Source organism: Rhineura floridana, chromosome 5, assembly GCF_030035675.1.
Source record: "Rhineura floridana isolate rRhiFlo1 chromosome 5, rRhiFlo1.hap2, whole genome shotgun sequence".
NCBI classification, from domain to species: domain Eukaryota; kingdom Metazoa; phylum Chordata; class Lepidosauria; order Squamata; family Rhineuridae; genus Rhineura; species Rhineura floridana.
In genome coordinates this window covers 123,719,671-123,863,849 of record NC_084484.1, presented here as the reverse complement: position 1 = coordinate 123,863,849, position 144,179 = coordinate 123,719,671, and the positions used below count along the sequence as shown (strand labels likewise).

General features: G+C 41.4%; 2 protein-coding genes across 2 annotated transcripts; one reads left to right on the top strand and one right to left on the bottom strand.

Annotated features, from left to right (window-relative positions):
- Positions 1-31,541: 31,541 nt before the first annotated feature.
- POU1F1 (POU class 1 homeobox 1) lies at positions 31,542-50,440 on the top strand. The gene is made up of 7 exons (XM_061627964.1): positions 31,542-31,683; positions 38,839-38,985; positions 41,874-41,991; positions 44,039-44,277; positions 44,899-45,063; positions 46,505-46,565; positions 49,695-50,440. The coding sequence occupies exons 1-7, from the start codon at positions 31,542-31,544 to the stop codon at positions 49,906-49,908; spliced, it is 1,086 nt and encodes a 361-aa protein (XP_061483948.1). The 3' UTR covers positions 49,909-50,440.
- A 4,811-nt stretch (positions 50,441-55,251) lies between these two features.
- On the bottom strand, positions 55,252-97,982 carry CHMP2B (charged multivesicular body protein 2B). Its single transcript, XM_061627963.1, has 6 exons — positions 97,849-97,982; positions 66,544-66,635; positions 66,055-66,249; positions 60,842-60,944; positions 57,230-57,336; positions 55,252-57,063 (listed from the first exon to the last, which is right to left on the bottom strand). Exons 1-6 carry the CDS (start codon positions 97,880-97,882, stop codon positions 56,950-56,952), a joined length of 645 nt encoding a protein of 214 aa, XP_061483947.1. The 5' UTR covers positions 97,883-97,982; the 3' UTR covers positions 55,252-56,949.
- Between the last annotated feature and the right edge of the window lie 46,197 nt (positions 97,983-144,179).

Genomic DNA, 144,179 nt, shown 5'->3' with positions numbered 1-144,179 from the left:
AATCCATGGTGTCTTCACTTAGAATAAGATCAAGTAGCAGCTGATGGAAAAGACCTCTACTGGAGACCTTAGAGAGCTGCTGCCAGCCAGAGTAGACAATACTTGGTTAGGCAGACAAACAATTTGACTCAGTGGAAGCTTTGTATTAGGGGAAACAACCAATTTCTGTCTATCCCCATCTGCTTCCCTTCTTACTTACAACCAGCCTTGGCTATCAGCTTCCTCCTCCTTATTCTAGTGTTGCCCATGTGAAAGTCGCCAGGGAGAGGGGTGGGAACAAATCTAGAACTAGTTAGCTCTACCTATCATTGGCTCTGGCTCCATCTGTTGTTGGCTCCCTGCCTTCAGCCCCACCAGACCCAAGTGGCACCAGCTACCAGTGTCCGACTCAATAGAAGGCAATTTCCTGTACAGTAGGGCCCCGCCGCTTTACAGCGCTTTGCTTTACAGCGCTTTGATAATGCAGCAGTCTCAATTAGATGCAATTAGCCTAAAGCCCCACTCATACGGCACTTGTTCCGCTTTTACGGCTGTTTTCGGGCATCGTGGGCCATTCTATTCAATGAGTTCCACTTTTCAGCGGGGGTCCAGAATGCAACCTGCCGTATGAGTGGGGCCCTACTGTATGTTCATTCTCCTTACTGCTGTAGATTAAGGTTGAAAGGCTTCCCGTTGACTATATTCAAGATTCTGTTTCCAGAGCATTTGTTATGACTACTTTCGTATACTGCCCTTCCAAAGGTGTTCCTGAGGAATCTTCATATATTACTAAGCTAACTATTGGTATATTATCAACCTGCAAATAAGTATATTCTTTTAAGCTTTACTAAATCATAATATATTTGTTTTGCTTTTTAAACTCTAGTCTCTCTGTTGGACTGTCCCTCGCTTACACCCAACTACTATATGTTAAAAAAAGATACAAATATATTATTTGTTTGAATTTCATGGTGGTAGCAGGAAGATAAAAAAATAAAAGCAGATACATTAAATATTTGGTGTATGTGGCAGGGATAACAATAATGGGAATAGTAAAACATAGCAGGCAATATTGGTGGGCAATTGTAGGATAAGGAAACCCCAGCTGGTCCAGGAATCCTTCATATATTTGGTGGCAGCTGATGGGATCAAAAAACAAACAAACCATTGATCTCAGTAGGGATGGGGGAGACATTCGATTGAGTTCTGTGATGTCCCTGTATGTAGATATTACTGTAAATATGGTAAGTGCTGGTTTTGTAGGGTAAATGTGGTAAGTAGAGCGAGTGAGAGGGGGGAGTACATGGACTAGAATGCTGGAAAATGCTGTATTGTGATTGGCTGAGTGTTTGAGTGGCTGAAGGTATAAATGAGAGGATGACAGTTGAGAAAGAGTTCTGTTGGTTGAGTCGGTTGGTCGGTTGTTGTGGGTTGGAGTTGGTTGTGGGTTGGATTATATTTGGCTGGTATCAAGGCAGATTATATATGACTGGAAACATAAAGAGTGACACTATATGAAACCATTGTTAAATATACCTAAAGTAATCTTGTTATTTCCTGGTGTTTATAAATAAATATTTTCTTGGTTTACCAAAAGCCTGATCCTTGGCTGGGGTTTACACAGACCAGAAGGGAGGGCAGGGTAATTACCAAAGTGGAGAAACAGTATCAAATGGTGGCAGCGGTGAAGAGATAGTGTATCATCAAGTATCCAGGGCAACCCAGTGCTGTGTGCTTTATTGGCACAAAGATACAGGGGGGTTGTGGCCTGCAAGTGCACCCAGACACAAAGTAACAATAAGCCAGAAGGAGACTAAGGCAAAGTCTCAAAGCAATATTGTGAAATAGGGAGTGGCTGGTGGTGCTGCCTAGCAGTGGGATCTTGCGAGATCTGTGCTAGAGCCGGTGAGAGATCAAATAAAAAACAGGATCCTGACTGGAGGGACCTGACAGGTGGTGGCAGCAGGTGGGATCCTCACAAGTTCACATGTAAAGGTGAATCTATCAAATCCTCACTTTCCAAAACAATATGAGAATGGAAGCACAACCATCTTTTGACATTTGCGTTTATCTGAATTTTGCAATGCAGTTCTCCAACCAACCAGTATTTACAAAAATGCATATATTAGGGGGAAATTTGCATAAAAATGAATATCTTTGTGAAAATAACAAAATGAGTTATATTAGGAGAAATTGCTTGCAAAAATGTGTACACTAGTTAAAATGGGATGCAAAAACATATTTATTATGAGAAATTCAGACTAAAATGCTGAAGAATTTTCATGAGGATTTTTTCTTTAAAAAATTGCAAATTGCTGCAGAAATGTGGAGAAATGATTTTAAGGTTGGAAACATGAGAAACGGAGAAAACCAAAGCTGACAGATCCCTCCATCCCTATTTCTGAGTAATACTCTACAAAGGGATTACTGTTTCAATTGAGCAACAACATCTTCCTGAGCTGTAGTGCAGTGGTTCCCAACCTTTATGAGCACGGGACCCCCTTTATAAGCTGGATTTTTTTTGTGACCCCCTCCCCCCAGGGAGGCAGGCTGGCTGCCAGGAAGGAAGGGGGAAAGCAGCCTTTCTTTGCAGGCTTGCTTCTTTTTGCTTCACAAAAAGCCCTCTCCTCTCATTCTAAGTAAGGGTGTTGCCAGTAGTGGCAGTGCAAGGAGACAGGAATCAGTGATGGTAATCCCCTCTTCTTCCTGGTAGCTCCACCCTCAGCCTCCTTTGGCATCTGCCATGTATTTTATAGGCAGATGCCTGCCCTTAGTGTGCCTGAAAGACGCTCTGGAGCTTCAGCAAAAGGCCTCCCCTCTTGTTTGGAGCAAGGGGGAGGTGTCATCTGCAGCGGCAGTGGAAAGCAGACAGTGTTGAGGGAGTGAAGGCTTTTTTAAAAAATTAATAAATAATTCATTTTTTTACTGTTCACGGCCCCCTCTGGATTACTTCGTGCGCCCCCTGGGGGTCCCGGCCCCCAGGTTGGGAACCACTGCTCTAGTGTCTTCCTGTATTCTTAGTTTCTCCTTGACTTTTCCTTTTCTTGACTTTGTCTTAAGTCTTCACCTGCTCTTTGGCTCTGTTGTCTGGCTTGCTTTCCAGCCCTCTATCCTGGTTCGTCCTTTGGTTCTGGTGTAGGAACATGGGAAACTGCCTTTCTCAGATCATGGGTCCATCTGTCTCAGTATTATCTGTACTGACTGGCAGTGGATCTTCAGGATCCCTATCTGGAGGTGCCAGAGATTGAGCCTGGGACCTTCTGCATGCAAACATGTGTTCATTTGCTAAGAATGGTTCTTTGGTACTGGCGACTGGCTTATCTCCCGCTCCTAGCTCATCTGCCCACAGCCCATTAGACAAGCTCACTCTCTGGCAGGTTGGCTAAAAGCCAGAATGGGCTAACTAAATCTATGGCTTCTCCAGTCTGAGTCAGGAATGTGAATGCGCTTAGAAAAAGTATAGCAATGATTTGTTTCCTTTTACTTTAGTGACCTTCTTTCTTTTGTATTCATGTCTGGGTTCAATTTGCAAAAAGACTGATAGCAAAAAAGTAATTTCCAATTTTTTTAAATGCAATAGTTTGTTGACACAGTTAATTTACAGCTCAGTGAAGTTATATTGGCTTTGTCTAATAAATGCAAAGCCGATACAGAAATATCTTTCCATTCAGAAGGCTTTGCTTTTGTTTAGAATCTTCAGCTGTTATAATTTATCCCTTAATTTATTCCTTATTTAAAGTTTATTTCTCAGTCAAACTTCTTTTAAAAGTGTTTGTGTGTTTATCGTCCATTCAGAAATGCTGGGGTTGGGAGGGGAGAAAGAATGTCTAAAACTTCACATGACCAGGCAGGAGTGATATACTGTAAATAGGAATCTGTAAATTTTATCTGGATCAATAGTGTACTTTTCTGTTTGTCATCCAGCAAGCACAGGGTGGAATCACTGCACATTTCAGCTCCTTTCAAGCCTAGGAAAATGCATCCATCAACACATGAAATTGCATTGAAACACAGAGAAAACCTGTATTTGTGCTATTGCAGATTCTAGTTAATCTTGACACTGAACAAAGAGAGAATTTGGGTTGAATATTCTGGCAGTTATGTAGTTTTTTATTATTATTCTTTCATAACAGCACACAAGAAGCAAACCACTTACAGAGTTGCATGCTATTAATTGCTGAGCATATATTTATGGTAAAGGTTGTTTTTATGTTCTGTGTGTTTTATATAGAATTAGCAGAAGACATTTTGCTGCAGTAGTACCTTCTCCTCCTCCTCCCGTCTTCTGTGCCCGCTGCTAATTGGGGGCCTGGCTCATGAGTCACCTGGAGATATAACTCATCACCCAGACAGCAATGCAGGGCCCATTAGGGTGAGGGCCCCTGTGAGTTTCTGGGCCCTTGGCCAGTGCCCCACCTGGCCACTTGCTAGCACCGGGCCTGCCTGAAGAGTGCTAACGTATCTCCCCTCAGTATTCTTTTCTCAAGGCTAAACATGCCCAATTCTTTCAGACTTTCCTCATAGGGTTTGTTTCCAGCCCTTGATCATCCTCATTGCCCTCATCTGAACCTGTTACAATATATCTGCATCCTTCTTAAGGTGTGGTGTCCAGAACTGGATGCAGTACTCAAGATGAGACCTGACCAGTGCCGAATAGAGGGCAGCTAGTACTTCACAGGATTTGGAAACTATACTTCTGTTAATGTAGCCTAAAATAGTATTTTCCTGTTGGCTCATGTTCAGCTTGTGATCAACAATTCCAAGATCCTCCTTGCATGTAGTATTGCTGAGCCAAGTATCCCCCACCTTATAGCTATGCATTTGGTTTCTTTCTCCTAGGTGTAGAATTTTGCACTTATCCCTGTTAAATTTCATTCTGTTGTTTTCAGTCCAATGCTCCAGCCTATCAGGACCACTTTACATTTTGTTTCTGTCCTCCATGGTATTAGCTATCCCTCCCAATTTTGTATCTGCAAATTTAATAAACATTCCCTGCACCTCCTCCACCAAGTCATTCATAAAAATGTTGAAGAGCACTGGATCTGAGGTTCCCCGCTCATTACCTCCTCCCAGTTAGAGAAGGAAACATTGATGAGCACCTTTTGAGTACAATCTGTAGCCAACTGTGGATCCACCTGATAGTTATTCCATCCAGGGGGACAAGGGGGGGCAAGGCTCCTCCAGATAAGGAATTTCCCCCCACCTAGGTTATGTTTTGCCCATCTAGAAATATACTTTGCCCCTTCTTTGCCCCCTCACAATTTTTTTCTGGTGCTGCTACTGCCCTTGAGTAAGCCTAAATCCTTATGCTAACAGAACAAGAGATTTAACACTACTTTGGATACAAGCCATACTTTTCTCTGTTCCATCCAAGCAGGCAATTAATTATCCAGACTTGGGAATCAGCTACCCACAGTGTCTCCATCTTGCTAGGATTCAGAGTCAGTTTATTGGCCCTCATCCAGCCCACCACTGAGTCCAGTCACTGGTCTATGGCTTACAAGGCCTCTCCCTGTTCAGATGTTACTGAGAAACAGAGTAGGGTATCATCAGCGTACTGTTGACACCTTGTCCCAAAATTCCTTATGACCACTTCCAGCTGCTTCATATAGATGTTAAATGACATTGAGAATGTGATGGTACCCTGAGGCACTCCACAGCACAACTGCCAAAAAACAAATCCAATGTGATTCTCTGAAACTGACCCTGGAGATAGGACCAGAACCACTGTAAAACAGTGCCTCTGATACCCATCTCACAAAGTTGGCTTAGAAGGATACCATGGCCAATGGTATCAAAAGCTGCTGAGAGATCAAGTAAGAACAAGAGGGTTGCACTCCCCCTGTCCTCCCAATAAAGGCCATCCATCAGAGCGACCAATACCAATTTAGTCCCATAACCAGGCCTAAACACAAATTAAGATGGGTCAAGATAATCTGTTTAATCCAGGAGTACTTGCAGTTGTTGTGCCAAAACCCTCTTGCTAAAAAAGGGGGTGTTTGCAACCAGGCAGTAGTTGTCACAAACAAATGGGTTCAGGGCGGGCTTTTTCAGGAGCTATCAGATAACTGCCTCTTTCCCGGTGGCTGGGATCATTCCCTCCCACAAAGACACATTGACCACACCTTGGATCCACTCGGCCATACCCCCTCAGCAAGCTTTAATAAGCCAAGAATTGCAAGGGTCAAGAAGGCGTGTTGCTGGCCACATTATCACAAGCACCTTGTCTATGCCATCAGTCTGCATCAACTAAAGCTGATCCCAAGAATTTGCAGCAAATGGTGTACTGGACACCTCACTTGGGGACTAGTGATGGGATCCACTTGTTGGTGCCTATTTGATTGAATTTTGTTGAACTGGTAGGCAGTTCTGTTTTGGTTTACTTATTTTTCTACTATCCTTCATTTTTACCATTCTGATTTGTCCCTCCTCCTGCAAAATAACGATATTGTTATCAATGTTTCCCTTTCAGAAATGAAAGAAAAGGAAAGCAGCTTTCCATCTGCTCAGTGCCCACCCATCCAGCCCACATTTAGCTAGCTTGCTAATCAGTGTATCATGGGACACTTTGTCAAAAGCTTTGCTGAAATCAAGATATATTATGTCCACAGCATTCCCACAGTCTAGCAGGGAGGTTACCCGATCAAAAAATGAGATAAGATTAGTCTGGCAGGATTTGTTCTAGTAATCAACTATATTGTTTCAAGGTGCTTACAGACTGACTGCTCCCAGGGATTGATTTCACGTATATGCTCATGGAATCTGAACTGGCAGTGATGCCCAGGAACAAGACCTTGGGGTCACTGTAGATAGCTTGATGAAGATGCTGACCCAGTTTGTGGCAGCTGTGAAAAAAGCAAATTCCATGCTAGGGTCATTAGAAAGTTATTGAAAACAACACAGCCCAAAATAGTTTCCAGAAGACTAGAATAGAAGTCTTGATAATTCTAATGAAATTTCTCTACATATACCAATTTGTGTCCTAATATGGATAATTCAATATTCACTCTTGGCATACTTTGGATCATGGCTGGGAGTTGTTTTTTTAAAAACTTTCTCTAATGAGTTTCTGTAACCATTGTGGCTTCCATGACAGAAAGAGAAATTAAACAAACACTAATTGTAACTGAAATAAGTGGAACTCATCATAGCAAGTTCTCCTGGCGAGTTTCTGTTTTAATCCCTATTCCATTTATAACAGGTTTGGAGATTGCAGAAGAGTATCAGAACCCTGCTAAATCAGACCAAAGCAGCCAACCAGGCAGGATGGGAGAGTAATGCCTCTCCCAGTTTCCCAGCAACTGGTATTCAGAAGCATACTGGAGGTAGTATGCAGCCCTCATGACTAGTAATCACTGATAGCTTTATCCTGCATGAATTTGTCTAATACCATCTAAATTGGTGGCCATTCCATCTTGTCATAGTGAATTCTATGGATTATGTACTTCTTCATACACAGTCACTTGATTAAGCAATACTTCTGAGGTATTGTTAGCACCTTCATCGGTAGTATGCACCTTTGTATTGTCTTGCATTTTGTATTGCACTGAAGCACTTTGTGTTTTCTAATCCTGCATTCATTGAAGCACTTTACTGTTGTATGTGACACTTTGAAGACAATTTACATTGGCCTTGTTAGAGCAGCTTACTGCTGCTTCTATCATGAATTGATTTTAGAATCAATTGATTGCGGTGTCCTCCCTGTAATCTGTTGTATGGAATTATTGTTTGGGGGTTATGGATAGAGTTGTTGTTGTTTGTTGCTGTTTTAATTGTATTGTTTTTTTATATGCTGTCACTAGCCCCGGGACCATCCTGGTGGTGGTGATGATGATGATGATTAATCATTGAGCAAGGAGGTGAAATTAAAATCCAGATATGATCTTCTCTTTGTGCAAGCCTATGCAGAAACACTTGTACACGACTCTCTGGATTCAATATTGTTAACAATTTGCAGCTTAAATCCTAATAGTGGGGCACATGCAGTTCTGCATTGCCAAGCAAGCCTTATGGCTGGAGTGCAGGGAGCGTCTCAGTGAAAAGTGCTTGCAGGCATGGCCATTTAAAATTCCCATGTCCCTTGCATCCTGACAGGGAGCTGGCCACCAGATGTTGTTGGACCACAATTCCCATCTTTCCTGACCATTGGCAATGCTGGCTGAGGCTGATGGGAGTTGTGGTCCAACGACACCTGGTGGCCCACTAGTTGGGAAAGGCTGCCCTATGCATATCCACCACATGTTCTCTTGTGTTTAGAGACATCTCTCTCTCCAACGTTTGTGGTGTTCACATGAAAACATCATCAGATCTGCCTGCAAGGTAATCATTGAATTGACCTTGAGAGTCCACCTTGGTATGTTGCTTTTGCAAGCAGCAGGGCTTGCAAAAACATAAAATAAAAATCACATCTTCCTCTATGGAGTTGAATCCAGATCTTGAAACTCAAAGGGGGCATAAATTGTTTGATGAAACAAAATAATGGCTGTAAAAAATGCAGAAATGTAGTGTGCTCGCATATGTCTGTCTATCTATAATCTAACTTTGCTTATTTGGTTTATTTTTGCAGTGTACAATTCATTTTTATGCCTATCTATGAAGTGCAAAAGAACCAAAAATGTCATAAAATATATTGAGCTCACAAAGAATGCTGCCATCCACTTCTGAAAACCACAGGCGGATCTCATCACAGCTTTTTTATTGCAGTTTTATTGGTCAACAACTGGAAGAAAAAAATAATTGAGAGATAAATTAGATTTTCTTTTGGCTTTTATTTTCTCATTTTATTTCATGAAGATTCATTATTAAGACTCTCTGCAGAGGGTGTGTGTGTGATGTATATAATATAATTCACTGCTTTACCTCTTAACATTTTTAAAGGTTTTTTTTTCTTTTTACAGTTCTTTGACTTTCTTGCTCGAACAGCTCTTACTATTGGAGGACTGTTCAGCTGCTTGGAAATTTAGTGTCCAACTGCTTAAATATTCATTGAGACTAAGATGGCCACATTTGTGGAAGGCTCCTGTGACTTTAATAACTATACAGCAGGCAGAATTTCAGCAGGTGAAGCTTTCTCCATCACCAACTTTCCCTGAAATTGTTAGAATTTCAGCCTGCTAGGCTGCTGGTAGGTACAGAACCAGTGGGGGGAGGAGGATGACAATTCAATGAAACTATATGTGGGATTAAGGGGCAGAGAATTTAATGTTTTTAAAATCAAAGGCTTGATGAAAGGAGAGTGTTTGAAGTTTATTTCAGCATATGCTTCACTTAATGAAGACACTGGAGATTAAAACTGGCTAGATTGAGATTCAATGATACACAGAGAATTTAAAATCTCCACCAACATTATCTAACGAACCCCTTTTTCAAGTTATCTAAAGAATTGGGGCATCTTTTCCCCTCATAATGAAAGTAGGTTGTGAAGTCATTGAAGTCTCTTACAGTATAATCTTACTCATATGTTCTTGGAAGCAAATCCTATTGAATTCAATTAGATTTACTTCCAGGTAAGTGTGTATAGGATTGCAGCTTTAAAGACTATTATTTTAGAATAATTATTGAAAGCTAAACCCTAAAAAAAAATCCGACAGGTGGACACTCTGCTAAGTAATATCAATCAGTTCTCCTTTCTAATATGAAATATTCATTTTATAAATTTATTTATTCTCTATATAAAGTTTGTTAATCACTCCAAAGCCATGAAATGCATGGAGCTGTACTCTTGGAACCAGTGTACCATGTTGTGTGCACAAAAGGCATGTTGTTGTCAGCAGTTTGGGGAAGAAAGGAAAAATTGTGATGTTTAGCAGATATGAAAAGGAGTCTGTTCAGTGCTGGATTAAGGACCAGATTAAGGGATGGCTTTGGAGATCTCTTCCATCCAGGTACTGTTTTTGTCATATACGGATAAGAGAGTGGAAGAGGCATTACTGATGGCATATGTGTTTCCTATAATACATTTCTTAGTAAGATATCTTTAGGGTGCTTCTAGTAAATGCCAGGCTCACTGGTCTTAGTTAATTTATAAAACATTCACCAGCAATTTATTAGAATCTCATAGTAGGGGCTTAATCCATGAAGCAGAAATGTTTCTTCTTGATTTGGTCTGTCTGAGGGTTGTATAACACAACAATGGCTCCTGATAACATGGGGCCAGTCACATTAAAAAACAATAGGTAGCAATACATCTATTGTGGATTTTCTCAGTGCACTTGGAAATCCATTATATATCCAGTTTCTGAAGAACTGGTCATAAAATGCAAAGATATGTATGCATGCGCTTGGCTTGGCTGCTTCAGAAAGGTGGAAGGTTTTTTTTAATGCTCATGATTTGGGTGTGTGTATGTGTGAGAAGCACATATTGTAATTCATGGGGGAGACACCCACAAATAGTTGCTGGATTCATCATTTGCACTCCAAGTCAATTTATACAAATGTGAAGAAGCATGCACCTATTTTTTTAAAATCCAGTTCAGACAGAGTCACTGAAGATAATAATCCCAAAATATGAAATGTGGTGAAAAATTAACAACAATAATGTTCTAGAGCCGGAACAGGGGGTTTTCAGCCATCAAAATTCTAGAGTTGTGGATCTTTCCTGTTCTCCTCTGTGGATGAATTATAAATGCTCACAGTTCTGTTTTCCCTTATTTGTAGGGAAGATGGTGTAGAGATATAGATCCAGGGGCTTCTGTACAAATACAGAAGGCACTTCTGTTCATGCAAGGCTCCTTCTTCAAGTTCAGCAATTCTCCTGTGTTACAGACTGTGTACTGTGTACTGGAGAGCCCTCTGGTTTTGGGGGAGCAGATGGGCTCCATTGGAAGAGGAAGGGGGAAGTCCCATTTCAAAAGTTGCTTTCCATTCATGCTTCTCTAGATCTAGTTCAATATATGTAGACCTGTTTAGACACATGTAGGCATCTTTAGCTTCATCAAAGTGCTGACATAGAGGCTGCCAAAATATTACCATTTTGAATTAGCAGTTATGTGAGTGAGTCTAGTATCTTATTGCCAGGGGAGCAATGACTTAATGTGATCATTCATTGAAAAATATGTTGAGAAGCACACATTTTTGTGAAAATTGTAATAATTAGGATTTTATGACATTATGTAGTCAGTCAGTTTCTTTTTTTTCTAAGCAGGAATAGTTTCAAAGCTCATAGTGTTGATATAGTTTGCTACTTTTTACAACAGTGTCACAGCAGGGAATTCTAGATCTCATTAGGAAGATAAATTGAAGGTAATACGTTTCCCAGTTTGGCTTCTTACTGAGAATAAACTTTATTCAGTAATAGCTACAGTGATACATTTTGAAGCATTCTAAGTTATGATCTTGTAATCAGTTTGTTTTTCTCGCTCCTTACCTCCTGGTTTATCAGTTTACTAGGTCATACCTAACAACTTCAGAAAATATTCTTTTTTTGTATGCAATTTGGAAGGAGGTTCTCCAAAATTCATCCAATTCCTGGAGATAGCACACCTTTTACTCTGCCTGTGTTCTCAATTCTTTTGGTTCCATCCTGTGATTTATTTTATTTTATTTTAGCGTCAGTTCTCTCTTTTAGGCGAGCTATTTAAATATATTCCTGTACTGATCCTAGCACAAGGGAGTGGCTACTCAGTTATTATTTTAAAATATTTTAAGACTAGAGTTTAGGGCATAGCCCTCACAAGGTGGCTTGGTGAACAACTTTAAAATACGCCCCCCCCAAAACCCCAATTTTGAAACAGCAGCTTGAACAAAGATCATACTTATCCCATAAAAACTTTCATATGTTTTGATTTATTTTATTTATTATTATATTTATAGCCTCCCCTTTCTCCCAGTAGGAGCCTCGGGCTTAATCCACCAGGATTAAGGCCACTGTTATACTGTATTTTCAACATTAATGTGAATCAAGAAAAATAACATCCACTCGTTCTGATGGCACAACACATTCAGGTGCATTTCCTGAATCAATGTAAGTAATTTTAACCTCTCCTTTTGTTCACCCAGTGAGGATGAGGTTCAGCATATTCTTAGGTGCACTTACTTAGCAGTAGGGATGGGGGAGAAATTCAATTCAATTTGCATTTAACGGTGAAGTTTCCTAACTCACACTTTCCAAAACAATGAGAACCAAACACATCTGTCTATTGAAATTTGCATGTCTCTGAATTTTGCAATGCAGTTCTCCAATCAATGTTTACAATACTACATTGTATTAGGGGAAAGTGCGCACAAAAATGGATATATTTGTGAAAATAAGATACAAAAATGTGTTTAGTAAGAGACATTTGCACTAAAATGCTGACGAATTTTCATGAGGTTTTTTTAAAAAAAGGATAAATTGCTGTGGAAACGTGGAGAACTGAATTTAAGACTGGAAAAATGAGAAACGGAGAGAATCGACATTGACAGATACATCCATCCCTACTTGGCAGTAAACACCACTGAACTCAGTGGGGCTTACTTTGTGGGCAAAGGTTCATCCAATTGTACTGCTCAGCATGTTTTCTGGGGAGTAAGTCCCTCTAAGGAAATGCTCTTTAGGACTACAGCATAAAAAATGCTAACATGGTGACATTTGTCTCCCAATGCATATTTTCTGTAGAGTTCTTGCAACCCTGTGTTAATCACCATTTTTCTTGAGAACAATGTTTTCCAAACTGTCAATCGGTAAAACGGGAGTCTCTTTCCGAGGGAGAAAGGAAGGGAGGGAGGGAGGATGCACTAGTCAAAGTTCATCAAAGTAACCTTTAGTGTACCTGTACTTGGAAGTAAGCCCCACTGAATGCAATGGACTTACTTCCATGTAAACATGCATGTTATCGCTGACTGGATGAAGTTCCATAACATCCCTAGAGAATAATCACTTTTGTTGAAATTGGCACAGATTTGGATCACCCTTGAAACATTAGTAAATACATTTGAAAAGTAGACCAAATTCCCCATTGCATCAAATCCTAACTGTCATTGTACAATAATCAAAATGATATTCCACTTTTAAAAATGGTTAAGGAGTAACTAAGATTGCATTCAATATTCTTGCGACTTTCCTCCTGTCAGTGTGAAGGGCAACAGCCATCATTAATAATAAAGCAAATAAGAAAAATTGAACACATTCTCAAGTATCATCAGAATGTAAACGTGCCGTTCTTTTTTCAGTTCCAGAATGTTAGCTATTGAAACTAAGTCTTGAAAAGAACATCTGCAAGAGTCAGATATTATAAGAAATGGTTTTACTGAGATCTTGCTTCTACTTCTTCCACAACAACCTCTGTGTTATTGTTGCCATCAAAGCCCTATTTAGACATACATTTCCTTTAATGAAATAATCCAGTCCGTGCACATATGCTAGAGCTGTTCGAAGAGCACAAGAAAATAAGTAACTAAAGCACAATTAATTTTTTTCAGAGCAAGATAAGTTAGTAAAGGAATACTAAATTCTAGAAGATCCAGTACTAGTTAAACAACACTGAAAGAGTCATTATGTACTGCTTCAGAAGTGCAGTAAAGATAGTTTTAGTTGTGATAGTTAGTTACAGCAATGACTGAAACAATGATAAAGTTAGTCACTCTACTTAAATGGCTCCTAGGAGAAAACATGGGCTTGGATCCAAAGGTTCCATCACTGAAATGAGTCCTTCCTGCGGAGGAAGCTTCCTTCTGTCAAGAAGAAGCTCACTTCATTGGAATAAGGATCCAACCCATCGAACTCTACAAGAGATGGCACTTTCACAGTGAATTCACTTCAGTATCAAATAATGTGTCTGAAGAATCATTATACCTGAATGGGAGAACATTTGCTTTTGCAGAGCTTTGTATGCAGCAGCATCCTACGGAGCTGTTGCTCAGGATCATAGATTTATTCTCTTTCAGTCTGAAGTCATTGCTCTTCAACCTGTGGGACCATAGGTGGATGACAGCAGTTAGACTACCTCCATTTTGTTTTGTGTTATTTTAAAAGAGAGAAAAGAAGACACAGAGAATTGCAAGATGTGAGTGAGTGCCTCCAATCAATCAATGGTTGTGTTGACGAGGCAACTTCAGTAGACACCATTTTTGTCATCCCTGCATAGCAAGTCAAACCTTTTTCTACAAACCTTCCTTCTTCTACAAAATGTTTAACATTTTGGGAAAACTGCTGTCTTCTGTTTCTGGTTATCCTAGAGAGAAAAGGAGAAAGAGGAATTTATGGCATAAATATTTGAAAATGGGTTACATGTGGCATGTGGGGTGTAGGTTCTGGGTCTGCTAAGATTGACAGTTACTTATTTTAGGTGTATCTGTTTCATCCTTTGGGGGAAAAATGAAATAGTATACTTACATGGACACCAAAAGAGTCTGGCCTGTCTGAAAAACCTTGTACATGGGAAGAATATGCTACAAAAATCATTTTAACTGAAAGGTTTTCAAAATTGTCACCACTTGAAAAGCAATCAGTTATAAGTTTGTGGTTGTCTTTCTTTATTTTCAATGTTATAAATGAGTTGTATTACTTTTACAGAATGGGGAAAAAAGCTGAAAAAAGCTTCCATTACTGAATCAAAAACATAGCTTTCTTTTTAAAAAGTGTTTGAATGACCTTCAGACTAAGCTGGTTTGTGGCTTGAATATGCTGATGAAATCACTTTGCTTGCAAGATGTTTTGTTTTGTAATGAAATTCTAAACGACTAGCCATGCTGAACAGATGATGTTTTCTGCCTTGTACCCTAATATTCATTAATGCAATCTGGAACCAAAGTTCATGTATGAATATAGATGAAAAGTAGGGTTTAAAGGATGCTCATGGGATCATCTCCATTTGGTCCTGATCTTTTGATTTTGAGTTTTTTTCCAAAGCCATCATGACCTTTCTTTTATACTGCTGTTGGAAAGAGAAAATAGTGATATTAGCTGCTGGGCAGGTGGGTGTGGTTTGGGGAAAATGGCCTCATGGGCCAAATTGAAGCCCTTGGGAGCCGTGATTGGCCCAGAGGCTGGAGGTTCCGCACCCTTGCTCCAGAGCAAAAGAAAACAATTTTGATCCACCATCTTTGTGACAGCCCCTCAATGTGATAACCTTTTCATGTTGCTTCTTAGTTATCTCTTCTCTGGGCTAACATACCCATCTTCTTCAGCTTTTCCTCATAGGACTTGGTCTAGACATGCTCTAGTTTGTAGATATACTCCTTACACTGTTATTCTCAGAATTGGAGACAGTACTCCAGGTGAAGTCTGACCAAAGCAGAATATAGCGGTATCCTTAATTCTCATGATCTTGACACTATACTTACATTGATGTAACTTAGAGTTGTATTATCCGTTTGAAGCACTGAATTGGTCTGTTGACTCATGTTTAGATTGGGGTCTACTAAAACCCCTAGATCCTTTTTACAGGCCATGCTGTCAAGCCAGCCGTCACGTATCCTGTATTTGTGCTTCTTATTCTTCCTACCTAAATATAGAAGTTTACATTTATCTCTGCCAAAAATCATTTTGTTAGCTTTGGTCCATCCTATCAAGATCAGGCAGGAGAGGGAGGAGGAGGGTAGGATTGATCATTTGCATATTTATTGGGTTCAGTGGGATTTACTCCCATGCAGTCATGCTTAGGATAGGTAAAACTGACAATGGGGAGGGAAGCCTAGAGTGGGCAGGGGAGGAGTAAGAAGGAAGAGGGGAGGAAGAAGGAAGAGGTGAGGGGAAGGAGGGGAAAGGCAAGTCTGACCATTTGCATGCTTATTGAGTTCAATGAGATTTACTCCTGTGCAATCATGGCTAGGATAGGTAAAACTGACCATGGGGAAGGAGGAGGGAGAGGGGAGAGTAGAGGGAAGGAAGAAGGGGGAGAGGGGAGCAGAAGGTGTGGGAGGGGGAAGGAGGGGATTGGGAGGAAAGGGGGAAAAGGGAGATGATGGGAGGAAGGAGGAGGGCAGGGCTAATTTGATCATTTGCATGCTTATTGAGCTCAATGGGATTTACTACCATGCAATCATGCTTGAAAATGAAATGGACTGCCTTCAAGTCGATCCCAACTTATGTTGACCCTATGAATAGGGTTTTCATGGTAAACAGTATTCAGAGGTGGTTTTACCATTGCCTTCCTCTGAGGCTGAGAGGCAGTGACTGGCCCAAGGTCACCCAGTGAGCTTCCTGGCTGTGTCGGGATTTGAACCCTGGTCTCCCAGGTCATAGTCCTAGGATAGGTAAAACTGACCATGGGGGAGGAGGAGGGGGGCAGAGGGGAGGAGGAGGAGGAGAAGGGGAGTGTGCAGGGGAGGAGAAGGAGGAGGGGGGAAGGTGGGGATGGGATGGGGTAGGGGAAGGGAGGGGAGGAGGAAGGGAGAGGGAAGGGGCAAGAGGGAGGGGATAGGAGGGAGTAGGAGGGGAGGGCAGATTTGATCATTTGCATGCTTTTTGAGTTCAGTGGGATTTACTCCTGTGTAATTATGCTTAGGATAGGTGACCTGTGGGAGGGTGGAGGGGAGGAGGAGGGCAGGAAGGGGGAGGGAGGAGATTGGGTGGGTGGACACTTGGCAGAGGAGAAGCTCCTTTCCTTTCCAAAAGGAAAGCATTGTGAACAGTATCTTTTTCAGTGTTTCCCCCACCTTTTTGTGTGGCCACATCCATACCAGGCCTTTATTTCACTTTGGACAGTCATGGCTTCTCTCAAAGAATCCTGGGAAGTGTAGTTAGTGAAAGGTGCTGAGAGTTGCTAGGAGATGCCCTGTTCCACTCACAGAGCTTCAATGAGAGCAGCTGACTGTTAAACCACTCTGGCCACTGGAGCTCTGTCAGGGGAATAGGAGTCTCCTCTCAGCACCCTTCACAAATATACTTCCCAAGATTCTCTGTGGGAAGCCATGACGGTCTCACATGAAATAAAGGTCTGCTGTGAGTGTGGCCCCCTGATTAGGCATGCCAAGCAGCTGTGAGTCTGGCTTTTAGAACACTGACAGTTGGTTCTTATTGAGCATGCCCGACATCATTAAGTTCAAGCCAAAATTTCTTAAATTAATTAAAAATCAGCCAGGTATTTTTTTTAATTTTTAAACTGTAGAAGATGAAGATGAATCAGGGTGGTTCATGACAGATGCTCTTGGAGGTCACTGTTTTATAGGGTCGCCATAAGTCATAATTGACTTGAAGGCACATAACAACAACAAGAAGATGAAGGTCAGAGTATGGGGCAAATCAGTAATAGGATTACAGGTCCCCTGTGAACATGGCTGATTTTTAATTAATTTCAACACATTATGAGAACTCTGACAGAAAAAAGTCCAAAAGGGGTCTAGATTTTTTGTTGTGTTTTAAACATAATCAATGTAACAGTTTTGCAACCACAAGTATGTATCTGTAACTTGCATAATTTAATTCTCTAAAACTATGAATAATATTAATATAAAAAATGCATCTGCAGCAATATACCTAACGAGCTAACGTCTCATGGGTGAGTGTTAAACTTATGGTAATGTTTATTGGAAACTGTGGGAAAAGGTATTTTGGCAAATGACCTGTGACCAACATAAGATATGACAAATTGACAGACACCAACAAATAACTGTCTCCAAAGCAAGACCCTGCACATATGACACTTTACTATACATTCACAAGTTGTAGGTCAACATCAAATCCATGTAGGAAGTTGTAATGTCCATGGGAATTTACACTTGGCTGTGACAGAACTCTAATAATTTGTTTTTCAACACGTATGTCATCATTTGCAGGGGAGAAAATGTCACAGAAGTCCTCTTTTGATCACCAAACAAATTTTCACAATTTTTATTTTCTTAACAAATTTTGGCCAACAATATTTGTTTTCAGTTTCCTTGTCTCCGACTCAGCAATAACAAAGTTGCCAACTGACACCAATACTTCAGTAGAGGTTTCTGCGTCTGTGCTTTCTTTCAGGATAATTCCCATTGGGATATCTGTTGTTGTTTTTATGTGCCTTCAAGTTGATTACCACTTATGGCGATCCTATGAATCAGTGACCTCCAAGAGCATCTGTCATGAACCACCCTGTTCAGATCTTGTAAGTTCAGGTCTGTGGCTTCCTTTATGGAATCAATCCATCTCTTGTTTTGTCTTCCCCTTTTTCTACTCCCTTCTGTTTTTCCCAGCATTATTGTCTTTTCTAGTGAATCATGTCTTCTCATGATGTGTCCAAAGTATGTTAACCTCAGTTTCATCATTTTAGCTTCTAGTGACAGTTCTGCTTTAATTTGTTCTGACACCCAATTATTTGTCTTTTTCGCGCTCCATGATATCCGCAAAGCTCTCCTCCAACACCACATTTCAAATGAGTTGGTTTTTCTCTTATCCGTTTTTTTCACTGTCAGACTTTCACATCCATACATAGAAATTGGGAGTACCATGGTCTGAATGATCCTAACTTTAGTGTTCAGTGATACATCTTTGCATCTGCAGACCTTTTCTAGTTCTCTCATAGCTGCCCTCCCCAGTCCTAGTTTTCTTCTGATTTCTTGACTATTGTCTCCATTTTGATTAATGACTGTGCCGAGGTATGGATAATCCTTGACAAGTTCAATGTCCTCGTTGTCAACTTTAAAGCTACATAAATCTTCTGTTGTCCTTACTTTAGTCTTTTTGACTCTCAGCTGTAGTCCTGCTTTTGTGCTTTCCTCTTGAACTTTCATCAGCATTCGTTTCAAATCATTACTGGTTTCTGCTAGTAGTTGTTGGAAAGCAGAGCTGGGGTCCCAATCCTGGGGAGCTGGATCCCGGAGAGTTGGAAGAAGAGTATTCGGATGGATGGCAGAGGGAAGGGGGAGGAACTTCCCCCCTTTGGAGCGAAGACAAAACAGAGGAACTGCCAGTGATAAGGTCGCTTAGCGACGGGGAGCCTGAGCCCTCCCTGGACATTCTCACGCCTCCCCCTCTTTCAGGCTCAGAGCAAGAGGGGAAAGAGGGAGGGCTGCTCACAGCCAAAAAGCGGGGAGGCAGTTTACCATCAGCCCCTCCCCTATCCCCCATCCCGGAATCGGAAACTTCAGAAGAGGAGGGGGTGATGCTTCCCCCCTCACCGTGCACATGCAGACAGCTGAAAAGACAGGAGAGAAGGGGGGAAGGCGGGCAGTACCTGAGGGGCAGTTAAGGGGGAGCGAAAGATTGCGCGCCCGTTTGGCCCCTTCTTAAAGAACAGGCGGGAAGAAGTCCCTTGCTCTGTCAACTTTCTCCCAATGCCGCAGGACCTGTATCCCTGTATTGCTTCATGAGAAAACGCAGTCTTTGTTTGGACATTACCCTAATAAAACACGAATTAACTACAGCCGTTGGTCTGGATCCTGAGTCACATCCTGGGCCTGACAGCTTGACAGAGCCACCTAAATCACCCTCAATGCTCTCTTCACTTGACTGGGACAAGATGTCAAAGGGAGCAGCGGGGGGGACGAACCCCACTTCTGAGACGGAAGAAGTGGAACTCTTGAGGACTAAGGTAGCTGATTTGCAGATGGATGTTCAAGCCCTGCTAGCAGCAGTCAAGGCGCTGAAGACGGATAATCAAACCTTGAAGGCCACGATAGATCAGATGCGAACAGCCCCTCCAGCTGCCGTAGTAAAGGTTCCCATTGGATTGCCCCCAAAATACGCGGGACAAAGTGATCAGTTGGCAACCTTCGTGGCTCAATGTGAGTTATATCTGGATGTCAGGCACACGGAATTTCCAGACGATGGGGCTAAAGTAGCTTTCGTAATTAGCCTCCTGGAGGGAGAAGCTGCAAAATGGGTGACTCCGTATCTCGTGAGAAAGGATACTGTCTTAGGAAGGTACAGAGGATTTATACAGGAGATGACCGAGATGTTTCAAGACCCGCAAAGGGCTGAAACAGTAGCGTGGCAACTAGGCGCTCTGAAGCAATCTAAAGGGACTGTTTCTGAGTACACTAACGCTTTTAAAATTCTGTCCCAGGAAACTGGTTACAATGACGCCGCCCTGATGTTTATGTACCGGAGTGGATTAAATGCTGAAATCCTGGATGAGCTGGCCAGGACCTCCCCCCCCGCTGACCTACCAGGGCTCATCCGGCTATGCCTACAGATAGATCACCGGATGGAAGGAAGACGCCTGGAAAGGAAGCAGGAGGTCCCGAGATACTCAGCCTCGGCATCCCGCATCAAGACGCTTCCCACTGCAGGGATGGCAGGTAATGCAACTGAGGGACAGGGAGGGGCTAGGCCAAGACTGTCGGAAGAAGAAAAGGAAAGACGACACCGGGAACGTTTATGCTTTTATTGTTCAAAGCCGGGCCATGTGGCCAGAGACTGTGGACTGAAAGGGGGGAAAGCCGAGCTGTCGGGAAACTAGAACACCCAGTCCACGTGCAGGCCGGTGGACTGGGGGCAGCGTTGTATAAAGGCCCCCCAACGATCCAACCTCCCTCAAAGGGGGTGTTGGTCTTGCCTATTCGGATTACAACTTCCAGAGGAGGGGTGTTTAATTCCACTGCCTTAATTGACAGTGGAGCCTCCACAAATTTTATTGATGCAAAGTTAGTCAAGCGTCATGGAATTTCCCGGTGGAAACTGGACGCTCCCCTAGCTGTGGAGACTATCGATGGGAGACCCCTGAAGTCAGGAGGGGTGACACAAGCCACGGAGGAAGTGAAACTTCAAATCCCTGGGCACGAAGAGTTCATTTCGCTATACGTGTCAGATCTCTCGAACTTTGAGGTGATTCTGGGAATGCCCTGGCTAGCAAAGCATGAACCCAAAATAAGTTGGAAGGAGGCGGTGGTGTGGTTCACCTCACAGTATTGCCAGGAGAACTGTCAACCTGAAGGAATCAAGAACACCTTAGCGGGGGCAGTGCAAGAGATCAAGCAAGTGACCCTGCCACCAAAGTATGAAGAATTCAAAGATGTGTTTGATGAAAAAGAGGCAGAGACTTTACCCCCCCACCGCCCTTACGACTGTGCGATTGACCTAGTGCCAGGAGTCAGCATCCCATCAGGGAGAATCTACTCTCTCACAGAGAATGAGAGGGAGGCCCTGAAGGAATTCCTGGATAAAAACCTGAGGCGAGGATTCATACGCCCCTCACAATCCCCTGCTGGAGTGCCACTATTGTTTGTGAAAAAGAAGGGGGGGAACTCAGACCCTGTAACGACTATCGCGCATTGAACCAGATCACCATCCCCAACAGCTACCCACTGCCTCTGATCTCAGAGTTGCTGGACCGACTGCGCTCTGCAAAAATCTTCACAAAGTTGGATTTGAGAGGAGCGTACAATCTGATCAGAATGAAGGAGGGAGACGAATGGAAAACAGGATTCTTGACCGCTTACGGACAGTATGAATACCTGATCATGCCATTCGGGCTTTGTGGAAGTCCAGTAATTTTTCAAAAATTCATGAACGACGTGTTTAGAGACTTGTTGGACACATATGTAATCTGTTACTTAGATGATATCCTGGTGTTCTCAAAGAACCAGGAAGACCACGACCAGCATGTGAAGACGGTGTTGAAGAGACTGAGAGAAAATCACCTGTATGCTAAATTAGAGAAATGTGGATTTGACCTCAAGTCTCTAGACTTCCTTGGATATCGAATCTCAGCGGAAGGCGTGGAGATGGACCCAGGGAAAGTAAGCTGCATATTGGACTGGGGCCAACCTGTCACCAAAAAGGATGTACAACGGTTTTTGGGGTTTGCCAATTATTACAGAAAGTTCATTCCAGGGTTTTCCAAATTAACAGCTCCTCTGACTGACTGTTTAAGGGGGAAGAAGAAGTTTCAATGGACAGAGAACGCCACCGAGGCCTTTGAGGAGCTGAAGAGAAGGTTTGCTACTGAGCCCATTCTGCGCTTTGCTGATCCGATCCACCCTTTCGTAGTGGAAGCAGATGCTTCAGATTTTGCCATCGGGGGGGTCCTGCTACAATTAGACCAAGAAGGGAAGGAGCTGCACCCCTGTGCGTACTTCTCTCGGAAGTTAAAGCCTGCAGAGAAGAACTACACAGTTTGGGAGAAGGAGCTGCTGGCCATCAAGGACTCTTTTGAAAACTGGAGACAATACCTAGAGGGGACCTCTCATCGAATTGAAGTGTGCTCCGACCACAAGAATCTTGAAAGCCTCCAAACAGCCAGAAAGCTGAACCAGAGACAGATAAGATGGTCCCAGTTCTTCACTAGGTTTAACTTCCAGATTACTTACCATGCCCAAGCCAAAAACCAGAGAGCGGATGCCTTATCCAGACAGCCACAATACAAAGAAAGTGAATCCGAGGACCAGCCTCAGTACGTAATCCCGCCAGAGAAATTAACGTTGGGAGTATGCCAGCCTTCATGGGAAGAGGAACTCAAAAAGGCACAACAAGAAGATGCAGACATGCTAAAATATCAGCAGGAGACGGGACAAGGTCAAGACTCAGAAGTAACCTTTCACTGGAGAAATGGACTGTTATGGTTCAAAACCGCCAGATATGTGCCAGAAGGGGAATTAAGGCTCAGAATCCTACGCCAGTGTCATGATTCCATCACAGCGGGACACTTTGGGATTCACAAGACCATTCAGAACGTGGCCAAGTACTTCTGGTGGCCTAAAATGCGTCGGGATATTGAGAGTTATGTAAAGTCCTGCTCTGTCTGTCTGCGGACAAAAACACAAACAGGGACACCAGCAGGACTGTTACAACCGTTGCCTGTCCCACACGAACCCTGGAAGGACCTCTCCATGGATTTTATAACTGATCTACCCAAGTCCCAAGGAATGACAGCCATCTTAGTAGTGGTGGATCTACTTACCAAAATGGCACACTTTCTTCCTTGTGCAGGGGCCTTAGAGGCTAAAGAAACGGCCAAGTTATTCATCAAAGAAGTCTACCGGCTGCATGGATTGCCAAACAGCGTAGTTTCAGACCGAGGAACTCAGTTCACAGCCAAATTTTGGAGAGCAATGTGGAAACAGTTGCAGATGGAATTAAAACTCTCCTCCGCCCATCACCCCCAGACAGATGGGCAGACGGAACGCTTGAACGCCATTTTGGAAAGATATTTACGAAGTTATGTGTCCTATCAACAGACTGACTGGGTATCATATTTGCATTTTGCAGAGTTCGCCTACAACAATTCTCTGCACTCCAGCACTCAACAAACCCCGTTCTTCGCTAATTATGGATTCCATCCTAAAGTCTTTCCAAGCAGCTCAGAAGGAATGCTGGTACCGGCAGCTGAGAACTTCCTTAAGGAATTGCAAGCGGCGCAATAGACACTGAAACAGCAGTTAAACGAAGCCAAAACGGAGTACAAGCGAGTTGCTGACCTGCACAGGAAGGAGGGCCCCCCCCTTCAACCGGGAGACCAGGTATGGCTGTCCACCCGCTTCCTCCAGATGCCGGGCAAATGTAGAAAATTACAAGACAAGAGGGTGGGTCCTTTCGAAATAGAAACTCAAATCAATCCCGTGGTGTACCGACTGAAGCTGCCTGACACGTTTAAAATACATCCTGTGTTCCATCGATCCCTCTTAACGAAAGCCGCCCCTCCCAGTGAGTTACGGCCGGAGGAACCTCCCGGAGCTCCACTCCTGGTAAATGAGCAGCTTGAGTTTGAAGTTGAGGAGATCTTAGATTCCAGGATCAGACGCCACAAGCTGCAGTACTTGATTCACTGGAAAGGCTATGGGGTGGCTGACAGATCATGGGAAGATGCAGCTGATGTGCATGCTCCAGAATTGGTAAAACTTTTCCATCAACGTTTTCCCCACCGTCCCAAGCCAGACAAGGGGAGGGGGGCACAGCCTGGGAGGGGGGATGGTGTCGGAAGGCAGAGCTGGGGTCCCAATCCCGGGGAGCTGGATCCCGGAGAGTTGGGAGAAGAGTATTCGGATGGATGGCAGAGGGAAGGGGGAGGAACTTTCCCCCTTTGGAGCGAAGACGAAACAGAGGAACTGCCAGTGATAAGGTCGCTTAGCGACGGGGAGCCTGAGCCCTCCCTGGACATTCTCATGCCTCCCTCTCTTTCAGGCTCAGAGCAAGAGGGGAAAGAGGGAGGGCTGCTCACAGCCGAAAAGCGGGGAGGCAGTTTACCATCAGCCCCTCCCCTATCCCCCATCCTGGAATCGGAAACTTCAGAAGAGGAGGGGGTGATGCTTCCCCCCTCACCGCGCACACGCAGACGGCTGAAAAGACAGGAGAGAAGGGGGGGAAGGCGGGCAGTACCTGAGGGGCAGTTAAGGAGGAGCGAAAGATTGCGCACCCGTTTGGCCCCTTCTTAAAGAACAGGCGGGAAGAAGTCCCTTGCTCTGTCAACTTTCTCCCAATGCCGCAGGACCTGTATCCCTGTATTGCTTCATGAGAAAACGCAGTCTTTGTTTGGACATTACCCTAATAAAACACGAATTAACTACAGCCGTTGGTCTGGTTCCTGAGTCACATCCTGGGCCTGACAGTAGTATAGTATCAACTGCATATCTTAAATTATTGATATTTCCTCCAATTTTCACACCTCCTTCATCTTGGTCCAATCCCGCTTTCCGTATGATATGTTCTGTGTATAGATTAAACTAATAGGGTGATAAAACACACCCCTGTCTCACACCCTTTCCCATTGGGAACCAATCGGTTTCTCCATATTCTGTCCTTACAGTAGCCTCTTGTCCAGAGTATAGGTTGCGCATCAGGACAATCAGATGCTGTGGCACCCCCATTTCTTTTAAAGCATCCCATAGTTTTTCATGATCTACACAGTTAAAGGCTTTGCTGTAATCTATAAAGCACAGGGTGATTTTCTTCTGAAATTCCTTGCTCCATTCCATTATCCAACGTATGTTTGCAATATGATCTCTGGTACCTCATGCCTTTCTAAATCCAGCGTGGACATCTGGCATTTCTTGCTCCATAGAGCCTTTGTTGTAGAATCTTGAGCATTACTTTACTTGCCTTTGATCTTAAGGCAATAGTTCAATAATTAGTGCATTCCTTGGGATCCCCTTTCGTTGGAATTGGGATGTATATTGGACACTTCGAATCGGTGGGCCATTGTTTAGTTTTCCATATCTCTTGATAATTTTTTGTCAAAATTTGTACAGATTCAGTCTCAGTAGCTTGTAGCAACTCTGTTGGTGTGCCATCTGTTCCTGGTGTTCTTTTGTTTCTTCCCAGTATTTTAAGAGCAGCTTTCACCTCACATTCTAAAATTTCTGGTTCTTCATCATACGGTTCCTTTGTGAACGAATCTTTCATCTTTGCATCTCTTTTATAGAGTTCTTCAGTGTATTGCTTCCATCTTCCTTTTATTTCATCTCAGTCAGTCAGTGGGTTTCCCTGTGGATTGTTCAACATCTCCACTCTTGGTTTAAATTTCCTTTTAATTTCTCTAATCTTTTGGAATAGGGCTCTTGTTCTACCCTTTTTGTTGTCCTCTTCTATTTCTATACAATAACAATTGTAATAGTTCTCTTTGTCCCTACATACTAGTTGCTGTATAGTTGCATTTAGGTTTCTAACCTTGTTTCTATCTCCTTTTGCTTTTGCTTTCCTTCTCTCTTTAACCATTTAAAGAGTTTCTTCAGTCATCCATTGAGGTATTTCCTTCTTTTTAACTAGAGGTATTGTCTTTTTGCATTCTTCCCTGATAATGTCTCTGACTTCACTCCATAGTTCTTCTGGTTTTCTGTCAACTAAGTTTAAAGCATCAAATCTGTTCCTTATTTGATCTTTACATTCTTCTGGAATGTTATTTAAATTGTATTTTGGCATTATGATTGCTTTGTTCTTCTTCTTTAGCTTTACTCTGTTTTTGATATGACCAGTTCACAATCTGTACCGCAGTCTGTTCCTGGTCTTGTTTTCACAGAAAGTATGGAACTTCTCCATCTTCTGCTTCCGATTATATAATCAATTTGATTCCTATATTGACCATTTGGTGATGTCCACATGTATAGTCGTCTTTTCGGTTGCTCAAAAAATGTGTTTGCAAGAAACAAATTATTGGCTTTGCAGAATTCAGTAAGTCTTTCTCCCGCTTCATTTCTGTCTTCTAAGCCCCATTTTGCCACAATTCCTAGTTCTTCTCTGTTCCCTACTTCTGCTTTGGGACATTAGAGGCGCCAAATGTTTGTGGTGTTTCTTTTAAATTATGTGAAAAATTAGTTTGTTTTCAAGACTGCCTTCAACCATTTACAGGGTTGTACAGTTCCTTGAATGACCCTCCGTGGCGCAGAGTGGTAAGCAGTGGTACCGCAGCCGAAGCTCTGCTCATGGCCGGAGTTCGATTCCAACGAATGGAGGAAGTCGAATCTCCGGTAAAAGGGGTCGAGGTCCACTCAGTCTTCCATCCATCCGTGGTTGGTAAAATGAGTACCCGGCATATGCTGGGGAGTAAAGAAAGGCCAGGGAAGGAACTGGCAATCCCACCCCCTATGTACGGTCTGCCTAGTAAACGTCGGAAGACGTCACCCTAAGAGTCGGAAATGACTTGCACTATAAGTGCGGGGACACCTTTACCTTTACCTTTTACAGTTACTTGAGGCAAGGTAAGAGACCTTCAGCTTCTGAGGTGAATGCTTGTATCCCTAGATGAGCCCATCTATTAATCCTAGTTGAGCAGAGCCAATCAGAGTGAGCCTGTCTCTTTGATACATCTGGCGGGAAGCTGTAGAAGCTTCAAAAAAGAGAATCCAGTAGAGAAACATTAATTCTACACTTTTCTAAACCACACCCAGGTTGAAGTTTACTAATAATTAACCTAAAAATCTATCAAATTACTAAATATATTAACACATAATTGTATTACAACATATGCCCACCCTCTCGTTGTCTGACATGTCTTTCAGACTGTAAGCTTCTTAAGAGCATGGGGCCTGTCTCTTTTTGTAAAGCTCTGTAGGATGCCCTGCACTGACGGTATGGTACAAATAATAGGTCTAATAATTATGAAATTCTCAGGAAAGGAATTATTACAGTCCTGAAAAGGAGTTTAAATGACACAAATGACAACACATTTATGCTATGTAAGTTGCACATTGTAGTGTTATGTTGGTCATAATAGGTGTTTCATGTAAAACGCATTTCACATTTTCTTAATGCTAACAAACTCAAAGAAGAGAATAAAGTTAAAACTTATAGAAGAATGTGTTTTTGTGAGCAACATAACATACTCAGCCCGCATAAACCATATTGTTCTAAGCTCCCTTGGTTTTATTCCTAACAAAAAAAAATATTTCAATTTCTCAAAGGACAATGCAAAGCTATCATTACAATAAAGGGTCATAAATCTATTGTCTATTTTCTTGGAGAGGTCTCTAACTGAAGATCAGGGAAAAATAGATAAATTCTGAGTCATCTTAGACGCCACACTTATGGTTGTTTTACTCACATGTAAAATGGCATTTTGGAAAAGTATTGTCATATAATGAAACTTTGGGCAATTATCTTTAAAATGATATAGAACATGGTAACTATATATGAAAAAGAAAAATGGGTCTGTAGGTTGACATTTTCATGGATTACCCCTATTTCTTTTTTCAAAACTGTCTATCTCCTTATTAAATCCCATATCCCCAACTGCACAAAAACATATTTCACACTGCACAAAATGTGTCTAGCTGCATGTTAGAATAAACAACCCTTCTTCATAATAAATAATATTGTGACTGTGCAATATTGTGGCAAACACTAAATCTATGCCCACTATTAGGATTCTAAGGAATATGTAAAATCAAATAAGTTTGGAAACAGGGAGTGAGAGTTCATACAAATTCAAATGTGAAAATCACTGAACTAGTTTATCAGGTTCATTGATTTCACAAATAACAACACTTCATTCTCAGGGAAATTTTTGTGTATGTGTGTGTGTGCACAGTGTCCAGACACAAAATTCAGGGGTACTAATATTTCCATCTACACAACCATCCGCTCAGCTGTGTATTGAGAAGCGTGGGAGCACTAGTTTCCTGATCACATGACAGGCTGTCTGTGATATACATTCAGAGGTTGTTTTTCAGCAATCTAGCATGAAGACAGGTGCCCCAGGAAAACAAATTATCTGAAATTTTTATCCTTTATCAAGCAGGCCCATTTCCCCCCTCAATTGGGCTTTAAGACTATTGTCAGTCATAATGCAATTATGTCTGGTCTTAGTCCAAACCCAATGAACCAGAGCTTGGCAACAGGAGCTAATATGCCGGTTATATGTTTTTTAAAAAGCTATCAGTCCATGGGAAAGTGTCTTCCCATAAAATCTCTTAATCCTTTCTCTTTATCAGGTGTCTTTGCTACCCTGGATGTGTCCATCTATGGTACAGACTGACAAGGGAATGATTCCTTTTGTCCCAGTGATGCAAGCTATTAATTACAGTGTTCTTCATAGATATAATAAGCTAGGGGGTCTTTACATATGCTTGCTGCCAGAGTAATTTGGAAATATTCAGGTAGTTCATTATAACTGCTTTGCTACTAGTTTGTTCAAGGCTGCCAGCAGGATCTTCTGGGCCCAGAATATTATTTGCATTTGTGCTTCTTTGTAGAGGAGTGTGATATTTGGTCACATGACAGTCTTTCTGAGTTCTACCCTGCCAAGCTCTGGGCTCCCAAAGTGGTTATTTCCCTCCATCCCTCCCTGCCTCCCACCCACCCACCAAACCAACCAACCCACCAACCCCATCTGCAACTTGGCTTTGTCCTTACATACACTACCAGTCAGATGCAGTTATTCCATAGCAGCATTACTTTTTATCCACATACCATGCTGCAAAATGAATATTATGGCTAACCTTTGTTCAGCTTTGCTGGGAAATATCTCACAGAGCAGAAGGAAACTCTTTCATGTAGACACATAGGCTTCAATCCAAAGAAAGTCTCTCTCCTTTCCCCCCTTTCCTTTTATAACTATCTGAAACTTGTTAAATCCAATTGGATTAAACTTGACTATGGATGAAAATATCTGTCAATTTCAGTTCTTTCAGTTTCTCATTTTCCAGTCTGAAATCCAGTTCTCCACATTTCTGCAGCAATTTGCAGAATTTGAATTTTTTTTTTAAAAAAAACCTCATTAAAAGTTTCCAGCATTTTAGGATCAATTTCTCATAATAATCACATTTTGTATGCATTCTTAACTAATGAACAGATTTTTGCAAGCAATTTCTCTTAATGTAATGCATTTTGTATGTTAATTTCACTGTTGTATTCCATTTTTTGCACCCTTTCCCTAATACAGGGGTGGGGCACCTCTGGCATCCAAGCCAATCATGCCCCTCCCAAGGGGTCTAATTTGACCTCTGGGGCCATTTCCCACAAACCATGCCCACCCTCCCACCAGCTGACATCATTAGTGATGTCATCTGATGGACAAGAGGACAGGCTTTAATCCTGACTTGGCTGTGCAAGATCACACAGCCAAGTCAGCAGGATTTAGTTCCCACTCACGAGGAAGATTCAATCCCTGACTGGTTGTGCCACACATCTTAACTCAGCTGTAAGCAGGATCCACCACCACCCTGCTTGTGAAAAGAGAACGATCCAAGCAAGTGCTGTTTGAAGCAGTCACACAGTTTTAAAGATTGCTGGAGCTGCAAAACAAGCACCTGTTTCTTCATTGCTGTGTGACAGAGCTTGTCTGGAAGCAGGCCTTGACTCTGTCACGCATTGATGAAGAAAAAACTGTGTCTCTTGGTTTGGAAAGTCTACTCCATGGTGATCCTTTTTGGAGGTTGAAGAGATTCGGTGGGGAAGGCTTTCCAAGCTTGTCCTTTGCCCTCCTTTCAAGCTCTGATTGTGGAGCTTGAAAAGAGGGGTATGGGGCAGGCTTTGCAAGCGCAAGGGATTTTGACAGGTGTGTGGGGCAACCCAACTATCAGTCATGTGACATCATAGCAATTCCATGTTATTGACAGGTGTATTGCCCTGCCCAGAGCCAAAAAGGTTCCTCACCCCTGCCCTAATATATGCATTTTTGTAAACATTGGTTGGAGAGCTGCATTGCAAAATTCAGGTAAGTGTAAATTTCAGAGGATGGCTGCGTTTTAGATTTGGCTTTAAATGTGAACTAAATATGTCTACCTACCTTGACAAGACTATAATGGTCATATGGAGCTCTATACATGCAGGAGATGCTGTCTTCTTTTCTGTGTCAGGAAATGTGTACACATGCAATAAAGAATCTCCATTATGCACATATAACTTTTTTTCTCATAATAGAATTTGTGAGACACCCTTCATGTGTGGAACTGTGTGTGTTACATTAGAGCTGCAGGATTGCAGTGACAATCTCTATAAGAGTGTATGAACAACTATTCTCCAGCTTCAGCTACTAATAAATGATTTTGTTTCACCGCTGTGACCACTAAAATGTGACAGCGAGGTGAATATGTAACAGTTTTATTTTCCAGTACTTTAATTGTGTGTTGTGTGATAAAAATAAATTATCCATTAATTTTTAAGCATTGCGTTGAATTCCAAATGAGAAATCAATGTGATTACTGCCCATCTGGAACCAGGGAAAGTAGTTTAGAAAATTTTGTATCTTCAGTTGAAGTTAACCAATCCAATCAGAAATGGCTAGATAAAACAAGAAGGTATCACATGAGGTTTACTGCTTGTGAATAAGTCTTGTATCCTCCCAATAGAGCTATTCCAACTGATGGTAACGACTACTCCTGCACATTATGCTTCTAAAGGCAGTGCCATGACTTACAAAAGCCTGTAACAAGCACGTACAACAGATTGTACTCAGTTTGATCTTATATAAGAGGTCAAAATTTCTTCTTGTTAGTCCTGATCTAATGATTATTTTAATCACTCGTGTGACAGTGGCCATTGCAGACTAATAGGTATTTAAAACTGCTTTTGGGACAAGATATATATCTTAAATATCTTAAATCACTTCAAAGTAGGCTCAAAGTATATAAACTTATATTGTAAGTGTGGTGTTATCATGCCTCTTCTATGTGAGTGTGAAACTCTTTTTAATAACAGTAAAATTAAAATAGTTATAAAATTAAACTTTAAAAATAACATCCATATTTGTTCCAGAGAACTTTTCATATTATTGTTCCCATAGGACCTTCAAATAAGACATTTTTCCTCCCCCCCCCCCCGACTGACTATTCTCAACTTTTTGCTTTCTGGAAATTTTAGTTTTTCAGCCAGTTACTTTGAAAAAAAATATCTGTGGGATTTGGAGTTTTGTTTTGTTTAGGGACAGGTGCTTGTACAGGTGGATAACACTGAGTGTGGTTTTCCAACACTATCATATGAGCAGAAATTGGGGGTAAAAACACTCCCTCCCCAGCCTTATCCAATATTCTTCCTTCACAAAAGCCTGATTTAGAGAACCTGCAAAATTGGGTCTCTGGTTTCTCCTCATTAATTGGGTGCCTGTTGCATTTGGGCGGGAAGGAAGGAGGTTCCTAAGTGATCTAGCAACTTGGCCAGGCAAAGCCCATTAAAATGGATAAAGGGATTTCCTGGTGGTATAAATACCTGCACACGACTTCCCTGTGCACCATAACCCATGTTATGTATATATGCAAGCGAAAGCATTAGCAGTCGAATTTGAACTGCCGTGAACTGCCTTGGATAGACTTGGGATAAAAGCAAGGCATCTCTTCATTCCTTTTCTTTTTTTGTGGGAATGAGTTGTCAAGCCTTTCCTTCTGCTGACACCTTCATCCCTTTGAATTCAGACTCGTCTCCCACTTTGCCTCTGATAATGCATCACAGTGCTGCAGAGTGCTTACCCGTCTCCAATCATGCCACTAATGTGGTATCTACAGGTACTTTTAAAAAAATTATTATATCCATATTGCTCTTGTCAATGGTCCATGCCTTGGCATCTTTCATATGCTATGTAAATGCTTTAAGGAAAAACCTTTTAAGGAGAGTATGATCTCTAAACAAATGGTTCAAGCAAAAACTGAAACTAAGAACTAGCATGCCAGCTTTGTAACTGTCTCTGTGTTTAATTAGTGTATGGTGGTGTTGGTGTGTTTTTTTTTATTGCCACATTGACTTTCCAGCAAAATCCTCCTAATAGCTAATCTGGGCAATCACTGAAATTTCAAAAGTATCATCAAATCAATTAAAGACTATACCAACATTTTTGAATATTTGGAGCTAGTGCTACGATGAAGATGGTTTTAATCAGTACGAACCTGGTGTCTTATTTACTTATTTGATATTTTATTTATCTAAATGTTTCTTAACCATCATTCATCAAAAGATTGCAGTGTGAATTAATTCACACAACATAAATTTAAACTAAAAGAAACAAGACAAAAAATAAATCCAAACTGGTAAGAGGGGAACATAATTCCTAAGATAATTTACAATCAAACATATCTTATTACCTTCCTTCCTAAAACTTACACTGAAGAATGGAAAAATGTATTTCATGAAATATCAGATAAAACCAGTAGCTGTGCAAAGGTTGCACACATGCCAGTATTGCAAATCTAATCTAATACAAATATAAGCTGAATTATTAAATTCTATTGTTTTCAGTTGCACTTTAAGTATGACATCCATTTCATTTAATTAAGGCCACTTCAGACTGGATTTTTTTGGGGGGTGTATTCTGCAACATGTAATTTATGCAGCTATATGTACATGTGGTGGATTTATACTGGAATGTCCCCACACACCCTTCCACTTTATTAGTAGTTCTGAGATGCTTCCCCAATGTTACCACGTTATTGCCATCTGGAGGGGCACTCTTGCACTTTACTACTAGAAAAATGAGACAAAAAAGTGGTATAAAAAGTTTCAGGATTTTAGCAGCAAGTTCCAGGACATGCAATGATTGGAAATGAAACAGTATGTCCACCCCAAATCTTTTGCAGGCACAAACAGTATTGACAGTGGGATCATACATAACCATCATGGGCACAAATCATCATGAATACACAATAAATAGGATGACTGGGAAGGGAACCTTAGAGCTGATCAAAAGCATCAATTTATTCCAAGTGGCATGAAATGACATTTCAACCTTAAATAAAATCATGTGTGTGTCTGTGTTTTTTGAAACTCCCCAAAAGGGACCTTAAAGCACAAATTTAAAAAGTATCATACTTACCCCCAGTATAAACTGGGCATAACAGTATAACTGTGAATTCAGTTTGAATTACTGCACCCTGAGATGTGGCCAAGCTGATTGCAGAAGTGCAGCCAACCACCAGACCCCTTGACCCTTGCCCATCATGGCTTCTTAGAGCTAGCTGTAGGGGGTTGACTGGGTGGGTCCAGGGAGTGATTTATGTTTCATTGGAGGCGGGTGAGGTACTATATGCCTTGAAGAAGGTGATGATGCTTTCTCTTCTTAAGAAGACCTCCCTGGACCCAGAAGTGTTAAACAACTATACCCCTGTAGCAAATATCCCCTTTTGAGGCAATGTGCTCAAGAGGGTGGTGGCAGCCCAGCTTTTCAAGCATGGTTGGAGGAAACTGATTACTTGGATCTGTTCCAATCTGGCTTCAGGCCTGGCCACGGTACTGAAACCGCCTTGGTCGCCCTGGTTGATGACAACTGTTGGGAGAGAGATTGGGGGAATGAGACCCTGCTTGTTTGCCTTGAACTCTCAGCAGCTTTTGATGCTATTGATCACAGTATCCTTCTGGGACATCTCACAGTGATGGGGATTGTGGTCACTGTGCTTTGGTGGTCTGCTCATACCTCCAGGGCTTCTCCCAAAAAGTAGCTATGGGAGGCTACTGTTCGGCACCACGGGAGCTGAGCTGTTCTGCAGGGTTCCATCTTGCCCCCATACTATTTAACATCTATATGAAACTGCTGGGAACTGTCATCAGGAAATTTGGAGTGAGGTGTCATCAATATGCAGATGACACTCAATTCTATCTCTCTGTTTCATCTGAATTGGAAGAGGCAGTTGAGGTGCTTGAAGGTGGTGATGGGCTGGATGTGGGCCAATATATTGAGGTTGAATCCTGAAAAGACAGAAGTGTTATGTGTCCAGAGTTCTCATACCTGGGAGGTGGGGTGATGGCCTGTTATGGATGGGGTTGCACTCCCCTGGAAGGAACAGGTTTGCACCTTAGGGGTACTCCTGGATCTAACATTGTCACTGGAGACTCAGGTGGCCTCAGTGGCTAGGAGCACCTTTTTCCAGCTCTGGCTGGTTTGCCAGCTTTGGACCCTTTTGGATGAGATGACTTGGCCACAGTACTCCATGCTCTGGTAACTTCCAGATTGGATGCTGTACATGGGGCTGCCCTTGAAGATGACTCAGAAACTTCAACTGGTCCAAAATGCAGCAGCCAGATTACTGGGTGGGGTTCCCTTTAGATCTCATAAACTCCTGTTTTAAATCAGCTGCATTGGTTGCTAGTTCATTTCCGGGCTCAATTGAAGGTGCTCACAGTAGTGTTTAAAGCCCTAAATGACTAAGATCCCAAATATCTGAAAGATTCCCTACAGACACTCTGAGGTGTTGAGATCAGGATAGGGGGCCCTTTTGGTAGTTCCGCCACCTTTGGAATCTCTGGTAATGGTAGCCGGGACAGGGCATTCTCTTTAGCGGCCCCTAAGTTGTGGGACTCCCTCCTCACACAGGTGCATTTTGCAATTTTGCTGTAAAAGTTTTAGGTGAATGTTGAAGATGCACATCTTTACCCTGGACTTTTGATACCTGAACCATGTGTTTTTAGGACTCACCCTATTTTGGGATGTTAGATTGTTTTTAAATTGTTTTTATGTAGTATTTTAAGATTGTTGTAACCTGCCCTGGGACCTTGGGGTGAAGGGCGGGTAATAAATGATGATGATGATAAACAGTAACATATTTAAGCAGCAGAGAAAATATAAAAAGAATCAGCTGAAAACTTCAAGCAGCTACCTGAAACAATAGGTGGTGGTGGTGGTGAGGGAATTAACCTAATCTGAAGGCACATGCTGCAACCAAAGAGGCTGAGGCTCTGTCACACATTCCTATCACCAATATGTCTGACCACAGCAGGAAGTAGACCAGAGCTTTCCTCATAGGTCTTAGCAGTTGGATAGGATCATGTGCAAGCAAGTGATCCTTTAAATATCTTGGTCCTCAACTTTTAAAGGCAATTTCCAGCACTTTGAATTAGGCTTGGAAACAGAGAAGGAGCCGGTGTCAGCCTGGACTGAAAAAGTGGGATGTGGGTTCTGAATTTCTGCCTCATCTCCATTTTTCTCAATTCACTTTAGCACACTTGTGGGGTTTTATATAATCTACTGCAGAGTTCAGTTTTTTTAGAATACATTTTCAAAATAATAATGGTCTTAAGAAGGGCCAGCATCAGGTGTGAGGGCCACCATGGCAACGCTCTACCTGGTTGACTCTGACCCCACCAATGTCTCCCCCCCGCCCCAACACTAGTATCCTCTAGTAAACTTATTGGCAGTGATGGACTTGCTGGTAGAAGCAAGCACTGAACAGTGGTGCACTGAGTGGGTGGAACCCACCCATTATTCTGCAAAGGGTGCCCAGTGCTGCCATCAGCTCTAGGGTTCTATTCAGCAAAGTCCTATTCACAGTAGACCCACTGAAGTTAATGACCATACATTAGTCATGTCTATTATATTCAGTGAGTCTGCTCTGAGTAAGACAAGCATGAAATACCACCCATAGTCTCCAGGTTTAGCAACCTTTTTGCTTTTGCTAACCATCTGGGAGTCAGAAATTGTTTTGTGATTTACTGCAAATCACCCAGAGATCTACCAGCAGATACCAATCTACCTTCTGCCTATCTCTGTAGGCTGAGTGCTATTTATTTATTCATTTGTTTTTAAATAAATCCTGCTTTTCTGCTGTATTTCTACAGTTGCCACTTGAGCTCATATCACAAACAATATCAATAAGAAACGAACATTGAAACAGTAATAGGACAACAGACGACAGATAAAAACAGTGAATAGTGCAGCATCAGCTAGGTGGGTCACAGGTAGGAATGGGTGAATCTGTCAATTTTGGTTTATCTTACATTTTTCCAATCTTAAATTCAGTTCTGCACATTTCCACATCACTGTGTGATTTTTTTTAAAAAGTCCTCATGAAAATTCTTCAGTATGGTAGTGTGAATTTCTCCTAATATACATTTGTTTATATGCATTTTTTCTTAACATACTCATTTTTGCAAAGCAATGTTGCCTAATATAATGTGTTTTGTATGTTATTTTTACTAATTGTGCATTTCTGTATACATGATTTGGCTGGAAAACTGCATCTCAACATTTGGAGAATTTTGCTGGATGGTTATGTTTTGGTTTGTATATTGTGTCAGAAACTGTGAATTAGGTAGGTTTGCCTTTAAATGGGAGCTGAATAGTTTTCAGTATCATCTAAACACCATTTCAGAGGGGTGGCTAAGTAGATATCCTAGGACAGGGAGTTCCGCATTCTGGGTCCCACTGTGGAAAAGACCGTGCACATCCTGATCTATGCTGGGAATGGGTCATTAAGGTGGTCATTATGTATCCCTTCCTTATGGAGGATAATCCTCTATTTGAAGCGCTGTCTGGTCCAAGTCTGGTTTAAAGATAAGGAACCATCAGGAAGGTGAGCAGGGGGCTTGAAGCCCACCCACAAGTAGCAACTGGACAGCAGACTGAGCCGGCGCACAGGCAGTCTGGTCACAGTCTTCCTCACAGTGGTGAGATGTACTATACTTCTATCAAAATTATAGTAGTGATTTCTAAATTTGCATCTGTACGTACAAATTACAATGTTATTTTTATGCAAACTGTGTCCTCATCTTGGGGGAAGGCAGATTATTGAAGTGGTCACTCTACAGGTCATGGAAAAAGGTCTGAGCAGATGAGCAGGATCATGCCCCATATTCTAGCCTTTCCCACCATTCGAGACTTTTAAGCACTGTAGTCGGTTCCTCCTAGATAATCCATGGAGTGATCCCTGCAATAAAATCTCATCAATAAAGGCTTTTGCTACTTCCTCATCCCTCCTCCTGTTTCTCCCAAATGAGTTATGTCAGTGATGCATGAAAATCATTGTGCCCAGAAACTGCAACTCCTTTCTCTTGCAGGCAATTTAACCCAAGTTCGTTTTAGTTCCTTTAAGATGTTCTGTGACTACAGAAGCTTTAGGTTTTTAATTTTAGAGTAACATCAAGATGTGTATTAAATCAGATGACCCTGAAAGTATATAATGATCTATCCAACTATTTCAAAGATCATTTAGTTAGAACTTTTGACGTTACATGTCAGAAAACCAATTTATGAATTCAAAAGAAATGAAGGAGGAAGCAGAGCATTGTGCTGAGGTTTTAATTTAATGTGAAATAGAACCCTTCCTGGAATATAATTCATTTATATTTTAATTCCTTAAAACAAGACATGTGGCTGAAAGAATGAACATCAAAAACGGCTTAGCACACAGTAATTTGTTTTCAGTGGGTGATTTTCCCCACACATGCATCCTTAATTTGTGAATGGTTCAGCATGTATTCAGATTGTGGACCCAGATCTTGTTTAGTACTTTGACTTTGGACAAGCCTACTGGATAAGGATTGGCCGATGATCTGCGCCCTCCCCAAATCTTTTCCAGAGGGTTGGGTACCCCTGGAACAGATTTGGGGGCTGTGGAGCATGAAGGGAGGGTAGGGGAGAATTTTCCATTGTGCAAGCAGAATCTCATCTCAAAAAGGATATTATAGAGTTGGAAAAGGTTCAGAAGAGGGCAACCAGAATGATCAAGGGGATGGAGCGACTCCCTTACGAGGAAAGGTTGCAGCATTTGGGGCTTTTTAGTTTAGAGAAAAGGCGGGTCAAAGGAGACATGATAGAAGTGTATAAAATTATGCATGGCATTGAGAAAGTGGATAGAGAAAAGTTCTTCTCCCTCTCTCATAATACTAGAACTCGTGGACATTCAAAGAAGCTGAATGTTGGAAGATTCAGGACAGACAAAAGGAAGTACTTCTTTACTCAGCACATAGTCAAACTATGGAATTTGCTCCCACAAGATGCAGTAATGGCCACCAGCTTGGATGGCTTTAAAAGAAGATTAGACAAATTCATGGAGGGCAGGGCTATCAATGGCTACTAGCCATGATGGCTGTGCTGTGCCACCCTAGTCAGAGGCAGCATGCTTCTGAAAACCAGTTGCTGGAAGCCTCAGGAGGGGAGAGTGTTCTTGCACTCGGGTCCTGCTTGCGGGCTTGCCCCGGGCACCTGGTTGGCCACTGTGAGAACAGGATGCTGGACTAGATGGGCCACTGGCCTGATCCAGCAGGCTCTTCTTATGTTCTTATCCTTGCACTGACAGAACTTTCATGTAGTGCTGCACTGGATACAACCCATGGCATGCTGTGACAAAAAAAAATATGATGTCTGAAAATGTTATGATATATGATAATAAAGTGAAAAATAAAGTAATTGTGGCCTAGATTACTGCCTTTAGTGTAAAAGCCACGAGGGAGCCATTTCACGTGATTAAGCTGACATGTGAGACTGCAACATGAATGGATCCATTCATAGTTCAACATGTGAGAAAATGCTTTTTTGACTGCTTCACCATCTGCCCATTTCAGACCTGGCTCATGTTAAAAAAAAGGTTTTATTTTGTAAAATTTACACAATACATATAACATTTCAAAGCCATAATTTATACTGTTTGAAATGAACTTTGTTTTTCCAACAGTCAATATAAGAAGTCCAAGTTGGCCTACATTTACTGGGCCTTCTCACATCCTCCTTTCTCCAACTGTGTCCTGGCATGTTAAACCTGAGCTGGGGTGAAAGCTGGGTGTATAGTCATGGAATCATACAATGGCTACATCACACATATGGATCAGATGTATGTACTCGGTTACGATGCTGTCCAAACGGTAGTCAGCAGATTCAAGACAGATTCAAAATGTAAATGTAGTAAAGCATGTTTTGATTGAAAGGATGCTCCTCAAATCCTTATATATTTTCTTATCAGTCTCATCTGTTTTGTTAATTCCAACTCTTAAATGTTCCCACGCATGCTTCTCCATGTCAACGCTGGGAAATGTTATATCAGGTCTGCATTATTCCGTCCCTTCTTGTCATTATGGAAACCAGCAGGCTGCCTATGGAGTGATGGCAGGTAAGAAACGCTTTCCTAAACCATGTGTGTCCTTAGCACAATGAATCTGTAATCATTTCAGTTTGGACCTTAACAAGTAAACCAAGACTATTCTGATTGGTAGTTAACTTCAGCTAGGACTTCCCTGTGGCCATTGCCAGGATCAATTGCACAAATTAATGCCAGACTCTTGCTTGAACCTAACTGTTCTAGATTGATGGTGGGAATAATCTTCATTCCTATATGCACATAGTATATATGTGTGACAGCTACTTACTGACCAGTATTTAGCCCTTTTCATGCATTACAATCATGGATGCAATGGAGAGCAGGACTGTACCACTAGTATTGCATCCAACATCACTATTGCCCACCCCCCACTGGCCTGCTCACTTCCCGTCTATGCAACATGCATAGGTGTCTGCAAAGAAGTATCTATGTGCCAGCTGTGCAGACATCGACATTGAAAGCATGGATGGCAAGGGTGTGGGACGAGTGAGAGGTATGATATTGGGGCCAATGATGTGGGCTCATTTGTGATTTTGATTGCATGACAAGCACTTCATTTTTGAATAAATATTGTAATGCCTCTTTAAGAAATAAGATGCAAAGGGAAGAAGGAACTCTGGAAAAGGGATGGGGTGGAAAAGCAGGCTCTGTTTCAGTTGGCTAGTTTTTTTTGTGACTGTGGTTCAAAGGCTCTGTAGGCCTAAGCTGTTTAAGGTGCTTTTGACTAATCACTCAAGTCTGGAATGAAACATATAATGGAAGTTTTGAGAGTACAGAATGTGATATTCTTGGAGGGCAAAATTAAACTAACAATCTCATGGTCCATAGAAAGGAAAAGCATATTTCTAACTGTGTTGGTTTGCCAGTACAATATATGCATGAGAAATGCGTAGCCTAAAGCAATACAAGGTGACATTTTAGGACTTGCTGAATAAGTTTCCCAATGACCAGCAGAAGGAAAGCAAATAATTACATTCATATTCTATCTTTCCTGCAAGGAGCTCAAGACAGCATACATGGATTTCTCCTCTCTTTTTATTTATCTTATTTATTTATTAAATTTATTAGTCGCCCATCTGGCTGGCTGTCCAGCCACTCTGGGCAACGTACAAAATAAAAATATACAAATACATTAAAACATTAAAAATCTCAACAACAATAATAAAACCTAACCCACCCCAAAAGCCTGCCTGAAGAGCCACGTCTTCAAGGCCCGGCGGAAGCTCATCATAGAGGGGGCATGGCGGAGATCATTTGGGAGGGAATTCCACAAAGTGGGGGCCACAATTGAAAAAGCCCTCTCCCTAGTTCTCACCAGTCTAGCTGTTTTAACTGGTGGGATAGAGAGAAGGCCTTTTGAGGCTGATCTTGTTGAGTGGCATCCCTGATGATGTTGGAGGCGCTCCTTCAGATAGACTGGGCCAAAACCGTATAGGGTTTTGAAGGTCAGAACCAACACCTTGAATTGGGCCCGGAAAACAACCAGTAACCAGTGCAACTCCTTCAGCACTGGAGTGATGTGATCTCGCCGGCAGCTGCCTTTAAGCAGGCGAGCCGCCGCATTCTGTACCAGTTGCAGCTTCCGGACCGTTTTCAAGGGTAACCCCACATAGAGTGCATTACAGTAGTCTAGGCGAGAGGAGACCTCAGAACAACCCCGTAAAGCAGGTGAGGCTGAGAGATGGTGATAAGCCTCACCCTACCTAGTGGGCAGTAGTGGAGTGGCAAATTCAGAAGTGCAGGGTCCCTACATGATAGTCATGCCTCTCCCCTCACTCACTTGTTTGCTCTCCATTGTCATCTCCACACTCCTCAGTCCTTCCTGCTCATGCCTTCTCCCACAACAACAGACATCGCTAGGAGCCAATCAGCATGAAAGAGGAGTTTGTTAGCTACTGAGAAGTCTTAGTGCCTGACTCACCTACTTTCACTCTGATTGGCTCCAATCAGCAGGAAAAGACAAGGAAGCATTTAGAAGATTCTTCTCAGTGACTAACACACTCCTCTTTCGTGCTGATCGGCTCATAGGATGCTGGAGATATAGGGACTGTGCTCCCAAAAAAGTAAGGGGTCTGAGTCCCTTCGAGACCCAGACGACTACACCTCTGCTAGTGGCTTAATGACTGGACCTGGGTCTCCCAGACTTAATTTATCCCTCTTATGGCTACATCACATCATTTACTGTAAAATAGTAAAAAACAACACCACCAAATTAACAGAATTATTTATTCATGCAACTTTTAAACTTTGCATGGTTTTTCTTGTTGCAGAATTGGGGTGTGGTACAGAATATCTTTTTTTTTTGTCATTCAAATGTTTCTAAGATTCAAGATGGATTTTTTTTCTTTTCCTCTCCTCGTTTCTGCTGTCTTGGTACAAGTGGAGACTGGTGGCTCCGATGTCAGTGGGGCAGTGAATCCCCTCTGGATTTTAGTCTGAACTTTTCAGGAGCTGAAAGCACCTTGGATAACTCCTTGAAAGTTCAGACTAAACCTGAGAGTGGTTTCACTGCGCCACTGATATTGGAGCCAGCAGCCCCCACTGCTTGGTACAAAGGTGTTTTAGAGTTGCTGGAATGTTTGTCGTCCAGTATTTCCACCACAGGCTGGAGCTGTGGTGTAATTCTTCCCCTATGGGTTGTATCCAATCGTATGTGAGGGCCATTCTGCTCACACAACATGACTTCTCCTTCCTCTCCTCTCCGTATGTGCCCCCCAAATCTGCTCCCAAGGGCCCACCAACTCCCTGCAGCAGATTTTGAGGGTGTGCATGGCGCTGCAGGAAAGAGGAGAGGAGAGGGAAGTTCCATTGCACAAGCTGGAGTCTATCATGTATACAACCCTATGAACTGATATTCCTGGAAGTCTCCTTCTGCATCTTTGCTCACTTTTTTTTAACAGGCATCAAGCCTGTGGGTTCAGATATGCTAGCAGCCAGCCTTTCTCAAAGCCGTATTTTGCAGACCTGCAGTATGCCCCATCCTAATGTTGTGAACGGAGTTGGCACATTACAAGGCAAGTTTTGGTGCAGTTTTATTTTCCCTGTTTCATTAACCTTAAAATAAAGGAGTCTGTGATTAGTTCATGTAGTGCAGGCTTGTTAGGTTTTGTGTTATTTGTGTCTTCTTATTTTATTTATTTATGAAAAAATATTCTACTTTTTGGCCCTAACAAAGGCCTCCACAGTAGTTACATAAAAGAACAAAAATACGCTAACTACAAACCATTGAAAGCCACATGAAATAAGAATGTTTTCACTCCCTCGCTACAAAGGCCATCAGGGACAGCGGTAGTCTCACCTTCATTGGGAGGGGATTCCACCACTCAGGAGCTGTCGCAGAAAAGGCCGTCTCATGTTTCCACTAACCAAACCTATTTCAATGGTGGGACATATAACAGGGCTTCTGCACATTATTTCAACCTATAGGCAGGCTCATATGGGAGGACAGTTTTTTTAGATATCCTGGACCCTAGGTAATTAAGACTTCAGCACCTTGAACTGGGTTTGAAAACACACTGGAAACTCGTACAGTTTATTCATTTCCAATATTTATAACTACTTTTCCCCATAGAGGGTCACAAAACAGTTTGCAGAACAATCAATAGGACCAGCTGACATAAAACCAGTGTAAGATGTACAAGACATATATTAAGACTGCAGTACTATACCACTTACCTAGGAGTAAGCCCCACTGAACTCAATGAAACTTACATCTGAGTAGAACGGCATAAGATTGCTTTTTAAACATCTGCATGAATTCACGGAGCAATGCTATATATGAGCATCTTAAGTTGCATATACTCTGAGGTCAGGATGAAGTGGCCCTTCACATGTCTTCAGATTGACCAAGATGAAAACAAGGCTCCCTGAGCCTGTGTATGATGGCAGCACGAAGAGTTGCTCATGAATATTGAAATATGGGCCAATTAAAAAAAAATAAAACGTTTAACAAAAATCACTGTAAACAAAAGTGAGAGAATTTGTGCACCGACTTGTTTGATTTGATTATGCAACTCATTTTCACAAGGCCTTTTTGGGGGCAGAACTAGTTGATGAAGAAAGTGATAGAAGAGTACAATCTAGAAAAAGGAATAATTTATATCTATGGCACTGAACCTTTTAGGCTTCATTCAAGCTCTCTTTGCACCAGCCTAAGGGGGGGTTGGATTGGGCAGATGTGTCCCTGGCCTCTGCCTATGGATCCTCACTGGTGGCGGCCCACAGAAAGCCCTGAAATGGGGCATTCAAGGGAAGGCACTGAGCCGGTCTGGGATCCACTGGACCACAAGGTGGCACCACTGGCATCTTTATTCTTTGAGTGCTCCCATCTAACACCTCCATAACACTAGGCTCCTTTCTTCCTACAATGTCCTTCTGGTGACTGGCCTGGCCCGAAGGCGCTTAAACCCTCCTTGCCAGAAGCAAGTAGGCGAGATTAAATGCTCCTACCCAGGCTCCATCTTTTAGCTAATATATCTTAATTTCCAATCGGAGAAATGTTTTTGTTTCAATTGTATGCTCCAAGCAACTGTGGTTGATACTTAATGTATCATGCTTAATGACATCACTCAGACCCGCCCCTGTGACATCACTGTAGCAAACCCCTGAAATCTCAGGGTTTGGGATGCTTCTGACCTGGCAACCCTAGTGACCTATGCACACAAGCAGGAGGCAAGGTCTGTAGTCCTCTCATGCTGTTCTTTCCAAGGTGAATGGTATTCAGAGGCATGCTGCCTCTGAACCTGGTGGTAGTATACAGTCATCATGAATAATCCCTTTTAAAACCATCCAAATTTGTGATTATAATTACAGCTAACAGAGGGGCTCACTCCACGAAGTGGATGCTCCTGTGGGTAAAAGGCAACTCTTGATGAGCCCTCCATTCTCCCTGCAACCCTCCATGCCACCTTGCATGGTTTCAGAGGATCCTAGAATTCACTCTTCCTCTAAGGAGAACTGACTAGGTTATACACCCTGCTGCTAAATGATGATGTCATGTAGGAAATGATGCTTGATTGTGCAGTGGCTAAAAACTATACTCTTTGTTTTGTTTTCCCACAGGTAGCCTCACCCCTTGCCTTTACAAATTCCCTGATCATGCTCTGAGTGCCAGTTCATGTGCTCTGGGCCACAGCTTTACTTCCATGCACCCATCCATCCTTGGAGATGACCCTGCCACTGATTTTAAGCAAGAATTCCGCAAGAAGAACAAGTCAGTTGAAGAACCAATAGACATGGACTCTCCTGAAATTAGGGAGCTGGAAAAATTTGCCAACGAGTTCAAGTTAAGAAGGATTAAGCTGGGTGTGTGAATCATTTAAAGGATTTTAGATTTTTTTTAAAAAAAATGCTTAAACTAAAGCACCATTTACAATGATTGCAGATTATGATGATGATAAAATAACCAACTCTCAGTAGCAGCGTGTGGAAGGTCCACATCCACTACTACTGCAAGTACGTACCCTGGGGTTTCTCCTAATACTGGAGCTTTTGAGCCTCCCATACCTATTTAAAAGTGTGCTGATATAAATGGTCATGTACAGGAAATCTAAATGTGAACATGTGTTTTCTGAAATCTAAAAGCATACTTCAAGCCTTTAAGCGGTGAGCATGATGCTCCCCTTTTAACTTGTCCACTTCAGTTGATAAGCTATTAACACATGTAGTCTTAGGTGCCCTAAGATTCTCTGTTGTTGTTGTGGCAACAGACTACTGGCTACCCCACTGGAAAACTTTTTCTGGTGTGAAATCAAGATCAGATTTGTTTTATGAGATGAAAGGAAAATGCTGGAAGAGCTTTAAAATCATAAATGTGTAGAAAGTTCTTTCTCCCTCTGTGGTGTGTGTGTGTGTGTGTGTGTAGATCTATATTTATATAGATAGAGATTCTTAGCTTGAGCTTGTAGGTTTGTTTTCTTTTGGCAGGTTATACCCAAACTAACGTTGGAGAAGCTCTGGCTGCCGTGCATGGCTCTGAGTTCAGCCAAACAACTATTTGCCGGTTTGAAAACTTGCAGCTGAGCTTCAAGAATGCTTGCAAATTAAAATCAATATTAACCAAGTGGCTGGAGGAAGCAGAACAAGTAGGAGGTATAAGAATTTTTTTGTGGCTCTTTTTAAAGGAGAATTTCTGCTTACGTGCAGATCAACTGATGTGGAACCGTGAATAATTTTCAGAATTTAAGAGGCCTGTTAAGGCAACCCCTCAGCTCATCCAGTCGGGGAAGCAGAATTGTTCCCACTAGCCACGCCCCTGATGCCAATGAACCAGGCAGCAAGTGCCTCTCCCTGCAGCCATGTGTTTGGCATTGTTATGAGGCCCTATGGATGTACAGTTGTATGTCCATAGTGTAAGCAGGGCTGACCCAAGGCATTTTGGGAGAAGGACAAGATGGTGTCTCTCTTGCCCCTCCCCCCTCCAATTACATGTACAGAAGGCAACAGGATCTTACTTCGACACTGACAATGGGACAGTGTTTTCCGCTGCACCTGAGGGCAGCAGACTGGATTAGGGAGTGCACAGCAGTGGAAAGGCCAAGGGAGCTGAGTAGGGACAGCCAATGAGCTGCTGCCGCTGCCCTCAGAACCCCAGACTCTGCTACCTGAAGCAGTCGTCTCACTTTGCCTAATGATAGGGCTGGCCTTCTGTGTAGGCCTCCTTCACATTAACACAGAGCATGCAGGACAGAAGAAGCTGCCTTCTACTGAGTCAGAGCCATCGGTCCATCTAGCTCAGTATTGTCTCCACTGTCTGGCAGCGGCTCTCCAGAGTTTCAGGCAGGAACCTCTCCCAGCCCTGCCTGTGGCTTGACCCTGGGGCCTTCTGCATGCCAGGCAGATGCTCTGTGACTCAGCTGTAGCCATTCCCCAATTCAAACTTTTTTCTGCAGCATGTCCTCATGCAGCTTCATGACAAAATGTCTAAGGCCCAGCGTACACCAAGAGCAATTGTGTGGTAAAAATGCTCCTGATTTGTACTACAGGAAGGGGGAATCAGAGGATTGCTTTAGATGTAAGAGTATCTTGCATCGGCAGCAATCCTTCTGAGACACTGACAGAGCAACGAAGGTTGCTGAAGATTTATAGCCTAGCAATGCACGTGGAGGCAAAATCAGCATTTTCCTTACAAGGGCTATTCAAATGGCAAGTAGACTTGAATGCCTGCAGCGACTCAAAACAGCGCTACCATGGAACAAATTATGGCAATAAGGACAAATAACATACATGTCCATATACATGGAACAGACAAAAGAAAGGACTTCTTCACATAGTTAAACTATGGAATTCACTCTTACCAGAGATGAAAGTAAAGATGACCGCCTACTTAGATGGCTTTAAAAGAAGAATTCTATTTCACTGCTTTAGCAGAGTCATATTCACTGCAGGCATACAACAGGATTTCTTTCTTTAATGCCGATATTAAGTGACTGTGTAAGTATCTAAAGCAATTATACGGAAGGCAGCAATAGTTTTTGATATTGTGCACATTATCATTGTAAGTAACTGTCTCCCAAAATGTTCCACTCTGTAGCTCTATACAGTGAAAAGGTTGGAGTGAATGAACGGAAAAGGAAACGCAGAACAACCATAAGGTAATGCAGCTGGATCTGGAACTGGGCTTTTTGGCTTTGGGGGGCACATGCACAGCCAGCGCCTGAGTAGTTCCACCTAAAGCTGCAATCCTGCACCCCAGGGAAGGGAAACTCAGGCCCACCCACCCCTTTATCCAGTCCTCAAGGCTCCCCCTAGGCCATGCCCCCTTCCCCCCCAAGTTGGACCAGCTCTGTCGCTAGCCTTTATTAGGTGGGGCAGCCACATTTCTAGGTGGAGCTTTTGTGGGGGGGGGGAGGCGCATAGCACCAACAAATCTCCCCTCACTGGTAGAGAGGATGAGGGCCAGGGAAAGGCAGTGGTCACTCCTCCAACTAGAGAGTGTGTTAACTTACATGAATGAACTTAATCTGTTGAATGGTCTCACCTTTTTTGAGAGATCCCCAGGAGTACTAGAATCAAAAGCTTGACTTTGCCTCTAGCTACAGCTCTCTTTCACTTGTGGCCTGTCCCTGTGTTCTGATTCTTCATTAACTGAACTACTTTGGTAAAGACAGTGAGCTCCTGAGTTTGGCTTTGATGCTGCATTAGGTATCTCAGGTTAGATTCTACCAGAAAAATAAACATGCCCATAGCTATACTGCTAGTTTAGGGAAGGGCAGAGAGAAAATAGATACTATAGGGTGTGTTTATTAACTCCTTCTTGAGAGTCTCTCCTTCTAGTCTTGTTACTGGTTGTTAGATTTTCCTACCTGTTGGACAATCATGGGAAAACTTTTAACTGGCTACCAGTTAAAGGCTGAACTCAACAATTGAAAATTAATTGTGGAAAGCAAGTGGATTTTTTTTAACTGGTTGCTGTGTTGATTTTTCTGTCTGGAAACCCTAAAAAGGCCTCATGTTGAGCTGCACATATTGGGAAAATCAGAAATTTTCCTGAGTTATAGCTCTACGGCTGTTTCATCCTTTGCCATCAAGTAATCAAGAAAAATAACCACTATGATTGTGAGTACAGCTTTGAAAGAGCAAAGGGTAGCCATTTTTTCAGATCACTTTAGCTCTTTATTGATTATATAGGGTGTTTGTGATCATGAAAAGTCTACCCTCAGTCAGGGAAAGCCTTGAGTGAGCAGACTTTCAGGGGCTCTTCCAGATGAGGCTTTTGTTGTGCCCTCATCTTGCCTTATTCACTGAATTTTTCTGATTGTCCTATTCTTAAATTGCTCCTGTTCTTTACACAAGCTGTCATTCTTTAACCTGAGGCTGTCATTGTCTGTCATGTCACAAATTAAAAAGACAAATTTCTTCCAAACTTGGGGGAGGGGAGCATAGCTCTATGGGGGCAGTGCCAACATTTGCCAGCTATCCTGGCTACAGGCCTGGGCTGGACCCCTTGCCAACTCTGGTCCACACCATCGCTGAGTCAGGGCCTTGGCCCATCTGGAATGCATCCTTGAACTGAAGTAATTCCTCTTGCTTATCTGGATGGATAATGGAGAAGCAGATGTGTGTGTAAATGTCTGACTGTTGTGTGGCTAGAATGGAGAAAGAGAAGAGTCTCACCTGTTGCTCTGCCACACCTCCTTTTGTCTCTGGCTCCGCCCACCACCAGCAAGCAGTTCCCAGAAGCTTGCCCACAAGGGAATGCAACCCTCAGGCCCGCCCATGAATGAAAATAACATACAAAAATGCATCATATGATGAGATATTGCTTGTAAAAATGTGTACATTCATCAAAACCGCCTACAAAAATGTGTGTATTATGAGACATTCTCACTAAAATGCAGGAGAATTTTCATGAGAATTTTTTTAAACAAATCGCTGCAAAAATATGGAGAATTGAATTTAAGCTTGGAAAAAAGAGAAACGAAGAAAACTGAAATTATCAGTCCTTTCTATCTCTACCTCAGACTGAAAAAGGTTTTCTAGCCCTGCTATAAAACAATTGTCTGAGAGTAAGCCCTAATGATTTACTTCCAAATACACATGTTGAGCATTGCATTGCAAATTATATTTTTAGTGAATGGCCTGTCCTTTCACTTGTCAAACAAAAAGACCAAATTTTCACACAGTGCTCCTCCTCCAACTGTTTAACCTCAACATAACAAATACAGTAATACCCCAGTTAACAAAGTAGAAGCATTCCTGGACATTACTTCTTTAACAAACACTTTTGTACTAGAAGTAGGAATAATATGGAAAGAATAGGGATAGGTTCCTACACCCGCTCATAGATGGTGGGGTCAACTTCAACAGGGGCTTTAAAGGGTGCCTACCCAGCACCCACCCCTCCTTCTCCTCTGAATTGTATTGGATCCTTCCCTCCCCAGCCCTGAGAGAAAGCAAGAGATCTCTTTAATGTAAAGTAAACACACAGGCTGGTCAGTTTCATCTTACAGCAAAGGCACAGGCTTGAAAGTTTATCTATAGCAAAGCAAAGGTAGTCAGTTTCACCTTTAAAAAAGCTTTCCTAAAAAGGAGCTTCCTTGTTGGAGGATTCATTAACTGAGACATTACTGTACATAGCAAAGTAAAACTCATGTGATGTCTAAATCCATTAAACAAACAAAATCAAGAATGAAGTATAATGCTGCCCTCTGGTGGTGGAAATAAAAAATGGTTGGAGTGAGCAAAGGGAATCGTGTATTCCACTTGACTTTGAAAGAAATATTCCACATACTTGAATAATTGCACAATATTTCAGTTCAAGATGAAAAGCACAACAGTTTAGAGGCGACTTCAACTTTCAGAAGCATTTATAGCTTGCCCAAAGAATTGAGCAGTAATTGAAGAGAGGAGATCATTGAGGAAAATGTCATGATTTTTTTAAAAAAATGCTTCAAAAAGAAGCAAAAGAATTTGCCCATTGGAAGCGAGGGAAATGTTAATCCAGGAGGCATAACCCTCACTCTCGGTTGGTAGGCTTCATCCAATCCATGACATCATCATGCTCACTATGTGTTCTCTGACTGGGTGGGAAGGACAGTGATGACACCAAAGCAAAAGTAGATGGAAAGAGCAGCAGCACAATGCCCTAAAAGGGTGAAACTGTAATTTAGAGACTTTTGTAGAAAGCTACATAGTGAAAGGTATTGTTAAGGTTGCCCTGTTCACATGAACCTGAGATATCAAGGCTATGACTGGATTATGGTATTTTTCTTTCTTTATAGCATTGCTGCTAAAGAAGCCCTAGAAAGCCATTTCACAGAACAAAGCAAGCCCTCATCTCAGGAGATCATGAGGATGGCAGAGGGGCTCAAACTGGAGAAAGAAGTGGTGAGAGTTTGGTTCTGCAATCGAAGACAAAGAGAAAAGAGGGTGAAGACAAGTTTACATCAGAACACCTTCAATTCCATTATTAAGGACCATCAAGAGTGCCACTAGAATTCTTTCCAGAAATAAATGGGTTTCTTGAAGGCAACTCTTTGAAAATCAGACTCCTCTCCCCAAAAAAGAACGAGATGTGGGCCTAAATCCAGGATATGTAATGCTTATCACTTTTACAAGTTTGTCTGGTTTAATCTTAGGGATGCTTCATTTTAAATATTATGCACTTCCATAAGAGGCATAGTATGGATAGCACCTTGCATATTTTAGTGAACCAAAGTAGTACCAAACATGTGGAAAGTGGGCAAAGCAAGAATGTTTTTTCAGACTCTAGAAGAGTATTTCCTATTATGAAGACTTCGTCATTCAGTTTAGTTCCACCATCTGTAGTGTGGGTAGGTAATGACTGTTAGAGGTGCAGCATGCAAGGTAGGTGAATATCTAACCACTTTTAAAAGGTTATCTACAATGACAACCCCCCATTTACAACTATATTTACCTATTTTGGAGGGGGTGGTCTCACACACCCAAAAGTGTTTTGTTTTCTCTACTTTAGACTAAAGCTTTTTCCTTATTTATTCCTTTTACTGCTGCCACCAAGTAGATTATATATTCCAGTTTGCTCACCAGTAGTTATGGATAAATATGGTACAAAACAGTACAGACTTCACTTTGTTGTTCACTTTACAGTAAATTATTTTTAGTTTAAATAATATAAACAGATAATGATTTTAGGGATGGAATCCATCCTCTGCCACTGATCCACCTAAGGCTTGCCCACCTCTGTACCACAGAGACTTCTGCTGCAGTCTTCACCTAGGTCCAACAATCTCGGCTGTCTCAAGTACTTGGTAACACCACAGACCTCAGTCTCAGCCAGTGATTTCAGCTCTTGGGTCTTTTCCCAGACCTTTAAGCCCAGATGTCCTCTTCCTGCCTCCAGCTACTAGTTTCGCTGCTTCCGCTTCCGCTTCCTTCACACAAATACTGACTTCTTCTGACCAATCCATACACTCAATGTGACTGCGGCTTGAGATGCTCTTTTATTTCCAACCAGAGTCTCTTTCCAGCCAATCACTTCAAATCTGGGTTGAATCCTCCCCTCATCAGACCACTACTCTGGTCTAATGGAATGTGACAGAATGTCCACTGAGTTGACTAATCAAATCCTCCTAGTTCAATCCCATGTCTGTATATAAAGACAGAATCTTGCTCCTAGAGTTACCTCTGTTCTAAGACAATGCAGTGTGACAACCAGCCAGCCGCTGATCTGTTGATACCTTGCAGGGGTGTAGTTGTTCAGGGTCTCGGAGGTCTTAGACCCCTTACTTTTTTGGGAGCAGGGTCCATATGTCTCCAGGAGCCTATGAGCCAATCAACATGAAAGGGGAATATATTAGCCACTGAGAAGAATCCTCTAACTTGCTTCCTTGTCCTTTCCTGCTGATCAGAGCCAATCAGAGTGACAGGAGGTGAATCAGCTACTAAGAAGACTGTTTTCAGTAGCTAACACTGTCTCCTTTCATGCTGATTGGCTCCTATGGACATCTGTTGTTGTGGGGGAAGGCATTAACAAGGATCTCATTCTCAACCCAGCAGCAAAAGGAAAAAAGGGGGGGAAAGGGTTTGGCTGTGACTATCACAAAGGGACCCTGCACTTCTGAATTTGCCACTACATTACTGATACCTCGCATATAAAAGTCAAGACCCTTTACATTCATTTTTTTAGCCTTTTACATATAATTGTGTGAATTTCCTTAAGCAGTCCTTTAAAAGACAACTTTACTTCAAAAATAGAAATTTAAAGAAGACATAGCCATAAAGAGTCTCTTTACATTTCATTGCATCAGCTTATCACTGCCTTTATTTCTTGCAAGTTTTATATTATTGCAATGCCTTCCACAAAGGAAGCCACAGACCTGAACTTACAAGATCTGAACAGGGCGGTTCACGAACGATGCTCTTGGAGGTCACTGATTCATAGGGTCGCCATAAGTCGTAATCGACTTGAAGGCAGATAACAACGCCTTCTTGCCTGCACTATCTAAAAGTAACGTTTGTAGGGATGAGAGAGCTGTTTTATGGCACCAACTATCCCAAATAAAAGGCACAATTCAAACCATGTCTGCTGCTACATACATGCTTTAATCTGCTAGCCCGTAAGAGACTCCCATGAAAGCACTATAGTCCACGAGGCCTCCACCTTAGAAAGTGCCCCCACTACATTCCAGATCAGTTCCAGCCTCGGGAGGGGACAACTATATTAATAGGTTGCTCATTGCTATTGTTGAGTGGCAGATGCCTACACAAAAGGCATCAATGTGCCAATTTTACAGTAGCATTAAGTTACTACAAACAAATAATGCAGCAGAGTTACAACACCAGGACTGCACACTGCACCCATGTTACTGCTCCCCATATTGGTGTCTCCAATAATCCTTTTAGCTGTTTAGCAGGCAGGTGGGTGTTCTCACTTGTAATCTGCATTTCAGAAGATCATTAGATCCAGAAGTGTAAGCTCCGAATCTTGCATTAAGATCCACAGACTACAAAAATTCCATTCAATCTATACCACGATTCAATCCACAGCCTAATCAATTTGGACAGATACTGAGATGGAAGGGGTATTTAAAAGCCTAAGTCTGTGGGAAAATTCTGCTGACGTCTGTATGCTGTAGTCCTTTAATCCAAATACTCTCTTAGTGCCATGGATATTAACTGAACTAGCTAAGCAAGTTACAGTATGAAGTCTTTTCCCCTGCAAGAATGAGATTTTGTAGGAGGGGAAAAAAATTACAGGAATTAAGAGATTTCGAGGGGGATGAAAAAAACTGTCATCTCCTACTGTGGCCAGGCTTATCTGTGCACTGATGAACACTCTTCTAGTTGATAGGGCCTTAAATGTAAAAGCTGCTCAAAGCAGCTGTGGCCTAATGAGCAGTTTTAGCAAACAGCAAGGAACCTGCTGGTTAAAATATTACGAAGAATTTTAATATGGGAAAGGCTTACAGGGAGCCATTATCTAATATCTACATTTCTTAAATTTGGTTAAGCTACTTGACTCTACCTTTCCATTTTGATTTTTGCTTTGTGAAGCCCAACGAGGTTTAAAAGCTTGCTGTTACCAAATGGAAGTTGGCTCAACAAGAGGTATTGATTAACCTACTTTGTGTCATATGTTGGAATAAACATGGCAATTACCTCTATACTGGTTTACACAGGAAAGCCAGAACATATTAGTTTAGAGACCTCATTCTGAAAACAGAAAAAAGGATCATGCTAAAGCACCATGTAGTGTACACATCTCTGAGGATCTTATTAGCAAGCTGGACAGCATACGATTCACATCTTGTAGCTGATCACAGCACCAAAAGGGAGATATCAGATGGTTGGTACAAACAAGCACTTATCAAAACAATGAACACCATAATGGCTGACTTCACGTGTCGCTGTAAACCATAGTTTAAAATAAAGTATAATTTAATACAGCGGTGGGGAACAGGATCCAGCCAGTGGGCCAGATTCTCTGACCTCAGCCTCTACAGGCTATTGAGACACCTGTCTATCATCTGATATCAGTATCAGGTGACCCAAACTATTTTTTTTCTTTCATGGGCTATGCCTGCAGAGATCCTTTGTACAAGCAGCTTCAGTTCAAGCCAGCATTGCAAAGGAATGTGCCTCACTTTGGAGCTTGCTATAAGTGCCAATCCCAATAGGCTTGCTGTAAGCACTAATCAGCTAATTGGTTGCTTACAATAATCCTTCCTTACGATGGAACTATCAGGACTGTAAGGTTCCTGATAGTTCCTTTACAGCCACATCTCCACCTGCTCCACACCTGACATCATACAGGGGCACGTGGGTGTGCTTTGGGGGAAATGGCCATGCTGAGCTTAATTTGGACTGCAGGCCAGAGATTCCCCACCCCTAGTTAAATGTGATGTGCAAATCAGTTCAATGTCAGAGTAGACCTGTTGAAATGAATGGACCTATGTTAGTCATATTAACTTCAATGGGTCTGCTCTGAGTAGGACTAGCATTGGCTGCAACCCATGGTCCGAATACTGTTTTATGGATAAACAAGCATTGGGAATTGTTAGAAAACATGGGCATTACTTCTGAGTTGTGTAATGTTTGTTTTGCTGTGTGGGATTTTATCGTATATCTACCAGTTTTATTTCCTGTTTTCAAAATTATAGCTACACTTCCGCATGCATTCCCCCCCCCCCTCTTTCAGGGTACAAATGCTTTTAACAGCTGCCTGAGATGTGTTTAGCTGACAAAGAATTCTGTACCAAAGGTATGGAAATAAAGCCATGGGGAAAAATGTAGATGGTAAATGTCTGCCCGGCAAGCAGCTACCGGATTGTAGTAGCTGCTTGACAGGAAGACATTTACCAAGTAAAGCATCCCCCCATGACTTTCCTAGTAACTAGAACAGGAACCTTACGTGAAAATTATTTCCAGAATGCAATATATGTGAGGGGGTGGGTTGAAATCTTTAAACATGACACTGTAATTAAAGAAAATGAAATGGAAGAGATACTCAATTAACTAGTATCTCATTTAGGATACATTTTATACTTTCAGGCCGCACCAATTTCAGAACATTTTCAAATATTCTCTGATTGTCCAACTGAAGTGAGGCAGCAGCATTTGTAATATTTTAGCTTTCCCTCTACAATAAATGAATTACTTTTTTCACCTCATTAGGGTTAGCTACTCTTTTTTCTGATATTTAATATATGCAAGAACACAATTTTTGGCTTCATTTACTTTTTGAGTAGTATCAAGACTATGAATGTAGGTGGTTAGTAAAAGGTTTCTAATATTACATTTTTAAAAAATCCGTTAGTTTTCTTGTGCCCCTTTCATAGTGCAATCATAGCCATATCTATTTAGAAGTATTTTTTAATTTAGTGTGGCTTATTCCCAAGTAAGTGGTGATTAGGTTGCAACTGTAGCTATTCAGAGAAATCCAAATCCTAGATGGACAGCAGTGGGACATGATGGAACAGTGCAGCCACTGCCGCATCTGCTGCTCCATTGCTCATGTGGGCTAAGGCAAAACCCTATTCTGGGCTACAGCAGCCTGGAGCTGGTATAGTAATCAGGCTCAGATGTGGCCCAAGGCTGTTGTGTTATGGGAGAGGGACTGACTTTGAATCCTGAGCTAGCCTCTTGCCTGGAATGCCCCATTTCAGGACTTTCCGTGGGCTACAGATGGCACGAAGCCCATGAAGTCGAAAAAGTGATGCCAGCTAGGCACAGAAAAACCACTGCCCCATCCAGTCCTCAGTGAAATGAATCAGGGGTTTGGACTGCATATTTGGTCATTTAACTAGTTTAATGTTTAGATTATATTTTTCAGTAGCAATTTAAATCAAATAACAGCACTCAAGGAGCTAAAAGCTTTTATTTGATTTTTTAAAAATCCACAAAAAGGAGCTTCCCCAAAGTAGCCACAGTGCCACATAAAGTCCATTTTATATCCTTACAAAATCAAATTGTATATGTTCTTGAGATTGCCTGGATCCTATCTTTAATCAGAAATTTATTAATTCTATACTAAAATGGATACCTAGGCTCACAAATATTGGTGCTGATGCCCTATTCCTATGGAGTATCCAGGAAGATGATAGTCATAGTAACTTTCTTGTCCTGTTCTTCATAAACAATCAGCAGTCACTTTCTTGATCATTCTCATTTTCACTATTAATGTTACTGCTACACTAGTTCAGGAGAAGTCACTTTTCACAATCTAAAACCATGTGAATTATATTTCCTATAACACACCAAGATATTCACCATTTTACTATAGATGCAATTTTAAACCCAAGTAAACCTATTCACTTTAAAAAGCCAAGCATACATAATTCCAATTAAGTGAGCATGAACTGGATATGACATAGAACAAACATACAATATCAACAATAAAGTGTATTTTCAAAGATAACACTTGTTCAATGAAAAATGCTGCATAGCAATATGTACAAATGATATTCCAAGAAAATATGCAATTTCAGGTGTTAAAGTAAATTACATACTTGGTAGCAGCAATTACAGCTGAGTTCACATAACTCTTTCAGTGCTATGTAAGTTGACATAATGGCTTTAACATTACATTTTTTCACAATCCAAAGCTTAATTAAAAGAAACCAAGCATAATGGGCAAACATCCAGTGATGTTCACCTGCTTGTGCAATGGAAATCCACTTGTGCAACAGAACTTCCTGTTTCTTTTCACCCTCCAACCCTCCAGAGCCCATTTTGCGGGCACATGAGGGGCTGTAGGAGGGAAAAGAGGAAGGAGAAGTCTCATTGCATGAGTATCTCACCCTATGTACACAAAGGCACATAATTTTCTTCAAGTTAGCTATGTTACAGTACAATGGACATTATTCAGTACAACCAATTTTGCTAATAAAAAATATTATTAGACCACAACCTTGCTTCCGATAAGATAATTGGATTGCAGTATTGTTCTAAAATATTGGACTATGTCAGAAATGTATATTTTAAAACAAGGCTGAATCAAGAATGACTTGCTAGAAAGGCGCTTAATAAAAGACTGCCTACACTTTCAATATACATCCTTCACTTGAAGAAGACAACATTCACCTTCCAATTTAAAGAAAAAGTGAGCTTTATTTAATCGTATTATAAATTACTAAGTCTCTTGGTGTAGTTGCAATAGATGCATGTGAAATGCCTCCAGAAAGGCTGCTTGCAATAACTTCAGGAAGTTTGGAAACCTAAAAAGAAAATGAAGTGTTGGTCAAGCAAAGTGCTTTTTGGAGAAAAAGCTAAATGCACCCAATCCAAATTTAGATTGTATGTAACAGTTGCTCCTGTTTACAGTAGAATCCAATTTGGTCAGATGTATAAAAATTCTGCATGATGAACACGTTGTATTGTTCTCTTTCAGCTGATTCCAAATATTTGTTCCAACTGCCTCTAGAATTTATTGTCACCAAAAATGGCTCAGGCAAGATCTGTAAAGGAATTTGTTTTTTATTTAAACTTGTCTTTCACGTTCATGTGTGAGCCGGCACTGAAGCAGTTACAGAAGGCAGGTTGCATGTTACCATGAAGTTAATCTACTCCCAGAGCTTTGAGCTGCCGCTCAATCTCTTCATCAGAAATTGTGGCACTTTGGGATGTTGATGCAGATGGCATGCCTCTGGCAGCTGATGGAGCCTTGGCCATCTATTAAAAAAGAAAAATGAGGAAAAGCTTCATTTAGACAAGCAAGATGAGCCACAGCAATTGAGATGATAGAACACTGACAAAAAAGGAATAACTGCAAAAGGTGTTTAAAATGTAGGGACCACAGGAAATTACTTTTCAACAAGGGAAGTGAATCTCGTCATACCTTTCCAGATATTTCAATTCCAATTTCATCAAGGACTTGGTTCACAATATCCTGACTTTCTTGTTCTTCATCAGAATCATTGAAGATATCATCCAAGGTATCATTGACTTAAAAGAGAAATGAAAACCAGAACTTCATTAGTACAGTAACAGTAAAGATGCTACCCTAGTCTCTCATACCACTTTTATATCCCAGCACCCAGCAACAGGTTCGTGGCTTACTTGCCTGATAAACCATTTATTTTGAAGAAAAGCAAAATGAAATCATTTTTTTAAAATATCATATGTGGGTATTTTTCTTTATACTATTATTACATATAATTTTGGCCTTTTCAACTTTAAAAAATAATGTAACAATTATAATTATAATTATGTAATAATAATGTATAATATAAAAACAAAGCCAAAAACCAAATCCATTTAGCAGGCAAAAAGTATTCATCCTAGAAATCTGTGTCAAATTTATTTTTATTAATTTCAAAGCCTTTTTATTGGCCAGTGTCATATGATGGTGAAGACAGCCTTTTGTGTTTCAAATTGGAGGTTATGGTCTATTTCTATTTTGGGTGCATTAACAGTGGAATCTGAAACTGCAGTTTGATGTAAAATCAAACTGAATACAGTATATTGCTATTTCAGCAATGACTCTAGCTGTTGGAAAAAAGAGGATGCATGTTTTCAGCCTGCTATGTTTAAACCACTTCATTTAAGGCAAGGTGCGCATGGTCAATTAAAAACAGAGCACACCTAGAATTTTGCTAGAATATATTTCCCCTCCCACTGTTTTATCTTGTGCAAACTGAGACACTCCTCATGTCCACTGGAGACTATTCTGCAGAATAGTCAGTGCCATTATTCCATAATTATTTTTGGAGCTTTTTAGTGTAAATTTTGCAGTGTTGCTGTACTTCACATATTCACAGAAACAGAAACAAAAGAAAATGATTTCCTATAGGAAGCTTCACTAAAATTGAAAAGTAAATCAGACATATTTAAAGTGACTGTCTGAACTATATCAACTGTCTTAATAATGTTGCTTCCTCCCTGCTAAAACAAGACAGCACATGTCTTCTTTCTATAATTTGGGCTGACTGCAGGTGTTGCCACCACTCACCATATGCTCAGAGGCACATGTTACCAAATTCTTCCAAGCTACACAAGAAGTGGATTGGACTGTGAAAGACCAACCCAAATTGTGTTTGCATTTTGACCAATTTGTAGGGCAGTACAATATCTCAGAGAGGAAGTCAGGTTTCTTGCTCCCCTGGTGCATTCACTATAGCTGCCCAATTTCCCTGTTTTTTAAAGTTTGATAGAAATATCTGTGGGCTATAGGTATGTTCTTACCACAAGGTTTTTGACCTATTAGTGAATTTCTCTGCTTTTTAATCTGGGAGATAAGAAATGGGATCCTCTGCAAGTTTGCTGAGAATGGATTGATCATTTGCATGCTTACAGAGTTCAGTGGGATGTACTCCCCCGCAATCATGCTTAGGATAGATGAAACTGACCACAGGGCATGGGGAGGGGAGGAAGATGAGGAATGGCAGGAGGGGGTTGGGAGCAGGCAGGAGGGGGAGGAGAGGAGAAGGACAGGTTTGATCATTTGCATGCAAATAGAGTTTAATGGTATTTACTCCTGTGCAATCATGCTTAAGATAGGTAAAACTGACCATGGGGAAGAGGAAGAGGAGGGGGAAGGAGGAGGGAATGGGAAGGGGAGGGAGGGGATAGGGAGGAGGAGAAGGGAGGGTCGGTTTGATCATTTGCATACTTTTTGAGTTCAATGGGATTTATTTCTGTGCAATCATGCTTGAAAATGGAAATGGACTGCCTTCAAGTCTATCCTGACGTATGGTGACCCTATGAATATGGTTTTCATGGTAAACGGTATACAGAGGTGGTTTTCCCATTGCCTTCCTCTGAGGCTGAGAGGCAGTGACTGGCCCAAGGTCACCAAGTGTGCTTCCTGGCTCTGTGGGGATTCAAACCCTGGTCTCCCAGGTCATAGTCCAACACTGACCTGGAGAAGGGGCACAGAGGGTAGGAGGCGGGGGAGGGGAAGAGATTGGGTGGGTGGTTACTGGGAAGAGGGGAAGCCCTTTTCCTTTCCAAAAGGAAAACATTGTGAACAGTATCATTGCTTTTCAGCATTTCCCCCAGCTTTTCATTCTACAGCAGGCACATGTCACCTCCCACCCAAATTTAAACCAAAACTGTCCCTGGCCACATCCACAACAGGCCTTTATTTCACTTTGGACAGTCATGGCTTCTCTCAAAGAATCCCAGGAAGTGTAGTTAGTGAAGGGTGCTGTGAGATGCTAGAAGACGCCCTGTTCCCCTCACAGACCTTCAATCAGAGTGGCTGACTGTCAGGAGAATAGGAGTTTCCTCTCAGCACCCTTCACAAAGTACACTTCCCAGGATTCTTTGGTATGAAGCCATGACTGTCTCAAGTGAAATCAACATATAGTGTGGGTGTGGCCCCCTGATTAGCCAAGCCAAGCAGCTGTGAGTCTGGCTTTTAAAACACTGACAGTTCGTTCTTACTGAGCATGCCTGACACTATCATTCAGTTCAATGCAAAATTTCCTAAATTAATTAAAAATCAGCCAGGCGTTCTTTTTTAACTTTTAAACTGCAGAAGATGAAGGTCAGAGTATGGGGCAAGGTCACTTATAGGATTACAGGTACTCTGTGAACATGGCTGATTTTTAATGAATTTCAACAAATTATGAGAACTCAGAGAAAAAAGTCCAAAAGGGCTCTGGATTTTCTCTCTCTCTTTTTAGACTTTGAACTCTCTATTCTCTCTGTCTGTTTTGTGTATCGCCATGAAATTTTAGAGGGTTGTTAAGGAAACGTTTCTGAGTTCTGGACTATACGTTTTGTAAGGTTTTGTTTGGAAATGAGCTTATGGGAAGCATCAGAATGGCATGGAAGGTATTTTCAATGTAACATTGTAGAATGTGAAATATCCACGCTGGCTGTAGTATACAGGCACTCTCGTGGTTGTATAATTTGATTCCTATATTGACCATTTGGTGATGTCCACGTGTACAGTTGTCTTTTTGGTTGCTCAAAAAATGTGTTTGCAAGAAACAAATTATTGGCTTCACAGAATTCAGTCTGAATTGGCTGGCCAGGGCAGGGCTTCACAGCATTTTCCCATCACTTTTATATTACACTGAGAGCCAGTGTGATGTAGTGATTAAGGTGTTGGACTATGACCTGGGAGACCAGGGTTCAAATCCCCATATAGCCATGAAGCTCACTGGGTGACCTTAGGCCAGTCACTGCCTCTCAGCCTCATGAAAACCCTATTCATAGGGTCGCCGTGAGTCAGAATCGACTTGAAGGCGGTAATTTTTTTTTATATTACACCCCTCTAATGCTGGCTATTTCCATATTCTCTTTCCTCTCTGTTCCCAATGCCACTGCAGCCCATGCCAAAAGAATATGTAAGATTATGAAAATGTATGTTCCTGCAATTAATAATTTTAACAAACATAGGTTAAAGTCAATTATATTATTGGCTTGACGTGGTGGTCTTAGCAATCCAATAAGGAAGCAGGGAACAGTTGTAATCATAATATGGAAACACAATACTTACTCATTTCTTCAGTCATTTCCATTTTCATGTTTTCTTTCTGGAAGTTCTGCATAGTTTGCAGTGTCTTTTGTGGATCCATCTTTTTATTAACAGCTTGCATTGTCTAGCAATGAACAAGAGACCCTTATAAATATGGAAATGTGGCCAAGATACTAAATCTGCTGAACACACCACAATAATGTCTGAAGATTTCTAAGAAGTTAAAAGAAAATAAATTCCTATCCTTTAAGGAATACAAGCTCCTTGCATAGAGGTCCTTGCACCTCTAGCACTACCAAAATTACTACAGTGGAATACACCATTGTGTAGCAATAAATTCTCTTTGCGGATACCATGGACTGTAAAAAAGACTAATAATTGGGTGTTAGAACAAATTAAACCAGAACTCTCACTAGAAGCTAAAATGATGAAGCTGAGGTTATCCTACTTTGGACACATCATGAGAAGACATGATTCACTAGAAAAGACAATAATGCTGGGAAAAACAGAAGGGAGTAGAAAAAGGGGAAGACAAAACAAGAGATGGATTGATTCCATAAAGGAAGCCACAGACCTGAACTTACAAGATCTGAACAGGGTGGTTCATGACAGATGCTCTTGGAGGTCACCGATTCATAGGGTCACCATAAGTCATAATCGACTTGGAGGCACATAACAACAACAAAAATTCTTCTGTAAATCACAGTCTAGTTGATTTATACATTTTTCAAAATCTAATCTGCTGATAGTTCTGATATTGGTCTGGTTCAGATATAATGCCAAATTATGATTTAGCATTACACAAACAAGATCTCAGCTGGTTTTCTACCGTCTCCCATGCTGCCATGAGGAGATGAGAAACTTCCACTTCAGGTTCCAATTAACTGCAGGCGGGCATCACATCCAAACCATAAATTGTGGTTAATATTAATGATGGTTTATTTGAACAAGCCAACTTTATAAACCTTGATTTGAAACTGGTTTGTTTCAGTAAATCATACTTAAAGTCTATCCATAGTTTGTCTGGCTTGAGAAACACTAAACTGTGGGTTAAAACAGAAGTGAAAGCTTTTAATCTCCTCATGGCAGAGTAGGAGAGGGAAGAGGCAGCTGATGAGGCAGCTTGTCCACGTAATACTAAATAATTGTTTAGCATTATGCCTGAACACAGCCATTGTGGAATGGGTAAAACCTGTATGACTGAAGTAAAGGCTCTATTATTTTTCCTACCCATGTACAGCATGTTCCTCTTATGTTTAGAAAACTGAGAAAAGCTCTTCCTGGGTCTATAAAACCTTACACTACATCAGGCTTGAACTGATGTACAATATCTTGGCCACATATATAAAGCTGCCTTTATATAAACTCAGACCATCAGTGTATCTACTGTAGTACGTACTATTGTGACTAGCACTTGTCTCAGGCACTGGACCAGGAAGAGCAGATAAATCTTCCCAGTCCATTACAGGCCCATCCACGCATCTCCGGTCACCCCAATATCTGTGAGGAAGGGTTTAAGCTTTAGACAGTGTTTGCTGCTGTAGCTAAGTGGCCAGTGGCATTCATATGGGACTCCCTTGAGGTCATTTTGCCCCAATCACCTCAATGTCTCAATATGAAGAAGGATCCTATGGTCCTTCCTCAGAACAAGGCATTGTGAGGAGACTTAGCACTGCTGACTAGCAGTGGTGCTCTGGGGTCATTGGCAAAGATTTTTAACCAGCCCTGCTATTTTTTTGACAGGAAATGTTGTAGATTAAACCTGGAATCTTCTGCATGCAAGGAATGTGTTCTACAACTGAGCTGTGGTCCCCCTCTGCTATGACAAGTAAGAACTGTGTCCATGTGATCTGGCTGGAATGCTTTTATAAGTTAGAAGATAAATGGTTCCGCCATCCTTTTTTTCTTATATGCTCCTATAGATCAAACTACCTGCAAACATATTAAGTAGGAAGCTTCTATCCTAGCCCACCTCCTACTGTGCTAGTTTTCCAGTTGCAGAGGTTTTTTTAAAAAAAAAAATGTAGGGGAGCATTCAAAAATCACGTAAGCCTCAGTGATGAGCTAGATGACAGCCAATAAACTGAAGTTCAATTCTGACAAGATGGAGGTACTGTGGGTGGATGGTTCCCTGGTCTGGGGCGATGGTGGTCAAAATGGATATAGATTTACAAGGCTACACTATGTAAGGCTACACAAGTTAATATGACATTCTTTATGATCATATATCCACAAAAATCTTAAAATTATTTGACTATGTAGAAATCATATAGTTTGAGCTAAATTTTTCATTTTAAAATAGTATAACACCCATTATGTTATGAAGAATGTAATTGCTAACAGTTATGTAGACTGTCTTGCATTTCTGCTAGGAGCTATGTATCAGCAAGTTGCCTGAATGACAGTTAAACTGTTGCTATGACACTGTTTCAAAAAAAAAGATGGGCATGCAAGTGAGGTGTCTGCCTTTATACAAAGGAGCTGGGACATCAGATACTGATAAAACATAATTGATCAGTTTGCGAACATGTTGCTTCATCCTGTTGGATCCTAGCTACAGGCCAATGAAACTACAAAATTCCACCCAAATTTAAATGACTGGCTGGGGGCAGGGGGTACTCTGGCTGGAGAGAATAAAATGGCAAACTCTGGTCAAGGACAGAGCAGAGAAGTTGCTGTGTCGCTTTATAAACAGTTTTAAATAACATACACCATACTTTGTATTTGAACCTCTGTGCTGTTTTTCCTATGCTTAACCATAGCTACTGGTGGGTAAACTGAGGAAGAAAATAAGTGGTAATGAGATACATGGTGGCAGTGATAATAAAGGGTTAAAATAAATAATTGGTCATAGCATGGAAATCTGAAGTGTGAAATACACCTCAATAATGATAATCATCATGGAATGAGGGGACCACCGCAGACATCCTTATTCCTAAATCGTCATTGTGACATAAATGAAGAATTCACTTAGGGTGGTATTCAACTAATACGTCCCCGAACTGTGGAACAGCCTCCCCGAAGAAGTACGCCTGGCGCCGACGCTTCTATCTTTTCGGCGCCAGGTTAAGACCTGGCTATGCTCCCAGGCATTTTAATGCATTTAATGTTACAATTTTAAATCTCTTTGTTTACTGTTTATTTATTGTGATATTTTGTATTTCTGTATTTTAATCTTTTGTACACCGCCCAGAGAGCTACTCGCTATGGGCGGTTTAAAAATGAAACAAATAAATAAATAAATAAAAATCAGTGCAAGAATTTCTGCTTGCACAACGGGACTTCTCTCCTTTCCCCAGGGCCCTCTCCAAATCTGCTCTGGAGGGTTGGGGGAACCCTTACAAACAGATTCAAGGGCTCACAGGGGGAAGAGAGAAGAAAAATGCTTGTGCTGATGGGACGCTTACTTAGTGCTATGTTGGATACAACCCCATATGTATTACTACTTTTATTTTTCTTTAAGTGTGTATATAAATACTGAAAATGCCAAAGAACTGATACAAAAAAGACAGCAATTTAACTTCCACTTGAAATTCCAATGTGCTTCCACACTTTGAAGTTCCTATAGAAGTAGAAGGACCCTTGGTCAGTCCTGCATTTTCACTAGGTGACTTCACACATAAGTCACTTTCTCTATCCTCCCCCAAGCTAAAGTTACAACATGAACTGTAAAGCTAGAATGAGACATCCCCATGTACTCTGCAGTAAGTCCTCATAGGAGCTGTGATGTACAAATGTGACAATGTTCTGCACAAGTCTGTGGATCCATATAAGTACAAACAAGCAATTTAAAATCTGCCAGCACAGCTGAGGGAACAGAAGCTCCTGGATAGTATGTGTCAAAACACAACATCCTTCAGACTCATCTAAATTACTCATAACGTCGTAACTGCATAATTCTTTAAAGTGTATTTCCTGGCCTGCTTAAGCTGTTACACCCATACCTATGCTCCTTTTAAAAGGACCATTGGGTCTTTAAGGTCAGAAAAGAAAGCAGGTGCTTCCATGTGTACACAGTTCAATATAGAATTATATTATATATTAGGTCAGGTTAGGGAGCTGCAGGCAAAACACTCCTTCAACTCTTAATTGCATGGTAGTACAAATGTCTTCAGTGGGTTACAAATTGCCTTTCCTCTTTTATGAGAAGATATTGGTCAGCTAAATAAGATCAGTTTAGTTTCTTTAGGCATGCATACTCTATTAAAGCTTTTGCTATTTTCACTGTAAATTGCAGATTATTTTATTGTTAGACTTCTGCAGAGTACTTGTTGGCTGTGTTTGAACATCACAATACACTATGGTTTATCAAGACTAGGCTTGTGTGCTCTTCCTGCCCTTCCTCTTCAGGTACAGCCACAAGGAGGAGTTGAGAAGTTTTCACTTATTTTTAATTGACTGCAGCATACTGTTGTCTAAACCCAACAAACTGTTTGTTGTTGTTATGTGCCTTCAAGTCAATTACAACTTATGACGATCCTATGAATCAGTGCCCTCCAATAGCCTCTGTCATGAACCACCTGTTCACATCTTGTAAGTTCAGGTCTGTGGCTTCCTTTATGGAATCAACTTCCCTTGTTTGGCCTTCCTCTTTTTCTACTCCCTTCTGTTTTTCCCAACATTATTGTCTTTTCTAGTGAATCATGTCTTCTCATGATGTGTCCAAAGTATGATAACCTCAGTTTCATCATTTTAGCTTCTAGTGATAGTTCTGGTTTAATTTGTTCTAACACCCAATTATTTGTCTTTTTCGCAGTATGCACAAAGCTCTCCTCCAACATCACATTTCAAATGAGTTGATTTTTCTCTTATCCACTTTTTTCACTGTCAAACTTTCACATCCATACATAGAGATTGGGAATACCATGGTCTGAATGATACTGACTTTAGTGTTAATCAACAAACTGAGGTTAATCTTAAGAGAGTTTGTTTGAAACAAGACAATTTCAAACCAGAGTTTATGAATCTAGCTTGTTTCAACAAACCATAGCTAAGATTAACCTTAAATTAGGATTCAGGGGATAATTCCAAACTGCGGTTAATCAAAAACAGAAGCAAACATTTCTTATCTTCCTCCTTGCTGCTGTGCCAGAGGAGAAGGGGAATGCATGAATCTAAGGCTCATCTAGATTTGTTCCTATCATGATAAAACTATAGTCCAAACACAGCTGTTGTATAAATTAAAAACAGTACCCTACAAGCAGTATTTCGGATACTCAAATTTAATTGCTTACCTTTGCTGTTGTTGACATTGCTCCTGCCATCTTCATTTGGGAGTTCATCAGTTTTGTTTGTGTTGACATGGATGTAACCTTTGAACTAACTGCATAGGTTCGAGTTTTCTGTTTTCGCAGCTGCACAAGCTGTTTTGCTAAAACCTTACAGGCTTCTTTGTTTCCAGTCTTAGCCATTTTCTTTATTTCCAATTCCTATTTATTAAAAAGAAAGCTACTTTTAGTTTATATGCACTTTTTATCTTTTACCATAAACATTATAGCAAGTTGTTGCATAAATGGTCCCCCAACATGATCTGTCCTTCTCAACTCAACTCATTTTAGACAAGCAAGAAAGCTATTTAAAGGGAAAAAAGCAATGTTTCCAAAATCAAAAGCTATGGAATACAGACAGCAAACAGTGTTCAGGAGATGGATGCACTGTTCTTTACCATTACTAGTTTGGGCATGTTATTGTGAAAGATGAACTAAAATTCTCTTATTACTTACCAATTGCTTTTCCTGTCTCTCCAAAGCTGTTCGATCTCTTACTATAGCCCTCTGTGTACCTCTTAGCTCTTTATTTTGTTCTTTAATTATATCTAAGAAACAAAATATTTATAGTTGGCATCATGGATGAGGAAAGTGTGGTGAGGACATACGGTTTTAGGTGAAAGCATGTTTCCCTCCCTGTAGCAATATTATTGGCATCTCAAAAACTATCCCAAATTACTGGGATAGTCTGGGGAATAGAGGCCTGGGAGGCTTTCTTTGTGGCAACCACTAAATTGTGGAACTCCCTTCCCATAGAGGTGTATCTAGCATCTTCATTTACAACTGGGGGACATGCTATCATCACCCTGATCAAAATGCTCAGGGAGATCTTGAGATGGAGAATGAGACTGGGAAAATACCCAAAAGAGGAAATACTGGAGTAATGGGTGACTTCAACTGCACGCACATAGACTGGCTACATATGTGTTCCTGTCATAATAAAGGCGTAAAATGTCTAAATACTCTGAACAACTGTGCTCTATAATAGTTAGTAATGGAACCAACCAGAGGGGTGTTAACCCTGGACTTAACTTTAACTGGTGCGAGATGTAAGTGGAAATTAAGTTGGACCACTTAATAAGTGTTGAATCACTTGGTAACATTGATTATAGTGCTATCAAATTCAATATACATGTAAACAGCAGATTGCCAAGAAAATCCAACACTGTCACATCTGACTTCAAAAGAGGAAACTTCTCAAAACTGAGGGGATTGGTAAAAAGCAAGCTGAAAAGGCAAAGGCAAGAAAGTCAAATCATTCCAAAATGAAACTAGAAATCTTGTCCAAATCAGAACGAAAAGGAACCCAAACTTTGACAAAAGAAATGCAAGCAGACAACAGATGCTAAGAATATGAGAAGCACATTGCTAAAAACATGAAAACGAACTATAAAAAAATCTATATTACTACTTCTGTATTAGTAGCAGGTGACCAGCTATGCAGGCTGTTGGACCTTTGGATGACAAAGATGTGGTTAAAAAAAAAGATAAGATTGCAGAGAAGCTGAATGCATTCTTTGTCTTCTTGGAGGAATATCTAGGGCAGATCTCTGTGCCTGAACTAACCTTTGTAGGAAGGGAGTCTGACGAACTGATGCAAATAATGGTGTCTTATTGACAAACGAAAAACTGACAAATTCCCAGCATCTACCCAAGATTTCTCAAAGAGCTCGAATATCCATCTCCATACCGTAGGTTGAGAAAATGGCCAACATAACACCAATTTTTAAAAAGGGATCCAGGAGGATCCTGGAAATTACAGACAGGTTAGCTTAATATATGTTTCACGAAAACCAGTGTTGATAAAAATCAATGATTTTTAAAAAATGATTTTAAAAATTTAAATCAGATTTTAAAATTTTCTTAAAACAATTAGTAAAAAAAAGAGCCTAGGTCAAAGATATCATCATGATTATACAACTTCTAATAATATTCTATGAATATGTTAACAGCAATTTATGGAGATGAATGAATGAATGAATGAAACTTTATTTTTACCCCGCCCTTTTTCCAAACTGGAACTCAGGGTGGCTTACAAATAAAACTACATGTAGTTAAAAACTTACAAAAATATACAATTAAGATACAATTAAACTATACGCAACCTTAAAACCATGAAACAGGCACTTAAAATACTAAAAAAAATTTAAAATAATACAAATATCAGCATAAAACAATAAACAAACCTTGTAGAGCCCAATCCTAAACATCTTCTATCTCAAAAGCCTGTCAGAATAAAAAAGTCTTTACTTGCCGACGGAAAGATGGCAAGGAGGGGGCCATTTGTACCTCCCTAGGAAGGGAGTTCCAGAACCTAGGAGCAGCCACCAAGAAGGCCCTATCTCGCGTTCCCACCAATCGCGCTTGCGAAGGTGTTGGGACTGAGAGAAGGGCCTCTCCTGAAGATCTCAGGGCCCGGGCAGGCTCATATAGGGAGATACGGTATGACAAATAGCCTGGACCTAGGCCGTATAAGGCTTTATAGGTCAAAACCAGCACTTTGAATTGTGACCGGAAAAGGAAGTTTTTCCTGATGTCCAGTCCAAATCTGGCTTCCTGCAACTTGAGTCCATTCTTCCATGTCCTGCACTCTAGCTTGATCGAGAAGAGATCCCAGCCCTCCTCTATGTGACAACCTTTCATGTACTTGAAGAGTGCTATCATATCTCCACTCAGTCATCTCTTCTCCAGGCTAAACATGCCCAGTTCTTTCAGTCTCTCCTCATAGGGCTTGGTTTCCAGTCCCCTGATCATCTTTGTTGCCCTCCTCTGAACCCTTTCTAGTTTGTCTGCATCCTTCTTGAAGTGCGGAGACCAGAACTGGACACAGTTCCAAGATCCTTCTCACATGTCATACTGCTGAGCCAAGTATCCCTCATCTTATAACTGAGCATTTGGTTCCTTTTTCCTAAGTGTAGAACTTTGCATTCATCCCTGTTGAATTTCATTCTGTTGTTTTCAGTTCAATGCTCCAGCCTACCAAGGTCCCTTTGAATTTTGTTTCTGTCTTCCACGGTATTAGCTATGCCCCCCAATTTTGTATCATCTGCAAATTTGATAAGCATGCTCTGTACCTCCTCATCCAAGTCGTTAATAAAAATGTTAAAGAGCACTGGGCCCAGGACCTAGCCCTGTGGTACCCCACTCGTTACTTCTTCCCAGTTTGAGAAGGAACTGTTAATAAGCACTCTGTGAGTATGATTCTGGAGCCAACTGTGGATCCATCTAATAGTTGTTCCATCCAGCCGACATTTAGCTAGCTTGCTCATCAGAATATCATGGGGCACTTTGTCAAAAGCTTTGCTGAAGTCAAGATATATTATGTCCACAGCATTCCCACAGTCTACAAGAGAGGTTACTTGATCAAAACATGAGATGAGATTAGTTTGGCAGGATTTGTGCTTCATAAATCCATGTTGGCTCCTAGTAATCACTGCATTGCTTTCAAGGGGCTTTCAGATTGACTGCTTTATAATCTGCTAAGGAAATCTATGAGGAAAGTTGCAACATTGGGGCTTTTTAGTTTAGAGAAAAGATTAGTAAGAGGAGCCGTGATAGAGGTCCATAGACAAAATGGATAGAGAAAAGCTTTTCTCCCTCTCTCATAACACTAGAACTCAGGAACATTCAATGAAGCTGCATGGCAGAAGATTCAGGACTAACAAAAGAAAGTACTTCTTCACACAGTGCATAGTTAAACTATGGAATTCACTCCCACAAGAAGCAGTGATGGCAGCCAACTTGGATGTCTTTCAAAGAGCTTTAGACAAATTCATGGACGGTAAGGCTATCAACAACTACTTAACCATGATGGCTACATTTTACCTCCGCTGTTGGAGGCAGTATGCTTCTGAACAAAAGTTGCTGGAAACTGCAGGAGGGGAGAGTGCTGTTGTACCCAGGTTATGATTGGCATCTGGTAGCCACTGTAAGAACAGGATGCTAGACTAGATGGGCCATGCACCTCTTTACCTTGGCCTTTGACAATTAAGGTATTTTGTTTTGCAGGATCTGCCTCTTTTATTGAATTTGTACTGGTTTTACTTCTTTTAAAGTTGTAATGATTTTATGTTTTGATAAGTGTAATCCACCCTGGGACCTTACGGTGAAGGGATGGGAAGAAATCTTATTAAAATAAACTACTGGTATAATGAATAGGACCCGATACTGTTATAGCATGCATTTTATTACAGAATCTGGACCACTATCTTGAATTAAAGCACTGCAACCCAAAATTCACTGTGTGATCTAATAAAAAAAAACAGTGCTTTAAACGGGCCTACAACACAAATTATGAAAAATAGAACTTTTTTGTTAGTGTAAAAGAAAAAAGACAGCTTGGTAGCATGTTGGAGATATAAAAGTATATGCAACATCTAAGGAGCTTAGACAAAGCAGGGTGAGTTACAGAGCAATCCATTTTCCCAAAGGCTGGCAGGAGCAAAGCCAGTAGAGGTGAAGCTGCTGGAAGGGGCCGCCAAAGCCAGTAGAGGTGAAGCTGCTGGAAGGGGCCGCCACAACCAGCTGCTGCTTGGAGGCCTCTTGGCAGGGAGGATGCTGGCTGTACTAGCAGGACACTGTGGAAGGAAACAAAATACGTTTCCATCTGCCACCCCTTTTCCAGTTGTACCAGCTGCTGGGATGGAAGGCTGCAGGAGTGAGCCAAACGGGATGGGATATAGTGTAGGGCTGTGAGCACACTAGTCATCTATAGCAAAGCGTTTCCATTGGCTACATGTGGAGGGGCTATGTGTTGATCTGCTGGTTGGTTGTGAAATCTCTGACACAAATTTTAAAAAGTGCACTTCACCTGATTCCATCAGGTTTTACAGAAAAAAGGGGTGGGGTTTGACTAGCGTCATGTGCCCCCATTTTAAGCAAAGACAGGTGGAAATGCACTGGAACTAGCAGAACAGTGAATGTAAGTCCCTCCAACCAGCCCCTCAACTGACACACTCCTCGAACACCCCTTTTTCAGGCCTTCTGTCGGCTTCTTCCAGCTCCCCTTACACCAGGCTGGGCTTCTCCAGAGAATCTCTGGCTGAGCTGGGATGAAGAACTTATCCATATCCAATTCCCCTCAGCTGGTGTAAACAACTGTTGGATTGCGCCCTTATATTATGAAAAAAAAATTGACGAACATAACTCTTAGACACACAACAACAAAAAGAAAGAAAAAGCCAACTCTGTCAGATACAGCTTTTGACTTCATAATACTATATGACAGGAGAAGCTACATGTGCATTTCATGTGCATCTCTACAAAGTGCATAAGTCTTTCATGGCCTAGAAATTCAACAGTATTTGATCATGTACATTTGAGGGGCTGTAGCTTAGTGGTAAAAGTACATGCAAGTACATGCAAGTACATGCTTTGTATGCAGAAGGCCCCAGATTCAGTTCTAGACAGTTCCAGGTAAGATTGGGAATTACCTACCTGGAAACCTGGATAACTGCTGCCAGTTAGCATAAATAATATTGAGCTAAACAGACCAATTGTCTGACTTGGTGTAAGACAGCTTCCTATGATGTCTAAGCAGGTTATTATCCCTTTATAAGGAGTAAAATATATAAAATATATAACCTAATTTATAATCAAGTTTGATTGATCACATAGTTGTGATCACATTCAGATATACAGAATGAGCATGGGCTATACAGTATTGTTTCTTAAGAAGAGTGGTCTGCACTTGCGCTCAGTAACAACCTAGGTAGTTAGGTGTGGCATCCACTGACTGTAAGCACTCCAATACCTTTCTTTAAAGTTTCAGTTTATGCATTTATTCACATGTGGTTATAGGCTACTTAATGACAATTTTAACTTCTGCTGGTGAATATGAGTTTTCAAGTTGCAAAGCTAGAAATGCTATAATCCTGTTCATGACTTTAGTTTCAGGTAACCAGCTACATGTGGGGAGCAAGATCACACATGCTGTCCTGAACTGCAACCCACTCATGTTCACTAACCATGCATTTAAAAGCATCCTAAACAACTGCTGTACATAATGAAACCTGCTTTTTCATAGAGAGAGCCACATACACATAGGTCCTCTGCAGGTTTTCAATTTAATGCACATGCAACCTTCAAGTCACCTGAGATTGAAGTTGTAGAAAGGACTTAAAGAAAAATGGGGCATACATGTTTAAACAAGCTCAAAACAGCTTACAAAAAAATCATAAAATACATAAAACCACAATGAAAACAACTAAAACCAATTTCATATCAACCAACCAGTCAGAACAGAATAAAGTATCCCGGAAACAGGGATACAGAATTTTAACCCACACTAAAAGATTGGTGAAATAAAAAGGGCTTAGTGGTTTGCTTTCTGTGAATACACACACCAGAGGCTTCCAATAATACCACAAGTTTTCTGTATATATAACTCAAATAACAGCCAGCTATACTGTCTTGAATCGCTTCCTCTAGATCCAACCCAGAGGAATTATAGATATGAAGTATATAGGCCTGTTAGAGAAAAGGAACGTTTCAATGCAACCTGCTATGTTACTATTTTTGTTCTGTTATTATTGTTAACAAATAATATGTCCTACTACACACACATGCCCCAGTATGGATTTTTTTCCATTATCATATTTTATCAATCCTCAGAATTATATTGTCTTCAGGAATATTATCAAAATGTTCAGTATACATATAATCCTAACCAGATACATTATTAAACCTTGTTACTGTCTCAACAAAGTGCAGCAGACCAGAGGCAACCCATCTTTTATGCTTGATTACTCAAATTGCTCTGATTTTATTGTCATACTGATGTTGCAGAATGGGTTCTCTGTTCATCCCAATTTTAGGGGGGGTGGAGTTGCCGTTTATAGTAGTATTTATTTATTTATTATTTGATTTATATCCCACCCTTCCTTTCAGCAGGAGCCCACCTTGATGTCCTATCACAGAAACTGTAACACACATAAACAAAATACTACCCACTAACACAAAGATTTTCAGGTATTTTAAGAGACAAACAGTTTCTTCCACATTGAAAGAGTTAAAAATATGAGCCTAATGGATTCATGAAGCTAAGTGTATATATTTGTTTAGAAATGCTATTGAGAAACAGAGCTGGAACTCTCATTTTGATAAGAGCATTGTTTTATTAGCTATAAATTGAGTAGTCATGTCTTATCAAATAAGAATACCTGAAATGACTTTTTAGAAATCATTTTAGACCACAAAGGTATTACACTTTGCACGCTGGGAGCATTCATCCTCTTTTACTTCAAGGAAAATCAAGTTACATTCCCGTGAACTAGTGACAGAATTATGGTTTCTAGATGGGAATAAAGTTTTTAAATTACAGGACTGCCAGTCAAGAATTACGTTTATCTATTTCTTTATAATAAAAAGTACATTTTGTATTTCTTATGCCTGAGGCCATTTCAAACTTGCACACAATAAAGCCAAAATAATTTACTTGGACTTGTTCAGAAGACAGTCAATTCCCCCCCCCCCAGCCTATACACAGAAGACCAGTCTTATTCTATTAAAGATCCTATTTCTTTTAAAAATGAAACATTCCCTAAAGTAAGTTTCTATCTTGGTTCCACAATCTAAAGAAATCATCTAACAATCATGATAGGATTTTTCTGCTGCTGCTTGCCACAATCTAGACTGTCAAAAATAAATAAAGCATGAACTGCAGCCATAGATTTATTTTTAAAGCTTACATTAATCCTCCTTCAAAGACTCTTCTTTCCTAGACAGAGTTCCAAGACATACCAGAAAGAACTGATTTCAGAAATAAGAAGTGCTGCCAGGAGGCCTCTACCAGGAACAGTTTTAATGTTAAGAGGCACCCAAGCTGTTCTTGTTTGTCTATACAAATGCATACACAATTACTCTGATGAATGTGTTAAATACAATAAAATAGCTGTCTTAGGGAAAATTCAAGGGTGTTGCATCAATAAGCATGGGCAATCACATTAGTGCAAGATCCTGAATTAAAACACAACCATTTTCAGAGGAATTGTAGTATAATCCATTGTAATCAGCAAAAAGGCATTTAGGCAGCAATAAGTGAAATCCAAGCTTGATTTGGATTGGGATCAGTAATTAAGAGTTATAATTAAGAATTATAAGGGAAGAAGTCCCTCCCCTGAGAGTTTTAAAACTAATATCCCCAACCTGTTAAAGTTGCAGAGAGTCATAATTTATCTTTTTCTGAATACAATACTAACCGTGCCTACTATGTGGCAGTGAGGGCAGCAAAGGAGGCCCACTTCTCTGCCTCCATCGCATCCACAAGTAGCCATCCAGCTTTTCCGCATTGTCAGGGGTCTGTTGACATCAACTCCAGGAAATGGAGTTTTAGACCCTTTGGAGGCCCACTGTGAATTGTTTGCAAGGCAGTTTGAGGGTAAAGTTGCTCGCCTCTGTAGTAGTCTTGATGCCCCATCCACATCTACTGTAGTCCCCAGTAAGGTGTCCAGTGCAACATCTGCTGCAACTTCTTGGGAACGGTTTTAGTTGATGCAGTCTGATGACGTGGACAAGGTGCTTGCAATTATGTGGCCAGCAACGTCTCCTCTCGACCCTTGCCATTCTTGACTTATTAAGGCTTGCTGAGGGGGTTTGACCGAGTGGATCCAGGGTGTGGTCAATGCATCATTGCAGGAGGAGTGTTCCAGCCACCTTGAAAGAGGCGGTGATCTGACCACTCCTGAAAAAGCCCACTACCGACCAGTCGCAAATACCCCCTTTTTAGGGAAGGTGATTGAGAGGGTTGTGGCACAGCAATTGCAAGTACTCTTGGATGAAACAGATTATCTTGACCCATCCCAGTCTGGGTTCAAGCCTGGTTATGGGACTGAATCGGCCTTGGTTGCCCTGATGGATTTAGGAGAAGGACAGGGGGAGTGCGACCCTGTTATTCTTACTTGATCTCTCAGTGGCTTTTGATACCATTGACTATGGTATCCTTCTGGGCTGACTTGGTGGGATGGGTATTGGAGGCACTGGTTTACAGTGGTTCCATTCCTATCTCCAAGGTCGCTCTCAGAGAATAACATTGGGTGACTGTCTTTCGGCCCCCTGGCACTTGTGCTGTGGGGTGCCGCAGGGTATCATCTTGTCCCCCATGCTGTTTAACATCTATATGGAACCCCTGGGAGTGGTCATCAGGAGATTCGGGGTGAGGTGTCAGCACTATGCTGACAATACCCAGCTCTATTTCTTCGTAACATCTGAATCGGGACAGGCCATGCAAGCCCTGGACCAGTGCCTGGACTCAGTGGTGGGCTGGATGAGGGCCAATAAACTGAGCCTGAATCCTAGCAAGACGGAGGCATTGTGGGTTGGTGGTTCTTGAGTTTGGATAATTGGTCAGTTGCCTACTTTGGATGGGGTCATACTCCCTCTGAAAGAGCAGGTTCGTAGTCTGGGGGTGCTCTTTGATCCATCTTTGTTGCAAGAGGCCCAGGTGACCTCTGTGGCTAGGAGTACCTTTTACCAGCTTCAGCTGATATGACAGCTGCGGCCATTTCTGGACCGGGATATCCTAACCGCTGTTGTCCACACACTGGTAACCTCCAGGCTGGATTACTGTAATGCGTTCTATGTGGGGCTGCCCTTGAAGTTGGGCCGGAAGTCGCAGCTGGTGCAAAATGCAGCGGCGAGACTGCTCACTGGGGCAGGGTATCGCCCACATGTCACCCCACTGCTGAAAGAATTGCACTGGCTGCACATTTGCTACCAGGGCCAGTTTAAGGTTCTAGTTTTGGTGTACAAAGCCCTATACAGCTTGGGACCAGGATACCTGAAAGACCATCTTACCCCTTATATACCCAGTCAATCACTGCGCTCTGCAGGTGAGGGCCTCCTGCAGATACCATCTTATCAGGAGGTTCGTTCTGCACAACATAGGAAACAGACCTTTAGTGTGGCGGCACCTACACTGTGGAATTCCCTCCCTTTAAATATTAGGCAGGCACCATCTCTGTTATCTTTTCGGCGCCTACTGAAGACTTTCCTCTTTCAACAAGTCTTTTAAGTTGAGACCTATCCCAGTCTGCGTCTGTGTTGGAATTGCTTTTTAATATTTTTAAACCCTTTTTTCCTCTAAACAATATGGTTTTTTTAACTCTTTTTTATTTAAGATGTTTTTTAAGCTTTTTAAAAAAATGTTTTTAAAGTTGTTTAGTTTTAGTGTATTTTAAAGTCTGTTTTTATGATGTTTTAAAGTGATTGTAGTGCTTTTGTTTGCTGCCCTGGGCTCCTGCTGGGATGAAGGGCAGGATATAAATCAAATAATAAATAAATAAAATTATGAAAATAAGAGAAGCAGGTAAAATACATAAAATTATAGTAAGGGGGGAGAGGATGAAATAATACGATCTTAAACAATCAACAATGTTCTGAAAGGAACACAGGATAAAAAGTTTATCATAACTTCCAAAACATACAAATTGATGCAGCAGATCCACAAAACTACAAAATCCATTGTCTTGTGTAATTTGGTGATGGGGATCTCCCATGTTCTGGTAAACTTGTATAATCAATAAAATTGGACCACATGGCAAAAAAATAGATCTTGTTTACTTTGACCCCAGGTTAACAGTAATTTCTGTGTTAGTTTCTCCAAAAAGGCAATGCACCACACCTGATTATACCACCTATTCAATAAACTCCCATTAAGTTCTTTCCATTCCTTTACAATGACCTACTGGCAGCAATTAATACCATATGGACCAGTTCTTTTGACTTAAGGTTCCTATTAGGCCCAATACACAGTCCTAATAATGCTAATCCTGGCTTTTTAAAAAATAGCTTCAGTGGACTTATTTTGATGGTTAACATCAAGCAGTAGAGCTGACCATCTGGTTTCTCGCTGTGACAATGTTGCTTGGAGTTTTGTAGATTAAGTTGGTGTGAATGCAACTTATTTTGACACCATGGATGTAACAGCTGCTAACAACATGTCTTTGTTGTCTGCTTCTTCAGTTGTGATGGAAAGGTTTCAGTTTGTACAGTTTAAGGATGTGAACAGGATCCTTGGTCATACAAGATGAAACACTTGTGCACTCTACCCCTAATTTTCTTAGTTAAGCCAGCCCACATTTGGCTGAGTAGATGAGGAGAGTGATGAATACCACTTTAAAGAAGGATGTGGTTCCATCAGACTTAATATGGCTTAGTTGGACCACTACAGCAAAAATCCTCTAAGGACCCAACCATTTTGGATAATTACTGACTGGTCTCAAAACTGACATTACTCAATCACATAGCGGCATCTAAGCTTCAAGGTTTCTTGGATGAAACAGATTATCTAAATCCACTTTGATTTGGCTTCTAGCCTGGTTTGTGGAGTAAAGCAGCTATACTGGAAACCAAACAGGAGTACAACATTCCTGTTGGTTCTGCTGGACCTTTCAGAGACATTCTACACTACTGACCCAAACATCCTTCTGGACCGCCTGGCAGAAGTGAAGGAAATGGGTTTGAGGGGGACTGTTTTCATGTGGTTCTCATCCTTCCTTGGGGCTGAGTCCCAGAAGATGATGATGAGGGATTTCTATTCAGCACCTTAGCCATTAGCATGTAGTCTCTCAGGTACTGACTCCATTCTCCATATTTTTCTACATCTACATGGAATGTGGAAAGAGTTCAGAAGGTCTGAAGTGCATAGTCATCAATATGAAGATGACACACAGGTATATTTCTTTTGTTCAACTAATACCAAGCAAGTTGTTGGTATTTCAAACTAGCACCATGAGTCACCAACAGGCAAAGAGGGCTAACAAATTGAAGCTTGACAGATGTATACTAGGTCAGGAGGAGGAACAGAGATTCAATTAGGTCCACAGTTTGGGACCATTCCTGGATGCAGCTTAACATCTGGATGGCATCTGGTGGTAGCCAGAATTGCCTTTGCTCAGCTTAGGCTGGTGCAGTAGCTGCACCTATTCCTGAAGAAGTCACACCTGGCTATGGTAACACATGCCTTCAAGACTGCATTACTCTACATAAGGCTACCTTGAAAAGTCTCTAGAAGCTGCAACTGTTTTAGAATGCAGCAGCAAGGACTGTTAGCAAGTATACACCTATTAGACCAAGTTATACTGATCCTGCAATGTCTGCACTGGTTGCCAACTTGCATCTGGGTGCAATTCAAAGTATTGGCAATTATCTTTAAAGCCATAAATGGCTTGGGCCCAGCATACTTAAAGAATCACTTACTCCTATATCATTCTGTGCGCTCCCTAAGATAACAAAAGGAGAGGCCCTTCTCAGCTAGGTGGAAGCATGGTTGATGATAACAAGAGATAGGGTCTTTTCCATGGCTGCACCAATACTGTGAACACCTTGTCCTATGATGCATGAATGGCCTGCTTTCTGGTTATATTTCTCTGTATTCTGGATAGCTCTTATTCTTAACATATTTTTTACTTGCGATCTCTGATGTTTTTAAATGGATTTTAATGTCACATATTTTATGTGCTGTATATTATGTGGGGTTTTTTGTTCCATACTTTGTATTTTAATATACTTTATTGTACTTTGGTTTTTAATAGTTGTAAGCCATCTTCAAGTGGTGCATGGGTATCAAAAGGGGATGACAGAAATATTTATATAAATAAAATAAATGAATTATTGTGTGTTCCTTTTAAAATATTTTTTAATTATTGGCCACTTTTGAGTCCCATATATCTGTGAACCAGTTTAGGGGCCATCATCAAAATAATAGCAATAAAATTATTTAAAGCAAACAACTGATTTATTAAAAACTGCAGAATGATCAACAAATTCTGAAAATTAGAAAAAAAAATCAAAGGCACATCCAAACTAAGCAATAGTAACCATCTTTTTGAAGGCTGGGAAGGAAGAGTGTTGTCTATAAATACACACAATTTCAAATATTTACAACCAAATGTTTTGGAAAATTGCAGCAGTTTATATATGCCTGCAGCAGGACAGTTTTGCAGTTGATGTCTAGAAGTATGTAGGCCAGTCTGGATATCAGCTTATTTCATTACATACCAGTAGTGATGTAACTGCAAAAGTACTATGTAGCTGAAAGCTAAAGGCTACAGCAAACTCAATCCCAATAAATGATTCAGCAAAAATAGCTCTCACAAAAGCAGTGAATGTGTTTGCACAGATGAAAAATTTCAATAAATGTCAAATGACCATACAAAAATTTAAGTTCATTTGCACACACAGTTCTATGCAACAAGTGGCTCTTCGCAGACCAGAGGTAAAGAGGAAGCACTTAAACATGTAAGTCAGAGGTAAACAACATGGACTTAGACACCCATTATTCCAAACCAGCACGATTGACAGTCAAAGAGGATGGGAGCTACCTTAAAGGTTGAACCCTGTGAGACTTCAGTTAGGAGCATCTACCCCTTACAGGTACATGAAAGCTGCCTTATACCATTTCAGATAATTGGTCTTCTTATTTTATTTCATTTAATGAAGGGGGAGATGAGAACAAAGAAAAATTGATGAAATAAAATAAGTAAAAATATTAAAGACATAAAAATAAAATAAAGAAAAAGAAATATATGACTACGACTACTAACCACAATGAACCACCATCAGTTTACATTACAGATACAATAACCATCAGTACATGCGTGTTGAGTTAAGCATATAAACTAATATAAGCCCTCCACAGAGCTTGGAAGTAACTCGTTATTTTTAACGAGTTACTTGTAATTAGTTACAATTTTAAATAACGACTGGGTAATTCCATTACATTTGGCAAGTAACGGAACAACTACTAATTTCCCTACTTTTCAACTGCAACTTTAACGTTTCCACGTTAGGTTGGACGTTACTTGGGGGCGGGAACAAGGGGAAGTCAGCTCCTGGCTGTGATTGGTTAACACAAGACATGTGCCTCACACTGATTGGACCTCTGCGCAGACTCTCTCTTCCCTCGTGATCTGTGTTAGGAGGCACGAGGGAAGAGGTGAATAGGCAGGGCCTGCTAGCGTCTGAGAGGAAAAAATGGATGCAGAGGAAAAAGCCAGGGCAAGGACAATGGAGGAGAAGGAAGCAGCAGAATGGCAAAGAGCTGTAGAGGTGAGTGATGATGATTTGTGTGTGTGTGTGTGTGTGCGCGTGCGCCCCCTGCGGCCCCTTCCGCCCCCCCACGGCCCCTTCTGCCCCCCATGGCATTTTTGCCCCCCCACGGCCCCTTCTGCCCCTCCCACTGCCTCTCCTTGCCTTGCTGCCCCCCCATCAATCACAAGGCACTTCTGAAACTTCAGCCTACTCAGAGCTTGGAAAAGTTACTTTTTTGAACTACAACTCCCATCAGCCCTAGGCAACATGGCCACTGGATTAGGCTGATGGGAGCTGTAGTTCAAAAAAGTAACTTTTCCAAGCTCTGGCCTACTTCTCTTCCTTCCCCCCCTTTTTGAACTCTCCCCCTTGTTCCTATGCATACCTGTGTGCTGTATTTATCCAGACAGAGCACTCCTGCCTTTTAAAATGCCGGCTAGCTTTTTATTGTATATTTATTTGAACTCCATCTTTCTTTTTATTTGTATTTTTGTCCTGTTTAATCACAAGACTGAATTGTATGTGGGACAAAAACTGTCTCAGTAATCATCATCATCATAATAAAAATAAAAAATCATTAGGCGTATAATAAATGGCTTAAGGCTGATTTTTTTGTTCTTGGCAGAGATGAGGTGAGAAGTAGGGTCCTTGCAGCTCCTCCTCTCAGTCCCCCAGCTCTCAAACTCATGTTCTGTGAGAAAGAGATTCCCAGTCCCAGAGAGAGATAGACTGTTGACAATCTCTGCTAATATCTATACAAATGTACATAACATGCATCACCTGAACTCACATGATCTAGAGTTACCTTAGATCTTGCAAGATTTGCAAATGAGAAGCAATAGGGTTTTATATTAGTGCCGATTGTCTATTGGGCTATCATAGGTTATATGTTTTTTTCATTTTCTATGGCAAAAACTCCAACTTCAGTGGAATTTATGTGATGTGTTCTAATCATTTGAATTTGGCTAATGAATGCTTTATTCTTTCATCAGAACTTTAGCAGTAGTACTAAAATATTAATAAAAAAGGGAAAGAAAAAATACTTTACATACACCATTCACCTGTATTGCTAATTATAGATATAGATATAAAAGATAAACGGCATTTTGTCAAAAGTATTTTTGTCTACATTTTATACCTCATCCTTGGTTTTCCAAGCTTGGCATGGAATGCTTCTCATACAGAATTAATTTGAAATGCTGCATATTTATTATCATAATCATCATATTCAAAATAAAAAATATATGTACCGCCTTCAAGTTGATTCCAACTTATGGTGACCCTATTAATAGGGTTTTCATGAGGCTGAGAGGCAGTGACTGGCCCAAGGTCACCCAGTGAGCTTCATGGCTATGTGGGGATTTGAACCCTAGTCTCATTTTGTTCTCACAACAACCCTGTGAGATAATAGGTTAGACTGGCCCAGGCAGGGTTATTCAGTGAGCAAAAATGGTGCAAATAGGATCTCTTTTAATTGTGCTATCGACCTGCTTACTTCCACTCTGACTGGGGCATCTTGCAGCATGGGGAAGAGATGGGGGCACATCACAGCTGAAGTTCACCCATATAGGAGCATTATCTCTTGTTTATTACAGAGACGCCTGTTGCAGGTTTTGCTGCTGAGAGCAGCAGTCAGTTAGTGCGGCCACTTGAGTCACAGCTTGTTGATCCTGAGGAGGCAAAACTAGAAAGTGAGGTTCAGAAAGGAGGCCCTGTGCATGAGGAGGAGGAGGGCATGAAGCAGTGCCAGTTGCCCACAGCCACATCTGCAGAACAGCAAGCACCATGGTTTGGCTTTGAGAAAGCGTGTACATTTGTGAGCCAGAGTGGGGAAAATGTTGTTGTACGATGCAATTACTGCCTTCCAAGGATCAAAAATCTGAGATCAGCTGTTTCCTCCTCATCCAATGTGAAGAAACATCTTGAGGTAAGCCTCTGTCATGCTGGTCCTCAAAGAGTGTCCATTGTCTATTTATGTTTAAATTGTGAAGTTCCTCTTCCATTTTTTCTTGGATTCATGCTTTGTTCTTCTTCCTCAGAGGGCACACCCTGAGAAGCTGAGAGCAATTGAAGAAGCAATAAAGGCAAGGAGACGTGGCCTTCCTGAACCAATGCATGACACCCCTCCTCCCAAAATGCTGAAGCAGCAGCAGACAACCCTTGAGAGGTGGGGATCTGGCAGGGAGCCTGTCACCCAGAGCAATCTCGACAGGAGAATCATTGATTTCATTGTAGAGGAGACATTACCACTTCAGACTGTGGACAAACCATCATTCATTAATCTGGTTCGCATTGGACTCCCCAAAGATCTCACCATCATATGTGCCAAGACTCTGAGAGACAGAATTGAGAAGAGAGCATGCCACATGAGAGAAACTCTTGCAAACCAAATGGGTGCTGTGGCATATATAGCAACCACTGCACATTGTTGGACCAATGGCAAGAAGAGTTACTTTGGGGTAACAGCCCACTGGATCAACCCAACTACCCTGAAACGTGAGGTCAGGGCCTTGGCTTGTAAGCGTCTGAAGGGGCGCCATACATACGATGTCCTTTCAAAAGCACTGCATGATGTACATGTGCAGTACAGGATCCACAACAAAGTTATGTGCACTACTACAGACAATGGCTCCAACTTTGTGAAAGCGTTCAGAGTTTTCATGGCCAAAGAACCAGTGGAAGCTGCAGGCACCAGTGACGATGATGGTGATAACCAGGAGGAGGAGGAGGCTGAGGTGGAGTTTGTGCCTATCTGTGAGATCCTGGACACAGGACCTGAGGCAGAGGAAGAAGCTGCAGACTCAGGAGAGGATTTTGTTTTACCACCACACCAGAGATGTGCTAGCCACACCCTCAACCTTGTGGCAACACAAGACATAGAGGCCATGCTTTCTGACTCCTCCAAAAGTAGTCTTCTTGGTCCTTTCAAGAAACAGTTTCGATCCTTGATGGGAAAGTGCAGCAAGTTGTGGTCCAAGCAGAACCAGTCAGCACAGATTGCTGAGTATATCCGTGCGCAATGTGGTGTGTATCTGAAGGTACCGAGTAAGACCAGGTGGAATTCCACCTTTGATGCATTGAAGCAACTACATGAGCTCCTGTCAACTGTGCCACTAAAAATGCATGCCATAATGGACCGCTGCTCCTTGTCCAGGATCACAGCTGCTGAGATTGAAGTGGTACAGGAATACACAGAGATTATGGAGCCACTAGCCCAGTCCCTAGATATCCTGCAACGGGAGAACGGCATGTTCATGGGGTATTTGCTACCAACGCTCTGCAATCTGGACCGCAAGTTAGAAGGACTGGAAAAGAAACCTGAGAGGTACACATACTGTTTTCAGCTGCTGAGAGGTGTGCGCGAAGCCCTAAGAAAGCGGTTTGCAGCTATCTGGGAGGACAAGAGGCTTCTTCTGGCAGCCTGCCTACACCCTCGCTTCAAACTAGATTGGCTGGAATTGTGTCAGGCCACCACCCATACCAACAAGTAAGAACATTAGGGAAGCCCTTTGGGTGGATTACTCCAAGGGAAATGTTGCCTCAAGGGAGGCATCAGAGGGCTTAAGGTGGTAGGCAGGGGCTGGGCCTTTTCTTCCTGGGGCTCCTCATCACAACCTTGGGTTGCTGCAGGTAATCCTTAAGGGTCTGCTGTGCTGCCCCATGAGTGTGGTGACTTGGTCACCTTCCTACCTTCCATGTCATCATCCACAGGCTCAGGCTGGACCCTGAACCAGGGGACATGACAAGCATCAGGAAATGAAGAGCAGATGATGGTTTCCTAACATATATGTGTTAACATATCCTCTCTCTTTCTTAGATACACAATGGAAGCCTTGTTGAAAGCTGAAATAAAGATGGGTGTACTTAATGAGCACAGTGATCAGTCTTCAGATAAAGACCAGGAAAGAGATGACTTAGAAGATGACTTCTTTAACTTTCTCCCCCAGGGCAAGAAGTCAGCAGTGGACACTGCTGAGGAGGAACTGGTGAGGTACCTGAGGTCTCCCAGCAGGGAAGTGTCATCACTCCATGGCTTTCCACGTGTGCTGCGGTGTTTTTTGCAGCACGACACAGGCATGCCTTCAAGCGCCGCAGTAGAACGCCTGTTCAGTACTGGTGGCAACGTAATGACTGTAAAAAGACATTCCTTGTCTGACATGCTCTTTGAGCATCTTGTTCTTTTGAGACATAACAGAAACATATTATAAAAGCATTTCAAGTGTAAAATTTGATTGCAAGAGTTGGGGTATCTTCATTGCTTGGGGGGATGTGAGATTCTGTTATGCCATTATGTTAATCTTATGGATACATTTTTTTATTCTACTACCCCCTGTGTGTGTGTGTTTATTTTTAATATTGTTTTAGGCTTCTTAGATGTGCAGCAGCCAAGGCCAGCACCTTGTAGGAGTTTTTTTTTAAAAGTAACTGAAATGTAATTGTAGTGATTACTTTTGAGAAAAAGTAAAGTAATCAGTTACTTTCAGAGCAATTGTAATTGTAACGGTAATTACTACTTTTTTGGGCCAAGTAATTGTAACTGTAATTTATTACTTTTTAAAAGTAATCTTCCAAGCTCTGGCCCTCCAGATGTCCAAACTGTTACTGACTTGAAATTGATGTCTATATGAGATATGTTCAAACGTAGCCAGGGCAGTGAGGTGGTCAGTCCATTGCATAACAAATGGTGGGTATTTGTCCTTCCAGGTTCAAAGTAGAAGTCTCTTACCAGCCATAATGGCTTGCAAAATCCATTTTTGTTGTCCTGCTCTTAGCTCCAATACTACAGGAATATAATTTAAAGTGCATGAACTTCTGGAAATATCAAGGATTTTGCCAGTACAAAATTAATACGGATCAGATAATTATAGTCTGTCTAGCTCAGCACTGACTACACCAGGAGTTGCCAATACATTGCCCATGAGTGCCATGGAGCCCACAAAGATCTTCAGTGGCATGCCCAGCAGGTAGCCCAGAATCTGAGGTTTCATTGTTTAAAACCAAAAAAAAGTCTCTAGTCCTCCTAGAAAGAAAGTTATGGGGCACAATGTACAGGTACCTTTCTAAGTGATTTATGTGAAATGACCCAGCCAGGCTGTTCCTGCCTGCCAATGTTATTAGCCAATGAGTTTGCCTCAGATTAGGTAGTGCCTAGAAGTTATTTTCTGCAAATATTACTACACAATTAGTGTGGGTGAATGTTAAAGAATCCCGCTCTTCCCAAAAGGCAAATGTGAGAACTCTGCAAAGAGGCTTAGGCATGTCTCCTGCTTTGCAGGAGCTACAGACCAGGCTCTCGTTAAGAATTCACTGTATAGTTAACTTACAGTACAATGGTATAAATGTCTACTCAGAAGTAAGCATTTGTGTTTAATGGGGCTTTCTTCCAGGTATGTGGGTATAGGATAGCAGCCTATGCTTTGGTTGGCATGTTGACGTGTGTGCGTTGTTGCGTGAAACAGCATACATTACGTTGGAGTTAAGTTGAGCAAGAAACTTCTTCAGAGCATTAGAGCATGTTAAGAGTCTTTATTAAGACATTATGGCCATAGGCTTAAGAGTAAATACATGTAGAGTTTCTTCAGTCACCCCCCTTCTGGTACATCTCTCTTCAAAGGTAAACACAGAAGAGAACCTCTCAGTTCAGAGGCATGATACAGAAGACACAGCTTAACACAGATAGCTGCTAGAACTTTTCCCAGTTTATCGCGATGGCTACCATAGCAACGGCCTTGGCAATCCGTTCCCAGACTGGGCAAAGACATAACTCCCCCTAGTTACAGGTTTTCAGACTTGATGGAAAACAAACTCAGTGACAGTGCGGTTCAATGGTCAACATGGCATTGGGGAAGAACAAGGTTCTTATGCCTTTAACAACGGCATGGCAAACAGAAATTCAAGAGGTTAAGCTTTTTCTAGTGTGGAAATTAACTTATGGGAAAAGCTTCACTATGACTACTCTCCAATTTTGTGTTATGCCATGCTCCCATGACAGTCATTTTGTTTTATGCCACAACCCCATGGCAGCCATTCTGTGTCTGGTGCCATCAGAACTCTCTCAAAATTTGAAATGTACCCTCTTGTCCCAAAAGGTTGGCACGCCCTGGTCTACACTGATTGGCAGTGGCTCTTCAGGGTGTCAGGTAGGTGTCTCCCAGCTCTACTTGGAGATGTTAAGGACTGGACATGGACCTTCTGCATGCAAAGCATGTTCTCTACTCCAAGCCATTTACTTTTCCATATGCCTCACTAGAGCTGTGTACATACCTCCAATCCGATTTGTGGCTCTGATTTATAAACACAGATCACACCCAATTCACTATGGACAGATTCAGAACCGATCCGACACGATTTGAATCTGGATCACAATTTGGATATTACAGATCTCCAGAAATCTCACTGACTTACATTGCAAAACCAAAATGGCCATAATTTTCTTTTTTGATCTAGAGACATGAAATTTGGAGACATGGTAGCTGCTATGTAAGTGAGTAAACCTGCCAACCTGCAGGTGGATAGTTCCAGGAGTTGTCATGCTAGCCACCTTTAAAGTTTACTTTTTAAAATAAAAATAAAATAAAAAAGACTGCAAGTACTCAACCATGCCATACTCCTGTACTTCGCCTGTTCATTCCACCAAGATTTTGAAAAATAATTAGGGTTTTAAAAAAATTGGGTTTGTAATGCTAGACACTAGCGGGTAGCATCATGAATGCATGGGCTCGCAGGACCATGGAGATAATATGCACATAGGGACATGAAATTTGGGGACATGGTAACCCTGCCAAATTTCAGGTGAGTAGCTCCAGGAATTTTCATGCTAGCGCTTTTTCCAAAAAAAAAGACCATCATATAGGGGGCAAATTGCCAATAACAGTAGCGAGTGAAAAATAAAAATACTGTTTTAATATTAATAATATTCAATATTGATTATAATAATTCTTAACTCAGAATGCTGGCTAATATGCCCACAAGGTTTGGCTGGCTGGCTGGCTGGCTGATTGATAATAATAACTGTAACCACACAAGCTGGCTGATGCTTATTGTTTGTGGGTAGCAACCGGAATATAATAATAATACTGAATTCAGAAAGCTGTGGCCAAATATGCCTACAAGGTTCAATAATAATTTTTTCTAACAAAAAAGCCACAAACTTAAAAAAAAGTAAATAAGGATAGGACTGGGACTGATATGGAAAGAACAGAAAACATAGACAACGTGAACAAATGCCACCCAAACCCACCAAACATTTCTAAGAGACAAAACTTACAAAAGATTTCTGCATTTTAAGACTTCACACCTTCCAAGCACTGTGACAAGACATCGTTGAGTGGGATAACATTCTAACCTTCCTCTCCTTCTTCCCATCCTGGTGTTCTTCACAGAATCATAGAATAGTAAAGTTGGAAGGCGCCTATAAGGCCATCAAGTCCAACCCGCTGCTCAATGCAGGAATCCAAATCAAAGCATTTTTGTCAAAAGCTTTACTGAAGTCGAGATACATTATGTCCACAGCATTCCCACTGTCTACAAGGGAGGTTACCCGATCAAAAACTGAGATAAGATTTTTTATGGTGTTGTAATTGTTCCATTTCAGACACACACAGTTTGGGTTCATTAAAGACTGTTACAAGTTACAGATATGTACAAATTGATTTGGGACTAGACAATCCACGCTGTAGAAATTTGTAGCTGCTTCCATTTGGACAGGATCGAAATAGGTCCATATCAGCCCTATTTGGTTTATTTGTAATTTGTATAAATACAGTACACAGCCATACCCTCACCTTAAGTTCCAAAAGTGTGCATTTGGAACTGATTGATTGTGAAAGTGTACCAGGAAAGAAGGGACATAATTCATCTACTCTAAAGGCTGCAATTCTGTACATCATTACCTGGGAGTAAGTCCTGTTGAACTCAATCATAGAATCATAGAATAGCAGAGTTGGAAGGGGCCTATAAGGCCATCAAGTCCAACCCCCTGCTTAATGCAGGAATCCAAATCAAAGCATTCCCAACAGATGGCTGTCCAGCTGCCTCTTCAATGCCTCCAGTGTCGGAAAACCCACTACCTCTCTAGGTAATTGGTTCCATTGTCATATGGCTCTGTTAGGACGTTTTTCCTGATGTCCAGTCGAAATCTGGCTTCCTGCAACTTGAGCCCATTATTCCGTGTCCTGCACTCTGGGACAATCAAGAAGAGATCCCAGCCCTCCTCTATGTGACAACCTTTCATGTACTTGAAGAGTGCTATCATATCTCCCCTCAGTCTTCTCTTCTCCAGGCTAAACATGCTCAGTTCTTTCAGTCTCTCCTCATAGGGCTTTGTTTCCAGTCCCCTGATCATCTTTGTTGCCCTCCTCTGAACCCTTTCTAGTTTGTCTGCATCCTTCTTGAAGTGCGGAGACCAGAACTGGACGCAGTATTCAAGATGAGGCCTAACCAGTGCTGAATAGAGGGGAACTAGTACTTCACGCGATTTGGAAACTATACTTCTGTTAATGCAGCCTAATATAGCATTTGCCTTTTTGGCAGCCACATCACACTGTTGGCTCATATTCAGCTTGTGATCAACAACAATTCCAAGATCCTTCTCACATGTCATACTGCTGAGCCAAATATCCCCCAACTTACAACTTTGCATTTGGTTTCTTTTTCCTAAGTGTAGAACTTTGCATTTATCCCTGTTGAATTTCATTCTGTTGTTTTCAGTTTAATGCTCCAGCCTATCAAGGTTTCTTTGAATTTTCTTTCTGTCTTCCACAGTATTAGCTATGCCCCCCAATTTTGTATCATCTGCAAATTTGATAAGCATGCTTTTTACCTCCTCATCCAAATCGTTAATAAAAATGTTAAAGAGCACTGGGCCCAGGACCGAGCCCTGTGGTACCCCACTCGTTACTTCCGCCCAGTTTGAGAAGGAACCACAGTCTACAAGGGAGGTTACCCAATCAAAAAATGAGATGAGATTAGTTTGGCAGGATTTATGCTTCATAAATCCATGTTGGCTCCCAGTAATCACTGCATTGTTTTCAAGGTGCTTACAGATTGACTGCTTTATAATCTGCTCCAGAATTTTCCCAGTGATTGATGTTAGGCTGACTGGTCTGTAGTTCCCCGGTTCCTCCTTCTTGCCCTTTTTGAAGATAGGGACAACATTAGCTCTCCTCCAGTCATCTGGAACTTCACCAGTCCTCCATGATTTCGCAAAGATAATAGACAACAGTTCTGAGAGTTCTTCAGCCAGTTCCTTCAATACTCTAGGATGCAGTTTATAGGGCCTTGGAGATTTGAACTCGTTCAAAGTGATTAGGTATTCCTTGACCATTTCTCTATCAATCTCAAGCTCCAATCCTGCCCCTTCTACTTCATGTTTCCCGGGAGGGTCATAGACCCTTTTTGGGGGGGAAGACTGAGCCAAAGTAGGAATTGAGCACTTCTGCTTTTTCTTTTTCATCTGTTATTTTGCCATCCTCATTGAGTAGCTGTGCCACCACTTCTTTTCTCTGTCTTTTACTATGGACATACCTGAAGAAAGCTTTTTTGTTGCTTTTACCATCCCTCGCTAACCTCAGCTCATTCTCAGCTTTAGCCTTCCTGACACCATCCCAGCAATTCTGTGATACCTGCCTGTACTCTTTCTTTGTGGCCTCGCCTTCTTTCCACTTCCTGTATGTGTCCTTTTTTGTTTTCAGGTCATCTCTAAGCTTTTTGTGAAGCCACATTGGCTTCTTCTGTTGTTTCCCCCCTTTTTTCCTTGTTGGAATTGCTTGCCATTGCACTTTTAGAATTTCCTTTTTTAGAAACTCCCACCCACCTTGGACTCTTTTTCTCCTTAGGGTCGCTTGCCATGGAACCTTACTTACAAATGTTCTGAGTTTATTAAAATCAGCTTTCCTGAAGTCCAGGGTACGTGTATAATAAATAATAATAATAATAAATTTTATTTTTTAGTCGCCTATCTGTCTGAGTTAACGGACACTCTAGGCGACTTACAATAACCAGGATAAAATACAATATACAATCAAAAAAGTACAAAATTAATCTAAACATCAATTAATACATTATAAAAGCTCATCCACCCCGAGGATTCTGTAGGCCTGCCTGAATAGCCAGGTTTTTAAGGCTCGGCGAAAACCCATCAGGGAGGAGGCATGTCGGAGATCGAAAGGGAGAGAGTTCCAGAGAGTGGGGGCCACAACCGAGAATGCCCTCTCTCTGGTCCGCACCAGCCTAGCTGTTCTGGCTGGTGGGACCAAGAGAAGGTCCTGTGTGGCTGATCTTGTTAGGCGGCATAATTGGTGATGCTGGAGGCGTTCCTTCAGATAAACTGGGCCGGAACCGTATAGGGTCTTAAAGGTCAAGACCAACACTTCAAACTGGGCCCGGTAGACAACTGGTAACCAGAGCAGATCTCTTAGCACCGGGGTAACATGCTCCCGGCGGCGACAATGTGTAATCAAACGTGCCGCCGCATTCTGTACCAGCCGCAATCTCCGGGCTACTCTCAGCTTTTGCTTCTGTTAAAATCAAGAATTCAAGTATGTTGTGGTCACTTTCCCCCAGAGTTCCCGTAACTGCCACTTCATCCACCAAATCATCTCTATCGGTTAGAATCAAGTCCAGGATAGCTGATCCTCTGGTTGCTTCCTCCACTTTCTGTAGGAGGAAGTTATCTCCAACACAAGTCAGAAATTTCTTGGAGGGGCTGTGTTTGGCAGAATTTGTCTCCCAACAGATATCAAGATACCGTATATTCTGGCGTATGAGACGACTTTTTAACCCAGGAAAATCTTCTCAGAAGTCGAGGGTCATCTTATACGCCGGGTGTCGTCTTATAGGGCGGGTGCTGAAACTTCCAAGCTGGACTGGAGAATCTGCGGTCACCGCATATGGTGGGGGGAGCTCAAAAACGGCCGCGGCCGCATCCCCACCATATGCGGCGACCGTATGAAAGCAGCAAGGGCGGCGCTGTACAAGTACGGTAGAAGAAAATCCACTCACCAGGATTCGTGGAAAGAAGTGACAACGCGGTCCTGATGACTCCTGAGGACTGCAGTGAAGCGGCGCAGGCACGCATGTGCGAGATCTGAGAGGCAGAGAAGGAGGTAATAGGATACAAGGGCGGGCCAGACGGGTGAAAGAGGCGTGTTTGCGCTATTGCTCTGATAGTCTTGGAGACAGGGAGGGCTGGGCAGGCAGGGAGAGCTGACCAATCCAAGCAGGCTTTGTATACAACAACCAGCCAATCGCCGGTAAGGTACATCGCTTGCCGTGATTGGCTGGTTGTTGTATACTGGGTACCACATACAGTACAGCACCAGTATCTGTACCTGTTCATACAGTATAGCACCAGTACATACAGTGCAGTATACAAATGTCCAACAGTCAAAACCCCATCATGGCTCTACCAGCAAGAAGAAAGAAATATGAAGCCAGTTTCAAACTTAAAGTTGTAAACTTTGCCATGGAACATAATAACTGCACTGCTGCAAGACAATATGGAGTAACAGAAAAGATGGTTCGGGACTGGAAAGCAAATGAAAAAGCATTAAAGAGTATGCCAAGGGGTAAGTGTGCATTAAGAAGAGGCACCCCACATTGGCCAGAACTCGAAAAACATGTAGCAGACATGGTGAATGAGCATCGCCAAAACGGTTATGTAGTGACACGAAATAAAATACGTTTGTTTGCACTTCAGTGGGCCAAATCTAACCCAGATCACAGCAACAGATTTAAGGCCACTGTATCCTGGTGTACTAGATTCATGGAAAGGCATAATATGGTACTGAGGCAAAAGACGAAAATTGCCCAAAAATTACCTGCAGATCTTGATAGCAAAGTAAATAGTTTCCATCGGTTCGTAATACAACAGCGCACTAAACATGGCTATGCGTTAAGTAGTATTGGAAATATGGATGAAACTCCAATGAATTTTGATACAGTTGGAAATAAAACTGTCCATCAAAAAAGTGAAAAAACAATTTTAATTAAAACAACAGGACATGAGAAGTCCAGTTTTACAGTGGTACTAGGATGCACAGCTGATGGCACCAAACTGAGACCAATGATTATTTTTAAAAGAAAAACAATGCCGAAACTCAAGTTCCCTGTTGGTTGTTTTGTACATGTGAATGAAAAAGGCTGGATGGATGAAGAAGGGGTAAAGCTATGGTTTGATAATGTATGGAGCAGGCGACCAGGTGGACTTATTCAAAAACGTAGTCTACTGGTGTGGGATATGTTCAGGGCTCATTTAACTCCCAGCACCAAGCAAAGGCTTGCAAGACTAAACACAGATGCGGCAGTTATTCCTGCAGGATTGACATCGTTGCTACAGCCACTGGATGTGTGCCTAAACAAGCCATTTAAAGATCGCATTCCAGAACAATGGAATGAATGGATGGTTAGCGGCGAAAAGTCATTCACAAAAGGAGGAAACATGCGTGCTCCACAGTTGGATGTTTTGTGCAAGTTTGTCATAAAAGCCTGGAATGATATTGATGCAGAAACAGTAATCAAGTCTTTCAAGAAGTGTGGCATATCAAATTCATTAGATGGTATGGAGGACGACTACTTGTGTCAAGATGAAGAGGAAGCCGAAGCTGAGACCACACCATCTGATACGGAATTCGATCCATACGATGACTGCCTTACAAATGTATCACAAGATGTCATTGATGTACTTATGATATCAGATGACGAACAGGAGGATTTTGAAGGCTTTTAAAGGGAAACTGTCACGCCAGCAAAACCTGTAAAAATACCGTAGCCTGCAGTTATGATGGGCGTTGCTAACTCGCCAGGGACTTGCCCGGCACTTGCTCTCTCTCTATTGTTTGTTATCTTCCTCCTATCATCATCAGTTCCAGTTTGGTTGTCAGCTTAGAAAACAAACAGCATGGCAGCTCCCATGGGTTTATTGTCTTATCCTTCCTTTCAGCTTTAGAGTGAATTAGGAAACGTTTAATCCACTTGCACTGTTTTATGTTTACATGTTTGATGACAAACAGCCTTATGTTTATAAGTGACAGTTTTCCTGCTAAGTACCTGCATATCATAAGCAGGGGTAGTCTTATACGGCGAGTATATCCCAAACTCTATATTTTAACTGGAAAAGTTGGGGGTCGTCTTATACGCCCAGTCGTCTTATACGCCAGAATATACGGTAATTGAAATCCCCCATTACTACTACATCATGTCTCCTCGAAACATTGGCAATTTGCTTTTCAAAAGTTACATTCTCATCTTCTCCTTGATTGGGTGGTCGGTAGTCTTACCTCTGAGTATACATGCATGGAAATGGAAATGGACTGCTTTCAAGTCGATCCCAACTTATGGCTACCCTATGAATAGGGTTTTCATGGTAAGCAGTATTCAGAGGGGGTTTACCATTGCCTCCCTCTGAGGCTAGTCCTCTCCAGCTGGCTAGGGCCTGCTCAGCTTGCCACAGCTGCACAAGCCAGCCCCTTCCTTGTCCACAACTGCCAGCTGGGGGGCAACTGGGCTCCTTGGGACTATGCAGCTTGCCCACAGCTGCACAGGTGGCAGGGCACGTAACCCCTGAGCCACTCACGGTGGGGGTGATCTTTAGCTGGCCCTTTACACTCAGGAGACACGAGCAGGGATTTGAACTCACAGACCCTGGACTCCCAGCCAGGCTTTCCTCCCCACTGTGCTAGATCAGCCACTTACTAGGATTCTTTCTTAGATACACTGGGCAGAAGAAAAAAACCACAGCTCACCACAAACAATATTTAAAACAGAGGTGCCTAACCTGTGGCCCTCCAAATGTTGCTGAACTACAAGTTCCATCATTCATGCCTATGCTGGCTGTGGCTGATGGAAGGTGGAGTTCAACAACATCTGGAGGGCACCGTGTTGGCTCCCAGCTTAAACCCTTTCATGGCTGAGCTACAAGATTAGCACCTTAATGATGTCACTACTTATTGTAAACATAACAGCTATTCTTAGTGTGCATGTTTTTGAAACTGCAAGTTCTTTTCACAAAATAAAGCTGAAACAACCCATGCTGAACACAACAATCCAGTTCTGCTCTCATGCATACTTTAACATGCATTAGGAACAACTCTAGACACAACAAAACTATAGCAGTGGTGGGGAATCTCCGGCCTCCAGGCCAATCACAGTCCCCCACCCGCTGTCATCACTAGCGAGGACCGACATTTGAAGACACACTCCCATCTGCCTTTCAGCTGATGGGCAGATTGCAGCACGCCTTCAATCCCCCCCCATGCTTCTCCTTTAGACAGCAGAGGGCTGAAGCAGAAGTGCAGAGAGGGGTGTTTGAAGGTGTGCTTCCATCTGTCCTCCAGCTAATGGGCCAATCCCTTCAGCACTTCTTCATACAGAGGGGGACCTTTGAAGGCATGCTCCCATCCTGGGCAGATTGGAGCAGACCTTCAGGTTTGCTTTGAAGTCTCAGAAATCGGGGCTTCAAAGGGAAGCATCAGCTGACACCACTATGACATTACATCATAGGTGACTGACAGACAGGCAGTCCCACCCACCAGTCAACTTTGGACTGAGGGGATGAGGAGATGAAGATCTGGCCCTCACCCAAAGAGGTTCCCTACCCCTGCTCTATAGCTCAGTGAAATACCTTCCCCAATTAAAACCTCCAGCTATAGATTTCTATTATTTTATTTATTATTAATTTATGAATTGTCTTTTACATGCGTGTCAAGGTGATTTACAAACATATCATAAAATCAGCTACAAATAATTTGATACTAATACAAAATGAACATCTAAGGCAGAGACATTTTCATATAGTAGCTAGAAAATGTTGCTGAAACAAAAATGTTTCTGTACAATGGAAAGTACAGATAGTGAGCTCCTGTGATAACTTGACAGGAATGCTGTTCAACACAACAGGGGCTGCCACACTGAAAAAACTGTTGTGTTACTGTGAAGTAAACTTTCAACTATGGAACTTGGCCACTACTCCAGTTCCAGTTTTACACAAAGTGAGGAATACTGCAACAAGGAGCAAAGCCTTTACCTCAATTGCCCTGAAACTACGGAATGAACTCTTCCCTGCAAACCACAGTTCCCTCTCGCATTGGCCTTCCAGATGTGGAGCAAAACACCTCTTCTATTTGGCCTTCAGTTCAGTTTCATTTGTTTTATCAATAGTGTTTTTCTGCTTTTAATGGTTGTGAGGTTTGTTTCATTTATTACTGCATACCACAGCAAACACAGATAACTATTTTATTTTAATTAATAAATTTTAACTTACTTAATAAATGTGGGGCAGCCATACTACCTTATAAATTCATATAAAAGTGAGTGACGGGGGGCATTATACCATGTTTGCAACAATAGATTATCTAATGAATGCATGGTAGAAAACCATATTATTTTGTAACCTAAGAACATAATAGCCAGGACCCTGTTCTCCCAGTGGCCAACCAGTTGCCATTGGGAAACTCACAAGCAGAACCCGAGTGCAAAGAGCAGTCTCCCATCCTGCAATTTCCTGCAACTATTTGGATGACACTGCCTTCATCCTTGGATGCAGAGGATAGCCATCAAGGCTAGTAGCCACCGATAGCTTTCTCCTCCATGAACCTCGCTGTCTATTCACCCTACAGCAGTCCTGCTTGACAAGAGGCTACACAAAGGTGGTAACTCCTTCAAATTTATGTCAGTGGAAAGGTGAGAAAGCCAGCTATGCTATAAAATCCTGTACTCAAACTCTTTACCATGCAAGGTATGGAAAATACTCAGTTCATCTAAGTGTAGTGCACTTAGTGAGTAGCAATATAGTAAGGCAGCAGCGATGTTTTTTTACATCACTGTCATCCTCAGTGCCTTGAGCAACCTATGGCTGTGATAGTTCTAAGAGCTGGGAGCATTTGATCTCATCTGCTCAGAGATGTAGCAGCAGGAGGAACCTGATGGGCTCAGGATAGGACTCTGAGGAACATTCCCCCTTCTTCCACAGCCATCACTATCTGTCAGGTGACCTATAAACCATATCACCATTACCTGGTATTTCAGATTTGTCATCATGAGGCCAATATGATCTGACTACAGGTCTGATTTTATTATTGTAAAACACTGTGAGAACCATTATGGTTAAAAAGCACTTTACATATAACATAAATAAAAATGTCATTTTCTTGATAATCCATTTCAGAAAATGAGGGTCACATATTAACTTATGAGTATACTACAGCCAACTGTAATACTCAAGAGAGGTAGGGGATAAGTAATAGTCCTTGACACATACAGAAAATTCACCTACAAGCAACAATCACACAAACAGTACCATTGTTACAATAACTCAGTTTAAAGCTAGAAGATGCAACTGCATGTTAAAACAGCCACAAAATTTGCTCTTTATTTTATTTCTTAAATTTCTATCCTGCCCTTCCTCCCAGAAGGAGCCCAGGGCAGCATTTACTTTCAAATAAGTAAATTACTGCAATGCAATTCAGTGCATTCCTTTGAAGGGTCTTGCTCTAAACTAAGGAAAACAGCCCTGTATTGAAGGCATACAGATGCCTTCAATTTATACTGCTTTAGAAATCTCTAGTAGGTGAAAGACTAGTGTACACACACACCCAGCACACATAATTCCTATGAAACACTGCAGGGACCCAATTGAGAATCAACAGATATTGCAGCACTGCTAATAAAAGACATCACTTTGAAGAGAATACTGAGCTTTTGTTACATCTGAGAATCAGCTCTGGGCACCATGGCAGCTCCAGAAGAGAAAGAATGCTCTTATTTTAATAAAACAATGCATCTTGTTTTTTTCAAAACTGTTGAAATTCATAGATATACATAGACACAAGTATTATATATCTGTATATATTCTCTATCAATTTCCCAAAACCGCTGAAAAAGCAATCTTTAAGAATCTTACCATACTTTAAAAGCAATAGCTAAAAGCATTCTTTGCAACAGCCCTTATCCAGTTGAGCAGTGCAATCCTATGCACGCTTACTGGGAAGTAAGTCTCACTGTCTTCAATCAGGCTTACTCCCAGGTCAGTGTGCATGTGATCAGACACACAATTCGTCAATAAATTGGTTATGGATTACATAAAGTGTTTGTGCGCGCTATATATTGCACGTAACGCTTCCACACAGGATTGTAAGATGAGTCATGCATACTCTCTCACACACACACTTAATGGCATAAACAACTACCACAGCTACCTAACGCCCACAAATAGAACCCAACCCTACATTCAGAGCTGAGTTGACGGCTGACACTCCACTAAAAAAGAGTGAAAAGAGTAAAGGATTCATCCCAGGAAGCACCACGATAACTACGGCTACCTATAACAGGGTGCGGGAGGGCGAATATTTCTTTGGGGGAAGACTCTCCTAGGGGCAAACTGACTCGAAGTAACTAGACTGAGAACCTCTATACACTCGACACCAGCTCAACTCAAAAGCATGTCGACGTGAACGGGATGGTAAGCAGACAAGCACAGGGACTCCTCGAAGCACTGGGAAATACTGGTACCCCTTGAAGTACGGCCTCTCTCACAAACCGCATGACAGAGCCGTGGGGGCGACCCTGGGGCGGAGTGGGGTCTGGGAAAAACTGCTGCCCTTCTGCTAGTAGACGAAAGCGATTCGGTAGGTGCCGACAGGGGGCTAATAGGGGACAATATCTCCCCCCTCCCATAGTGGAAAAAGGGGTTTTCCCTCAGCAGCGGCCACCAAAGAGAAAGATTCACCCACCACTTACCGTCCACCGTTTTCTTCTTGAAGAGAGAGGCCATGGCGGCGGCACGTAGCGAGGCGAGAGAGTCGCGCCACCGGGCTTCTTCCTGCTTCTCAGGTCACCAGGAAGCTGCAGCAGCTCCCAGAGAGAGAGAGAGAGAGAGAGAGAGAGAGAAACCCGCCTCCCGCGTTCGGGAAAGGCTGAGGCGGCAGCAAAAGCCGGCCCCGCTGCGAGGGGCGGAGCTGGCCTAGGTCAGAGGAGGCCCTCCTTCAGTGCTTTAGCCTGACATCATCGCCGTCCCGCAGCGGGCTTCGCCCTCTGTCGGGTGTCCCGCCCCGAGCCCAGCGCTTGCAGTTGCTGTCCGCTGGCATGCCGAGAACAGGGGTTTGCTCACGTGACGTTGCGCGCGTGGAACGCTGACGCAGGCAAGCTCTTTTACCCGCCGAGGCTGCCGTGACCGTGACACAGCGTGATTTCGGTGGGACTTCCAGAGCTGCGGTCGTGTTCCGTGGGTGGGAGCGCTATCCTCTTTCCCCGCCCACAGCGGTGTTTTGTAGTAATCTCTCTCCACACACGCACACACGAAAAAAAAAAACACAACACCCTGTTTAATAATAATGCTACAGTCGAGGTTTCAGCCCAAAGAGGTCGAAGAACTGCACATAAACACTAGCGAGAATAATCCCACCATCAGCTGAGTGGTTTTTGAAGAAGTATTTTGGGGAAATGTAGCAAATGAGAGTTGTTCTGTTTAAATCTAAGCATTTTAGAGAACAGTGAGAGGATCATAATCATATTTCGAAACAGATATTTCTTAGGGTTTCCCCCCCAAATCGTCTGAAAAATACCTCCAGGTGTAAATCCCGATTGGATGAATCTTGAACTGTCTGAGGCGGCCACGTAAGACTTCTTAATGCCCAAGTACCCTGGCCTGGATACATCTGTAAGAGGCTGTTAAACGCTGTCCCTCTGAATCACAAATGCAAGGCACAGTACAGTGAATGCACCATACAGCGCAGTAGTTTTTGTCCCTCTTAACATCTGTGTACAGCATGTGAAAATCTACATCTTGTGTGTGGAAGGCACGGACGAAATCGATGAAGATTCCACAGGGGTGCAGCCTAGGGCTTGCTTGACTGGAAAAAAGCAATCCAGGGATACCCAACTGAGCCTGCAGGCTGGATATGGCTCCCAAACCCAATCCCTTAATTATCTTTCTTTTCTCTTCTTTTTTAATAGCTCTTATTTTAGTGTTTAGAGTCTTTGACCAGAACCTGGGAGAACAGAGTTTAGCTATGAAACATACTGTTGAGAAATTTAAAGTGGCGAAGAACGCCTACTGCTCACCTCAAAGCACCCAGGCAGAAGTGCGAGCTAAGATAGAATCCTAATTATTCATTTGGCTAAAAGTCACCCAGATATCAAGTAAGACACAGACAACTTCTTGACCAAAAAGGGCTTTCACACTCACACGGGCACAACAGCCTGGCAAGGATGAGAGCAGCTCTTTATTGTTCAGCATGACAATATATAGCATTCTGAAACGTACTATCAATAAACAAAATGTAACTAAAACAGGAGAAAAGTAACAGGCCTAAGCTACATATCACTTGCTACATATCAAAGTCAGGAAGTTTCTCTTTGAAAATCAGAACCTATGTCCATCTCATCCTGAGATAAGGGATGGTATGTTGGGGTGAAGTAACACTTTGGGGCATCATAAACAAAAGACACATATACAAAGAGATACATATGGCCCTGAGAACTATCTTCTAGGAATATTCTATTACACACTCCTGAGAGGATATTGACACATTGGGGGAGACTGTAGTCATTTATTACAAAGGATAACAACATGACATGAAGGGAGTTGCGAATACACAAAGTACAGGAAAATAAAACAGTCAAGGACAGTTGAATGATTATCTCGTCCGGAACACGGTTGCAGCCTGGCAGGCACCAACACTCGCGCGTTCCCACAGTGAAGAAATGAAACCTAAAGAATACTTTCCTGTCAGTTGTGCCCATGGTGCTTTGCAACTTTGGTTCTATTGTGCTACTGAGATTTTACATCAGACTTAACTGAGGCCTACCCTGATTTATCCTAACAATACTGACTGACCTTGGCCAGTCACTGTCTCCCAACCTACCCTTGGTTGCTGCGAGAATAAGAATGGAGAGGATGAGCTCCTTGGAGGAAAAGTGGGATATAAATTTAATGATAATGATAATAATAGTAAGAAGTATTTTTTAATAAAATACAGCATTTCACATTTGAATTTTGCATATGCAAATGGTGAGGGGGTTTGAGAATGTTGAAGAAGCTGAGAGCAATGCTATCAGGGGTCTAGTCCAAGAGGCTAGACTCCTAGCAGGGGCACCCAAGGCAGAATGGTCAAAGCTGAGACACCAGACTAACATGCATCCAAACTCAGAGGAAGGCAATGGTAAACCACCTCTGAATACCTCTTACCACGAAAACCCTATGAACACAGTATCCAAAGTACAACACAAGATAGTGCTGGAAGATGAGACCCCCAGGTCAGAAGGCACTCACCAAACTACTGGGGAAGAACAAAGGACAATATGAGTAGCACTGTGACTAATGGCGCAGCTGGGTCCAAGCCGAAAGGAAGCCCAGAGGCTGATGCGCACAGATGCAAAAGGCGAAAGGAATGGGAGAAGCATGAACCAGGGAAAGTTAGAAATTGTCAAGCAAGAAATGGGACATATCAACATTACAATGCTTGGCGTGAGTGACTTAAAATGGATGGGAATGGGACATTTTGGGCAACTACAAAATATTTTATGCAGGAAATGAGAAATTAAGAAGAAATGGGGTTGCTTTAATAGTGAGAAGTGATGTAGCAAAAACAAGAGCTATAATGCAAGGTTTGAGTGAGTGACATCAATGAGATTTAATGGGAAACTCATTAACATAATCATCATCCAAGTCTACGTTCCAACAGCAAATGAAGAAGAGGAATTGGAGAGATTTTACGCAGAAGTACAGGAAGAAATTGACCACATACCAAAACAAGATATGCTGATAATGATGGGGGACTGGAATGCAAAAGTAGGGAACAGAGAAGAACTAGGAATTGTGGGGAAATGGGGCTTAGGAGACAGAAATGAAGCAGGAGAAAGGCTTATTGAATACTATGAAGCCAATAATTTGTTTCTCGCAAATACATTTTTTTTGAGCAACCAAAAATATGACTGTACACGTGGACATCACGAAATGGTCAATATAGGAATCAAATTGATTATATAATTGGTAGCAGAAGATGGAGAAGTTCCATACTTTCTGTGAAAACAAGACCAGGAGCAGACTGTGGTACAGATCATGAACTGGTCATATCAAAAATCAGAGTAAAGAAGAACAAAGCAATCGTAATGCCAAAATACAATTTAAATAACACTCTAGAAGAATATAAAGATCAAATAGGGAACAGATTTGAGGCTTTAAACTTAGTTGACAAAAAAACAGAAGAACTATGGAATGAAGTCAAAGACATTATCAGGGAAGAATGCAAAAAGACAATACCTCTAGTTAAAAAGATAAAAAGATGACTGAAGAAACTCTTAAAATGGTTAAAGAGAGAAGGAAGGCAAAAGGAGATAGAAACATGGTTAGAACCCTAAATGCAACAATACAGCGACTAGTATGTAGGGACAAAGAGAACTATTACAATAGTTACTGTATAGAAATAGAAGAGGACAACAAAAAGGGTAGAACAAGAGCCCTATTCCAAAAGATTAGAGAAATTAAAGGGAAATTTAAACCAAGAGTAGAGATGTCACTGACTGACCGAGATGAAATAAAAGGAAAATGGAAGCAATATACTGAAGAACTCTATAAAAGAGATGCCCGGATGACAGATTCATTCAGCAAGGAACTGTATGATGAAGAACCAGAAATTTTAGAATGTGAGGTGAAAGCTGCTCTTAAAATATTTGGAAGAAACAAATCACCAGGAACAGTACCAATAGAGTTGCTACAAGCTACTGAGACTGTATCTGTCCAAATTGTAACAAAACTTTGTCAAGAAATATGGAAAACTAAACAATGGCCCACAGACTGGAAGCGTTCCATATACATCCCAATTGCAAAGAAAGGGGATCCCAAGGAATGCAGTAATTATCGAACTATTGCCTTAATATCCCATGCAAGTAAAGTAATGCTCAAGATTCTACAACAAAGGCTCTCGCCATATATGGAACAAGAAATGTCAGATGTCCAAGCTGGATTTAGAAAGGGAAGAGGTACCAGAGATCATATCACACACATACTTTGGATAATGGAATGGAGCAAGGAATTTCAGAAGAAAATCACCCTGTGCTTTATAGATTGCAGCAAAGCCTTTGACTGTGTACATCATGAAAAACTATGGAATGCTTTAAAAGAAATGGGGGTGCTATTGCATCTAATTGTCCTGATGCACAACCTATACTCCAGACAAGAGGCTACTGTAAGGACAGGAGAAACCTATTGGTTCCCAGTCGGAAAGGGTGTGAGACGGATGTATTTTATCATCCTTTTGTTTAATCTATACGCAGAACATATGATTCGTAAAGCGGGATTGGACCAAGATGGTGTGTAAACTGGAGGGATAATTATCAATAAGATATGCAGACAATACTATACTACTAGCAGAAACCAGTAATGATTTGAAGCGAATGGTGATGAAAGTTAAAGAGGAAAGCACAAAAGCAGGACTACAGGTGAATGTTAAGAAGACTAAAGTAATGATAACAGAAGATTTATGTAACTTTAAAATTGACAACGAGGACATTGAACTTGTTAAGGACAATCAATACCTTAGCACAGTCATTAACCAAAATGGAGACAATAGTGAAGAAATCAGAAGAAGGCTAAGACTAGGGAGGGCCGCTATGAGAGAACTAGAAAAGGTCCTCAAATGCAAAGGTGTATCACTGAACACCAAACTCAGGATCATTCAGAGCATGGTATTCCCAATCTCTATGTATGGATGTGAAAGTTGGACAGTGAAAAAAGTGGGTAAGAGAAAAATCAACTCCTTTGGAATGTGGTGTTGGAGGAGAGCTTTGTGCATACCATGGACTGCGAAAAAGACAAATAATTGGGTGTTAGAACAAATTAAACCAGCACTAGAAGCTAAAACGGTGAAACTGAGGTTATCATACTTTGGACACATAATGAGAAGACATGATTCACTAGAAAGGACAATAATGCTGGGGAAAACAGAAGAGGGTAGAAAAAGAGGAAGGCCAAACAAGAGATGGATTGATTCCATAAAGGAAGCCACAGACTTGAACTTACAAGATCTGAGCAGGGTGGTTCACGACAGATGCTCTTGGAGGTCACTGATTCATAGGGTCGCCATAAGCCGTAGTCGACTTGGAGGCACATAACAACATGAGAACATATGCTACATGACTGTGAAGCCCTTACTGTTAGCTGATGTCCATGATGAAACTGAGCACACCCAGCACCAGACCACTGTGGCCCTTGAGATTACAGAAGTTGGCCATCCCTGCCCTAACTTAATATCAGGCTCTCTTTCTGACTGCCTAGAGAAGAATCTTACAGGGTAATGTGTTACAAGTGTTTGGATATACAGGTCATCAGAATTGGGGAACATGATGTTCAGATCTCTTCCAGCATTACAGTTCTGTGTGGTATGCTTCATAAAGCTAGCAGAAGCTGTGCAAAATGCCAAACAGCTATTTTGAATCACAGCATAAAAGTAGAGCTGTGCCAGATTTACATGATGTTCATGTTTCATATTGAACATGCTCTTTTGAAGGAGCAGAATTGTTTGCCAAATGAGGTGTCTGGTATTTTTAATAGATGTTAATTTTGCACCTATTCAGGGTCTGCCTTTGGGAGTACAGCATGGATGAGGAGAGGAGCCTGCCAGCTCACCAAAGCTTGCCTGAGCCACTGAGGCTCTTCGTTGCCACTTTCAGCCATTCTGTTTGGCAATGACTTCTACAAATAAGATCATGAGTCTGTACAATCAATATATCACACAATGCACCAAATTACACATGGCAAGCTCACTTATGTCAATACAGCCAATAAAACACTGTATAGGGCAGAAAATTATGGTTTGCCAAAAACATGATATCCGCATTCTGAAGTATCATGCAAATTAAAGTTTCTGAAAAAGAAAGATTTGGGGAAAGCAAAAGTGAAATTTTAAAAATGACAGAAGCCTTTTATAAATGATACATTTTCTTTTTCAGTAAGTGGTTTCTTAATAGATAGGTAAAGAAATGTGGTAAGTGACAATGTTGTAATAGTTATGACTGTCATGAATCCCTGGCCGTCCAGGCACAAGGATCATGCATCAGACGCAATTCCCACCCTTAGGGCAATTGATCTGGAACCAAAATATACCAATTCACCCTTGCCAAGGCTGTGTGTCCAACACCAACCCTGCAAGGTAGAAAGGTAGGCTGCCACCACCCCTTTTACTGGTACCACTCAGAGCCAGGGGATCTCTGAGCCCAGACACTAGTTAAACCAAGGTCCAAAAAGACAAGAGCCAAATCTTACACTCCTTGTCAGGAAACCTCTGGTAAAACCCACAAAATAGAATTAAGCTTTTAACTTCTTTTTCCCTCTTTGGTAGTTGCGTGACTGAGATGGTCAAGGTACTGAATTCAGAACCACTCTCTCAATGAACACACCAGGTTAAATAGAAGTAGCTTTATTAAAATATATAAGTGCACATCAAATATAGCAGCAAGTAATCCTTTAAGACCATACACCCAAACAGGGGTTTAGGTACATACAAGAGAGTTCATACACACAACAGGAAAATAACAAACTAGCTTACCTAACTACTTACACATGAGGTAGTTGGTTGCAGTGGCATCTCTCCTGAGAGAGATGGATGTTAAACACAAAACAATGGAACCAGGCATAGGTTACCTCCCGTAGGCAACACCATGGAACCACAAAAGCAGAATGCTATGGAACTCTGGAACCAAGGCAGCAGAGAACAAAGGCTATGGGTCTCCAGCCCTATACTTAAGGGAAAGAATCCTAACGGTCCAGGATTCAGGAACCAATCAGAAAATGTCTGATGTAACCCCCTTCTAGATGTTTCTTACTCTTTCGCGCCTTACAGGCCCCCCTCCCCACAGTGTTTCAACTGCACAGGCCAAGAATGACCTTGAGTGCCAGGCACTTGTTAATCAGCACAGATAGCCAGGTGTTTCTTGTTTAGGCTTCTTCTTAACCGTCCTCAGCTGGAAACCGAAACCTAAGTGGGATTCTATCAGAGGCCTGTCTTTCTTAACATTTAAACTCCCAGGATTCTTTGCTTGAACCAAGATGTTCCCTTTATGGATTTTAATAACTCATGAACATATACATGACAAGATCCAGATCGTTGCTGAAAGAGAATTATGTTTCATGCTAAGATAGTGTTACCACTATCAGAAAGATTTTTCTGTTGTAATATCTCATTGTAATCACACCCAGTGATGTACACCAACATATACGGGCATGTGCCTGAAACATGAAATGTAGTTTAGTTTTCCTTTAAGGAATATAGCATTGCTTTTTTTAAAAAGGAAGTTTTCATTTTTTAAATAAATTCTTTTTAATAATGTACACCTATCTGCCACCTTCAAAATATCTAAAGACTAAAAATAAATACTGGTTGGTGCATAGAATGCACAAATTACAGATACAATATTAAGCAGGCAACAGTGGCTACATATTTTGATATCTTGCTGTGTTCTTGATAGGATTATGCTTCTGCATTTTTGTTAGTCTGGGTGTCTGTAATTGGAGGAAAGCTGTTTATGATGTTATGTTTTCAAAGGACTTTACAGAACTGAAGCCACAGCTCTGTAGCCTCTTCTGGACATTTCTCTCTGTCAATCTTATTTCCAAATCTCACTCTTACACATAAAGCTTGCAGATCTGTGTAGCTGTATCCAGGCATGATGAAGTGGCATGCACCAAAGTAGCTACAATGGCAAGTGGGGAAGATTCTAATGCGCATCCCGAACTCCTTAAAACCCTTTATTGCTATCACGTCTGAAGCACATGGAGCTGCTCTGTTCTGACTGAAGTATCTTGGGTGCCTCATAAAATATATCTGTATTTTCATTTCATTATTACACAGAATAGGGTAAGATTCACATTAAAGTAATATGAATTGCTCATTCCTGGTTCTGCCCTTTCTGTATTCAATGATGTCACTTCATTGCATGTGGCAGTAGAGCAGTGGTGGGCAACTTTTTTCCTGTCAAGGGCCACATTCACTTGGAAATAATCAGTTGGGGCTCACATGCCGGCAGAGGGGCAGATGGAGAGGTGATGATGAATGGGGCTAGAAATAAAAATGTTCCGAATAATCCAGAATAAAAACTGACATGCTTCAATTTTCACCATGGCTGCTTCAGATTAGAATTCCCAGTCCAACGGAGGTCTGCAAAGAAGTAATATCCATTGGGTTTTGATGAGCTTACTTCCAAATGTATGTATACAGGATTTTTATTTATTGTTTTTAGTACAGTGGATCAATGCATCTACTATTCTGGAAAGCAAGTGAATATAACCCCATTCTGATTTTAGTGACTAAAAGCAAATTGATGAGATGTCAAAATAAAAAGAAAGGAAATTGAAAATACTACCACCAATCATTTAACTAGTAGTTCTTGAGCATAATAAAATATTGTATTAAATTATTATACAGGCACAAGAGTGGCTGTATACTATAGCCAGCATGGATTTTTCACATTCTGCCATATTAAATTGCAAATAACCCCCGTGCCATTCTGCTACTTCCAATAAGCTAATTTCAAAACAAAATATTGCAAAACGTATAGTCCTGAACTCAGAAATGCTTGCTAACAACCCTCTATGCTTTCATGGTGATACACAAAACACTCAGAAAGAATCCAGACTTTAAAGTGTGAAACACAAGTAAAAAAATCCAGACCCCTGTTGGACTTTTTTGTCAGTGGTCTCACAATTTGTTGAAATTAATTAAAAATCAGCCATGTCCACAGAGTTCCTGTAATCCTATTACTGAACTTGCCCCATATGCTGACCTTCTTCTTCTACAGCTTAAAAGCTTTTAAAAAGCATAGGTAATTTTTAATGAAGAAAATAACATTGGACTCTATGATAAGCACAGGTATGCTCAGTAAGAACCAACTGTCATTGTTCTAAAAGCCAGACTCGCAGCTGTTTGGCTTGGCTAATCGGGGCTACACCCATGCCAGACATTTATTCCACTTTAAACAGTCATGTCTTTCCCCTAACAATCCCGGGAAATGTAGTTTGTGAAGGATACTGAGAGCTGCTAGGAGACTCTTATTCCCCTGACAGAGCTCCAGTGGCCAGTCAGCCCCTCTTCCCAGTGAATTCTGGTGATTGTAGCTCTGTGAGGGGAATAGGGCATCTCCTAGCAACTCTCAGCTTCTATCACAAACTACACTTCACATGATTCCTTGGGGAAAACCATGACAATTTAAAGTGGAATAAATGTTTGGTATGGATATGGCCAGGGACAGCTTTGGTTTAAATTTGGGTGGGAGATTACATGTGTCTGCTGTAGAATAAAAATGAGTTAACCCTTTAAAATGATACTGTAAACAGTGTTTTTCTTTTGGAAAAGAAAGGAGCTTTCCCTCTTCCCAGTGTTCACCTACACAATCTCCTTCTCTCCCCTCCACCTTCCTCCCTAACCATATGATTCCTCTTCTCCTCCTCCCCTCTCCCCATTCCCCCCTCCTCCCCAAATTAGTTTCACCTAGCCTAAGGATGATTGCACAGGAGTAAATCCTACTGAACTCTATAAGCATGCAAATAACCTTCCCTTTCTCTCCTCTTCCCTCTAATCCCCTCCCTCCCGCCCCTCCTCCTTCCCTCCCGCCCCTCCTCCTTCCCTCTACTTACTTCTCCCTCCCCCTTCTCCCCTCTCCCCTCCCCCTTTCCTCCCTCCCTCCTCCCTCTCTCCCCTCCTCTCTCTTTCCCACTCCATCGCTCCCCCATCTTCTACCCCGTGGTAAGTTTCACCTATCCTGAGCATGATTACATGGGAGTAAATCCCATTGATCTCAATAAGCATGCGAATGATCAAACCTGCCCTCCTACTCCTTTCCCCCTCCCACCTGTTCCAATCCCCTTCCTTTGCCTCTATTCCTCTTCCCTCCTCCTCCCCCCTCTTCCCTCCCTCGTCCCCTCTCTCCCCCTTCCCTCCCTTGCTCTCCTCCCCTATGGTTAGTTTCACCGATCATAAAAGCATGATTGCAAGGGAGTAAATCCCATTGAACTGAATAAGCATGCAAATGATCAATCTATTCTCAGCACACTTGCACAGGATCCCATTTCTTACCTCCCAGATTAAAAAGCAGAGAAATTCACTAATAGGCGGGGGGGAAAAACCCTTGCGGTTTAAGAACGTATGTAAAGCAGGAGATCTAACCTCCTCTCTGAGATACTGTACTGCCCTACAAATTTGTAAAAATGCAAACACAATTTGGGTTGGTCTTTCACAGTCCAATCCACTTCTCCTGGGTAGCTTGGAAGAATTTGGTAATGTGCCTCTGAGCATATGTTCAGTGGTGGCAACATCTGCAATCAGCCCAAATAACAGAAACAAGACACGTGCTTTGCTGTGCTAATCTTGTTTTAGCAGGGAGGAAGCAACGATGTTAATACAGTTGATGTAGTTCAGATATTCACTTTAAATACGTTTGATTTACTTTGCAATTTTATTTATTTATTTATTACATTTATATCCCGGCCTTCCTCCCAGTAGAGGAGTGTTAAATTATTATTTTTGCTTCTGCTTCTATGAATATATGAAGTACAGCAACACTTCGCATAATTTATACTAAAAGACTCCAAATGCAATTGTGGAATAATGGCACTGATTATTCTGCAGATTAGTCCCCAGTGAACATGAAGCGTGTTTTTGTTTGCCCAAGATAAAACAGTGAGGGGTGAAATATATTCTAGTAAATTTCTAGGTGTGCTCTATGTTTTTAATTGACCATGTCCATCCTTCTGTAACTGGAGTGCTTTAAGCATAGGAGGCTGAAAACATGCATCTTGGGCAGGCCAAGTGTGTTTTTTCCAACAGCTAGCGTCGATGCTTAAGTAGCAACATATTGTAATCCATCTGATTTTACATCGAACTGCAGTTTCAGATTCAACTGTTAATGCGCTCAAAATAGAAATAGAGCATAACCTCCAGTTTGAAACACAAAAGGCTGTCTTCACCATCATATGACACTAGCCAATAAAAAGGCTTTGAAATTAATAAAAATGCATTTGACACAGATTCTTAGGGTGAATAATGAGAGAAATACCATTTTCTAGATTAGATTTTCTGTAGAAACAGTAGTAACACAGGAAAGAAGCAAAGTAAGAAGAGCACCAACAAACATACAAAAAATGTAATTCTCCATCTTTGGAGATGCAGTCCAGATTATATCTGTTGGCTATACGTACATTATTAAACCACAAGGGTTTTTCTTTGCCTACAGTGAATATATTCTTTAAACTGAAACATCTGATCTACAAAGTTTATAGCTAAAACGTATCTATTCTCTTCTTTTGAATTTACAAGGTAACCTGGGGGAGGGGGGACCATGATTTTAGTGTTCTATTGACACATGCCTATATGGTAGAAGCCTTCCAGTTTGTTCTCAGATAGTTGTTGTTGTTGGTTCTTTTTCCCATCCAAGCCATGCAACTAGAATAAAAGTAATATCTATTTTTATTTATTTATTATTTGATTTATATCCCACCCTTCTTCCCAGCAAGAGCACATAGATTTATTTAATAGAACCCATAAATTTATTTTTATTAAATAAAAGTTGTTCTGGAAATATTTAGAAAGTGAGGCGGAAACACTTTTAAAAGCCAGAAAAAATAAGGAAGAAATGAACAGGAAGGAATGAAGTTTGATGGAATGAAAGAATAAAACATCTTCAGCAGATTTTCATAAAATTAAGGTTTCTTGTGGGGAGGCCAAAGGTTGCCAACTAAGGATGTGCACCAACAGCAAGATTCAACTCGGACCCCAATTTGCCACTTTGAAAAAAAACAATTCTGTCTGAGCTGATATGGAAGCTATTGAGTTTGGCTTGGGGCTGAAACAGTATCCTGATTCAGAAAAATAAATTTTGTATCTTCCCCATTCAGTATTATGGGGAACTCAAAAACTGGATATAACTTTTTTTTATTAATTGGATGAAATTTGGAGGCTTAGTGGTGGATAAAGCCTACCAAGTTACACAGAAATAGATCTGGATTTATTTATTTATTATTATTACATTTATATCCCACCTTTCCTTCAGGGAGCTCATGGTTGCATCTCCCCTTCCCAATTTTATCCTCACAAAAACCCTATCAGATAGGTTAAGCTGAGAGACAGTGACTGGCCCCGCGTCACCCAGTGAGCTTCATGGCCGAGCAGGGATGTGAATACTGGTCTCCCAGGTCCCATTCTAACTCTGACCTCTACACCACACTTGCTCTCTTGTGTGCTTGGCACCTTTAAAATTTTCTTTTAAAAAACTATCTGTACTGTTTTTATTCTTTACCAGTTACCAGGCATGGTGTTCCTTCCTCAGGAAATGACTCCTGTCAATTTTCAGAAGGTTAGTTCAGAAGGAAAGTTACAGTTACAGAAATTTCAGAAGGACAAGTTTACAGAAAAAGTAGGAAAAAGTTACAGAAAGTTCAGGAGGAAAGTTACAAGGCATGGTGTAGCCTCCTGTAAGAAGATGATGACTTCTGTCAATTTTCAGAAGGGTAGTTGCAGTGGTTTTCCTACAAGGGCAGCATTTACAGTTTTTGGTTGTTCAGAAAGGATTCATTTATTCTCCCTTATTTTTTTACCAATTTGAATGAAAATAGCATACATCATAGAAGTTCTCCTAGGTAAGAAACATGCCAAATTTTAGAAGGATAGATGAAGTCATTTTTGTGTTAGGTGCCTTTAGAGTTGATTGGGCTGAGAGAGAATTAAAGGGATCCGCTCTCATCCTATGGTTTTGTGGGCAAACATTTTATTTTGAAAATAGTTTATATTGTAGAGATGACCCTAGGAAAGTATCTTGCCAAATTTCAGAAGGATAGGCTAGGGACATAAAATGACTGAACAAACAGCTTCAGGCTTTCTTCTACCCAAGTGGCACCCAAAGTCACAAAGTGGTCAAGTGTGGACGGAGGCAGAAGGATTTGTGTGTTCAGCAAGTACCACAAGGAACAAGGAAACCTGGGCTCAAATACTCAAACCCCCACTTAGCCATGAAGCTCATTGGATGACCAATAAAAACATAACTGATGTAAATTAATGTAAAATGTAATTAATAAAAGTTGTAGTGCAATCCCACTGCTTTTTTTGTGATGGTACTCGCCGCTACAGAGTACCAGCACCTCTTTTTTCTTTCTTTTTTGCTGCCCATGGCAACCATTGGGTGCGGGCACTCACAGCACTTTTCTTAAGGTATGAGCAGTAGTGTAGTGGGAAATTCAGAATTGCAGGGACCTTTCATGATAGTCACACCATACCCCCTCATAGCTGCACCCCCTTCTAAGATTATGCAACCTATCCATACAGCAGTGTCATTGTGGTTCTATTCCAGTTTAGCTGCCAGAGCTTTCCCCAAAGCTTTCTGGGAAGTGTAGTTCTGTGATCTCTAAAGATTTCTCAGCACCTCACCAAACTAGTATCCAGAATTCTTTGGGGGAAAGTATTGCAGTTAAACTGGAATAGAACCAGAATAAAACTACTGTGTGCACAGATTTCATTTTCCTCTCTCACACACTCTCTTTCTCTAGGGCTAAATGTTGCCAGAAATGTTTTGATTTTAAGAATCCTGAAATGACAGCCAAGTGTGGGACTAGGGCCACATTCACATCATAGATTTATAGCACTATCATTCCACTTTAGGCAGTTATGGCTTCTAAAGAATCCTGGGAACTGTAGTTTGTTAACAGTGCTGAGAGTTGCTAGGAAACCCCTATTTCTCTCAGACATGCAGTTAGCAGAGTTCCCTGGGAAGAGAGATTCACTGTTAAACCACTCTGAAAATTGTAGCTCTGTGAGGGGAATAATGGTCTCCTAAAAACTTTCTGCACCAATTAGCGTGAAAGGGGAGGTGTGTGGTTTCTCTCAGTGGCTGACTCACCCTTTCCTCTCTGATTGGTTCCAATCAGCATGAAAGGACAAGGAAGCATGTTGTTAGCAAGTAAAGTGAGAAGACTGTTCTCAGTGGCTATTGGCTAACATGCTCCCTTTTCATGCTTATTGGCTCGTAGGAGATATTGTTGCTCTGGTTACAAAAAAAGTGACAAGGACATCAACCTTCTGTGCCCTGGCATAACTACTTGGTTTGAGTACCGGAACCTCATTTTTTTACCAAAAAACACTGTGCAATCCTATTTATATTTACTAAGAAGCAAGTCCCACTCTCTTCAGTGGGGCTTACCCTTTTCACAGACCATAGGGTTGCAGCCTTAGATATATATACTAAGTATTATTTTTTTTAAAAAAACCTGAAATATAATTTAAACCTTGCCTTTGGAAAGAAATCCAGATGTGTGAGTCTGAATTGTGATCTAATCATGCTTTTTTAAAAAAATCCAGGCTGTTCATATTCCGTGTTCCAATTTGCAGGACTGTGAACTTTCTTTCCAAATTACCTTTTGGCAGACAACTATTTTCTTTTATCTCATGACGTTAATATGTTTGCACAGTTGGTTTCCCTGCAGCTGTATATCTTTATTCCACGGCTTTTAAAAGACAAACATTTCATTTGAAGAAGGGAAAAAACACAATATTTGAAGGATTATAGTTTTTATTTGTCAGAATTATGTTATCTAGCTATTAACAAAAAAAATTAAGTGAAATATTCTTCCATCATAGTTTTGCCCCTCCCCCTTTATTGATTCACTTTTCATTAAGCTATACTTTTACTAAAAAGGGCAAGGAAAAACTAGAAAGTAACAATTTCTGATTTCTTTGTAGATCAAATAAGTAAAGGTATATTACACAAATGCAGAGGGCCTAACATTACAGAGGTTGTTTGATCCAAACTGGCACTGTAAAGTAGACATACAATTATTGAAATTTGCCACAGTAAACTGAGGAGTATTTAGTTTGGTCCTACGCATCAAAGTCAAGAAAACCCAGACTTATCATTCGACATGCAGGACAAATTCTGGACTTCCCGGAAGGATTGCTCCGCCTGTGGCTGCCTCTGAGATGAGCTCTGTCTCAGAGGAAGCTTTTTTCAGTTTAAAATCAGTCAAAAGGGAACTTTGACTGGTATAAATGTTCTCCCAGGCAAGGGTGAACCGAAGATTATCCACAGAAACTTTGTTGGGCTGTCGGTGGCTGGAATTGATCAGGAATTCCCTGGGATAAGAAGGCATACCTAGCAGCCGAGGACAGAGTTAGGACTTCCAGCAAGCTGGGCTGAAAAAAAGCGAGACGTTTTTTCTTTTAAACGATCCACAACGGGCGAGCTTTCTTCTGTCTAATCTTATCATTTGGCTTAAATTACTACAGTAAAAGAGATTTGTTTAAGAATCAGCAATTAAGATACCCGGGTGAGTTACACTTCTCTCTTTTATACAAGGAATTAAGGAGGAGGAAAGAAAATTTAAAAAGCTTATCTTATTTTTTATGGCAAAAAGCTGGCCTGAATTTGGAAACTATAAAGATTAAAACGGATGAGGGGCAACTTACCCAAAGAGAAAATCTGATTTAGATGATTATTTGATTGATATATGTCTGGGACTACTTTTTCTTGGACTACTTTCTTTAGACGAATCTGCTGTTCGTGTATGTTACTAATTGTTCGGCGCTGTGAACCAAATTTGTTTTGCATTCTTGGACGTGCGGGAGATAAGAACTGTGCTGGCCAGATGATGTCAACAGGCCTGGAATATTAACTCCCTTATTGCTGGAAAAAGAAGCAAATTACTCTTTGCTTGGGAATTGTGGCTATATTGGAAATTTGAAGGGTTTTTTTTCGGCTTTAAGAATGACAATCAAAGAAGTGGCAGAGACCCTGGATATACCCCTGGAAGGGTTTTCCCCTCTGGATATGTTTCAGAAGATAATGGATGAGATTAAGATAACAAAACAAGAACTGGGACAGAGTAGACAAGAGATGGCAACTGAATTTGGTAAAGTGAAACAGGAGCTGAAAGAAATAAAGGATTATATGAGAAAAAAAGCAGATGGACAAGCAATAGAAGATGAAAAAGAAATTAAAGGGAAGGTGCAAATTCTGGAGATTGGATCAGATATATCAAATGTGGAATTGGAAAAAGATTTGGACTTTATGGCAAAAATTGAAGGGAGGATGCAAGTCCTGGAGATTGGAACAGATATATCAAGTGTGGAACTGGAAAAATATTTGGAGTTTGTGGATCCTGGAGATAAAGATTACTGTTTGGAATTCGGCGTTGTCTCTGGAGAAATTGATGAAGATATCAGAGATAAAGCTATCAATGTTTCGATGGAATTTCTGGACTGGAATGATTTGATGGAACTTGAAATAGAGAAAATTTATAGAATTAATTCCAGATATGTGACAATGGAAAAACTCTCAAGAGATGTGCTAGTGCATTTCGTAAAAAAGAGGAACAGAGATATGACCTTACAACAATATTTCAGCAACACATTCAGAATTGATGGCAAGGAAATATTTGTGATGAAGGAAATTCCCATCAGACTCTTACTATATGACTATGACTATGACAGCAAGATTATTATGGGTGCACGGATGGAAGTTGGAAGATGGAATTAACACTGATAATGGAAAAATGGCTATTGAAATTACTGGACCTAGCAGACTTGATGAGATGGATTAATTGACATGTTTATTTGGAGAAAAATCGATGGATATATTTCTCAAGGAGTGGAAACCTCTCTTTGACTTTTTGCGGAAAGAATAAAGCGATGTTAATGAGATTTGATGATTAATTAAGATAACTACTGGAGGAAAGTGATTTTGTAATATGTTAAGAGACAGGTTTGTTATATATCATAGACCTATGGCTGATCTGCGACAAATCGGAAGTCAACATTTTATTTTATTGTTTGATTTGTTTCTTTTTTGTTTTGTTTTGTTTTGTGCTTGAAAATTTGAATAAAATTAATGATAAAAAAACATGCAGGACAACTTCTGACATGTTTCATTGCCAGATGTTCTGCATCTTTTGAAACTCCACCTTGGAACAGTCTCAAGACAATATGGAGAAGCTACTGAGTACCATAGTTGTGATAAAAAATGTTGCTGCTTCAGGCAAAACGTAGCTGAGGTACAAGAACTGACAAAGAACAGGATATATTTATATTTTTTTATCCAGTAGGCCTAATTCAACATTTTGGTAGTGTTGGTTCAGCAGTTCTTCAATAAGCACCAGTGTATCCCTTCCATTTGTTTTTGAGGTAAGTATAATTGGGATTTAAAAGGGATATTTTACTACTTCTCACACAACCTTCCAAAGCTGGTGCTAAAGTAGACATGACATTACTCACTCATTTATTTTTATAAAAATATGTAAATAGCAGTCATGGGGAAGTCTGACCAACCTCCAGACCATGGATGCTGACAAGGGACAATTTCATTCTGTTTCTCTGCAATGCAGAGATTAATGTCAATAGAGGCTTCTCTAAAAATGCAAATAGCACATTTAGAGATAGGATATTTAGTGGAACCTTGGTGAGAACTGTTAAATTTCCTTTTCTCATCCTCCATAGTCCTGAGGCTGCTGAGGCTTCTCCAAGGCTGCTATTTACATAACAAAAACATGTATTAATTACATTCACACAATTCATATGAGGCCTAGTTTGGACCTCAGAGGACTTATATGAGACTTATTTATTATTTTACACTGATAACCTGCTTTTCTTCCATTATGGAACCCAAGGTGGTATATATGTGGTTTCCTGGTGGCTGGCCATCCATCCAGACATTGACCAGACTGAGAACTGGTTAGCTTCAGCAAGGAAGAAGCCTCATATACCTTCAGACTATACCCTAGGAATATGATTACATTATGCTGAGCAAATCTTTTGTAAGCCACTTTGAGAGCCTCTTGTAATTATGAAGCATAATAAAAGAATTTAATTATATAAATAAAAATACAGTCAATAGGATCAAAGGACAACCTGAAAAATTGTGGAAGGCATCTTTTTTTTTAAAAAAATGAAAGAGTGCAGCCAACAAGATAATTTATTTTGGACAGTGCAATATAAGACAAGGAAGGCCTTCTGGCTTGTCTGTAGGCATCTGCCTTGCCTCCAGTAAAAACTAAAAGTGCCTCTTGTCATCTTGTTTATTTTCAGTGCTACACAGCATTCCAGGTTAATCTTTATACTGTGACTAATAAGTTGGAACAAAACACACATCAAATAAATACACAACTGAATTCTGTACCAGTGTCCGAGAGAATGCAATAGATCTCTTTCCTATTTTTTTTAATTTAATTTAATTTAATTTATTTATTTATTTATTTATTTATTTATTTATTTATTTGATTGAACTTTTATACCGCCCATAGCAAGCTCTCTGGGCGGTGTACATAAAAAATAAAACACTTACAAACAATTTAAAAGCAGCTAAGAAACCAACTAATCATCCAATTATAAAAGGTGTGTCATATGACTGTCTGTTAAAACATTAGATACAAATACAAACTATTAACAGATATAAAAATATTAAATATTATAATATTAAAAATATTAAAATGCCTGGACAAAGAGGAAGGTTTTCACCTGGCGCCGAAAGGATAGTAATGTAGGCGCCAGGCGAACCTCATCAGGAAGGGTGTTCCATAATTCGGGGGCCACCACCGAGAAGGCCCTCTTTCTTGTAGTCGCCTTCCGGGCGTCTCTCTGAGTAGGCACCCAGAGGAGGGCCTTCGACGTTGAGCGCAGTGTATGGGTAGGTTCGTATCGGGAGAGACGTTTCATCAGGTATTGCAGGCCCGTGCCGTGCAAGGCTTTATAGGTTAAAACCAGCACCTTGAATCGGGCCCGGAAACATATAGGCAGCCAGTGCAAGCGGGCCAGGATTGGTGTTATATGTTCTGACCTCTTGGTCCCAGTTATTAATCTGGCCGCTGCATTCTGCACGAGCTGCAATTTCCGAACCATCTTCAAGGGCAGCCCCACGTATAGTGCATTGCTGTAGTCCAATTTCGAGGTTACCAGAGCATGAACAACTGAAGCAAAATGTTCCCTGTCCAGATGTGGGCGTAGCTGGGCCACCAGTCTGAGTTGGTAAAAAGCACTCCGTGCCACTGAGGCCACCTGCACCTCAAGTGACAAGGATGGGTCCAAAAGGACTCCCAAGCTGTGCACCTGCTCCTTCAGGGGGAGTGTAACCTCATCCAGAACAGGTCTAACATCCATCATCTGGTCAGGGGATCCATTCACTAACAGCATCTCAGTCTTGTCTGGATTGAGCTTCAATTTGTTCCCTCTCATCCAGTCCATTATTGCGGCCAAGCATCGGTTTAGCACCTTGACGGCCTCACCTGAAGAAGATGAAAAGGAGAAGTACAGCTGCGTATCATCAGCGTACTGATGAGAACGCACTCCAAAACTCCTGATGACGGCACCCAGCGGCTTCATATAGATGTTAAAGAGCATTGGGGACAAGACTGATCCCTGCGGAACTCCATATTGGAGCGCCCAGGGCATCGAGTAGTGCTCCGCAAGCACTACTTTCTGGAGACGACCTGTCAGATAGGAGTGGAACCACTGCCAAGCAGTACCTCCAACTCCCAAATCCGCAAGCCTCCCCAGAAGGATACCATGGTCGATGGTATCAAAAGCCGCTGAGAGATCAAGGAGAATCAACAGGGTTACACTCCCTCTGTCTTTCTCCCGACAAAGGTCATCATACAGGGTGACCAAGGCCGTCTCCATGCCAAAACCGGGCCTGAAACCCGATTGAAATGGATCTAGATAATCGGTCTCATCCAAGAGAGCCTGGAGCTGGGATGCAACCACCCTTTCCAGAACCTTGCCCAGAAATGGTACATTTGCTACCGGCCTGTAGTTATTCAAATTTTCTGGGTCCAGGGAGGATTTCTTCAAAAGTGGTCTCACCACCGCCACCTTAAGGCGGTTCGGGACCACTCCCTCACATAGTGAAGTGTTAATCACTTCCCTGGCCCAGCCGGTAGTGCCATCCCTACTAGCTTTTATTATCCAAGAAGGGCAAGGATCTAACACAGAGGTGGTTGCACGCACCTGTCCAAGCACCTTGTCCACGTCCTCAAGCTGCACCAATTGTAACTCATCCAACAAAACATGACCAGACTGTGCTCCGGAGACCTCATTTGAATCAACTGCTATAACATTGGAGTCTAAGTCCTGACGGATGCAAGAGATTTTATTCTGAAAGTGCTTGGCAAATTTGTCACAGCGTGCTTTCGACGGTTCAATCACGTCCTTAGGGCCAGAATGTAAAAGCCCCTTTACAGTTCGAAAAAGCTCCGCTGGACGAGAGATAGCAGATTGAATAGAGGCAGTGATGTGTTGTTTCTTCGCCACCTGCACTGCCCCAAAATATGTCTTATTATAAGCCCTCACTAATGCCAAGTTGCATTCGTCAGGAGTCCGCCTCTATCTGCACTCAAGCCGTCTCCTATATTGTTTCATCACCCTCAGCTCCGGAGTATACCATGGAGCTGTATGAGCTGTACAAAGGAGAGGGCACACAGGAGCGATCATGTCAGCTGCCCGGGTCATCTCTGCATTCCACAGATCGACCAGGGTGTCGACATGGGCGCCAGCCTTATCAGCCGGAAAACTCCCCAGAGCTTTTTGAAAACCTTCAGGATCCAGCAGCCTCCGGGGGCGGACCATCTTAATGGGTCCCCCACCCTTGCAGAGGGGAAAGGTCGTCGCGAGTCTAAATCTCAACAGGCAGTGGTCTGTCCATGACAAAGGAGCTGATGTAAAGCTCCCTATATACAGATCACTATCATCATGTCCCGTAGCAAAAATCAGGTCCAGAGTGTGTCCTGCCACATGGGTTGGGCCGGTGGTATATTGGGACAGCCCCATGGTCGTCATGGAAACCATGAAGTCCTGAGCCGCCCCAGATAAGGTGGCATCGGCATGAATGTTGACATCGCCCAGCATCAATAGCCTAGGCGATCTCAGCAAAACCTCCGAGACCACCTCAGTCAGCTAAGTCAGGGAGTCTGTTAGGCAGCAGGGTGGGCGGTACACTAACAGAATCCCTAGTCTGTCCCTCTGGCCCAACTCAAGATGCAAACACTCAAGGCCTGTAGTTACATGGACATGGTGCCTGAAGAGGGGGATAGAGCTCCTATAGACCACAGCAACCCCCCCTCCCCGGCCCTCAGATCTACCGTGATGCTGTACTGAGTACCCCAGTGGGCACAACTGGGAGAGACCAACTCCTCCCTGCTCACCCACCCAGGTCTCAGTTATGCACGCTAGATCGGCTGCCTCATCTACAATTAAATCGCGGATGAGGGCGGTCTTATTGTGTACTGATCTAGCATTAAAAAGCAGCATCCGGAGATCAGAGAGCTGGCTGATAGGACATCCTGCATACCTGTGGATGCGTGGAAGACCGGAACATGGCACAGCCGTCAATTGCCTGGCCCACGTTCCCCTCACCTGGCCTGTCTTCCACACAACGTGATATCTCCCTCTACCCGTCACTACGCCTATTGGGGCCCCTACAAATTCCTCCTGACTATAATTCCTCTCTGCCAGGAACATAATATAAAACATCAACCACACACACTTACAACATACACCAAACATCACACAGACACTCACCACGTACACACCCACTATCCAGAAAATAGAAGCAACCAAAAGCCAATCCGCGATTAATAGAGTCCTTAGTAATGGAAAGCTGCCTCAAAAGAGCGTCGTCCCAGCCCTCCCTCACTCCATCAAGAAATAACCCCAACCACAAACAAGCATAGCAACAAGCAGCTCGCAAGTCCAAAGTTCTCACCAACCAGCTTCCCCCGCCGCCACTGACCGGGCGCGCTCCAAGCCCAGCTCCAAGCCTGGCACCCCCACGATGTTCCACCACCGTCAGGCTAATGCTCCTCCTGACTCTCCGCGTCAGCAAGCCTCCACAATGTTCCTTCACTCCCTCGGCGTCAGGCGTCCTCCTCCTCGGCCTCAGCAGCGCTCTCACCACCGCCAACGCCCAGGGGTAAGGGAAACAAGCCTCCTTCACTCCCTCGGCGTCATCTGCCGGGCGTCCTCCTCTGCCTCTGTGGCGCTGCCACCACCACCAGGCCAAGCTAGCTGCAGCTTTCTCCACACCGCCACCGGGTCGTACTCCAAACCTGGCACCCTTCGGTGCTCTCACCACCGTCAGGCCGATACTCCTCCCGACTCTCCGCGTCAACAGCCTCCACAACGTTCCTTCACTCCCTCGGCGCTGGGCATCCTCCTCCTCGGCCTCAGTGGTGCTTTCACCCCCGCCAACGCCCTCCGCCCTCGGCGCCAGAGGCAGGAAAAGCAGGCTGTATCCAGTGCTCCGGCGGCCACCACAATACTCTCTTACTGCTATGGTAAGGGAAAAGCCGCAACAAAAAAAGGGGGGGCAGTTCACATACGAGCCCCAAAGGATTGTTTTAAAAAGCGGCAGCTTTTAAATGTGTGGCTGTTTAGATATTAAATACGGCGCACGGATCTCTGACTAAAGCGTCAGCCTCCTATGCTGCCATTTTCCATTTAATAGGGATGGAGGGCAGAGAAATTGCTTTCTATAGGTTTTCTTAGGATATTGTTTATGTCAGGAAAGAAAATAAGTTTTAATAATATTTCTTATCAAAAAGAAAGAAAAGATAGGCATTTTGGCAAGATTTTTCTGAAACACATACATTTTTAAGTAATTTGTTTACAAAATAAAGTATATAAAATAACTGCTCTTTTTTGGTTTTCTGCAAAGACCAGAGTATGTAATGGAGAAGACAAATGTAACAGGATAGGAATTGTTTATTCCTATGTGCTTATAAAGCGCTATAGTTCATCATGCACACAAAACTTTAAAATATGTCTCATTGAATATGTATCACAAGGAGAAATAGTGACATATGAAAAGTGTACTTGCTGTAACCTTTAAGTTACCTGCAAGTTTTTTTGAGCCTATTTTAAAGGCACTACTGTTGGTCTTGAGCAAAATTTTCCTGATTCTCACTGAAATGTGCAGCTGCAAGCTCCAGTGAAATAAATGATGCCTGCCATGATGATGAGGTATTTTGAGGCTTTCAGCCAAAGTCTAGCTTCATCAACCAAGTACAGTAGGTAAATGGCTGAATTTCTTACGGGCATTCATAAACCTATTGCTTATATTTTGAAGCCATTTAACTTGCAAACTCTGTTATCTTTAAATGACTTTGCCCAAGGTAGAACAGATATCGGGGGTATCACCTCAGAAAGCAAATGTTTTTAATATTTTATCATGAGCCTCAATATTTCCTTAAGGCATAGAGTTTAAGGAATATGAGAGAGACAGATTAGATGAGGGTATTTGTTATTACAAACTGCACAGTCAACTGGGATTGCTGCTAAATGCTCTTACTATCATAATAGCCAATCTTGTGTTAATTCTAGCCTGAAGCTCCTTGACTTTTTATGTGCAGAGATAATGGGGGGTAAAACTGCACGGTGTTTTTTTTTTTTGTACAGCAGATTCCTTCCAACCATGTCAAATAAATTATACTGGCTTGCAAACTAAAAATGGTTTGGGCATTGAAGGAATTCCCAGCAACAATATGCAAAAGTTATTACCCTTGATAGTTAGAGGGTGTTGTATTTTATAGTTGATGCTATTTGAATGAATATTTTCTTCATAGAATGCTAGCAAATAATCTACATTCCAATCTCGTACTTTAACAAACTATAGGAGAATTCCTTCCAAACATATTGGTTTTGTTCCTTGTACTATGTATGTATATCATGCTTTGTTTGTGAGTACTGGCATATTTAATAGACACGTGTATGTATAGTTATTAATCTTGATTTTTTACATTTGCTTTAGGTAGGTGAATATTTGTTATTAAATTACTTAACTCTAATGCTAAACCTTTTTTAATCTGCTTTGTTCTTCATTGTATGAATTACCCCTTATTACTCCCTACTGATATAAACTTACAATGCCCTTGATAACATCATTATTTAAGTCCTGACTATTTAATTACTAGTTACCTTTTACGAGTGTAAACATTGTAGTAGAATTTTTAAGGAATTTGTGAAATGAAATGTTTTCAGGAACATAAAACAGCACCTAGATCCTAGCCACAAGAACTTAACTTCTGCTGCTGCAATCCAATGCACACTTATCTGGGAGTAAGTCCCATTGAACCCAGTGGAGCTTACGTCTGAACAGACATGTATTGGATTGCAGTCTAAGTGATTTTTTCCTCTGTAGTAGTTAATCAAATTGAAAATGAAAATAACAACAACAACTAACAACAACATAAGAACATAAGAAGAGCCTTCTGGATCGGGCCAATGGCCCATCTAGTCCAGCATCCTATTCTTACAGTGGTGAGTGGCCAACCAGTTACCCATGGGAAACCCACAAGCAGGACCTGAGTGTGAAGAGCACTCTCCCCTCCTGCAGGTTTCCAGCAACTGATACTCGGAAGCATACCATCTCCAACTATGGACGCAGAGCATAGCCAGCATGGCTAGTAGCCACTGATAGCATTATCCTCCATATTATAGAGTAAAGCTGAGACCTGTATACACTGAAATTATAACCTGAACTTTACATAATTAAAATTCCTAATAAGCTTAATATTAACAACATTGCAACAAGATAATTGTTTCTGATCCTTACTGAATTTTCTCTTCCGATGTAAGATGACACTTCTCAGTTTTATTGCCTGTTCTTGAGAGTAAAAGACAGCAGCCTGAAGAGCTAGTCTGACAATATTATGTTCTGTCTGCCCTGATAACTTGATGTAAAGCCATGAAAGTCACTAAAAACTAGCTCCCATGGCAGGTGCAGCCAGAAAGCTGGACATATTTTCTGCTGGGTTGGGCCCTAAAGTGTTATAAAAAGTAGCTTTTCTTCCTTGTTTTTTCATTGCTGCAAGTCCATGTCAGCAGAATCAAATAGTTTATGGCATGCCTTGCAATACAGTTACTCAGAAAACCCTTGAGTGTACTTCAGGTTTTGTAGTGTCATGAAATGGCTATATCTATATCTATATTAATTCCTGGCTGTTGTTGGGCTTTTCCCCATCAAAATAGAACTCAGAGTTTAGGTCTTGGGCGTGTTTTTTGGGGGGCATGGCAGCTGAAAGAAAACTGCAGGACTAACATGTAAATTCAAGGCGTGAACTGAGAATCCTGGTGCTCACAGACAGAACACAGCTTTAGTACTGACATTAGCCCAACTCTCATGATATTGTGAATGGAAATAGGGTTGGGAGGGGTCTATGCAGCCAATGAGTACAACCCCCTGCTCAGTGCAGAAATCCATGTAAAATTATGACAGTACATGTAATAGCATCATCATCATCATAAGGAAAGCAGGCATGTTGCTGTAGTTCATCACAGGGGATCCTACCAGCACCTCCCTGTTTATGCTGGTGATGATTAGATACTGATAAGCATAATGTGGCTCAGCACCCTAGTACCTAGAGTTTTCAGTGCTACTACCCTTCTAATAACAATCACAACCACCACCTATGATAGTTCATAGCAACAATAAAATTACCAATAGTAGTAGCAGTAGTAGCAGCAGTAATAATGATAATAATGATAATAATAATGGTAGTAGTTTTAGTAGTAGCTGTAAGAAACTTTTATCTGTCTTGCACAAAGTTAGCCCAGATGGAGAAACCCTGCAAGGTCTGTCTTGCAGGCTGGTGGCCAGCATGTGGCCTAAGAAGGAGAGGGCCTGACCACTAAAAGTAGCTTTTTTAAGAAAACAAAAAAGGGCCATCACATCCCCAAATGCTCTAGGGCAGCCTTTCCCACCCAGTGTGCCTCCAGATGTTGTTGGACCACATCTTCCATCTTTCCTGACCATTGGCAATGCTGGCTGAGACTGATGGGAATTGTGGTCCAACAACATCTGGAGGCACACTGGTTGGGAAAGGCTGCTCTAGGGGAAGCCCTCCCTTCTCTGCCTGCAGAGCATTTGGAGCCTTCTGCATGTAATGGATGCTCCAGGTAAATTAGTATTTAATTGGGAACTGGGCAGAGCAATCCAACTCAGGAAGCTGGTGGAAGGAGAGTCAGCACAAGAGGAGCCAGCAGGAAGGACTGTGGCATCCAATTGCCATTCAGAAGCTTCCAGGTCATCTGAACATCAACACAGCCAAGGGTCTGCCATATCCAAATCCCCTCAAACTGGTGTAAATAGCAGTTGGATTGCTCCCTTAGTGTCCCTTAATTTGGAATGTAAGTGCTCACTTAGTCTATCCTTTACATGCTTGCAGCAGAAATTGTATGTATATTTCTTTCTAATACATACAGCAGTTGCTAGTTTTGCTGCTCTTTAGCCTATAGGATTACAAGTCATTATGATCCCATCTAATGGGCTTCATGATTAAAAAGATTTTTAACCAAGTTTGGTGCAGAGTTGATTTTTCTGTAACCAGACAGGAATGGCTTAAGGACAGATATCATAGCACCAGAATATTCACATTCTCTATTAGAAGATGCCGTGTAAAATGTTTCAAATTTTCAATAGAGTCTGTATGGCTGCCAGTTGCTACTGGTTGGACATAATGTTTTCTGTTGTGGCATTAGAACAGTGGTAGCACTAAACATTTCATTCACATTTCTACTGAGTAGGAAATGTAACACAATATTTCTCTTGTTGATAATTGTATGTATGTCTTATAATTTGCTAAATTAGCTAAATCCTGAAATAGGTGGTTTCAGACATTCACTACTACATCTATTATGGCTAATTCCCATGTTCGTTGTCATTCATTCTCTTATTTTAATTAATATATAGGGTGATAAATGACAAGATATTTGTCAAGAACTCACAAGTTCTCACCGAGGTCAACTCCCAAGCCCAGGGCAATTGATCTTGGCCTGGCACAACCCATGCCTTTCTTACCAGGGCTCAGTTAAACCAACACCAACCCTGCAAGCTAAGTAGACTGCCACCACCTCATAAACCTGGTCACCCACTCTGGGCCAACGGGAAATCCAAAGTGCCCGAAATAGACCTGCCAAGGATTCCAACAGACAAGAGCCAAGAATGCACTCCTTGTCTTGGAGCCTTAAGGCAAAATACCCAACTATATGGTAGTCTGTGGCTAATTGGCTATGGTACTGGATTCAGAGCCAATTTCCCCCTGAAATGAACACACACTGGTAAATAAGAGGTAGCTTTATTAAAATAAAATATGAGTGCAAAAATGTAGCAGCAAAATAATTCCTTAAACCAAACACCCTCAAGGATTAGGAAAATACAAAAGGCAGAAAGTTCAAGTCACAGATAAAAATAACAAAGCTGTCTAGCCTAGACAGATCTCAAGATTGCCAGTCACCAGATTGTACTAAGATTACCAATCACAAGATTGGTAAACCAGCAGAGTAACATCATGGCTTCATATCCCCAGAGATGTATAGCCTGGATAGCAGATGGAAGATGGAACCCCAACATCAGGTAGCACCAAGGACCATTGGGAGCCCAAGACCTAAACTCTGAGTTCTATTTTGATGGGGAAAAGCCCAACAACAGCCAGGAATTAATTAGCCAATCAGGGGGCTTTCTGATGATGAAATCCTCTGGAGCTTTCACGCCTAATGGTCATGCGCTTCTTCAACCTTCCTAGGAACCTTCCCAGGCCTTTGGCCTGGAGATACCAGTCTCAGACTGATAAGCAGGTGTTCTTGCTTACTGTTTAATTAACTGAGTTCAGCTGTGAGAACTGACTGTCTCATGGCCTCTCAGAGGCCCCAATTCAGGCAATATGTTTTCCCCACAATTCCTTGCCACAGAATCACTTTAGCTAACAACCTTAGAAATCAGGAGTTCTTGACAATGTTCATATATTGTTGCTCTTTAGGCCTTTCCAGATGATTAAAAATAGCATTTTTTTTCTGTAGAGCTATATTTGCACAGGCCTCATTCCAGTGCTACTATTTAATATCTTGTCCTTGGGTAGTGAATGGGGATAGGCTTGCCACTGTAGGAGAACTTAAGACACAGTATCTTGCTGTGTCCTTGTGTAAAGCCTCTTTTTTGTAAATAAAACTGGATGAGTGCTTCAGTACTCCTACACCCTGCCTTTTTCTTTTTTCCATTTATACCATGAGCCACTTCACCTAAAGTAAGTGCCTTGGAGGAGCACAATGGCTTTGTACCTCAGCAGTTTCTCTTTCTCACCTTTTTAAGGTGCCCCCACCAAATGAAGTATGCCATGTAGTTACCAAAGAAAGACTATAAATTGGCAGTGATGTCCCAATTGTGGAATGCTTTCTCGAGAAAGACTCACTTGACATCTTTGTTGAGGTCTTTCTGGCACCAGGTGAAGAAGACCTTTTTATTTTTCCAAGCATCTTAAGATCATTTATTTATTTATTAAATTGTGTTCTGCCCTTCCTCCCAAAGGAATCCAGTATGGGAAACAACAAAATGGTCAAAACAATACAAATTAAAAACATACTTAAAACAATTAAGAGCATCTAAACACATTAATTTTAAAAAGCATCAAATTAAATTTGAAGATCTTCAGTGTGTTAAACTTTGCTGTGTTTAATGTGTGGTTGATGTTGAAGGTTTGGTTTTATTTTAGTTTTGTACTGTAGTTGTTTTACTAAGTATAACGTTTAGTGCTCTAGTTTGTTTTTACCTTCTTCTTGTTAACCATCCAGAGAGCATCTTTTGTAAACTGCCTACAGGTTTTTTACACACAACTGGCATATAAATTTAAATAAATAAATAAAATGGTTATGTTGGTGGCATGCAAATAATGTAAATAAATACATAAGCAGCTAAGGCTTCTGGTGTAGCCACTATCCTTTGCAAACAACCTATATATTTAGGAATCATGTCCGTATCTTTTACTCTGTGAGGGTTTCAGCTTGTCTGGGGTAAAGCATAACATCAAGAAAAATATTTTAATTTACATATTAAGGAAGCAATATCCTATATAGAAAGTAATTACCTGTTATGGGAGCATTGTAAAAGAGAACAGCTATTCAGAAAGTGAATTAATATTTGCAACAGAATCATTTGTAGACCCTGCAATATTCTTTCCCGAAAAAGAAACAAAAATATATAGGTAGAGAAAACACTGTTTCTCAGTCATAGCCAAAGCACGTACAGAGAGTGGGCTGGGAACAGGAAGCTCTTTATCCCAATTTCTTCATGCTACTGAATTGATGTATGACCTCGAGCAAGTGAGTCCAACCTTCTGTTTATCTCTACAGCTTTAATATGAGGGCATTGTTCTTCACAGGGGAATTATGAAGAGTAAAGCAGTTACTATGAATATTTGAAGTACATAAATGTTTTTAAATTACATGTTTAGATCATATTAATTGCCTGAGAAAGCACAGTTAGAAAGCAGTCAGTGTTGGCTTTATGTATGCTAGCATCTAAATCCAAACAGACAGGAAATAAATATAATCAAATAATTTATTAGGCACATCTGCTAAACTGCTCACAGCCAGACAACCTGTAGCTTAATTGCTCCTTGTACAGCACTGGATTTATGGATAGTCTTGCTGGCCCTACTATTGAAAGTAGGAAACCCTGCCTCAGGCAATGTGTGTGTCGTACAAGGAACATACGTAGCACAATTCAGCTGTGTCAAATTAATGTTTCTATCATGGGACATAAGAGCATAATGAGGGAAGACTAAGGGCATTAAGGAGAGCTAGTCCTTCAGTAGGACATCCCCTCAGATTTAATCTTGAGAGCACAGAGAAATAAATTCATTTTCCCCCAAAGTGAAAAGAGTGAGTTACAGATTAGCTTGAGTGAGAAAGATGACCAGAAGGGGCTTGGCATAGCTTATTGTTTTTGCAAGTTTCATCCCCTTTTTTATATAACTGAGATAACTGAGAATCCTCTAAACTACATAATGACACACTGGTCCACAGTTTGCATCTTGTTTGCATCTTTTGGTCCCTGAAATTAATTCAAAGAGAAAGATAATTAAAAGAAAATACTACCTGCTTTTTCCTTTCAGTAGATCCTAATCAAAGGGAATAGTTCCACAGATTTCATTGTATACTATATAAAGGTAAGCATCTTATTAATATTTGCACTTTTGTTTCTCTTCTCATACTTACATGATAATGTTAAATTCTCATAGACATCCTGGCAGTGGTCATATTATTTATTTATTATTTATTATTTATTTATTTATTGTGCTTTTATACTGCCCTTTAGCAATCAGCTCTCAGGGCGGTGTACAACAATAAAAACAGGTTAAAATACAAGTGAGTATAAATAAAATGCACTATAAAACATATGTGAAAACAAGGTTGCAACAACAAAAATTAAAATTAACATTTGAAATTTAAAATTTAAGTTTAAAAAGCCTGGGCAAAGAGGTAGGTCTTTACCTGGCGCTGAAAAGATAACAAAGAAGGCGCCAGGCGTATCTCGTCAGGGAGGTCGTTCCATAATTCGGGGGCCACTACTGAGAAGGCCCTAGTTCTAGTTATTGCTCTCCGGGCCTCGCTATGCATTGGAACCCGGAGAAGGGCCTTCGACGTCAAGCGCAGCGAGCGGGTAGATACATAGCGGGAGAGGCGTTCCGCCAGGTATTGCAGTCCGATGCCGTTAAGGGCTTTATAGGTAAGAACCAACACTTTGAATCTGGCCCAGAAACATATTGGTAGCCAGTGCAGCTGGGCCAGAATAGGTGTTATATGGTCAAATTTCTTTGTCCCAGTAAGAACTCTGGCCGCAGCATTCTGCACCAGCTGAAGTTTCCGAACCGTCTTCAAAGGTAGCCCTACGTAGAGTGCATTACAGTAATCCAATCTAGAGGTTACCAGAGCATGGATAACTGTGGCGAGGTTCTCCCTGTCCAGGTAGGGTCGTAGTTGGGCCACCAGCCGAAGCTGGTAGAACGCATTCCGTCCCACCGAGCCACAATACAGTACACACTGGACTATATTGGACTTGTGATGTGCAGATTTAGCTTACAAGTTTGTCACAGGTATCTTATCTCTGCTGTGTAAGGTAGCTACTTAGAACTGCTTGTATCACCCAAACAGGACTAAAGCTATGCTAGTTCTGGGCTAGGCAACTGGCAATTATAATCCAGGTCTGCATACATCATACTCAGAAATGGGCTAAACCATCACCATACACAAAATTGTTTTGAAATTTTCACACATTAGCTGAAGTAGTGAGACCTGCATCAAACACAATGTTGCAGTGTGGAGTTCTCCTGTTCAGGTTTCTATCCATCTATCTACAGCCTTTTCCAGGATATTTCATGTCCACCCCCTGTTTTTTCCACCCTACTTCAACTGTCCATCCTCCATACTTTTTGTCATCAGAGAACCAAGTATAATCATTATTCACACTCTGAGAAACACTATGGTAATGAATTCTACTTCTGAACCCTCCAGTTCCAATTGTCGTTTAAATGTATTTGTTTAACTACAGTTATTTTGCACTAACTGCAGTTTCTGGGTCAAGCACAAGGGAAGACCCACATAGAGTACATTGTAGTAATCCAGACTTGTAGTCACCAGTGCCTGAAATACTGAGGTCAAGCTCTCCTAGCCCAGGAATGGTTGTAGCTGTTGTACCAAGTACAGCTGGTGAAAGACACTTCTAGCACTGAGGCTTCCAGTGACAATGCTGGGATCAGAAGCAGCCCCAGACTGCATATCTGCTCCTTCAGGAGGAGTGCAACCCCATCCAAAGCAGGCAATTGACCAGTTTCTCGGACACAGGAACCCACTGTGCCTCTGTCTTGCCAGGATTCAAGCTCAGCTTATTTTCCCTCATCCATCCCACCTGTCATGAGCTCCATGGAGTGTTTCTGGAGTAGTGAAGAAGTTTCACAAGGGATATGGGTCTACACGATTTCCTGTTTCTGATGAATGATTATAAAAGTAATGCCATCTTCTGAATGTTATAAAATTAGCATTATAAATGTAGCAAATAGATTTAGGAGATAGCTAACAGATTGTCATTGCCTGAAGCACTGTTGTGCCAATGATTGCTCCAAAACAGCTTATTAAAATATTTTTCTTAACCCTTATTGTGCCTTCAGTACAACCTGGTGAAAAGTCAGGTGCATGACCTGTGCAGAGATGTACTTTGGACATGCACATTCATCATTTGAACCGGTTATATCACTTTTATTTAGTTGAGAGTAGTATATAGAGCGATGTGGAACTTTTCAGAGTCACTTCACACGTTCTGTGTTTCATGTGGATCAGTTCATTCTCCACATTGTAATGGCATTTGTTAAAATGCTTTTGCATGTGTTATTTTTGTTTGTTTGTTTGTTACCATGGCTGAATTAGCTACAGATCTCATCTGGTCCCTCTAGAGCAGTTTTCTCAAACAGTGGGGTGGAACCCATAGTGGGCCTTGGGCCACTTTTTGGTGGGCCTCGGTGCCACAACCTGTGCAGTGACTCCTTGTTTGCCTGCCTGCCCAGCATCAGCACTCCTTCCATGCTTAGTAAAGGTGGCTGGGAGACAGAGACGTTTGGGTGGAAGAAGGGAAGTAAGGTCTCCTTCCCCTGTGAGGAAAGAGCCAGAGGAGATGCCGAAGAAAATCTGAAAGTGAGATAAAATTGTAATCCTTATGATTATAATAAGAACAAACAAACTGGGAATAGAAAAGAAGGCCATAAGAAACTGGTATAAGAGGAAGAAGTGAATGTAAAAGGATGAGGGAGGAGGGATAAAAGAAACTGGCAGTTTGCGGAAGGGGAATAAGGGGCAAGGTGAATGTGAAAGGACAACGGAGAAGAAATTACAGGAGATGGGTAAAAATTATTGGAGAGGTATGTGGGGGTGGGAAGGAGAAAATATAAAAGAAAAAGCCTTCTCCACTTGGAGGTTCTGCATCAGCAAATTCTACCTAAAATGGGGAAACTGAGTCACAAATTTCTCCAGAAAAAAGGTCTGTACTTACCATGGAGAAAAGTTAGCTATAGAACTCCTTGTCACAAGGAAAATAATTTAGCAATTTAGCTAAATGCAATTTAGCCAGGTTGTTATGACAAAGTCTGCTTCATCTGCCACTGGCTGTGGCTCTGCACCACCATTTTGTGACTGATGGGCCTCAGTAATTTTCAGCCATGTCAAGTGGGCCCTGGGCTAGGAAGTTTGAGACCCTTGCTCTAGATTACCTTATATGTGATGGGACCTATGGTAGGCATCCAATGCATGTCTTGTCATTGCTTTCTTTATCTGTACTTACACTGGTATGTGTTGACACATATGAGTATAGGCGAAAATGTGGTCAGGATAAAAACTCCTTTCACACATTCAACTGGAAACATCTTCCAGAGGAAGGGGAAGATTGTGCCCACTCATGAGTGTTGACCTACTCTATTGATAGAAACACACTCACTCTTCCACTGGTTCCAGTGCATCTCCACTTCTGTCTTCTGAAAATAGGGGCACACGACACTAATCAAACTCTGCCCCTTTTTACTGTAACACCTGGTGGGAGCAGCTCAAGTGCATTTTTTTTTAAAAAAATCAGCTTCAAAGAGATTTCACAGCTGATAGGCAGATCAACCCATTCCCCCTCCAGGTGTGGCTAATGGAAATTGTTTGCTCTAGCCTACATGTAGGGATGCTGCCAGGGATTTCTATGTAGACCAGATGTTTGCTTTATGGCAACTAGCAATTAGTTGGCTGGGGATTTGCTGTGTTATGGGTATGGTATATGGGAATGATTGAGAGTGAGGTTTGCATGTGGGAAAGTGCTAAGGGTATGTTTGGAAGATGTTACTGTGGTGAGAAGTGTGGGCACAGCTTCTATCTCTGTTACTTTGTTTAGCCACTAATAATACTTTATGTCAAATTTTTATTGTATTTTACATGTATTTTTATTAATGAGGATATTTTGTTTTGCTGTTAATGAAGCTGCTTTAAATGTGGATATTTATTGTGTTTTTGTATTTGCTTTTTATTTCTGAGATTTGTAGTGTTCCTTCCAGCTGATATTTTAAGATATGCTGTAAACCACCTACACTTTTTTCGTTTTTGTAAATGTAAAGTAGTGAACCCTTGAACAGGCAAGCATCTATGTATGAACACAATACTATTCCATAGTTGTGCATGTGAAAGGAGACTAGAACTTTTCACTGACGTTCCCTGCTGTTGTTGGATTGCTACTCATTGTTCGTCTTCCCTGTGGCTGTATAAGGTTTATTTTGTGGTTTTGAGGGGAGCTAAAAAAGTAGCATGACACTTTGCAAAATAACTGTAGCTAAACAAATACATTTAAAGGACAATTGGAACTGGAGGGTTCAGAAGTGGAATTCATTACCATAGTGTTTCTCAGAGTGTGAATAATGATTATGCTTGGTTCTCTGATGACAAAAAGTAATGGTCTACCATCTGATGCAATACCAATTGTGTAGAATTCATACTTTGATATTCTAGCAAATCTTTTAGATTATGAACTTCAATAATGTTCCAATTTTATTTTTACAGACACACATACACATGAATGCACATATACACACAGTCCTTGGTTTAGCCTCCATTATAGCTCAGTCCACTTCTGGCTGCCCTTCATGTATATAATGAAGAATTATTGCCTTGTCCACAGAGGTCCATGGCATAATGCATCAGTCTCAAAGATGCTACAGCATATTTTGGTTAGTTGCTGCTGCTGCAGATTAATGTAGGTACTCTTTTGGAACTCATTTACAATTTAACTTTAAACATCTATGCTCTGATCCTCTTTCACTTTAATGGTCCTCATGCTGGTGCAAAGCATTAAAAGATCAGCTTCTCTATTCTTAATTTTTTTGTTTTTGACCTTCGGGAAAGATTATTATAGCCAAAAGGCAGATACTCAAATTGTATTATTGCTACAGCAACCATTTATTGAACAAAACTTTTTGATATGCAGAAAATCCTTGAAATCAAATTCCAGAAACTAATCAAAATGTATCATGCTGACTTATGAATGCCAGTTTAGAGCATTTCAGTTTGTCTATTGTCTATTGTATGTATTTATAGCCTGCCCTTCACCATATAATCCCAGCGCATAAAGCATTTCACATAAAACTTAAAAGCATAATTTAAACCAACAACCAGAAGGCAACAACACTCTACGGAGGGAACATTTGCTTCATCTGAATCCTCCACCTTCAAAGACCTGAGCAAAAGTATGTCAACCCCTCAATAGAAAGTGTGCCATGATGTTAGGGGGGAGAACAGCATGGAAAGAGTTAAAGCTACTTGAGAAGGAATTCAGCGAATCACTTAACTGGTCTTCTTGAAATAATTATACTTATTTATAAGGGATGTAGGAAAGGGTCATAGCTCAGTGACAGAGCATCTGCTTTGCATGCAGAAAGTCCCAGGTTTAGCCCCTGGTATCTCCACGTAGGGCTGAGAATGTATCCAGTCTGGAATCCTGGACAGCTGCTACCAGTCAGAGCTAGATGAACCAATGGTCTGACTTGGTGTAAGGCAGCTTCCTATGTTCTATATTCCTACTACTTCTAGCTTACTGAAAGTCCATGGGGACCAAAAATTGATTTAGCTCATTTTAGGTGTAGTACATAAGAAGAGCCTTGATGAATCAGTCTGTGGCTCCATTTAGTAATCCTGTTTGCAACTGTGGCCAGTCATGTGTCTCCAAGAAGCCTTGAAGCAGAGCATGAAGGTAATAACCCCCTCCTGTACTGCCTTGAAAACACCCTGAAATCTGTGTTCTGTGGTTTAAATAGTGGCACTCTAGAAAAGCAAATTTCCTTGCTAAAATGAACACAATACAAACAAATGTGTGTGGGTAGGATTTTTTCCATAAATTCCATACTGGGGGTCTCTTTGTATGATTTGAAATGCTGGCATAACAACTCCTGAACTCAGATTGACCTCTGATTTGTTCGCATATTTATTTATTTTATTTATTTATTTAATTCAATTTTTATACCGCCCATAGCAAGGCTCTCTGGGCAGTGTACATTGGATATTGACATGGAGATTTGGAAGTTGATGTGAATTGAGAGTCAATGTCCAGGATCTCTCTTCCAAAGATGGAAAGGTGATTGTATTTTTATAGATGGTTATAAACAAAGTAAAAACACAAACATAGCAATAAGCTATTATCTGTGACAGCTGCAGATTGCTAGTTACATAAAGTACAGTGCTTGTGAGTGATCTGAGGTGGCCACTAAGGACAAATAACTGAAATGCTTGGATTCTTTAAATGCGAGGATACAGATTCCTATTTCAAGATATATGAGCCTCTGAATCTTGATGATGTTAGTCTTCAAAAATATGAGAAGGCTTATCCCTGCTGCAACAAGAAATGCTGATGGACGGACAAGAACTGCAGAAATAGTTTATTCAAGAATGTTTTTCAAGCAGAGCTTTTATAAGAGAAAAACATCTATATAATTGTTTTTGTATTCTAGCTGAAGATATATATTTATAGTGGATCTTTAACTAATTTGTTCAAAGATCTATCTGCTCTAAAATACTTCTTCAGAGAGAATAGGGGGTGTTGGAATTAATTACAAAGCAATCTTTAAAGAACAGCACCTATGAACACTCGCAGAACAGCTGACTAGAAGGAAAAAGTTTTTCACAGGAATATTTTGCTTTTTATTATTTTGTTATACTTTAAGCATGAAAACAATCTACTGGAGATTTTTATTAAGAAACCTCAATCATAAATCTGTTCTAGAGTAAAAAAAATCTGACAAAACAATTCCAGAGTAAATGGTTTCAACAAAGCAGGCACTTAAAAACTGGCCATTTCCTGGCTTATTTATTCAGTATGTCCTCTGATCCCAACAACTGATCAAGGATTATAATCCATATCCTGTTTAACATAGCAATCCAACTCAGAGGAGGCTGGCAGGAATAGAACCGGCAGAAGCGGAGGCAGCAGAAGGGGCTGGTACATCCAACTGCCCTTCAAGAGCTGCTCAAAGGAGAGGTTGCTGGCTGTGCCGGCAGAACATAGCAGAAGGAAACAAAATACATGTTTCCTTCTGCCACCCCTTTCCCCCGCATATTGGCTGCTGAGATGGAGGGTCACAGGATTGAGCCAAGTGGGCTCAGGATGCAGTGTAAGTCCCCCTCTCCTTGGTTTTGCCCTGACATCTCCCCAGAACACCCTTTTTTGGATCTTCCACTGGCTCCACCTACACTGGTCTCAGGGGCGCCAGCAGGGCCCGACTGCACCCAGGTGGTGGCAGAGTTCTTTGGCTTCTATGGCATAGACACCCATCCTCCTCTGCCGCAGCTATGCTGCATCCACCAACCCCTCAGCCTGGCATATCTAGGAGGTAAACTGAGCCCTGTGTCACTAGCTAAATCCTTGTTGATTCTGATGCATCTGGCTTGTACTCCTGTGATTTAGCAATTACAATGTGGTACAAATAGCTTAAGCAAAAAAAAATTCCTTGTTGCAGATCAGTGTAAAATACCTTTGTCTGCATGAACACCTGCTGGTTGTTTTTTTAAATACAAGATACTAAATGAGATGTCAGCGGAAAAGCAAAGGTTAATGAAATTTAAAAAGAATAAGATTTTCATACAAAATCTATCATCTGTCTGTCTAAGGCAGTAATAGCCAATGCGATGCCTACCATCTCTTGAGGAACTCCAGCAGCTTCAGACAGAATGGGCACTGATCACAGATTATGAAAGGAAATGGACTGCCTTCAAGTCAATCCTGACTTATGGCTACCTTATGAATAGGGTTTTCATGGTAAGTGGTATTCAGAGGGGGTTTACCATTGCCTCCCTCTGAGGGAGGCTGGCTAGGGCCTGCTCAGCTTCCCACAGCTGCACAAGCCAGCTCCTTCCTTGTCCGCAACTACCAGCTGGGGGGCAGCTGGGCTCCTTGGGACTGTGAAGCTTGCCCACGGCTGCACAGGTGGCAAGGCACGTAACCCCTCAGCCACTCACGGTGGGGGTGATCTTTAGCTGGCCCTCGACACCCAGGAGAAACGAGCGGGGATTTGAACTCACAGAAGCTGGACTCCCAGCCAGGCTCTCCTCCCCACTGTGCTATACCAGCACTTCACAGATTATGAGAGGATACCACGTTGGCTACCCTTAGTTTAGGTCAACATTGAACACCCACATTTAATCATGCTTAACATCCAGTCTGCTGTTTTTGTCTACATCTCATAAGAGGTGGGGACAGTGGGGAGGAAATATCCTCATATTTGTTGGGTTAACACTGACATAACAAATCAATACAGTGGTTAAAGAAATGTGTAAGAGGAAATGAAGGTGCTTAATTTGTAAGAAGATCACAAAGTATCAGCAAAAAGCAAACCTATGTAAATCAATAGGGCATCCACACCATAAATTCTGTGTACAATTTTCAGTACTTTATTCTTGGAGTTTTAACTCTTCTCCACAAAATGGCTGAGAACAATACAGACAAAAACAAAAATTAAAGTTACACTGGTATTTTATTAAATAGCAGCCAATCCATAGTAGGGGTCAGGTGGGTAATAATTATTAGCTTCTCTCTCAAAGCGGTCTAAGATAAGAAAGGAGTGAGATATATCCTTCTCCTGCATCCCCCCTTTCATCCACTTTACTTTGTGAGTTCCAAAGTGTTAATTTTTACCATAAGCCAAAACTCTCAGGTGGAGCTTCTGAGGAATCTCATGTGTCTATGAGACTGGTGAAATTTCTCAGAGATACTCTGCATATCCTTAGCCCAAGTCTGGGGATTCTAATAGCCCATGAGGATATCCCCTTCTCCCAAAACAGGTTCCTTGAACTGGCTGTTGAAAAGTTCCCGTGTCTCATTCACTCCACTATATTTCAGGCAGAAAATCATTTCCTCTGTTTCTGATGCTCAGGTGTGAGTACTGTTGCTTATGTGGCCAAAAGAGAGAAGTACCATCATAAGAGGGAGGTATCAGCAGATCTGGGAGAACTCTGAGGTTTGCAGAAACACATGCACACATGCACAAGCACACATGTAAGGGAACCCAGAAACTGCCTAGCATGAACTGAGGTCAGTAGCAAGAGAATTCTAACTGACCGAGGAGGAAAACTCGATGAGACAGGAAATGGAATGATGTATTGCGGAGTAGGGTTTGATAACTTGGAACAACAAACAGAAGCACATCACACTGCAGCATTTTGTTGCAAATTCCACGTGTTATAAAACTACGTTTTCACTGGGAAAATGAATAGCTGTTTGACATGACATTTCACATACAACTGACATGTTATGGATGAAATTAAATCATGTTCTACCAAAGCATAAAAAGTTCCTATCACCTGCAGCCCCTCCCTACAACCATTAAATGATGGTCATTTTCAATTGACCAACAGATGGCAGTATCATACCCCTTTTTGCCCTACCAGACACATTCTTGTTCAATTGCTGCATTAGAACCCTTTGCTTTGCCTCTTCTTGTTTTACAACTTTTAAATATTTTTTCCACCATTACTCTTCTGCGCTCTTGATTCTTTAAATTATATATTGAAGGGCTCTGAATTACTAGGGATTTTAGAACACTAACAACTCATGAAATTTTTACATGACATGACATAAAAAGTTACTTTGAGCCTATTTGTGCTATATTTATCCACATGGGATTTATCCACATGTTATACACATGTGAATGTTACCCACATGGGATAGAAACCTGGAGAGTGCCAGCTGTTATTCAAATTAATGTTTCTGTGCAACATAAGCACTACATTCATATTCAAGATGCTGGAAGTGCAAATGCTAGTTAAACCATCACATTTAAAATTGCCTTAATATAGCATGTAGGTTTATGGTCACTTTCTGTGCTCACAGTTGGGTGCTTTACACAAAATGAGGCATATGCCTCTTTGAGTTACATTACTGAAGAAAAGCGGGATACAAATGTAATGAATAATATTAAAATGTACCCGTGTTCTCTCTCTCCCTCTCCCCCCCCACACATACACACACAGAGAGAGAGAGAGAGAGAGAGGGAATGTGTGTGTGTTTGAAGTCTTTCCCTGTGTAGACTGGGACACCCTTGATTCTTTGATGCTACACCAGCCTTTCCCAACCAGTGTGCCTCCAGTTGTTGGACCACAACTCCCATCAGCCTCAGCCAGCATTGCCAATGGTCAGGAAAGATAGGAGTTGTGGTCCAACAACATCTGGAGGCACACTGGTTGGGAAAGGCTGCGCTACACTACAGTTGCATTCATCAACAGCACAGGCTACTGAGAGAGAGAATCAAGGCAGGCTGATCTATGCCCTGCGTGGATTGGATAAATACCCTAAATAAGTCCAAGTAGACCTCGTGTGGATATGTCCTAGCAGGTGATTCAAACAGCCCTTTTTTAAAATATGATGTTTTTACTGAAAATATTTTTCATGCATTTTTGTGAGAAAAGAAAACAACAACAAAATCAAATATATAAGAACAGAAACATGGTAGGAAGAACACAGAGTCAGTATATCACTTTAGTGGAATGTAGTTTTGCAGTTCAATGACACAGCACTAACAAACTGTGCTACACTCTTAAGTCTATGTGACCAGAATGAAGTGTGTCTCTCTCAAGAAAACATTTAATCAATAAATGGTCTCCTGCTGGGAGGAATGGTGGGATATAAATCAAATAATAAATACATAAATATCTCATTATCCACAAAGGATATTATTGGTTATCTGTCATCTATGAGAGAGATCTATGAAAGGGTTCTATAGTCTCTACCAGCTGATTGTTTTCTTGTATATTTAAACTTATTAGTTCTATTTTGTGACTGATTCCAAAATACTATCTTTTGTCACGAGGACTCATCAACCTATTCACATTGCACAGTTAATGCAGAAGGAAGATAGAGCCATTATATCCATAACTAATATGAGAACTTAGTTTCAGTGTTAAGAACTAATTAATGTTGAAGGAAGATACCACCACCATATTAGGGTGGTAATTAATTATTAGGTGCTAATATTAGCCGGATGTTGTGCATGTGTGGGGTTGGATGTTTGTTTCCCTCTGGCCAGGGTTCGGGTACCTGGCGCGCTCCGGGGTGGCGGTTCAAAGACCCAAGCAGCTTCACTTGAATAGTGTGTTGCCAGGGCAAGGCTGGTGCTAATGGTAGGTTCTATATTAGGATGCTAATTAATGCAGAAGGAAGATAGCACCACCATAATTAATGAATGTTAATAAATTAATTAATGATAGCACCACCATATCCATAACTAATATGACAACTTCATTTCAGTGTTAAGAATGTGTCCTCTCTAATCCAAGAAGGGCAGAACATGTGCACAAGTTGATTTTGCATGCAAATTCCTTTGATGGATAATTCCATCTGGAGTTAAAAAAAAAGCTGCAGCTATGTACTCTGTGTGCACTCTTGAATTGGGTCAGTGTGTGTGTCCCTTGACAGTTTAGTGGCAGAGTCCTCTTTGACTGAGATAATCAACTGTTTGGGGAGGATGGGGATACTGAATCCAAGCTCCTGTTTTCCTCCTCCTGCCCCAGCAGGTTAGAGCTTCCCTGCAGAGTGTGAATAGGTGGTGCTGTATATAACGATATACAGACTGGAGTCCTGAACTACATTAACTGAAAAATTGTATTTTCACACAAGAACAGATCAGTTGTTTCTCCTCATGATTTACATATAGTACTTGAAACTCTGCAAGTGTCTATATTAGTGAGTAGAACCTCTTGTAAATTTATTGCTCTAGATGTATCCTGCCAGAGTTAAATTGTATTTGCTAGTTTTTATTATCTGTCCTGGTCATAAATCCATGGCCCTAGTGATTCAGTGCACTGTCTGTCAGTATTCCTCACACTTTTATTACAGGTTGGGGATTATTATTACTATTTCTTTACAGAAATTTTGACAAGAGTCTTAACTTGTGCAGGCCTGTACCTTTATAATTTATCTCTCTGCTATAAAACCCCATACTTAATAAGCTTGTTATATACTGACAGTGTTATTGCAACCTCTCTCTGCTGATATATTTTATTGCAGCTTTGCTTGTTTCTGGGCAGGTATTTTATTTACAAAGAGTAGTATTAATGGGATGTGTATGAATTCTGCATGGATTTATAACTGGCAGGCACTGGTGAGTTCCAAGGATGTACAGTATTTGGTTCAGATGCAGTAACAAAGCTTAAATGCCCTTGCATTCTCATTTCCACATCTATTTGGCAACCTTCTTGAATGCAACCATCTAGTCACTTCGTAGCACAAGCCATATTCTTTTTATATAGGTTATAAAGGCTGGAAACATCTGTGAAAAAGCAAATGATGGATCTGCCAATAAACATAAGAACAAGCTTCAAGTGCTAAAATTAGAATGCACAACTAAAGCAATCCGTGGTGTAAAATGTAATTTTACATTTTACATTTGCGGGATGTAACAGTTGTACTACAACACCATTAACTTGAGCAAGCATCAGGCTTTGAAGATTAAAGAGATACCTAGCTGTGCTATGAAGCTGGGTAGATAAAGCAACAATCACAGTTATTACCTGCAAACAGAGGGTACCAGATTGGAATATATATTACTCTGCTCTTTTTTTCATTGTCTCAATTCTGGATTTGGAAGGGATTTGGCTTAGGAGACTCAGGAAACAATATATGGGTTTCTATCTAAAAATGAAAGAATTGAGGGGACCATATAGTCAGTAGTCAGCACTCAATCTGTGCTAGTGATTTTTAAGGATTATGTGCACCTCATTCCATGAACAATCACAGTTTATACAGAACTATACACAAAGCATCACTGGATAGGTACAAGTATTTTTTTCAATTACACAAAAACTCTGTACCTTCTCATGAACATATTTATAGATACAGGGACCTTTGCAAATCCAGAACAAGCATATATAGGAGCAGGGGAGCCAGTCATTATTTACTTAGGCTGCTTTCACACATGGGGCTTATTAAGTCAGTTTTACAGATTAAAATGGTAGTGCTTTTGTCCCAATTTCTAAAATTCCTTTCACACTGCAGTACCTGTTGTGTTAAGGAACTGTGGCTTTTTTGGCCGATATACCGACATTTTGCGCAAATGCCTTTCACACTACTGCAATAATGTCTTGTTTTTGTCCCTCACCCATTATACACATGCACAAGTGAGTGTGGGAAAAGGAGGAAGGGGAAGCTGCTACCCACACCTATGCAGGTCTGGAAAACTGCTACAATTTTCATCAAGCAAAAAAAAAACAAACCCAAAAAATTGATGCATGCCTAAAGGGTGGGAATGCATTGAATGCTGGGATGCCTGTCACGTGAGTGGCTGCAGCTAGCACAAACCTGCAATTTTCTGTGTTTCCAAGCTTGCAAACAGATTGTTTCTGGAATCATTTATCAAGGAAATGAGCGCTAAACTTCCACTATATTTTACTAGAACTAGTGTTTACGTTGTGTGAAAGATCAAATAAAATGTGCAAATCATCAGATAAGAAATCATCAGAATAACAAAATAAAGTGCAGTGTGAAAGCAACCTTACTAAGGTTACAGCTGTAGTAGCATGTATTGCAAATATTTAAGATTGACATCTTCAGCCCCCAATCCAAGTAACCTAGCAATATAGCAAATCCAGTGGTTGCCAACCAGTAATGTGATGGAAAGAATCAAATGATAAATAACGTCCTGCTACAATTACCCTCAGCCCAAAGGACTTACAATTTGTCAGAAAACCAGGATGTGGATAGAAATTGGGCATTGATAATGGTACTAGAGAGAGAAATCAGCCATTTGTGGAGGAGACACAGGGGAAGCCTAGGGAGATTGGCAAAAGGTCTTTGTTAAGATGTAGGCCTTGAGAAGAGAGCCAAAAGAGAAGGAAGAGAAGGACACTGGCCAATTTAGAGAGTGGGCAAGATTGCTTTCGGCTTTGTAATATTTGGATAGAAAATTTAATTTCAAGATCACTGATGAAAGAATGTTTTTAACTGTGATTGTGTTTTAGAATATTTTAAACTGTTTTTAGAATGCTTTACTTTGTTTTTGTTAAATTGTTTTGTTGGTATGTTTGCTGCCCTAGGCTCCTTCAGGAGGAAGAGCAGGACATACATACATACATACATTAAATAACTAATTAAAATCAAAGACCAAAGTGATGAAGGGAGCTTCCACTTTACTCAGATGCCATCCTGTTGAAATCCCTTAGATTATGTAATACAAATGATAATTGCATTACTTTGGATATGCAATTCTAGAATAATTTTGGGATCTACTGCTTTATAGGTAAATTCTTAAAGCATGTACAAAACATGAAGATCCTGAGTGACTCTTAAAAGACTTTGATTTCCATCATACCAAAACTGAAGATAAAAGTATAGCTCAGGCTGAACAAAAGACTCAGAAAGCCCTTTTATATATGCTACTGCCCACTGCTTACAATGAAATGTTTAATGTGGAGGTGGAGAAGCTCTGGCCCTCTGGATGGTGCTGGATTCCAAAAACAGCTTCCTGGAAGGGGCAGAGCCTCTATGCTAGCTTCCGGGCAGGTCAGTCACTGTGCTTACTGGAGGGAGTAGGGAAGGAGTGGGGAGGTCGGCACAGAGCAAATGCACAGGCAAGAAAGCTAGACTGGCTCTGCCAGTGTGTTTGTACCACTCTGACCTGGCTGCCCCTCCTCTTTCCCCCTCTCCCACCCAGTAACCAACAGTGACAACCTGGAAGCTAGTGAAGCAGCTCCACCCTACCCAGTGAGCTGCTTCTGCTGGACTATGACTCCCACCATCCCTGACTATTGGCCTTGCTGACTGACCGGTGATGAAAGCAGTCCAACAACATCTAGAGGCCTACAGGTTCCCCAGCCCTGCTGTAGTGTTTACTCACCTTAGAGAAAGTGAAAGCAGGAAGTGAGTGGGAAGCATTTCCTCAATTGCTTACATTCAGATATACCCCATGACCACGCTTTTGCCTTTTCAGCAGCCTGAAAATCTACCGCAGCCAAAACCCAGCAATGGGGCCTGCCTTCCCTATCACACATTCAAAGGTTTAGAGCAGGACACCATCTTGGATTTCAGTAGCAGTCAGGGAAAAGGAAAAGAAATTATAGTAGTGTATGGAAAATGTATTTATTTGCTACACTTCTATGCAGCATGGCTTGTGGTAACACAGAGGCAAGCTTTTTCACTGGGGCCACTAGCGTTATGGAATGCCCTCCCAGTTGAAATACGAGAAGCCCCATGGCATTCAACCAGCTCTTGAACACGCATCTGTTTAGGAAAGCATTCCCCTGAACTTGAACTTCCTGATCCAACTGTTTTAACTGCTCTTTTAACTGTTTTAATTATTATGCTTTTTAGTGGACTTGTTTCATTGTATAAATATGGATGTTTTTAATGTTTTGATGGAATTGTTTTATTGTGTATTTTAATTGTATAGATTTTATAATTGACTTTATGCTTGTAAAGCGCTTAGAAGCCATTCTTGCATGTAAGCAGTAAATTAATTAATTGATTAATTAATAACAGCGCAATATAGCCAAGCCTCAACAGAGTTCTCCGGGTAGCTTACAGATTTAAAATAAACATCAAAATACAGTATAAAATAATAAAAACTATAACAAATTAATTTTTAGAAAACTGAAACACAAAATGCAATTTAAAACTCAGTTTAAAATTGAAAGGCCCAGACTGAATCATGAGCTATTGAAAAGGCTTGAGTGAATGGGAAAGCCTTCAGTTTGTACTGAAAACACCATAAATATGGTGAATACAAATATAACTGGGAAGGGTATGCCCAGTGATGGGAATATTTTGTTTTGAAGATGTTATTAAATATGTTTTGTTCTGAATATGTGTTTAGTGTTTTATCACCAATAAGCATGAAAGGGGAGAGTGTTAGCTATTCTCAATAGCTGACTTACCTCCTATCACTTTGCTTGGCTCCAATTAGCAGGAAAAAGGACAAGGAAGCATGTTACAAGACTCTTCTCCATGGCTAACATGCTCCCCTTTCATACTGATTGGCTTGTAAGATCCTGGAGACATTGGGACCCTGCTCCCAAATAGGTAAGGGATCTAAGACCCTCCTGAGACCCTGGATGACTATACCCCTGAGCCCTAGTTAAGAAACTTGGGGCCCTATGCTGGAACAAGTGCAGTTTCTGAACCATGGTTTAAAGGCAATCCCATGTATAACTCATTGCAATTGTCTAAGTGGGAGGGAGGTTACCATAGCATAGGTAATTATTGCCAGGCTATCTCCATCAAGGTACAGCCGCCTCTGG

Bases quoted from the DNA above. Each gene is read 5' to 3' on its own strand.
- POU1F1 (XM_061627964.1), top strand. From the start codon at position 31,542: ATGAGTTGTCAAGCCTTTCCTTCTGCTGACACCTTCATCCCTTTGAAT. The intron at 45,064-46,504 runs GTATAAGAATTT...TCCACTCTGTAG, and splicing joins GGAAGCAGAACAAGTAGGAG to CTCTATACAGTGAAAAGGTT. The intron at 46,566-49,694 runs GTAATGCAGCTG...CTTTCTTTATAG, and splicing joins AAACGCAGAACAACCATAAG to CATTGCTGCTAAAGAAGCCC.
- CHMP2B (XM_061627963.1), bottom strand. From the start codon at position 97,882: ATGGCCTCTCTCTTCAAGAAGAAAACGGTGGACG. The intron at 66,250-66,543 runs GTAAGTAATAAG...TTTAATAAATAG, and splicing joins AGAGACAGGAAAAGCAATTG to GAATTGGAAATAAAGAAAAT. The intron at 57,337-60,841 runs GTAAGTATTGTG...TTCTCTTTTAAG, and splicing joins GGAAATGACTGAAGAAATGA to TCAATGATACCTTGGATGAT.